The sequence below is a fragment of the Equus caballus genome, chromosome 20 (assembly GCF_041296265.1).
Source record: "Equus caballus isolate H_3958 breed thoroughbred chromosome 20, TB-T2T, whole genome shotgun sequence".
Lineage (NCBI taxonomy): Eukaryota > Metazoa > Chordata > Mammalia > Perissodactyla > Equidae > Equus > Equus caballus.
In genome coordinates, this window is record NC_091703.1 from 48807909 (window position 1) to 48952087 (window position 144179).

Consider the following 144179-nt stretch of genomic DNA (forward strand, 5'->3'; position numbering starts at 1 on the left):
CAAACTATCTCAAACCCTAATGGGTGGGTGATGGGAGATAGTGGGGTGGGATGGTGGTAACCTTTAATGAGTACTGATGTGGGAAAAATGACAGAAAATGTCTGACACGAGTAGGGCAGCCCAACTGGGTTCGTGTGTTGTGGGGGGGGGGTGTGTGTGTGTACACATGACTGTGTGTAAGAGATGGGGCTAAAAGTGAGATGGGACAAGACAGTGAAGATAAGACCCATCTCTCTCCACCTTTCATAATTTTGCCAAGGAATTTTGGCAAGGAATCCCAGAAGACATGAGACATGGCCTCATCTGGATCACAGCTTTGCTCAGGGCCTAGGCAAATTTAGGACAATTTGACCCATGTGTGACTCAACATCAGTCACACATGGAAATCATCAGTAACATTTAATGACTTCTGTCTGGTCAGGAGAATAGGAGACAAGAAAAGCGGGAAGATGAGAAAGGCGTAAGGAGAGAGTGGGAGGTGGGGGAGATATTCAGATTTTCGGCCCCAAGGCAAAAATGGTCACTAATATCCACTCTCTCTCTATCTATTCTCAAATTAGGAATCTCCAAATCCTAGCTGGTCAAATGACTACCCAGAGTAGAGTTTACATTCTCCCCTTTGTAGGTAGATGAGGCTGTGTGATCATTTCTGGCCAATGGAACAAAAGCAGAAATGTTGCATGACAGCTTCTAGAAAACTTTCTTTAAAAAGTCTTGGTACACTTACCCTTAGTCCATTCTTCTGTTCTAATGACTGATAAGGGGACATGATGGCCAGAGTGGAAACTGCCATGTGGGCTAGGCGGTGACCATGGGAAGAACAGACCAGAAAGATAGAAGGTACCTGGATCCCTGAGAACTACATGGAGCCAAACCTACCATGCCAGTCTAGGCTGCTTACCTACACACTTTCATGTGCTAGAGAAGTAAACTTGTATTTTAAATCACGATTATTTGGAATCTTCGCTGCTCACAGAAAACATCATCCTCACTGATCGGATGGTTTCTGCAGAGTGGGCACATGGCTTGAACTAAGCCAGTCACGATGTCTTACATTGCCATGGATACACATATGGAGGGGCAAGAAAAGAGTTGCTCTTCCTTTTAGATCTTAATCTATGGTCCATGGGCCTCACAGATTTCTTTCCTCGAAGCTTTGTCTTGGAATGAAATAAACGCACAGAGGGAGGCAGAGACACAAAAGGGAGAACAAGCACTCTGAGAAAACCATTTGTGCCCCTGAATCCAGCTGTGCCTGAAGGTGCACAGTCTTGTATCTTCCAGTTACATGAGCTAATAAATGTCCATTCTTGCTTAAATTGGTCTGAGTTGTGGTTCTGCTCCTTGTAATAGAGAGAGCTTTAACTGGCTTACTGCAATAAGACACAATTGGCTCATCTGTAAATAGGGGAAATAAGAGGATTAGTTTAAGGATTAAATAAAATCTTGTACTACATAAGATTACCAAAGCTAAATTGAGACGCAGACACTGGGAAGTTAACCGGGCTCACTCATTTGTTAAGTGACTTATGCTTCTCTTCGGGCTTCATAACGGGCATGATTTAAACTCAAACCTTGGTAAAATGATGATTTAGACAGTCCTGTATCTTCAGGGTTACTTTCAAAGGCTCCTAAGCATGAAATAAATGCAAAAATGTGGACGGTGTATGTATTTTGATTCTGAATAGAAATTGTGTCTAAATCTAGGTCCTTTGTGTGTGTGTGTGTGTGTGTGTGTGTAATAACATACACACAGAGTATGATACAAAATGATAATGGCTAACCTCATCCAGCAGTCATCGTGTATCAGACACTGTTCTGTGGGCTTTATAAGAAATAACTCTTCACAACCACCTGTGAAACCTGTACATTCTTATCCTCTGTTACCTTGTGGAAATTGAGTCACCAGAGAGTTCCTTTACCTGAGGTCGCAAAGCTAAGAAGAGGTGGACTGACTTTGGAAAACACAGGTCCACCCGCAGAACCCCCGCTCTTCATCACCTGTCCACTCTTGCTAACCCTGCTGTCCGGCAGAGTGAAGACAGCCCAGCACGTCAACCTGTGCAACAGGAAGCAGAGAACCCAGACGATTCAAGCAGGAAATCAGCTGCTGCTTCAGTCTGCTTAGCACAAGAGCAATCACGACAGAGCCAAGTTTATTACTATTATTTATTATTATTCTGTCTCAACTCTCCACTTGTGTTTAAACACAGCCTTAGAAACACACATCATTCCTGGAAATGAGATTTTCCTCCTATGTATCTAAATGACACCCAGCACCTGAGAGGGCTGGATACATGTCTGCCAAGAATAAAAATAACACTGACGGAGACTGGAACCTCCTGGAAGCTCACGTGGATGAAGACTAAAGATTAAAAGGGCGTGTACCATCGAGCTGCTCCACTTGGGGAGTCCACTGGGTGGCTAACCTGAGGTGTGCTTTCAATAAAGCACAGTGGGAGTCCCTTCACGCTCCCTCAGAGACTGAAAAAGGAAGTGGACCAGCTCCAAAGCTTGCCCAGAACACTGATCGTTACGTCTGGACCGTCCCTAAGTGAAATTACAAAGTGAGATTCAAGTTGGCGACTTCTCCACCCTTTCTGTCACCACTGTTGTCCCACTCCCACGGGTACTCAGAACTCTCCCCACTATGGGAGTCTACACGCTTCAGGGAGAAGCAATGGAGTGAGGCGGCGACGTGCACATGTTCCGGGTCAGACACGCTGCATTCAACACCTGGCTCTACCTTTCTTGAGCTATGTGACTTTGGGTAAGTTATTAACCTCTCTGTGCTTAGTTTACTCATCAGTAAAATAAAGAGGAAAAGAATATGTACTAAATCGGGGTTGCTGTAAGGCTTAAATGAAATTATATGCACAAAGAGCTTACATGTAAGCTCTCAATACATGTTACTTAATGTAGTTAAATAGCCACTTTCACTAGAGAGGAAATTTCATTTCCTCTGCTGTGTACCCTTCCAGAAAATTTTGCCTGTTAAGCCCCATGTCTCCTTCAGATTTTTTGTTTTCTGTTAGAGGAATGTCCAACAAAAGGGAGAAAGTGTATGAGCTATTCTGAGGGGGTGTGAGCAATATCCCAAGGCATATGGCATTCTCCCACAGTCGGAGGTCATCTGCCTCATCATGCAAGGCCAGGGCGGCTTGTCCCCCTGCTCCAAGGGCCAGCAGTCCTCTCGGAAGCTGATACTGTTTACTTCTCCTGGGTCTTCCGGGATCGTCTTTTGGCTGGCAGAACCAGCAGCCTCCTCTTCCATGTGTGTCCAGAGGCTGGGCCAGAAACCTACCAGCTGGCCTCCCCTGCTGGCTGATGTGTCAGGCAGCCCTGGGACAGCTGCCGATTCAATGTAGATTGAAAATGAAAATCTAACCAGCCACGCAGTAAATGTCTACGGAGGAATTAGAAAAGGAATAGGACCACCTCAGTTCATCCTTTTGAAGGTGCCCTGATGGAAAAAGTGCTCAGTTCCTGTGAAACACAGAAGGCACCCCTTTTGCTTCCTCAAACTGCCTTCCAGAACCCTGTCTGGAATGGGGGGACCAGGGGATTTCTGGGGCTGCTTTGAGCTTTGCCTTTGGTTCCATAAACAAGATTCAGCCAGTGAGGGAGAAAAGACACAGAAGGAGGGAGCTATCCTGGCTGGTATGTCTCAGAAATGTGTGCCTGCCTGCAAATCCACCCTCACACTGAAGCCATGCGACTGGAACGTTCGCTCTCCCCATCCCTTTCTGTCTTCCTTTTTCCTTGCAGCGATCTGAATACAAGAGTGTTAGGAGGTGGGGAGTGAAGGTGATTCTTTCATTCCTGGTTTCTACCGCCTAGTAGGCCATGATTCCACCTTCACTCTGTTCACCAGCCCCAAGTTAGTCCTCCTCTGTGCGCTGTCCATAAGGCTTGTCATCCACAGGCTTAACACTGTGCGCCCTTGAGGTTCTACGGCGGGGGACCCAGAAGAGGCACCTCCTCTAATGACCACCAGGTGGCGAGCAAGCCTCAGGAGAAGCCGTAAGGCCGTTGCGGAGGAGCCCCGGCGCTGGAACGCAGCTGTCACTCATTAGGCCAGCTGGCGACGCTGTCAGGACAGCTTTGACTAGGACGGCCGAGAGAGCTCCTCCGGGCATGGGAACCTCTCACAGTTCCAGAAAAGCAGTAGATGGTACGATTTTCCTCAGTTAATCAGAATAAAACCTTTCTTTCCACCACTGCTGGCGGGGGGACATGGGGCTGTTTGGCAGGATGGAGGACAGAGGAGGGTACCAATCACAATTGGTTTCAAAAGAGGCAGGGCCTCAAATCGTTCTTGGACTGTCTTGTTGAACGCCGGAGGCGGGCTGGAAAATAGCAATCTTCCCATGACTTGCCCAACCAGTTTCCGTTGCTTTTCATCCTGAGAAAAAGCCTTTTTTCTGGGCTCCTGGGCTTGTTCTGTTTAGTTTTTAACAGTCACCACTTAACTTCAGCACACTTGGCTCTGTATTAAAGCGTAAAACCCTGGAGTGCGAATGGGCTCACACATCTGCTGCCCAGGGCCCATTTGTGCAGAGGGACACTCGTGACCTTCCAACTCTTCATCACAAAGTTGAAAGGTAAAAGGGAAAGAATGGATGGCTATAAAGTTGCTTAAAAACTAGACAAGATGACAGTGACAGATACAGTACTGTATCTAAATCGTAGGAGACCCTGCGCACCCCACAAAGGAAAATGGGATTGGGAGATAAACAACAGGGCGGGGGTAGCGTGGGCTTCAGGAATTGTGCCCATCTTTCCTCCTTCTTCTGTCTGCTCCATATTCGCTGAGAGTAGAAAACTTACAACACTGGTTTCCTCTCTAGAATGTGCTAGAGGATAAACTTAGATATCCATCAATACAGGACATAAGGAAAGATGCGGGAGGGTAGCACCCTAATCTTTTGAGGAGGGTAAATGGAAGGGATTAGGTGCTCCCTAATTCCTAATTAACTAATTACTAATTAACTAACTAACCTAATTAACCGCTGCCCACTCCTTCAGGACTCCTGATGGGAACAGAGGTAAGGGCTGGCTACATACCCCAGGCCTGGCCCAGGGGGCCAATTCCACTCTCTTATTTTGGCCCACTGCTGGGCCTCTGCAGAGATGAGGGGTAATTTGAGAGAAGCCTCCAGAGAGGCAGGGTGGTGTCTGAATGATGCTGCTGCTGGCTGCCCCCGGGAGGAAGGGGCTCAGGGAAGTCTGCCGCGTGGACCCATTTGATGCTGGGAAGGCATTACTCAGAGTAGGCCTCCCCTGGGAACCCATTAATCACAATTGTGAAGCTTTCCCACTTTCCCAGACTTTCCTCCTCAGGGACCATCTGGTCTCCAGGCCTGAGCTGGAGGAGCCCTGAAGTGGTTGCAGCCAGAAATTGATCGGCAGGGGCTTCCCACCCTCCGAGGGGCTCTGAGGCACCGGGGGTTGTGAGACCCGCCTGGGCCTCTGATGGTCTTCCCTGTACCATTGGGCAACAGGGGTCCAATACGTGCCCGCTGGGCTGTGTGCTGGGGGCTTAGTCATGCCCAGTGACTCAGCATTCAAGGCAAGGGAGAGGGCCTGGACTCTCTGGGACTCACGGGGTCAGCGTGAAGGCACGTCCTGGGGCATCATTGTTAAAACTCAGCCCATCTGCACTTGTACTTTGGGGCCTTGTAAGGAAAATCATCTTGTCACATACAGGATTAGCTTGAAGGAAATCTTCAAAGTCAATAATTTTTTTTAGGACTACCTCACTCCCTCATGGCTACCTGACGAACGGACTGTGTCCGTGCTTCCTCATTCAGTGCCTTTCTCCTGACCCCCCAGACGCCCAGGGCTTAGAATGCCCCTGGAATTCATTAGGGTCACCGGGGCTTACTGCTGGCTCCCCATAGCCATGGTCAGTCCCCATTTGCCCCCGGTCAGTCCTTCTCTGCTTTTAAAAGAGATATGGAAATAATCCTTTATTTGTGTATACTTAATAGTTTACCAAACATGCTCATATAAAGCATGCTTTTAGCACCAGACAACAGCCTTGAGAGGTAATTAAGATAAACCCCATTTTTCAGATGAGCAAACTAAGGACCAGAGAGGTTTGGTGAAGGGCCCAGGTGAGCGAGGTAAGGTGTCCTTTTGTTCCAGGAACCCTGTTCTTTTGGCCACGCCACACCAATGAGGCAGAAGCCTCATCCTCCAAGAAAGAAGGCTGATGGGGATCCCCAGGCACTTCCTCCTTCTGGGAGAAGATGGGAAGCCATGATTTTCTGTGGCGAATGCCTTGTGCTTGTCAGCAATCTCCGAGGGGAGTTTGTAACAGTGTGGCTTTCAGGCCAGCCTGGAGGGGCAGGGGTTACAAGGAAAAGAGGTAACGGAGGCTTACGGATTTCCACCCCCACCCCCCTCCCCAGCCCATGTGCAGAGCCTCTGCATAGACCAGCCCGGATGACATAGTACAGGTCTTGTTTTAATTTTATTTTCCTACGCTGCTGTCAGCGTGCAGAAGGCAGCAGAAGAAAGGAGCAGAAAGCGTTTGTCTCTGGTTTTGCTCTAAAGCTGGGTTGTCCGATGCAGTAGCCTCAAGGTACGTGTGGCTACTGGGCACTTCAGATGTGGCTGTGGCAACTGAAGTGTGCTGCAAGTGTAAGGTACACACTGGGCTTTGAACACTCAGTACAAAAAAAAATGTAGAGTATCTCATTAATAAGTGTCCATTAATCACATCTTAAGATGATAATATTTGGGGCATATTGGGTTAACTAAAATGTATTATTGAAATTAATTTTCCCTACCTACTTTTCCAAATGTGGCTACCAAAAAATTTAAAATACACGTGACTCACATTACATTCCTATTGGACATCGCAGCTCCCTAGGCATTAGGAATAGTTTCAAGACAGCTGCATTTACTTTCACACAAAGTGTTCACAGAAGCCTGCTTTTCTTCCTGTTTATATGAAGCAAGTAAACTTCATAAAGCATGGGGAAAAATGTCTTCAAGATACAAAAATAAACATCTTCCTTCTAAATGATGTATACCTTATCTTACAAAGAAAAGAAAATCAACCCAAATGAGCAGAAAACTCTAGACAAGCTTCTGGGATCCAAGCAAGCATATGGTGGCAGAAGTCTAACCCTGTAAGAGATTCGTAAGAGATCCGTGGTCTACTGAGGTGTGGAAACTCCCCAGTCCCAGGCATGGAGCGCAGGCTGCAGGCAGCAGCGTTTCCTGGAGGGGATTGAAGGATGGGAAGCGCCCAGTGCGAGACTTTATTTGTAAGGACCGGGAGGTCAGATACAAGAGCCCGAGGCCTGACTGGCACCATGAGCTTAGGCCTCTGATCTGTTGGCCTAAACGTCAAGGGTGCGTCGGCTCCCGGGCTCACTCTACCTGGCACAGCAGACACACACGGCGCTGGGGATGGTTGCGGCTCCGGGCCTCTCTCATCCGGATAAATGGAGCTTTTCCAAACAGCACCCTTTCCCTGAACTTCCGCACAGCTGATGCCATCCCCTTGGGCAGGTGACTCCTCTCCCATTTGCACATTCAGTAGACAGAACAACGCTGTGACATTTGCAGCACACGAGCTTCCTTACTGACTCTGCCAGAGACACCCTTCTAAGCACGAGTACCGTTCTGGATAAAGCAATGTTTACAGGTCACACATCCTATCTAATTCCTCACACAGACTCTGCAGAGCAGTGCTGGGTCCGTAACTTTGTTTCTTTAAACAATCTGCTGAACTATCTTGTGTAATCCTCTCCCCTTGACTGTGGGCAGGCCCTGTGAACATGATGACTTGTCACTCCCGTGAGTAGATTCCATTATACGGCAAAGGTGAGGGGATTTTGCTGATGTCATTAAGGTCCTTAATTGCCTGACTTTAAGTTAATCACCAGGGAGATTATCCTGGGTGAGCCTGACCTAATCAGGTGGGTCCTTTAAGAGATGGTCTAGTGGTCAGAGACTGAAGAAGTTAAAGAGATTCAAAGCAGCCCGGACACTCTCCTGTCAGCTTTAAGGGAGCAAACTGCCATGTTGTGGAGAGGGCCACAGGGCAGAGGCTGGCAGGATGAGGGCTCAGTTCTATAACTACAGAGAATGGAGTTCTGCCAAACAACCAAAGCTGGGAGGAGGACCCCAGCCTTCAGAGGGGACCACAGCCCTGGCCAACTCGAGTCCAACCTGGTGAGAGCCTCAGCAGAGAACCCCGTTAAGCCATGCCCAGACTTCTGACCTACAGAAATTGTGCGATAACCAACGGGTGGGTGTTGTTTTCGGCTTCTCAGTTTGTGGCAATATGTTACACAGCAATAGAAAATGAATACAGGAAAAACAGCACCATGTGGCAGAAACATCTATCGCTAACAGAACTCCTGGGGCTCTGCTTTCAGCTGTGCATGAAAATGCCAACCAAGCCACACACAGACATTAGGACAGACATTTGTTTATTTGTTTCCCAGAGAGTTAGGTCCAAAAGCTTTACTTCAAAGACCCCTATTTAAACCCTCTGTAAGCTCCTGGGCTCCACACGCTGAGAGGGAGTGTAGACGGTGTGAGGAAGGACAGCAGCTCGGTCAGCCCCCTGAGCTCAGCTGCAGTGAGCTTCTGGCACTGGCCCCACCCCCGCCATGCCAGGAAAATGGAAGGGATGGTTCACTGTCTGGAGAATGGAGTTAAATTCTGGTTGACATGAGGAAGCCCGAAAGAGCAACAGTAGCATATTGCAAAAGAGCAGACAATTTAAATAAAGAAAGCTTCGGAGATCTTGTGAGATATTTTATTGTGACAAGCATGAAAGGAAACATAGCTGCACGCTGGCGTACTATTAAGACACGATTTAAAATCCCAAGTCATAATGTTAGGAACCTATAGCACCTAATTTCAAGGCTAGCATCTTTGAAATGATGAGACACTGTTTTCACGGACTTTAAAAAGAAAAACATGAGAAAGATACATCCCCTGGAAGCCCCTTCGTTTATTTTGGATACTCAGGGAATTAGGATTCTGTTGGCCCGGGTCACTGACTTTCTCTTTGGAATGCAGAAGCCCCATTTGACATCACTGCTACAGGCCACAAATAAAATGTGTTTCACCTACATGGCACTTCTAGGACCACATTCATTCCTTTTTGTCTTCTGAAATGGTTGTGACTTTCTATTCCACTCACCTCACAATAACTCCCTCCCTCACTTCTGCCCATGCTGGGTGCTACCATCTTTCTCATCTCCGTGTAACGTCTTTTCAACCTTCCAACACGGACCTCTGAAGTTCTCTACATAAGCCACAGGAGGCTATGACTTCCCACAGTGTTTCTTAATTTCTGACCTTAGCAATCTACATCCTGAAGACGCCATAGACCTTTATTTACCTCTTTCTCCATATAAACAAGAAGAAATGGGGAGGAGGATGGCAGACACATGATTCATTCAAGAGATGATGTGTGACACTGGACTTCGAACATTCCCAGAGAATATTTCTGTAGTTTATATTAATCGTTCATTTCTGAACCTCAAGAGCAACCTCACAACCTCTGAAGCATGAGCGCAGATCCCTCTGCAAGAAACTGACTTAATAGAAGGTGCCTTAATGCAGGAAAGTTCTGGCCCATGGAACCAACTGGACACACTGAGAGGGGTTAGGACCGTGGGGAAGCACTGGACGTTTCACGAGCAAAGTAGACCACACATCTCACTTTGGGCCGACATCAGAGCCAATGTTCCTCCTTCCTCCTTATTCCCCCAGAAATCTGTTACTAAAAGCCTTGTAACCATTGCTGATCGAGACCTAGTGACCTCAGGGTCAAGCGGGGCTCCGCTTGCGTATACTTTACAGATTCATGGACTGCTGCCTTTTACAATTCTGCATTCTACTGCTCATTTTAGGATATTCTTGGTAAAGAACAGTGGTTGAACTATCTAGCTTGCAGTCGGGTAGAAAACCAGCAAGTATTTCTCTAATTTTTTGTTTCCATAGCTTTTCTGGAATTTGGATCCAGTGCTGTGGCTTGAAAGTGGGAGGTATATGCATGCCTGTGTGTGTGTGTGAGTGTGTGAGTGTATGTGTGTGTGTGTGTGTGTGTGCACTGGGGTCAGCGAACGTGCTTCAGTTAGTGCATGTGGGCAGAGGGCCAGACCCACATCCTATGGAAGGGCGCCCAAGGATCCTGCCATTATGGTGGTTCCATCCACATCAGACACTGTGATTCCCAAGGGATCCCTACAGAAGTGGGTGGAAGTTCAGCGTTTCTTGTCCCACCGTATTTTTAAACTCCTGCCAAGCGCTGTGCTTTCCTTGGCTGATCATGTCAAGATGGCCATGCTGACACTGGCTATCACCCCCCCTCAGTTCTCGCTGGTACAACCCCAGGGACCAAATCAGTCAAAGCCATTCTTTCTCTAATATCTCCTTCTAATTCAACTCATCCTCCAACCTAACCTCTGCCTCTGTCTTCTCAGTAGTGCACTCTGCCCAAAGTTGATCATGCCCTGGAGGATTTCAGAGCCTAACAGTCATTTCCTTTGGGGACTTTAACAAGTATTCAGTTGGGAGAGCAATGTGACAATTTTCAGACGAACGTAGGAGTAGATGTCTACGTCATCTGTGAAGACGTAGAAATAAGAGTCCATTTACGTTAAACGTTATTAGAACTTCTGTCTGTCCCACCTCCCCATTCCCATGAAGAAAAGAGAGGAAGAGATTTTAATGAGTTAAAATGTTAAAAGAAAACTCTTTCGAGCCTCAGTAAATAAATGGTTTCTGAATCTCAGCCTCTTTTCTCTTGCCTTCCCGATGGCGGGACCCATTTATGTTCTCAGTCCTTATGGAGACCACACAGCGGGCATTTCCCTAGCAGTCCCGCATTTTCGTTCTGTCTTATTGTCCCCTTGGGATCAGACTTTTGTGTGGTTGCCGTGGCGACAACATATGGTTAACTTCAATATGGATGCAATTTTAATAAATATTTGTGTTTTTCTGAAATGCACACACACACACAAAACACACACACACAGAAGTCACAAATAGTCAAATTCTTGGGAAAAGCTCCACTTTCTGTTCATCAAGGTAAAGAGTCATTAGGAGCATGGACTAACCAGCTGTAAAACTACTTCCCATAAGATTTCTAAATGGTTGCAACAAACACAAATCAGACTGTACAAAATTCTTAATGGATATTAGTTGGTCTGGGAGTTTAGAAAATGAAGGAGCTAATACACAGAGAGCTACACACCAAGGCCACTACATCCACAGTAACAACAACAATAACAATATACAATGCTATAAGACTATTAGAATCTATTCTCTACTGCACAGAGAAGTACCTGGTTAAAGCTGTTAAATATAATACATGGCAGTTGGAGTCTGTTTTCAGTGCAATATATCACATTTGGCAATTAGTGGATATAAAAAAATATATTTTTTGCTTTCAAAATGTGGAATAATCCAAAACATAAGGCTTTTCTGATAAACTATAAAAATGTAATCCATACATCTGCTGGATCTGACAAAACATGGTTATTCCACTTTCTCTGCATATTCAATCCACTTAGCTCAAAGCTTAACATACAAAGGCACAGATGTGTGTGTTTAGCATCAGGAGAATTGCGCCTCTTTCCACGAATTTCTTATAAATATTATTATCCACTCGAAAGCATTCTGATGAAAGCATCCTGTAATTTCCTCCTTGGTTCTCCCACTGCCCTTTTTTTCTCGCTCAGCTAAGAAAACACCAGGAAGATATTGAAATTTCCCTGTGGTTTACTTTCAGTTTCCATTTTTGAGCCATTTTTTAATTCTGTGTTGCAGTATCTGAGTAATTGTATTAGATAATTAATATGGAAATCTTAAAATGTGGTCCTTAATGTTGTTTTTCTCTGTTTTTTTCTTCCTGTTTCTCTTCTTCCTTCCTCTCCTCCTTCCTCGCTTCCTTCCTTCCTTCCCAGAATTCACTGAAGTATTTCCTAGGTACTAGCTTTTAACTTATTATTTTAATCAAAGCTTATCTTTGTGCCCAACATGTGAAAAGTGAAAATGTCTCTTCGAAATTCTGTTTTACAACATAGACAGAGAAGCTGGGCCTTGAGGAGCTTGATCTCACTTAAATACTATACACAGTTGGTATCACACAAGGGGTCAGGGGTGGGGCAGCACAATAAATGTAACAATTTACTTTCAATCTGTCTTTACAAAAGAAAGCCTCTTCCCTAATGGAAAAGTCTCTTCAGCGTCTGCTCCCAGAATCCTGTGGAGGAAACATTTTACCGATGGCTTGAAAGGATCTCTTTTTCAGAGCACATTCACGGTTCCTCAAGAGGTCACCTGGGTTGAATTTTCCCGTTCTTAGTTGAGCAACGAATAAGCACTGGACGTGTTTTCCACGGATGAGCTGGTTGTTTCTGGGGTGGACACATCGTATGTTCCTGAAAAACAGAGCTGCAGCTCAGCCTAAAAGATAAGCCTTCAGGTTGGGCTGTGAACTTCTCCTAAGGGCCCAGGGGGCGCTCTATCCAGGAGCCAGGAAGCTCAGCCATGCCTGGAAACAAACTCATGCCTACCCTCCTCCCAAGACCCAGCAGTGCCAAAGAACAGAGCTGTTGTTCTCACGCATGCGTGGCAGCCGACAAGACAAGCACTAACTACTTCCCGTCATACCAGCAGCCAGATTTCTACACAGGACAGGGAGATCTCAATGTGGGTGCCTCTCCACATGCCATCACATGCATGGGCCTGGGGACATCTGCCTGAGGGAACCTCTCTGGTCCACTTGGGTTGGGGTGCCTTGGGGAAGCTCTTGGGAGGGGCCTGGAGGCTGAGCTGGAAGGCGAGATGGGGAAGCAGGAAAGGGAAGAAAAGAGAAATTTACAGGGGAAAGAAAGGCAGGACCAGAAGAGAAGCAGGAGTCAGGGGATACCAAGAAAAGTGCCGACAGGGAGGGCAGCAGGGAGCAACCAGGCAGGCTCGTGTCAGTGGGTTGAGCACAAGGACTGTCGGGAGTGTGTGGGCGGGAAGGGACAGTGCCCACCCTACCATCAGACTGTTGAAGTGCCACCGCTAACAAGGTTTCCATCATTGCCTGGGGGGCCCTTTGGGGCTGCTGACAACATAAATCAAAGTCACAGTGATTATGGAACCCTCAAATAGGCCAATGTGGAGCTGCATTAATGACCCTGAGAGGCTATCGAGTGGTAATGACCAGGAATTTCAGGCCCTGGGACCCTGGGGACAGAGCTCCAACTCCAACTTCTATCTGACTGATTCAGAAACAGGGAACTCATTTTATTGGCCTTACATATTGCATAATTCCGATTCTGTAGAATTGTTTCATAGAGTCTTCACTATTTTCACTTTAATGCAAATGGTAAACACTTCCAGAGACAGTGCTGGCCAAAGGCGAGAGTTCTAATACACCCTGAAGGTTTGACCATTTCACAACAAGTCCAGTCAGTGACTTTCAAAATCAAAAGTGAAGGTCCTCCAGTTTCATGAGTAACACATCAAATTGAAGCCAAAAACATGAAGTCCTCTGGAATTTTAACAATTAATAAACATTCTCAAAACTGGCTTTTATATGAGAAGACTTAGTCTAGAATATTGACACATTTCTAGACTCTGCATTTGTGATATCTGCTCAGTCTCAAGAAGCTGGAAGGAATTCTCGCGCCTATTTTCCTGGGCGGGGGGTGGGGGGGGCAGTAGGGACATGGCACAGGGGTTTCAACTTGCCAGAGTAGCTGAGACCCATTGCCCAAAGACATTAACGTTATTTATTTTATACCCCCAAGGTGGACATTTTAACTGTGTATGTTCCTAATAGAATAGCTAACTTGGGTGATCCCTCATATATGTGTGCACAGTTTTATAAACGTCAAAGTGTAAAATAAGCACACTCCAAAAAAAAAAAAAGGAAAAAGAAACCCACAGCACGAGATCCTATAGTAGGATTTTCTAAATATAGTCTTTGCTGCACTGTAACCCAGAAACATGACCTACCTATTCTTATTTAACATGATAGAAAAGAATTTTATGTTTGACTATTGGCAGTTCCCATTTTCATGGTTGAGCCAGTTTTGACAGACAGCTCCTCCAAAGTCTTGTCTAGATACTCCAAATCTTATTGTTCATAAGATACGATTAGTTGTCCACTGAAGGCAGTTGCCCTCTGTACCAGCTTCCTGGTGGTTAGGGAAAATATTAGCAGTTTCCTATATGTAACCTCTGCCCCAAAGGAAGCCATTGCAGCTAAATGCACTGCAGCCACGAAGTGAGACTCCCCATCAGGGCAAATTTGTCCGGGTCAACCAGGATCCTAGGGAGCATCTAGGGCCACTACATACCTGTTTTACCAAACAAATTGTTAAATCTTCTGGATATTGGAGAACTCATAGAAAACACAGGTGTAGATGAACCTAGGGATGTTGACTAGAAAAGAGAAAAAAAAGACAATCACAAAGCCCGTATGTTAGACCAAGGCCTTTCCCTCTAGGAAGGTTAGTTTTCCGCCCTCTGGTGGTCACTGCCTGCATCTCCCATCCCATTTCCTAATGGTAGGAGCCTGGATGAACGTCAATTTCTACTTCAAGCAAATCAACCACCTTGAAACATTGGAATCTCATCGTCAGTCTTAGGAAAATAACTTTTGAATGCATGTTTACTGTGTGCTAGGGCTCTCGTATCTTCTGACATGTGGAAACAGCCAAATATAATCGACTGCAGTAGTTATTTTCCAAAATGAACTGCAGAAAATTCTATTTATCATTATTCCTCAAATTGTGCTATTGCCTGGAGTTTCCCCAGAAGATTGTTTTCTTCTCATTGAAATTTGATTTTAACCTCCAGTCGAGATTATCTGTGCTATTTGACCCATATTTAAAGATGTGGGACCGCTTTAACGATAGCTCCATGGCTGTGTTTAACAGGCAGAACGAAGTGAGAAGCAAAAACAGTGAAATAATCTATGCTAAAACTAGTTGTGGAGAGAGAGGGGGATTTGGAAAAGTATCCACAAAGGAAAGACTTACCTTTGAAAGCTGTGATGACCATCTCGACAGGGAAAACTTATTCAGCAAGGCTTCCTGTACCTGCATTGTTCAAAAGAAGCCACGGTCAATTCAACACACCACAAGCACTTTAGACTCTTCTAGAAGCATGAAACTGTCATTGTTCTTACCTTCTGATCCCAGAGGCACCCAAAGAGTAAAATGAATAATCCCTGAAAAGGATTGGGAAGAATCCATTTTAATCATATTTTTATCATCCGGCAAAACAGGAAGCATTATTAACCTGGCTTTGAATTTACACTACCTCTTCTCACATTGGAGTTTATGGAATGAGTCCAGTAGAGGATAATGTTAAAAGGAAGCAGTAGGTCCACAACAAGGGACCTTAAATGTTAAAATGTTATAAGGATATTTTCTATTTCCCTATTTCCCCCCGACTGTGAACTCAAGGTACTGCTGATTATGCTATTAAATACATCTCTTATGTCTACAGTAGCCCTCACATAGTTGTGATGAGGACTTGGGCATGGGGTGGAATAACCAGTCCCTTCTAGTCAAGACATATTATAAATGTCATTAGACACGAGTCTTATAGTTTGGAGCTATAGGACCAGTAGCACCAAGTTAGGATTTGCATGGTTTGGACATGAGCATCCAAGGAGCAATGTCTCAACTTCACTTCCAGGTCCCCTGCCTCCTCACGAGCTCCTGGGGGCCTATGCTTACCATCCCTCCTCCAGGTGAATCAGAATTAAGCATTCCCTTCCTTAATTAATTGTGTTCCAAAGACTTCTTGTCTTTACCTCTGCTAAAGCCCTTTCAACAATTTGGCTTGTATCATAATGAGTTATGTGCTACAGGAGAGGAAGAAAGGTGTCTTTTTCATTTTAGCATAAGGGGGCACAATGTCTACCTTGCATAGAACATACAGTCTTTCACTATTCAGCAAATATTTCCAGAGAACACACCATGTGGCATATAGCATTCATTTCATTGACTGGATGGTTACTAAGCACCTACTCTGTCTTTTTAGGTACCAAAGATATAGTGATAGATAGGACAGATGCTACCCCTGACCTCACAAAGACAGAGCTCATTGAACACTTGTGGAAATTAACTGGAAAGATTACTTGGTTTAATAGTGGCATTTTCATTTAGGAGAAAATAGATGGCATTAAGATAATGTTGGATAAATATCAAAATCTGGTGTAGGGAAGGGACTTTCCTCCTTATTGTATATTCAAGGCATTTAGAAGAGAGTCATGTGTGCAACTAAATTAAAATGCAGGCAATAAGAGGCGTGAGCTTCCATAGGAACAGAGGAATGTGTCCTTTCTATTTCACTGAGTTCTTGTAATTACCACTCTTTAGGCCTCGGGCTTCCTCTGGACTAAAATCCTTCCCCATTCCTACTCCTGTTTGTGTTTCTATCATTAATTAGATTAATTAGTCCCACCAGCCTAGATACTTCCTGAGAACGCTGCCCTGCAGAACTTACCTGGAAAGCGTTGAGGAGGGTAAATACAATATGGAACACAGCATTGCTCCCCGGGAACACAGTGGCGAGACCAAACCCCCAGGTGAGCCCCAAGAGTGGTGTGAGGACCCCAATGCTCTTGCTGATCTGAAAGAGGCTACTCTTCTCCTGCTTGCTTGGCTTGTCTCCAATAGAAGGTCTCAGGATCTTAGTGATGACCACTACCGTGATGGTCACGTTCACCACCACAATGATTAGTGCCGGGATGATAAAGGCCAGCAGGGCCTTGGTATCCTCCCAATTGAGCCAACAGGCGTTCTTCCTCGTGTAGACTTCCTGTGGCTGGGTGGCCCCCACCGTGATGACTGAGATGACAAGAGGGCAGCCATAGCCAAGAGAAAAGGCAATAGCCTTCTGAGTGGACCTGCTTGTGTCATGCAGGATGAAAACCAGGCGGTAGAAGAGCATGAGACCCAGAGTCAGCATCCAGAAAAAGACACTGAGGTAGAAGAAATGGATGAAGAAGGTGGTGGCCACACAGGCCGTCTCATTGAGTATGTAGTGATGGTCATCGATGGCGGCGGCCACAATGAACCAGATGTCGGCAACCAGAAGGGAAGCAGCAATGTTCACAATGCAGGTGTGACGCATATAGGAAGTCCGATTCTTGGTCACTGATTTCCACACCACGGCTTCCACAACCAGACAGGCTGCTAAGCTCAAGATGGAGAAGCACAACCCAATGTAGGAAATGATATCCAGTAGTATTTTCAGGAGAGAACCAGGGTCTGGGGAGTCAGGGGACATGAGGATGGAGAATGATGTTAGGTGGTCACAGCTGCAGGAGACGCTGTCCTCATTGACTTCTTTGACATAGCACCCACTGTTGTCCCACCCCCCGGTATGGTTGGCAAGGTTGAAGTTCCAGAAGACACACTGTGGTAGCCCGCCTAAAGGGTTGTTGTTCTTAAAAGTCATTGAAATACTGAACGGCATGGTTATATTGTGGGTGACAGTGGTCGTCATCACTAAGCTGTTTGTAAAATTCTCACCCTGAACCTCCTGGGCAATAATGGTTTTGAGAGTTGGGAAAGCCACGGTGACAATAGATGAATCCGTTTGCAGGTTTTCCAGCTGGAAATTGTCAATGGCCACATTGCCCCAGAGGTCAGAGTCTGCGAAAACAAAGCTCTGTTTGTAGGATTTTGGGTGGCCAGATCTTATTACCATGCCCTTCATCTGTACATTAGTTTGAGAGATGCACAAAGAGGTGCCATCTTCTGACTGTAGTGCTCGGGAAAATCTTTCCACTGAGTCCAGTAGCTGTGAGCTCTGATTGGTCTGTTGCTGTTGTAACACCTTCCAGGTACTCAAGATGGGCTTGTCCAGGATGACATTAACCGTAGAGAGAACGTGCTGTAATTGACATGGCATGTGATCAAACCAACCAAATTCTTTCAATCATAAAAGAGAAAAAATAAATAACATCTCCCTGGAAACTGGTTACTTGGGTACAGGTCAGAGGAAAAGAAGAGAAAAATGAGGTATCACAGGCTGTGAGGATCTGTGACCTGCCTTCTTATGGCAGGGAGTCAGCAGAGAAGGGGTCCACAAGACGGTGAGACTTTGATAAACATTTAGCAATAGAGACAGTGAGAACCGCCCCACCGCCCCCGGCACTGGCTAATGCCAATTCAGCAGGCTGGCAGAGATATTTATTAATTGTTTTATTTTATTTTAAATCTCAAGCCTGTAAAGGCTTTTTGGTGGGTGGTATTTCACCAGCATGAGTGAGGCAGTCTCAGAAGACCCTCTAAATGCTGAGCACCAAATTAGCAACACAAGGGTTGTTAAAGGCGTCTTTCTTTTATGCTAAACATTTTGCTTCTCTCTCCCATAAACTTGGGCTTGTCATTTCCCTTCTCTCAATATATTTTCTCTGTTCTTCTTCATCTTGTTCTGTTCTCTGAAACTATAAGCCCTATAGTTAGTTGAATGGTGGCTCCCCAAACAAGATGTCCTCAAGTCCAGACCCTGTGAATGTGAACTTATTTGGAGAAAAGGTCTTTGTAGATGTAGTTAAGTTAAGGATCTTGAGGAGAAATCATCCTGGATTACTTAGGTGGGCCCTAAATCCAATGAAAATTATCCTTATAAGAGACAGAAGAGAAGAAGATAACTGGAGAAGAGGAGAAGGCCACGTGAAGACAATGTCGGAGATTGATCTGAGGCAGCCACAAGCCAAAGAATGCCTGGAGCCAGCAGAAGCTGGAAGAGGTAAGAAAACATTCTCCCGTAGAGCCTCCAGCAGGAACGTGGCCCGCAGACTCTGATTTTAGACATCTAGCCTCCAGAACTGTGAAAGGATAAGTTTCTGTCATTGTAAGCCATCCACTCTGCGGCAACTTGTTACAGCAGCCCTAGGAAACTTACATAACCTCCCTGGACTCTTCCTATCCATGCTGCTTGGCAGTTGGCCTCTGGTTGGGTTTGGCCAATGGGAAGCAGTGGCAGGAGATGGGAGGGTGGGAGAAGAAAGACGATGAAATATATTTTTCCTACCATCCCCTGCACCCCCATCCCCACTCTCCTCAGCACATCTTTGGCAATAGCTGTGTCTGTCCTTCCAAGACTGCAGCTCCAGCTGAGCAACCCCTCCTCCAAGGCTTCAGCTCTCACTGGGCTGTGAGTGAACTATTTCTTTTCCTTTCCCCTTTAGTCCTTGGGATAGCAATGGCTCCTAAATGTTGCTGGTTTCTGGATGCCTCACCACCTTTTTTTTTAACCCTAGCTTTACTTCTGTAAATATCCCTTCATTAAAGTCTCTTCATCTGAATTCATGTGGGTGAATTCCTTTTCCTCCCAGAATCCTGATTGCTTCAAAGTACAGGTGTAATGCTAGACCATGGAGAATCTTACCTTGTACCTATTCTGAACACCTTTAATTCCTAGTTTTCCTAGAAAGCAGATAAGAATTCATGCTATTTTAAGGAAGAAACTAAAGCAGAGATTCATTAAAGAAACCTTCTAAGGTCCCCAGTTGAATACTGGAAACACTCCCTCATGTCCTAAAAGCCACAGCTAAAGAACATGTTATGTGACCCTGATGGGCACAGCATTGCTCTGGAAAAGACAGGGAAAAACCGCAGTGGAGAGGAGTTATGTTTCTTGACCGCAAGTCCTGAGGAGTGAAAAGACCTGACCCAAAACTCCTACAAGGCTTAAACAAACTCACCGTCATCATTTCGGAATTCACTTGGGTTGGAACTGTTGAAAGCAAATCAAGGATGTTAATAATGGCTCCCAGGCTCCCAGGAAATGAGCTGACTTCGTTTTCCACCTTGCCTGTGCTAATAGAAAGATCCTTTAGGTATGTAGCGAGCTTCTTGTCCTGTGTGGGGCTCTTGATCAAAGCCTATTAAAACAAAAGCCAAAACAGAAAGACAAACAGAACAACTCACCAATCAGTTCAATGATCAAATCCTACTGATCCATCCATGACAAAATCTCTCATATCTGTAGTTTCCTTTTTTCTCCATTCCCATAAGTATATCCCATAAGATAACTTACTTATCTCTTAAACTATCTGTGTGTACTCTTCAGAACAGAATATTACGTAAGAAGGGGAACAGTAAGACATGACTAGTTGAAAAAAAAGGGAAAGTAGATGAACTTTAGTAGTGTAACAAGTAGTAGAATTAGATTAAAGTTGAGTAGAGTTGTCACTTGGATAGTCTACGGAAGCATTTTGCTGCTCTTTGCTTTTTCTTATCTTTTATCTTGCTAATCATTAGGGTGACTGTCCATCCCAATTTTCCTGGGACAGTTCTGGTTTATATCTGCTGTCCCAATGTAATTATTAATAGTGGCCTCTTTTGTTTTTAAAAAGTGTCCTGGTTTGGATGATAAATTATATGGTCACCCTATCTACAATGATCACACTTGTATTTTCTAACTCCTACTTATAATTTCAAGAGTGAACTCAAATTCAATCTTCTCCATGAAGAACTTTGATGCGTTTCCCAAATCAGGGGAGTTTCTTCCTCTGTAGGCGTAAGTATTTGTTTTATTTGACATATATCACATTTGTGACATCTCTACTGGTATGATTTTGTGTTTTAATTTTGATATCTCTCCAATTAAATGATAAGCTCCTTAACAATGTGAACCATGTGTTATGTCCTTCTCATACTGCACAATGTCTAAGACAGCACAAGTCATTTGACTTGGTGCATAGTAGGTGTTCAATAAGATATGTTGACTGGATAAATCAAATGGAACATGATAGGCCTGCATGCCTCTTTTCCATTGAAAATGTATTTAGGTATCTAGAATTAAGATCAGGGCCCAAAGTTGAGTTAAAACTAGTGTGATTTCTATCTTTCTCAATTAGGATAATCTATATGCCCAATGCTTCATCCATCAAGGTCTAACTCAGATGCCAAGTTTTTCGAGCGGAGGTTCCTAATCATCCTAGCCAAATAGTATGTACATAACATCTATATTCTCTATCAAATCAGGGGTCAAGTTCTGATTTGGCCTCTTTACCCTGATAGCACTTATAATAATGCTTTGCACATAGTAGGTATTCTAATGAATTTTGCGTAAGACAAGAGAAGAGACAGAAGACAATTAGATAAAACACAAATCAATATCATCCCTTTTCAATTCTTCTTCCAAGGGTAAGAGGATTTGGAACTGGTTGTCTGAAGATGTCACCATTAGCTATAACACCACTGGTTGCCTCATCAGTATTTATTTATCATAACTCATGGAATTTTAGGAGGCTTTAACTCTCAACAACTCAGGTACGAGGTGACATTTACTCATTTGATGGGAAGAAAGGAATTTTCCCCTACACATGGCAGTAACCTCTATTGCAGGTAAGAGAGGCAGGCTAGTCCCTTCTTCTATAACTAGAGGTCACCTCTAAGGATTGAGGAAATCTCAGACCTGTAAAAGCATAAAGCCCTACAATTTTCTTTTTTTGAAAAACTGATGAACTTTATTTCTTATATTGCTCCTCTTCCTGAAAAGAGTAGAGCTGTTTGCTCTAATTATTCAAAGGTGATATCAAAATTATTCACAGGAGAGCGGTTAGAAAGAACAATCCTGCCTACACCTTGGAGCTAATGGAAACAAGGTACTGAGAAGTCAAGGCCAAAGTATACAGCTAGTCCTAGAGTGGGAAGATATTTTGTTGCCTCCACATTTATATTTAAGCAAATTTTTAAGCATTTCTAGATTACATCTTCTTTGGAAACAAACAAATAAAAGTACCTTTGAGAGCAACACAAATCAACCCAAGCGCCATTTTCCTAAGTGCTGAGATATATAAGCTAGACAGGTCTCCCCACCAAGAGCTCAGAGTCAGAGGTCTCAGGATCACCTTGGCCAGCTGGAGCAGACTGTTTATTGGGGCAGAGATGCAGTTGTTTCTCTTCACCTTCCACTGGGAGCCTACACATTCGTAAGTTATGATCCCGCCAGCAGGACCTCCAGGGCTGCTGGGAATGTCTGAGAACTGGCACAGCTTCTGGATGACTCTCCCAGGCTCCCCAACACCTATTACAGGATCCTGGCACATGATGGTCATCTCTGCATTGGAAACATGGAAATAAAAGAGACAATTGAAAAGAGGAGAAAAGTAGGGGAAATAGGGCCAGGCGTAGGCAGAATTTTGATGTTTGAGTTCATCTTTCTCTCTACTTTTGGTGACCTGGTCAGAGTTCTCCAATTTCTTTATTTTGCCCCTGATTTCCCAAAGCCCCTTAGTGCTTTCCACACAAATCTGACTTTAATCTGCACTTGCTTTTCCTAACAGAATTTGTTTCCTCTATGACTCATTCCCACCTCCAGTCCCTGGGAATCTTCTCTCTGCTGCCTATAAAATCTAAGCTGTGGAAAACAATAAGAGCTCAATGTATGCTTATGCAGATAAGAGAAGTTCTGCTCACCAGGCGTCGTAGGGACAAAATACCTTAATCCGAGGGCTTCTCAACTTTGGCGTAAGAGAATCACCTGGGGAGCTTGGAAAACACCAAGGCCCAGGCTCACTCCGGCCCAAGGAAATCAGGATGTCTTGGGCTGGGATTCAGGCATCAGTAGTTTTTTAAGCTTCCCCAGTGATTCCAGTGTGCAGCCAAGGTCGACAAGCACTGTCTTAATCCAAAGATATATTTAGTAGTGTGAATTCAAGGCACCCATGACCTAAAGATTCCAGGTAATATTTGCAAGTATTTGTTCCTTCTGGTTTCTATTAATGGTGACTCTATTTCATCTCTACTCAAGAGAAGCCTTGAATGGGAAAGTGGCATTTGTTGCAGAATCTCTAATCTCCAGAGGACTCTGATTCTCTTATGAGCAGATCCCTCTCTCACCAACTTTTGAATTAAGCTTTAATTGAGTTCTCAGCCATTGTATAAAATCTTCAAATCCATAAGTAAGGTTCTACTAAGAAAAGGAAGTGGAATCGGAGTTGGTATGAAGAAAGAGAAGAACAAAGATAAGTGAATAAAACATGTTGATGCCAGGGCTAAGATGGGGGCACAATAAAGAAATGACCTTGGCTGCCCTCTGGAAGACGTGTTCTTGGTAGAGTCAGCAGGCAGTGCTTCAGAGACATAGGGAACTCTAAGCTGCTTCCTACTTTGGTGTCCAGGCCTCAGTTACCAACACATGTGAGAATGACCAAAAATCACTCAGTAAACTCAAAGGAACTTGGTGATAGAGCCATGGATCCTTCAAAGATTGGGGGTCCTACTACAGAGAAGATTTCTGGGGGAGAGGATTGCTTATGGTAGAAGCCCAGGACCATCATTTACCCACTCGCCCCTCTGTGGTTGCTAAGGAGAGCTGTTACAGAAATGGCTCCACAAATCATGACCTTTTGCTTTGGAAATATGATGTGGGGGGATATTGGCTCAATGATGACAAAGGATGAAAAAGACAGTTGCCTAATCTTTAGATCGACTCTTTCCATGTAACCCTGTCTCAGTGAAACAGTGCTAGTGGGGACATCCTTCCTTTGGTGAAACCTCAGAGGGGTCTCAGCCTCACACAGACACTGTGCACTCTTGTCTGCCTGGGGTGGTGTACAGCCCTCCAGACTCAGCGGAAATAAGTCTTCATCGGCAAGGCTCTCTGCATCACTTCCTCCCCACCTATCACCAGCAGAGTTAAACCAGGTAGCCTCTGCTGGCTGCCCACAGCGTCTCTAGTTTAGCCCTTACCATATTATATGTGATAACATTTTTTATCATATCTATCTCTCCCTAGGCTTGAGGCCAGGAAACATGGCTTATTTCTTTTCCAGTCCCCATGCTTAGCCCAAGACCTGCCATATAAATGTGCTCGACATATATCTATTGAATGGGTGAACGAGGGAGTGAATGAATACATGACTCGTGACTATAACACTTTAAAGTAATTTAAAATGCTCTCACCAGGAACCAGATTAAGCTTCATAGACGTGCTCCGGACTGAGTTATTAACAGCATTGGTAAAATGACAAAACACATCAACATGTTTTGGACACTGGAAAACTGAGTTTGCCGTGAAATCATATTTGTAGCACACTTGTTTTCCGTTCACTTCTTTTGCTAAGATAGAATTATTGAAAGAATTAAGTTACAGCATGAATATCCAAAGCATACAGTTTGTTGAAAGGATCGATATGAATAAACTTGTCCACACTCTTCCCAGGAACGTGCCACATTCACTTCACATGTGGGTTTACTTATTTACTTTCTGCCTCCAGCTCTTAGAAGTAAGTAAACCCACATTCCCATAGATGCTAGCCAAAACTTTACCTCCACCATCCATCACTCCAAATCTGTGCCCACACATTTTTTTTGACAACGAAAATGCCTTCTCAGCATCCTTCTAATCCCCCTATCTATCTAAATCCCATCATGCCCTGTGCATTCATTCTATCCTGCCTTCCCCACATTCATTCAGCATCACCTCCAATAGGGTCTGTCTCCTCCACTGGACATTAAGTGTCCAGTCTTACTTATCTCTGCACCTCCCAGTGCCTAGCCTAGCATTTTGCACATAGGACTGAATGCATGCATCTTGAACAAAAAATGTTGAGATGTTTGAATATTTCAACACCCACATTGATTCCATGTCCCCCTACCATGCAGCCTTCTCTAAACTGTCCAGTCTTTATTGGGTCCCTGCTTTTCTGAACTCATACCATTCTTTCAATCTGTATTACTCATTTTGGATATTTAATGTTGTATGCATTATCTGTTATGACATGAGCCTTTCTAGATATTAATATATGTGCGCCACTTCTTTTGTCTCCTTTCTATTGCCTGCTGTGTGTTTTGCCTCGAGCAGGCCCCCAATAGTTCTTGAAAGAATAGATGAGTTTGTAAATCTCTCATGAAGATGTCTGTGTCTTGAGATTTGGGGTTATGAGCTCATATTTGGTTGCCCTTAATCTGTAGGAATCCTGAGGGATCTGGATTGAGGGGACGTTCTACCAGAGAGGATTTGAAATTTTTTTTGCCAGGTGCCATCAGGTGCTACCAATGGACAACTTTAAGTTAATTACTCCTCAACTTGGAGTTCCGGGACCACTCAGGCAGTGTAATTTCAAACCTGAAACCCAAGTGAAGTCAGGACAGTTTTAATTCTCAGGGGAAATTTTTGCCCAGCCAGAGATGAGGCCAAACTCTTAACTCAGGCAGATAAATTTTGTTTCTCTAGCTTATTCTTTTACTGAGCATGTCACCCTTTGAGGGTCCTGACATTGTGCTGGTAGGGTGGGGATGTCTCCCCCTTTTCTTTCGTGTCCTTCAGAGCCTTAAATCACAAGGTTTTGGGTTTCTGATATTGACAAATGCCCTCAGGAAAGCCCCAACACTAGCCAAAGCATTATCTCTATTTTTATTTTCCTCTGCATTTTTGGCCCTTGGTTATTGCTCTTACTTTCTTGTATGCTTAACAGTGCATTTAAAAGGATTTTTGTAGACCATGTAGGATTTTTAGAGCATGCTGATTTATACGATGGAGTGACGGACTACCAGAATATCCAGTTTACTCTATTGAGGAAGCAGAAAGTCTGTGAAGGGACCTTAACACTGCCTTCAACAGCTCCAACTAATCAGAATGGGCTCTGCCCTCACAGACTCTCAAGATTTTGCCACAAACCAACAAGCTATGAACCACATAGCAAAACAGAAGGTAATGAAGTCTCATGGGATTCTGCTCTGTTACATTCTATCTCTGATACAGTCCCTGTGTGTGTTTCTTGACCTTGACTTTAAGAGCAACTTTTTTCACTCTGTATGCATGAAAGAATATGTCCTAACAATTCAGCAGTTGGCTTCTTACCAGCAGGAAAGAACCAGGAATCCATTTGGAAAGTTACTTTGTAGTCTTCATCATCCTCTATGCAGCACTTCAAGTGACGGGAACCTCTGAGTGGAACGACAGCTTCCAAAGGATCAACCATGATGTTCGACTCCAGCGGCAGAGGGTGAACAGTGACATCTTTGGTGGCAACTCTGTATGAATTCTTATATCTAAATATGCAGTAATAGGTTCCTGAGTGGAAGGAAGCAAAAATGAGATGGAGGTTCAGTAAGACCCTTCAGTTTTCTAAACACTACTTCTCTTTGCTCCAACGCTGAAGGAGCCAGAGCAGGAGCTGGCCAGAGGGAAACCAGAACAAGAAGAGAGAAGAAACTCCCTTCCATTCCTGTTGGGAGGGAGGGAAATTTAAATTCAATATAAAATAAAAGCATAGTTGATTTAGATGAGAATAGTTTTTTTTAGTTCGAGTATCGGACTATTAATAGTTTAATGTGACTGGAAAAGCTATGGCTCCTCCTAAGTCATTGCCTAGTGACAGGAAAGAGCAATTGACAGGGTAGGCATGAGTTCAGCATGGGAGAAAAATACTCCCGCTTCCTGATTGTACACTAGCAAGTCCAAACAAGAACTGGTTATTTCTACAGTGTTGCCCAGGCCTCAAATGAAAAAAAAAAAGAAGACCTGGAACTCACAGGATCTGGACCGATTAACCTGATAGTTAAGGAAAGGCTTCAGGTGGAATGAGTAAGTGTTGGCCACTGGAGCCAGGATTGGTCTCCCCCTGACTCTGCCATTTACCAGATGTATAATCTCAGGTAATATACTCAACCTCGCTGGCCCTCAGTTTCCTCATCTGTAAAATGAGGAAAATAATAGACTATCTTCTAGGTTTATTGGTTTTTTTTTTTTTTGACAGGGTAGGATTCGCCCGGAGCTAACAGCTGTTGCCAATCTTTCCTCTTTTTTTTTCCTCCCCAAAGCCCCAGTGCATGGTTGTGTATCCTAGTTGTAAGTTGTTCTAGTTCTCCTATGTGAGCCATGCCACAACATGGCAACTGACAGATGGGTGGTGTGGTTCTGAGACCAAGAAATGAACCCAGGCCGCCGAAGTGGAACGTGCTGAAGTTTAACCACTAGGCTAACAGGACTGGCTTTAGGTTTATTGTTTTAAGTGAATTAACACACTTAAACACTTAGCACAGTGCCTATCACAGAGTGAGGGCTCAACTGATGTCAGCTACCATAGCTGCAGTTCTATCAAATTCTCTTTTTTCCCCAAAGATTTGTATTTCTTCCGAATATGAACAAGGTGCAGAGATAAAGAGGAAATAAAAATGTTTCTTTCTTTGGAATCAGGCATATGAAAGCTTCACCTAGATTTTTTACAGCCCAGTTGGGTGAAACACTCCTAAGAGTCTGATAAAAGGACTTTTAAAAACAATCCTCTTTCTTAACTTCATGGCAGGAGCCCAGGCTCTAGAATCAGAGAGACTAGTTCCAATCCTGACTCTACAACTGCAGTCGTGAAAACTTAGGCACATTTACTATTCTCTCTGAGCCTCAGTTTCCACATCTGAAAAATGAGAATAACAACATCTTCCCCAAAGGGCTGTTGCATTAAATGTGATGGCATATTTAATGTAAAGTGGTTGGCGCAGGCATGCCCCAGGACAGGTCCCCCAGGGATGGTAACTAGTACAGTGTCTTTCCAGGGGTCCAGGCAGCAGAGCAGGGAGGGTGTCTGGCTTGCTTTTCACTCACCGTTCCACTCCCTGGTCGCGGTCTTCACCGTCAGTACTGACTCTGTTCCATTGGGACACCTCCTTGTGGTATAAAACCTTTTGTGTATTTTAATGCCAGCAGAAGTGTTCCAGTATACCTCATCATAGCTATTCACATCACTGGTGCACTTTATAGATAAGCTTTGTCCCTCAGAAACAGAAATTGGGTCCGGGGTTATTATTAGGTTGGCTGAAAGAATGCAAAAAAAACAACAGACAAAAGAAAACCAACAAGAAGCACAATGTTTAGTCTTTCCGGTGACATTGACATAGGAGCGAAAATTAAGACAGACAGAAAACAGGGACCGTCCTGACTCTACTTGTGTCAACGCGGGATTGGTACCTTGCGGCTCCGGGGCTTTACTTGTTTCTAGGCTGTTCCCGGTGGTGCTCTGAATTGTACTCATTTCCTTCACATGCCTTAGGAACTCGTGCACTTCCCCTTTGTGGCTGGAATTAGCTCCTGATGATCAGCAGGGCAAAAGGTTGCAATCTTAGGGGTGTTGACTTAACCCAAGCTCCCCTCCAACCTCTTCGGTGACACCTCAAGGGAGACTAAAATGGCTAGGTTCCTGTAACAGCTTCATTCTCTACTCTTTTAAAATACCTTTTAAAAAATAGTACCACACTATATTTTAATTTAATCCTTTCATCTCTTTTCCGTATAAATGTGAGTCCCTCCAGAGCGGGACACTCTCCTCTGCGTCTTTGCATTCCCAGCACGTAGCACTGCATCTAGTACACAGTCAGCGCTTACTAAGCAGAAGAGTGATTTTTGGAACTATATTTTTAGTAGAGGGATCATAGAGTTTATTGCCCAAATAATTACACCAGGACTGTCTCGGGCAAACGAGGATGTATAGGATCCTAACTACAAGTCTCTCTCCATCTACTCCTCATTCTGAGAATGTCCTCATCGGTTCATGAGGAATTATTCATCAAAAATGTTAACAAGACCCTTACAAATATAAAAGCTTATATGAACATGCCACTACTTTTGCCTCTGAATCTTTCCGCTGCTCGTTGAGCATGTCCTTTACATAGTTGACATTTCAAAATGCCATTCATTTCTGTCTTCTATAGGGGAACAACTTCATGCCTTGAGCCCACTGATGCTAGCCTGCTTCTCCAACCAGTGTAAAATCTTATTCTTAGTCATAGTCAAAAGAAGTCAGGGCTTTCCACAGTACTCTTTAGAAGTTAAGATCAAATGTGGAGAACTCTAAAGTCATGCAAGCATGTATTAACGTGTCCCTCACACTGCCATCACTGTGTAGGGATCTTGAGATGCCTTTTTCAGGTTTAGCAGAAAAAGTGGAAAGGCTCACGGAATCATGAATTTGGTTCTCTTGCTTCTCAGTTGAGGTCAAACTACCAGACCAGTGGTTTTCAGCGAAGGCTAAATAGGTCCCAAAAGACAGCCAACAGCTCACATAATCAATACAACTCTCAGGTTAGAGCTTGCAGTGGACAACTGCTCTCACTGTAGAAAACCGCAAATTGCTCAAAAGACCCATGAACGCTTCTACAGCAATAATATTTTCAGATAAACCTAATCTTGCTCTTTGTAAAAATTCTAAGTCATGATAACAGAAAATCAGTCCTTTCTCCAAATTGTTTGGGGGTGGGGGGGGTGGGGCGGGGTGGTGTCTGATGATTTATCTAAATAGTTCATTTTTGTAAGATGGGTGGAAAAACAAGTTTGCCCCATTTTTGCAGATAGGGGTGATGTTATAAATGATTTATGATATGAGGAGAAGAAATGATACTTTCAAGAGGCCTACTAAAGCTGAATTAATTGAAATATTAAAAAATACTTGTTACAACCGTAAAATAACCACAAAGTATCAGATTATTAAAGCTTTCTGCAGCATTCTCTCTGGAATAGGTGAAATGGGAGAGGTGGAATGACAGAGGGAGGTGAATGGTGGTAGGGAATGAACCAGGCTATTGGAATTCAAGGCAGGGAGAACGGGATTAAGGGAGGAGAAAGGGGGAAATTAGGGGCATTATCCTCCTTATAAATTTAATGGTTAAATAGGACCAATCTGGGTGTGAAACCTACATCCCAGTCTACTTTGTGCATTAGCAGTACAAGGCAGGCCCTTCCTTCCCTGGTCCCAACCTCTAGCCTTCCTGATTCTAAAGACTTCATCTGCATTTAAATGGCAGAGAGGGAGCTCCTCTTCTGTCTCCCACTGTGGGATCTACCCCGACCACACTCCCGCTACCTAACGGGGAAGGCTCTGCTTTATTGCTCATGGATGTTCCCAGGTGATCGGCAGCCCATGACTTGAGGTGCAAGGCTACAAATTCTGGCGAGCGAGTCCTTACCCACAGAGGTGAATGTCACTTGTATGTTCTTACTGCCTCTGGCTCCATGGGCACTGGTGAACTCACAGGTGTAGACGACTTGTGTTCCAGCCGACCCACTTAGACACTGAACTTCGTTGGCGTGGAGGGTGTATTTGCTGCACCTGGGGTCTGTGTCTGTTTCAGAGTTTCCTGCAATGACATAAGCAATTCTTTTGCCGTCAGTTGGCTGACTCTTGGATTTAGTAGCAAAGAGGCCAAACCAGAGAAAAAGAATTATTATTTAAATTTGATTTCTTCTCTTTGAATGGAGAGGCAGGGCTGCATAATGGTTAGGTCTGCAGACTCAGGAGCCAGGTGGCAGCAGATCCCAAACTCTAACACTTAGCTGGTGGAACGTTATTGAGAAAGTCACTAGACTGCTCTGCGCCTCTGTTTCTCCAGATGTAAAATAGGGATAAATAATAACAGCTCTGCCCAGGACTGTGGTTAGGTAAAATGAATTAATATATATAAATAAACACTTAGAACAGTGCCTGGCTGGGGCCCGCCCCCAACAAAGAGCATTAGTGGTGGTCGTTCGAGTGTGAGAAATAAAAAAGAGAAGCAAAGTGTTTGGATATGATTTCAACTGGAAGGAAAAAAGGTGTCGGACTATTTAAACTGTTCTTATTATTGAAAGGAGGAAGAAACAAGACTGGCACACCTGATAGGCATCTCATTTGAGAAACGTTTTCATAGCTTATTCCCTATCAGTCTATATGTTTTAGTGGAAGCTTCAATTCATGATTTTTCAGATTATCAGCAGTTTCCCCTTCAAAATAGTTCCTTTTTCATATCTTCCTTTCCATTCCCAAGATGCCCTCCAAGCCCTCTTTACTCCTTGCCTATGGCTCTCTTACACCCTCCTGGTGAGTTTTTTCTACTCCCGTCCCTTCACTCTCTCTCTTCCAACCTTGCCTACCGCCACGTACCCTTAAGACATTCTTCAAATACTATCAATCTTCCAAAAACTAAAGAAAAAGAATAAAGCTTCTGATTAGCTCCAACAGAAATGCATCTTTTCCAGCCTTGGCTGGATGATCAATGACATCTGAAATATTTTTATTGATATATAACCAGCTTTTCCCCTCAGTTCCCAAAATGGTTGTTCAGAACACCAAACTGACTTCCAGCTTCACCCACCTTGACTAAACTACCTCCTAACTCATGGGCACAAGTGTCCTTAATCTTCTCTAAGGCTCACCCCTCCACTTATCTTTGGAAAACCCACTTCCTCCATTTCCTCCAGGACTTTATTCTCTCCTTTATATTTCCTTTCCCCGGTGTCTTTAATCTTTCCTCACTTCAACCACCAGATACACTCAAGTCTTTCCTTATTAAAACAATCCTTCCCAAATCTAAAAGCTCCTCTAGCCACCACCACACTTCTACCTCTCTTCATACCACAATGCTTCTGCATTCGCCACCTTTAGTCTTTCATTCCCACTTTTCATCAAACCATTGCCATTTGCCTCTTCTCCCTATGCTCCACGTCAGGTGTCCTTCTAAGGCCAACTGTGACTCCTTCTCTTCCACATCCAGTGGCTTCTTCTCACACTACCTGGACTACAGCATCCCATTCTGCCCAGCTTCTCCACGACTCGGCTCACTCGACTCCATGGGTCCCTCCTGCTGCTTCTCTCTCTTCATCTCTCCTCTAGTCTTCTTCCCAGGCTCCTCTCTCCTCTCTTCCCTTCTTACATGTTGGTGTTCCCCAGGATATTGGCCTCCCCCAAGCATCCTGATATGGGCTCTTTCCTTATCTTTTTTCTCTACTCTTTCACTGGGCAATCTCATCTACACCCACAGCTCCTATTATATCCTATGTTTGGATGACTCCTCACTCTATCTTCAAGAGAAACCTCTTGTTGGAAACTCTAGAAGCAAATTCCCAAGTGCCAATTTGATGTCTCAGGTACCTCCAACTCAACAGGTCCAATTGAGAACTCATCTTTCTTCTCCTCGGACAAAACCTGCACATCTTCTAATGTTTCTTCTCTTCGTCATTGGCAGTTCACAAAACTAAGAATCTTTAAGTCATCTGAAATTACTTGCATTTCCTCACACTCCACTTCCACTCAGTTGTAAAATCTTTCAGATTATGCCTTTGAAACATCTTACAACTGTCTTATCCACTCCAACCCGTGGTTATTCGCCTGGGTCCCCTTACCTGTTGTCTGCCCATTGCATACTCTTGTAACAGGGTCTGTATTTTCAGTTAACTCCCCTTCAGGCTAGACTGCCTTAAAATTTATTTTTATTTTCTGAAATTTATTTTTCTAAAGTTCAGCCCAGATCATCTCTCTACTCTCTTTTTACCTTTAAAATCTTACCATTGCCCACAAAATAAAATAGTATCTGCTTAGCGTGGTATCTGTGTTTGTTCACAGTATGATTTCAATCTGACTCTGTTCTCTCTGTTTCATTCTATGTTCCTCTCTTACAAACCAGGTCACGTCCTGGGTCTTCAACTTGCCTACAGCTTCATGCCTTTATGCCTGGGTTCACATCTAGAATATTCTCCTTCCTTCTCCCTCCCGCTGACTCTTTCTCATCCTTCAAGGCCAAGCTTTCTCATCAAACTAATGCACGAGACAATGAGCCATGCCAGATGGAGTATATGAAGAGATGTACAAAAATAATTATAATGCACAGTAGATAGATTTCACACAAGAAATAAGTCCATTATGGAGATTAACGTAGGTGTGTTTTAATTGGGAGACTAAGGAAGATTTCAGAGAAGAAGGAAGATCGGCTCTAGGCCTGGAAAGACATGGATAGAATGGTGGCTGTGCTGTTCTGGTGTGTAGCTGTACGCGTGTGTGTATGTGTGTGTGTGTGAATTGGTACTCCTTGGAGAACCTGGCCTTCCATTAAGCTGCTTCAGGAGCTGGGGCTGGGCTGGGGAGTGGAAGCATGATAAGCTATGGGGGCTCTAAGCCCCCCAAACTTTTTATAACTCAAGTGCCTCCACTCTGGTCTGCTTTACCCATCAGACGTGGGGTTCTCAAGAAGGGGCTATTTGGCTTCCCTGGGGAACATTTAGCAATGTTCAGAGTCAGTTTTGTTACAACTTGGGGTGCTACTGGCATCTAGTGAGTAGAGGCCAAGGATGCTGATAAACATCCTACAATGAACAGGACAGCGCCCCATAACAAACAATTCTCTGGCCCCAATGTCATTAGTGCCAAGGTTGAGAAACCCTGCATTAGACAACCACGTAAGATTTTGGTTGAAGAAAGGATTCTACAGTTAAATTAGAAAACCATTGGAGTAAACAAAAGCACAGAAGCAGTAGCCTGCTAGTCCTGGTTGGGGAAAGCTAAGGAGTCCTGTTAGGCTGAAACATGTAGGAAAAGAATGGAGAGGCCAGCCCCATGGCTGAGTGTAAGTTCACACTGCTCTAATTCAGTGGCCTGGGGGTTCACTGGTTCACATCCAGGGTGTGGACCTAGCACCACTCATCAAGCCATGCTGTGGCAGCATCCCACATAGAAGAACTAATATGACTTACAACTAGGATATACAACTATGTACTGGAGCTTTGAGGAGGGGGAGAAAAAAAAGAAGATTGGCAACAGATGTTAGCTCAGGGCTAATCTTCCCCACCAAAATACATACTTTAAAAAAAAAAAAAAGAAGGGCGTTAAGGCTCCAAGGAGATGGTAAACTCAGAAAACAAAAGCAGGACCTCTGAATTGGGAGCATTCACATGGTACTTCATAAACACCCCTGGGGCTGTGCAACTTGGGGTCCTGCACGGAAGGTACTAAATGCAGTGAATTAAGTTGGTGCTCTGCTTTCTGGAGAAGAGATGGGATGCAATTCCAAGTTTGCTGCTCAAGTTAGATAAGATCCAATGAAGACTTCCCACCATACTGAGGACAAGTGAGGGGACGGTTTTTAAAGCTACCATCATTATCAGAAAATAGTTATTGTGGCAGATTCAACGTAGTCAACTCTGTTTTAAATGTTTACATTAATTATCTTGGTTTTTGTCCCTCTGAAAGTCTTGTAAAGTAGGTACCATTATCACTGTTTAGTAGATGAAGGTCTGGGAGCCAGTGCAGCGACCCAGTGTGCTCTGCCTCAGAAAGAGGGCTACGTGGCAGAGCTGGGATTACAGCTTTTCAGGACCAGATACTGTCTTACTGGAAAACACGGGTTGTAAGGTTAATTTTTCCAGGGCAGAAGACTTGGCTTAAGTTCTTTGCTTTTCTTTTTCTTTTATTAAATCCAATTTTGTGGGCATTCTTACAAGTAGAGACATTACTATTTATGATGGGATTTGTCTATGGCCCCATTAAGAACACATAGAGAGACATGGAGGAGGAAAAAGAGGGGTGGGTGACAAGGTGGAGCCCTTTGCCATGGTCAGGGAGACCCCGAGTAGCTCACAGAAAGCCTCAGTTTCCTTGTGTCTAAAATGGGGGATTGGACTAAATCCATGGTTCTTACTCCCCCCTGCCCGATAAAGTCTCTGGTGAAATTTAAGAAAATATGTCACAGTCTGGAGCACAAACCCGGAGATTCTGACTTAGTTGCTCTGGGTAGAGCCCTGACAGCTGGTCTTTTTACAAAACAACTGGGATGACCCTCACGTGCAGCCAGGATGGAGGATGCTGTCTCTAAGGATGCTACTTCACACTTCTAGTTGCTTCTTTGCTTAGATCTGATCTCAGTCTCTGAGGCAGGCCCGCTTCTAGTGGCACTTTATAAAGTGACTTGAAAGCCACAAGACTGTGTCTACTCAATAAAGAAAAAAAGCCAGCCTCACTTTTTTTTTTTATCTCTTACACACACCCTGTTTGACTGCAGAAATAGCATTTCAGACAGCACACAAGCGCACACTATAACACATGGTTAAAAATGTAAGTGGGGTAATTGGGAAGAAAAGATACAAGAAGGGAGATGGTGGAGTTTGAGGCTGTTCCTCCTTCACCAGTCACTCAGCATGCTGTTCCACGTTGTCATACGCCTTGACAGTCAGTCAAGAGGGGGCTGACACCCTCTTGTAAAGGTTCACTTGTTTTGCGAATACTCTGCTTGATGACAGGCCAAGGGACTATGGCAGCAGGGCAAAGAAGGAGTTCATGAACTCATTTGGGAACTGTTCTAACAAAGAGGGAATTAAGGTGCCATTTTTTTTTACCATCACACTAGGTAAGAGAAGCTATGGTGCAACTACAAACTCTGTTGCCCGAAATTCCCCCAAGTGTTCGATACCTTCCATACAGGCAAAGCTTGGACTAGATGTGGGCAAACTAGAAGCTGCACTAATAATAATAACTCTTAGTACGTCTACTGTTACTACTATTAGGATACAGTAACAATACTACACTAATATATATACTCTCTATATATTCTATATTCTCTCTATATTGCAATGTATTCTAATATACATTCTACATATATATAGAATATATTCTATATATATTAGTATAATGTAATCTATAGTATATTACTATGCCAATAATATATATACTAATACTATATACTATTAACACTATTACTTCTGCCACCATTACCATTTACCAACTAATGAGTCAATGCCTGATGATTTGAAAAACCCCAGAAAGCCCTCCCTATTTGAAAAACACCACCATCTTAAGACTGGAAAGTCTATCCTTGCTGATTACTTCCTTTCTGGCTTATTCCTTGCCAGAAGTGTTTTGAAAATGAAACGCAACCATTTCAGAGAAGAGGTAATACCTTCCATTCCAAATGCTTTGGGGTGAATTATTTAGCTACTGCTTTCTACTGACCTGGAAAAACGGGCTCTAAAAGAACTTGCAGAATCTGGAGAAAGATTGCTGCAGAGGGACCAGCAAGGGAAAGGGCAGATTGCCGAGAGCAGAGGCTAAATTCATCAGAAAACCGACTGTGCAGGTCCCCAGGCGGCCAGCCCTGCCGCAGGAAATCCATTGTTCTGTGGTGGGTCGGTCCAGCCCGCACGGGGCAGTAGGAATGTCTGCAGAAGTGGTGACCCAGAGAGGTCCCTGAGCATCTGCACCGCAGACTTCCTGGTTCCTTTGCCAGAGGGCAAGGTTGTTCCCCTCTCGGACTTGAATGCTTATAAGTCAGGACCACGGGAACTTTGCAAGGTCTTTCCCCCATCTGGCAGTTCCTTCAGGATGCCTACACTTCCTCTTCCTTAAAAATCAGGGAAGTGACTAAATGTACCATGTGTTAACATTTTCAACAGTTAGCTGATGCCTTTCCCATCCTTCGGAGCTCTTTAGAAAGGAATGCAAACACTGCAGCTGAAATGAGCTTTGCAAATGGGTGTGCTCAGGAAAAGCTGCGTGTACGTTAATCATTATTTTTTCGTAGTTTAATACAGTCTGATGGCAAAGACTTCATAAAGTAAAGCCTTACCACACTAATATATTTCATGGGCGGAGTCACATTTTACTCTAATGATTTTTTACTTTAAAGATAAGCACATAATCCTGTCATTTCTTAAGGGAAGGCTGGGGTCTTGCTGTGTATGGTTTCTAGGCAGAAGACCGCCTTCTGCTTCAGCGCAGACTCTGTCAGATGAGCTGCTCCAGCACTGGCTCACCAGGCATGAGCAATATCATTTGGCCAAGACCAATGCTGGTCTTGTGAAATAAGACCTCAGGTGAGTCTCAATGCTTTCTTTTCTTTTCCTATTGTGACAACCTTGGATAAGTCATTTAATACACAATTTCCATATTTGCAAATTAGAGGTAAAAATGCCAGGTTCAAACTTGCAGTCAAGTTTAAACCTGACTAAAAGTGGTAACATTTTGTTGTTGCTGCTGTTGTTGAGGAAGATTGATCCTGAGCCAACATCTGTTGCCGATCCTCCTCTTTTTGCTTGAGGAAGATTGTCGCCGAGCTAATATCTGTGCCAAGCTTCCTCCATTTTGTATGTGGAACACCACCAAAGCATGGCTTGATGAGTGATGTGTAGGTCCATGCTTGGGATCTGAACCTGCGAACCCCGGGCCACTGAAGCGGAGTGCATGAACTTAACCACTATGCCACTGGGCTGGGCCCAATCATATATCTTTAAAAACTGGTTAATCACAAACTGTTATACAAAACCAAGTCAGTATGCTATTTTAGTTTATTATTATAATTATCATTCATCAGTATAAACTGGATGGTGGGGAACTTCAAGTCAGGTCCCAGATCTAAAACAGATGCAAATAGGATCAGAAATTGACATGACACCATTGAGAGACAAACAGGTCTGCACAGAGACATGAAAAAGCAGAGGCACAGAATGGCATAATATAAAAGAAAGTGTGGATACAAAAGCAGAGAAATGAGAAGGACAGAAACTAAGAGAAGAGACACAGAAATGAGAAGCTCCAGTCAGACCCCAAAACCAAGCCAATGACTTCATCCTTGGCTCTTTGCTGAAGATGGAAAGGAAGGTGGGGATGAGCTTTCCTGTGGGTGGGAGGTGCTATGGACCTAAGTCATCAGGTCCCTCCCTCTTGGGTCTTCACTGCCAGGATCTCATCTACAATCTGAGCATGACAGTTATATGTACATGTTTTTGGAATTTTGTTCTAGAATGGCTAAGTTGGAGCTGGCATCACACCTAGTACTTTTTCACAGTCTGAAGTGTGGGAAAAAACAGCCATCTGCCATTTCCCCTTCCACCCATCACATCTCCCATTTTCACTTGGCCAAGAGGCAAAAACCTATTTGCAAAACAGCATCTAACGTTCTTACCTGGAATGCTTATTTTCCCCTCTTGCTTCCATTCTATTTTACTCCAGTTAACATGAATGTCACTGCAGCAGTTCAAAGATACAGGACTGTTGCACATCACCTGCATTTCTTCATTTGCCGAAATTCGGATGGGTGTAACATTTATTTTTTTCCTGGCTTCGTATTCAAAAATATCTAATGTCAGTTTGCAAATATATTCACCTGCATAGAATACACAAAAGCATTTATTACTACTACATATATGTAGTTCCTTAGAAGAATGACAGCCTCCTCTCGTGTGCCACCACAGTACTTCATGAAACATCATTTTCAAAACCTGAGACTTGGTCTAAACAACTGTCAAGGAATGTTCAGGAAATACAGGTCAATGCAGATATTTCGGATTCCACCAGGTAAAGTGTAGAGAGACGCTATAAAGTAAGAGCAGAAATTTCAGTCTTTACTAGTAAGAAAAAAGTGTAGGAATAGAAGAGGTAGAAAGGGAAAATTGGAAAGCCTTGGAGAATTAGAAGACCATGGATAATTTTGGCATCCTGTTTAACACTGTGGCAACATCAGAATCAACAAAGAAGTGATAGGACCCACGTCTGCAGCCCAACTTCTCATTCAGAGAAAGAGAGGTGACCCTGTTGACATCTGGGTTACAATGGGATTATTAAATTCTAGAATGTCAGGTTTAAAACTCACATTTCTGGGTTGCTGTGGGAGAGGAGGGAAGAGTGGCAGGGGGAGCAATTACAACAGAGTAAAACAAAATTTGGGGGGGTGACAAATATGTTCACTATCTTGATTATAGTGATAGTGTCACATGTGTGTATATATGTCAAAACATTGAATTGTACACTTTAAATATGTACAGCTTATTATATATCAATTCCACCTCAACAAAGCTGTTTTAAATTTTTTAAAAATTAAAAGTCTACTTTCTGTCTCAGCTTCCAACTAAGCTTCAGTAAATGTAGAAAAGTGTATTTGTCTCCAAGGCTAAATTTGCTTGGTCCATACATCATGGGATCAATGTTCAGTTTTGCAAAGTTGCACCTGGTGAACTCCTTTTGGAGAGGAAAATGCTATATACATATTCCATGGTTTGCTTCTGTGTGAGCTCTTCATTCCTTTCCTTGCACCAGTTATTGGATGGAAACCCACCTGCGTCACCCTGAGTGATGTTGTAAATAGTGAAGCGTGACAGTGAGGTCATGTTGTTGAGCACGGAGGTGTAAATCCAGAATCTGCTGCTGTTCTGGACGTCGGAGCGCCTTTCGACATGGTACCAGGACACGTTGGAGGACGGAACTTCATTTTCACACACCAGAGATACCGTATCCCCTTCAAAGATGATTTCTGGTATGACAGAGAACTTAGTTTCATCTGGAAACCCAAAGAAAATGTATTAGGATTCCAAAGCAAATAAATGTAATTGACGCTACCGACCAGACCAGACGCCACCATCACAGGGGTTCTCTGGAAATCCCCACGTGGGCAGTGCATCCTCCTTGCTCCATCCCCGGGCAGCTGGAAGCTGAGGCCAGAGAGTTACAACCTGCCAGAGTCCAGGGACATGGCTTCCAGTTTGCCGTCTTTGCACACTTGAGAGTTCTCAATGGTAGTGTTGGGGATCTCAAAGCTATTTTCAATATTTCAAATAGTCTGGTAGGAAATTGCACATTTGCTTATGAAAAAGCCGCATCAGCTAACTTAAACTGCAAGTTTCCTTGCTACTGACTCAAACAGTATCAACTGCTTCTTCCTAATAACCGATACGTTGTGTTGACTAAAAGCTCTGTCCTATGTCTTTGATGAATTAGAAATAAGAAGACAATTTAATGTTTGATAATTAAAGTCTGGTTGGGAAATAAGGATTTTTTTTTAAGACCTAATACCCATGGGCCCTTAAAATTGGGAGCTATACAGACACACGGGTCCAGATTTGAATCCTGGTTTTGTGCCACACATAGCTGTGTGCCTCTAGGGAACTTGCTTAGCCTCTCTGAATCTCAGTTCCCTTGTTTGGAAAATAGGGGCAGTGAGAGCTACCTTGGGAAGTGACTGAGGGAATAGCAGCTGTTATTATTGTTTTCATGGTAAAATTATGGAGAACTGTGGTGTTAAGCCATTTCACGGGTAGAAATAAAAACACAGCATTTGCTATTTTGTGCATGTTTTTCTGGTTGTGCTTTGCTTGCACAGCTTTCCGTCTAAGCTGTTTCTTGTGCTACGTCCTTCATGAGTTCCATGTGTTGAGGAGCTGGGTAAGTAGCTCTACGAGGCCTCTCTTGTCTGGGGCTTCATGCTCAGGCCAGACCCTCTCCGTATGGTAAGCACGGGACCAAAACACCATAAGATGACTTTGGGGTGGTATGATGTTCTAGTCAAAATATCAAGGCATCTGAATATTTATTGTCATTGTTTTTAGGCTCCTGAGTAAAATAAGATTTAAAAAATCACATTCAACTATTAGGAAGCAAGGCCGTCTGTGAATATTTAATATAGTAAACTGCCTTTGAGGTCACAAACGTGTGTTACTTACTATGTGTCCTTAAACAAATTATTTACCCTAAGTCTCTGTGTCCTCACCTATAAAATGGAGATAATAATATCTACCTCACAAGATATATGAAGATGAAATGTGTACAAACACGAGCTTAACATAGAAAAAATGCAATAATAGTGTCGCTCTTTTCCTTGCTATCGTTTCTAATAACTACGATTAGAAAAACTACCAATATCATATAGTTACATGGAATTCATCGTAAATTTATTGGGGGTGATTGAAGAAAAAGGTGTACTGGTTAAAGGACCCTGCTGGTTAATCGAACATCACCAGAGGATTAATATATGACAAAATAAATGAAACTACTCTGAAGATTGCCAGGAGTCCTTCACGTTTCATAAAGACGGACTTAAAAATTAGTTCCTGCTACCAACTCACCCATTCAGCGTTTTTCTTTCTTATTCTCTTCCTCTCCCCTGGCCCCTAAATATAATTATAACTTTTTAAAAACACCTAGTCATTTGATTTTTTTGGATATTTATATTCTGGGTAAGTGCCACCAACGCCGTGGAGAGCCGGATGGCGTGAGCTCCCCGTGGAAGTGCACATGGCGGATGTCCACGGTTAGGGGTCTAACTAAGGCTGTGCACATCGCAGATCGCATGCTGGTCTTCGAGGGAGGATGGAGATGGACATAGATCCTCTGTAGAAGGGGGTGTCGAGCGCTATTCGCAATGACTTCCTTGCTCTTTGGAAGAACAACCCATAGACACCAAAGCTCCTTTGTGAACTGTACTGTCAGCACCGTCTTCCCGGACTGACAGTCACCCACCGATGAGTACAACTGCTGGATACTTAGGCATTTAAGTGGCAGACCATCCTCAGCACAACTGAAACTTCTGGGGAAGAGTACTCCTAATTCAAGCTTACCTATGCTAGAGTCTGCTGTTCTCCTCTGCCCTCAGAACCGGAAATAAAAAGCATTTTTCAGGGCCAAGCATCGGTTGGTTGGTGGGGTGGCGCTGGGGGTCGGGAAGCAGTGGGCTTGCTGAGACGGCTTCTGTGTGAGTCCACACTCTCAGGCACTTACTCCTCTTCCTTTAATGTTCTGGCTTTCGTGTATGTTGTTGCTGCCTTATTTATTCTAAATTTGTATTTTGCTATTTTATCTTATGTTGTAGCACTTTCTTACCATTGTGTCTACCTCTTTCAATATTTTATTTTTAAAGATGAGCTGATGTCTAAAAATACCAGCAGAGAATGTAAAGAAGAAGAGTATAAACCTGCTGTGAGGACGGCCTAACTCCTGTGAAGGGGCGCCCTGTGCCCCGGTGTGCCCGCAACAATCTGTTCAGTGCCTCCCGCACACTGGACCGTGTTGCTCCAAAAAGGATGTGCCTGCACTCTGGAACCACGCACTTGAGTTATCTGGGACATCTGCCAGTCAATTCTCGTCCGCCAAATCTCTGCCCAGCCCACTCCCCTTTCTATCCCCCAAGTAACAATAGGTCCACCCACCTAATAACGCAACAGAGCCCAGCTCTGTACCCCATTTGTAACATGGGGGTGACTATCTAAAATCCTAGGGTTCTTATCACTGTTATATGTGATCCAAAGCAGTGGTTCTCAAACTTCGCCCTGCATCAGAACCACCTGGAGGGCTTGCTGGAACACAGACTGGCCCAGCTGGTCTGAGGTGGCCCCAAGAATATGCATTTATAACAGGATCCCAGGTGGTGCTGATGGTGCTGGGCTGGGGGCCACACTTGGAGATGTACTGCTCTAAAGTAACAATGGTCCTCTACTTAATATCAATGAATTTCATGAATATCCCAACCACCACCATAATGTTAGTTTTACTTTTTGAATGTTTTGTACAAATCCACAAATCCTGATGGCTCTGTAGCCCCTTTGTAAAATCTCCCCCAAACGCAGTGACATTAGCCTAGTTGGGAGGCTCTGCACTGGCCGAAGAAGATGGCACACAAACCTCTACGCCAGGAAGTGGAGCGTCTCTCTCCACGGACATCGTAATGTAATTTCCTGGATTTAAGCATAACAATGGACATCATTTCTATATCTAAATAGGATCTATGTATAGGAAAAAATGTAGCGATGTTCTACTCACTACTTGTAACTGCTTGAAAGGAGTTGTAGTCCATTTTGTAGGTCTGATTGAGGTTCTGTAACACTTGCTCATTCGCTTTACGCATTAATTCAGGTGATGATGTTGTAGTCGTGACTTCGTATGTCACAACCACACTTCCGGGCCTGGAAGGAGACCACTCAGTTCAGTAAAGCAGTACCCGACCTGAAAGAGTCTAGACCCTTATGATTTATTTGCATAAGAAAATAAAATGGCAGGAACAGCCTGGGTGCTTTTATCTTGAAGGGTTCACTGAAATCAACCTGTTTACAAGCTACAGTTGAAGGCCACGGCCAGGCTTGCAAATGTCTGCAGACATTAACATAAAGGAACTAAATACCAGAAGGAAAGAGTGAATTGCATCCCATAAGCTGGTGATAAGGTGGTAGCCACACTGCAGACACGTTGTCATGCAGCCCTGCTGGCCTAGGGTTTCCAGATATGCCGAATGTCAAGCGAAGCCAAAATCTTGAATGTTTCTGTAAACATTCTTAATTTTTAAAATCGGCGGCTAACTGTTTGAAACACTGCGTGAACTCACTCAGGGCTGCCAGAGTGCCCAATGCCAAGCAGAGTGCAACTAGCAGCGTGCAACTCTGTGGTCGTGGCTGGCTGGTCAGCTTTTCTTAAATAAAAGCATCATTGCGTTGACATCATTTCATTTTTATATTCCTGAACTTCCTAGACCGCAAATTTATCCAAGATCTTTGTTTGCAAAACTCTTCCATGCATAGAATGAATGCAAGCCTTGTTCTCACGTCCTTCTAAGTAGGCACACCTGTAAGGGGTGAGCTACTGTTCTTGGTACTTCCTTCCTCTTTGAGCCCGCAATGGGCATTGTGTCTTCCCTCTACTAAACTGCTCCTGTTGAGCATGACAGGTGATGGCCCTCTAACGGACTTTTTCTCCCTCACTGACGTGTTGATCTCTGCCATTGGATAGAAATGACCTAATTACAGCATTCTTACCTGAACCCTGTCACAGTCACCATTTTGAAGCCTGGCAAAATCCTGTAACCTTTCCAGAACTGGAAAATAAAGCAAGACAAACGTCATGTATCAAGATCCAGTGGGAGATATGTCAAAAGACTTTAAAAAGAATACAAAGTGCATTTTCCTTATCACTCTGGGTAAAATTTTCTCCTGTATACTTTGTTAGTGCCAGCCTTGGCAGATCTCGGAAGAAGTAATTCCAATCTACCTACGTTAGTGTGGGTTCGCCACAAAGCAAACACCAGATTGAATGTGCAAAAAACTTACTCAGGGAAATGCCTAGGAAAGAAAATGTGGAGGTGGCGGGGAAGGCAGGGAGAGCCCTCAGACCTCAAGTGAAAGAGAGCAGGAAGGGAGGTTGGATGAAGTCGTCCTAGACTGAGCTTGGAAAGATTCGATACAGCCTTCAAAGGAGTCCCGCGTCTGCCAGACACAGACCTGCTGTGCTCATTCAAGGGCAGCGAGCAGCAAGTGCTGTCATGGACTTAGGAGGCAGCAGCTGCCATCCTTAGTCAATTACATTCCCGGCAGTTGGAGGCCTGCGCAGGCCATTCTCACAGCTGTCACACTGCCTGGTCCCTCACTTAATGCATGGCAGCATTGGTTGAGCCAATGTGGTTTTGATGATGTTTTTATTCCACTTCATTTCTCTGAGTACCAGTCCCACAGAAGATTCGAGATTACTCAAGTCACATTCACAGGGCAGGTACAATGTGCAAAGCCCAGATGGGTGGGATCCAAAGATGAATGTATAACTCTCTTTTGCCTCAAAAGTATATAGTTTAGTGTAGTGTAGTGTGTGTAAGGAGGGTTCTCATGCTGTGCAGAACTATCACATGTCAAATAGGCAAATCTGATATCCAAGAGCCTTTCTGCACCAGCACGTCATCCAGGCCCCCGTGGAAATGAGAGTATTTGTGTGGCACACTGGGATAAGCGGGAGGCTGCTCCTGGCCTGAGGTGGGGGCTCGGCTGCCCAAAAAGTTAAGGGAAGTCATCGTCTCAGCCCACCTGTAGTAATTTCTGCCACACCAGTTGGGAAGCTCTATTCCAGATGAGTTAACTCAACCATTTAGGTTTAGATGAATTAATCCAAAGTAAAGCACTTCCAACAGTGTCTGGCACACAGTTAACACTCAGGGAATATTCTCACTCAGGGAATGACACGCAGAGAATATTTTTACAGGAGTAAATTTAAATCTGCCTTAAGTGTGAATGCCTAGGGACCTCTAGTGTAGAGGGGTTTGGAATGCTCTGTGCCAGCCTTGGGCTAGTCTGCCCAAAAGGTTTTAGGGGTTCATCCATGTGGTGTCTGAAGACAAACAGAAATGCACCACCTGGTGCTTCTAGACCAGGTTCTTGGGCCTCTGCGTAGGTTTCATGAGTTGCTGCCACCAAATCTTATCTGAATCAATTCTACCCTGGGAAGAAGTTCCACCTACAGGTCAAGGTGATGTCAAACCATCTCCTGAATGCTGGTTGATTTGAGCCTTCTTAATTCTCCATTCCAGATGTATTGGAATAATTGCAACATTCACATTCATAAGTTCTGAGAAATTCAAGCAAGCCACCCACTGTAAATGCAATAGATTCAGTTCAGCCCAAAGAGTTGGTTGGTTAAGAGGTTCCTGGGACCAAAACCTACCGCCATTTCCAAGTCAGTCTTGTAGGACCTATAGAGGGCAGAGGAAGAGTTCCTGAGGTCTTCTTGGAAGCCCACATTGAGTCTGACCGACATTCTCAGGGTAACATCTGCTGAAAAAACCAGGGCAACATTTAAAAATCTCTGATTAGCATTTGAGTACACACAGGAAGAGAAACATTTTCTTGAGTTGACATCAAATAACTGTTCAACAAACATTGAATGAGCAGTTACTTACCTCCTCGGAGTTGGCAAAAAGGTCCCTTAGGAGGCAGTCCTTTAAGGCAACTGCAATGATTTCCTGCAGGCGAGCCGCCATGGTCTTGGCAGGTGAGATGGGGGAGGCAGCTTTCCTGAGGCCATCTATAGCCTGTCTCGCAGGAGCACCAGATTTCATTTCCAGCAGGTCTGCAAACTATCATCAACCAGAACAGTGAGGAGAGAGAAGGTAGTCACCACCTTTGCATTTATAAACTACAAATATTTATGCTTGTAGGAAATCCTAAGTTGACACCGTATTGCCCTTCTGGGAAGTTCACCAGTACTGCATGAGACGCCCATGATTCCCACATACATCACCACCTAGGTGACCATCTAAAAGAGCACGGCCATCTAAAAGGTGACAACTCTGACTATACCAGGGGATGCCTACAACAATAATGTGATAAACAGATTCCTGGACATAGAGGGTATGGTAGCCAGCCTCTAAGATGGCTCCTGACCATCCCTGGCTCTTGGTATTCACATACCTCTTTGTAGTTCCCTCTCGTATTGTACTAGGGTTGGTCTGTGTGACCAGAAGAATACAGCAGAAGTGATGGCACATCACTTCTGAGATTAGGTTATAAAAGACACTATGGCTTTCCTCTTGGTTGTTCTCTCCCTCTCATAGCTCACTCCGGGGGAAGCCAGCTGCTATCACATAAGGATATGTCATGGAGAGGCTCACAGGGTGAGTAACTGAAGTCTCCAGCCAATATCCAGTGAGGAACTGATAACAGCCAACAACCACATGAATGAGCTGGGAAGCAGATTTTCCAGCCCCAGTTGAACCTTCAGATGACGGCAGCTCTGGCTGACAGCTTGACTACAACTTGATGAGCAACTCTGAGCCAGAGCCACCCTGAGCTAAGCTCTGCCCAGATTTCAGGCCCTCAGAAACTGTGTGAAATAATAAATGTTGGCTGCTTTAAGATGCTAAGTTTTGGGGTAATTTGTTATGCAGCAGTAGATAACAAATTTAGAGTACAAATAAAATTGTGCCTTTTACAACAACCCACCAAATGGGAGAAATTATTTGCAAATCACATATCCAATAAGGGGTTAATCTCCATAATATATAAAAAACTCACACAAATGAACTACAAAAAAACAAACAATCCAATCAAAAAATGGGCAGAGGATATGAACAGACATTTTTCCAGAGAAGATATACAGGTGGCCAATAGGCACATGAAAAGATGCTCAACATCACTAACCATCAGGGAAATGCAAATCAAAACTACACTTAGATATCATCTTATGCCTGTTAGAATGGCTATAATCACCAAGACAAAAAACAACAAATGTTGGAGAGATTGCAGAGAAAAGGGAACCCTCATCCACTGCTGGTGGGAATGCAAACTGGTGCAGCCACTGTGGAAAACAGTATGGAGAGTTCTCAAAAAATTAAAAATAGAAATACCATATGGCCCAGCTATCCCACTACTGGGTATTTATCCAAAGAACTTGAAATCAGCAATACAAAGAAACTCATGCACCCCTTTGTTCATTGCAGCATTATTCACAATAGCCAAGACATGGAAGCAACCCAGGTGCCCACTGACTGATGATTGGATAAAGAAGATTTGGTATATATATACAACGGAATACTACTCATCCATAAAAAAAGACAAAATCGTCCCATTTACAACCATATGGATGGACCTTGAGGGCATTATGCTAGGTGAAATAAGCCAGACAGAGAAAGACAAATAGTGTATCATTTCACTCATATGTGGAATATAAACAAACTTACTGACAAAGAGAACAATTTAGTGGTTACCAAGGGGAAGGATGGTGGGGGGGGGGGCGCACACATTTGCTGTATGACAAATATTAATGTACAACTAAAATTTCACAATGTTATAAGCTATTATGACCATAATAAAAAAATTTTAGGGAAAGCCGATAGTAAAAATATATTTAGCAATATATAACAGCAACAAAAAAATTGTGCCTTTTACATTTCAAGTCAAATGCAAACAGCCCAAACAGGAACCGTTCCCACTGGGGACACTGGAAAATACTCTGAAAATGGAGTGCTTCGAGTTTATTTCTAAAACTGGACCAAAGTCCTATCACTGGGAGCTGCTTGTTCTGCACACGGGCACCCAGGCAAAGGCCCACAGAGCGACCATGCAAAGGAAGGCCATCAAATAACTGTGCCTGAAAGAGGAGGGAGAACCAAGTTCCAGTGAATCCTGGGACACTAATGCCGTCCTGTGCTCTAGCAGTAGGTGGAGGTTGAGCGCAAGTGTGAGGAACAGAGGAAATTAGGGATGCTCCTGAGGGTCGTGAACACCGGCTGGGGTAATTTGAAGGGAGCCAACAACACCCCCTTTGTCAAAATCTGTTTCCTACTACCCTGAAATCCCACTGCTAAGGCAATTTTTGTTTTTTGTTTTGTTTCAGTTTGTCTATTTGTTTTTGAGAGGATATGGGGGGAAGAACTTTTGACTCCCATGTAAAATACAGACGTACCTTAGGAGTAACGGCAAAAGCTATTACCTCCAGACCACCTACCACACTCCAGGCATTGTTTAGTGCTTTACACACATTGTCTGGCCTTAAAAATCCTTAGTTTTGTTCACTATTATTAAAAATATCTTTCTTGAAAGGATCCTAGGTAAGCTGCTAGAAGAGGCGGCAGGAGCAAACATGGGAAGAGGGGAGTGGTGAAAATTTGGGGGTGCTTAGACATTAGTAACAAGGTCAGTAAGTCTGACCTTCATTACCCACCCATCCCATCCACTCCTCTCTGAGGTTAACTCTCCCCAGCCGTCCTGCTGGTCCTGAGAGCCAAGAGTCTCGGTTTCTCTCAGTTAGCTATCAGCAAGCGTTCACCCTCTACGTGGGAATGACCAGTCTTGCTGCCGGAATAAATTAAACTTTCCAAGGGTATTTGCATCTTAGAAGAGAAACTGGTTAACCCAAGTTGTAAATTGGTCAACCCAACTTGTAAATTTGTGTTAGCAAGTTTCTAAAATGGGATAAATAGTGGAGCCCCTTGAAGTGATGCCATCTCTGGTAGAACAGAATAAACCAGAGTTTGCTAATACATCTATATTGAGTGTACATAACATAAACTCACAACTAAGGCTCAAGTATCCACAATCACAAGCTGTTTAGCAAAAACAAATGACGTATTTATTTGATATTTATTGGTCCATTTTGTTTGCTAGATTTGGTTTCTTACACCCAAATAGACATCAAAGGTTTCCATTAAAAAAAGGGCATTGTGGTAAAGTACACATAACATAAAATTTAAAAAAAAATTGGAAAGCACAACAAAATTGACTAAAAATCTATCAAATAATTAATTTTCCCCATAAGTAGGGGAAATAATTTTAGAGGCAGAAGATCTGTGCCAAGTGGGAACATAGAAGGGTGTTTCCGATGTACACTGGTTTTGTGAGACGTTCTATGGAAAAGAGTCCTGTGTGCAAATACGTGTGAGGAACACAATAAAACTTCCCACTGCTGGCGGACTCGCCGTGCCTACTGGCATCCTGTCAGAGAACCACTAACTTAAGGAAATTAATGTCAAGGTAGAATCTGGTGGGAAGTGGCATCCAAAGGGAGCTATAAGGCAGCTATTTCAGGCTCAAGTAGCATATATTGAGAATCAAAAATTAAGAGGCATAGACTGATACTGTGATAGACTGTTTGAAACATGAGAATTCAAAAATATTTTGAAAAACAGGAATTTTATTCTTACCTCCATTTTAGAATCATAAAACTCAATTCTGTTAGTGTTTTGCAATTTTTACAAAGTAGCAACCTCTTTTAGGACAAAGGACGGTCCCATCTCATAGTTTCTCAGGTGACGGTCCCTGAGAAATAGGAGTGCTAGCATGACCTTTACAGAGAGTCAGTGACCAGAAAGATCAATCCCCTAGCTTGGGAGTTTCTGGTTCATGCCTTGCTTCTGACCTGGGCATGTACTTGGTTCCTATTTCCTGACCTATGCTGTCAAAAAGAAGGGAACTTTCTCCTTATTAATATCCTCAACCAGTCCTTGCTATCTATATCCATTGATTGCCCAGGGGAAGAGGACCCAGTAGTTTGTCATGAAGGACCTGGCAATATGTTAGGACCACTTTGTGACAACCACACACAAACAACGAAGCAAACATTGGGCCACATTTCAATTAAAGAAACTGGCTGCAGAGTTTGCCAATAGGGGCTTCTTTCTGGAAGGCTGTGAAGTCATAAAACGGCACATCAGGCCTGTTGAGTCATTTCACTTGCCTACTAAGTATAATCTGCTCTGATGGTCAGGAGCTCAGCCAGCCTTTCTCCTGCTCTGCCCCATCTTCATTCTAAAGCTGTTTTACTTTCTTTTTTTAACTCACCTGTTGTCACCTCTATGCTCAAAATGTTGATGACTTGGTCAGTGCTGTTCACTTGGATTGGAAAACTGAGGCTGTTCAAGTGAGCTTTGATAGGCTCCAGGAAGGAGGCATTTTCAAAACTGATCTCAATATCAACAGTGTGCTCATCCACTGCAGGACTGCTCGAGGCAACTGGAATGGAAGCACAGGAAGGTTGTGAGATCTTCCCATGGGTGACGGAGAGAGAACAGGACGGACATTTCATCATTTAAGGGTAATGACAGGAACAGGTGGATGCTGGACACGCCAGCCTTTAAAAACTTCTAATGAACCTTTTTACAGAAAAAGAAGAGTTTATCCACTCACCTCCACCAAGACCCCGCTGATGGTGCTGCTTCTTTTTGACTTTACTATTTAAACGAGGAAGGCTATCTGTCTGTCTGGTCCCAGTGCAGTGGTCTCTGGTCATCTGAGTGAGTCACAGGCTAAGCTCAGGACTTGTCCTTCCTCTCCATTACCACACCCCCCTTAGTGTCCAAGGCCAAGGACTGGTGTGTGGAGAACAGACTGTAAGGGGCAAGCAGAGAAGCAGAGAGACCCAGCAGGGAGCCCTTGGCAACAGTCTAGACGATAAACGCTACAGTCCCAACTCACAGGAATGAATCAGTGCGTTGCCAACACCATTCTATTGACATGCAGGTATTTTGAGAGTGGCATTGTGCCTGGCCTGAAGACTTCTGGGAAAAATCATCCAGTTAATTCCCTTGGCTCCAAGCCTATGCCCTCAGCCTGGGCTCTGTGTATCTCCGTATCGTCAGTGTCCAGAACATGATAGGCACTCAACAAAAGCAAAATTGGCAAATTGGAAAGAAAATAAAATATATCTTCAGTCCTACATTGCTTTTCCAAATTCTCTTCAAGCTGGATGACCAGCAGGCATTCCAGATGCATCTACTCCTCCACACATCCCCACTGCAGGCAAGCCAGACAATATATATTGGAACGTTCATTCACAGTTTCCTGTATTACATTGTCTGGTCCACACGTGTGAGCTTCTCAAGGGCAGGAACTTTCTTTCACTTCTCATGGCCTTCCTCCATCTGGCACAGAGCTCACCACATAATAAATATGTGCCCAAGAACACTCGTTCAACCTGTGACTCTCTGACTTGAGTCACAGATTTACCTCTGTGTCACTGCGAGAATCTTTGGCTCATTGTTGGCTGAAATATATAACTGGACCAGAAGCCATGGGCAGGGTTAGTCACTAATGGAGAAGCTTCAAAGAATAGGAGAAATTTTACACAGATATGTTGAAAAGACAAGTTGTGGCTTATTTTAATTTGTCAGTAAAATAAGAAAAAGATTAGTGAATATCTGCAAAACTATCACTTTAAAATTTAAGTCAAACCCGAAAGTATGGTGTATATTTTACCATAAAACTGAAATTCTGTCTGTTTTCTAAAAGGGCAAAGAATTTTCCCATAATACTGCAAGGTTTGTTTTATTTTTCCCAAGGAATATTGACGTGAAGCACTAAAATAGAGTAAATTTCTTATGGGAAACTCCAATTGATAAATAAACTTGCAGAAGCCTATCGTACCTGTTCACTTAGCGTTGTAAACTATGTCTGTCTTAGAAGGATGGTTTAACTCATCAACCTTGTTGAGAATTATTTCGTTTGGGCATCGCTAAACTTGTAATTAACTCAAACTATTAAAAAAAGTCCTTGCAGATTTCCTTAAAATTAAGAATTTATTTTAAGATACATCTCTTCCTTATTAAAATGTATTTACAAGTAGAACAAAGTGACTAAAGCCCAGTGCGGAATCACAGTCTGTCCTGATGCCTTGGGGTTGCCTCAAATTTCCTGTTTTCTTTCCGACTCTCAGATGTTAAGTGATGAAAACAATCTTCCTGGAAGAAATGCTAATCTTCTTTTATGTGACCCTAACTCTAGACACAGCATGTTGCCTGCTGGGAGCATTGGCAAGGACGGTGGCTACATGATATTTACAAGCTTTTCCTTAGAGCACATTCTTTTTCCTGAAAAGTAATGCAGCAATCTTACACTCTCCAGAGGATTCGCTAGCTCCAGGATCCTTTTTGCCATAGTCGGTCTACTCTCCTCCCATGAATGTAAACAGGATTTCCTGGACGGTAGCTGCTTTTGAGATGAGTGAGGTCAATAACAATCCCATATCACCCACTTCATCATCTGCATTGTTGCATCCCAGGGTCTGGCCCTAGCCTAACGTCAATGCTGCTTGAGGGCTGTTTGTAACGTCCAGCCCTGAGCCCACCCTGGTGCTCTTTTCAGACATAATTGTAGAAGAAGGATGTGCCTAGCAAGCACTTGGCAATTCACAGATGTCGTCATTACTCACGAAAACCAAGGCAGTTCTTTCACTGAGATCTTACAAGGAGCTGAGCCAAAAGCTTAAAATACAGAGAGGAAAGTTCCGGTGGCTTTGGTGAGTTCCTGTTTAATGGATTTGTGCAACTGTTAATTAAAGCACCAGCCTCTAAGATCCTCTTTCTCTCACCCACTGTTTATATTCTTCAACAATTTCTAAAGGAGTTTCAGAATAACTGTCTGCCTGAACGCCAATTCTCCCTAGAGACCGATAAGGACAAGGAACATCTGACGGAGAAGGAAATGTCTTCTTCATGAAAATAGTGAATTCGTCAAAACAGGCTCAAAAACACCATAGTAACTTAGAAGGCTCCGGGTGGGCCCTTGGAAATCATCTAGTCCAGTGGTCCCCACGCTTGACTGATGATTATATACACCTAGGGAATTCTACACACACAGATATTTTTGTGCCTCAACTCAGGTGAGCCGAAGTGGCATCTTTATGGGTTAGGCCAGAAATCTGTATTTTTTTGATTCCCACTGGTGATTCTGGTGCTCAAGCAGGTCTGGGGTCTAATGTTCTAATCCAAATGAGGAAACAGAGAAGGTAAACCTGGAGAGCGAATATTAGTACCTAACTTGACCTTTTTTATTGGTTTTGCACTATTTCTTGTTTCAGACCCTCCTGCTGCTGCTCCTGGGACAAAGTCAGGCAGTTTCCAAGCATCCTTGCTCACCACCTTCTTCAGTGATACTGGATGGATCAAAGGTGATCATAATAAAAGTAGTAATAATAATAGCAGCTGCGGTTTATCCATTGCCTGGTGGGTCCTAGGGCCATGAGGACAGTATGCATACAACCATTTTGCAGATGACAACACTGAGGTTTAAATGATTGAAGCCACACATAGTAAATGTTAGATATTAGCAAATATTAGAGCTGGGATTTGAAACCCCATTTTTCTGACTTCAAAGACCATTTTCTTTCAACCATACCCTACTACAACTCAAATGGAAGAAGATAATGAAGGTGACCACTTTGTAAGCCTCAGAGTACTGTAAAAAGTATATGGTACTATTGTTAAATGTATCTTTAGTATTCGATGTGTAACTCTTAAAGCAAATTTTAAAATAAAATCAAATACAAAGGTGAAATTGTCAATAATAAATGGAACAATTATCTAAAACTGTGTTCACTTTGATCCAGCATAATAAATATCTCAAAAATTCACAGTGAGGAAAAATGCATTGCATTGTGACCCATTGCCATTGAAACTCATGGGTTTTGACATTAAGTCTTGCTAGGTTTATTTGTTTGTTCCTTGATTTATCTGTTTATAGGTAACTTAACTATTTATTGAATGCCTCCTTCCCAGGCACTCTGCTGAGTGCTGGGGACACAGGGTAAATAAAAGCAGTAAAGCTCTATCTTTGTGGATCTTCCATGCTCGTGCAGGAGGTGAACAGTAAGGTCAAACTTCAATGTCAGGTGGTTCTAAAGGGCGTAGAGAAAAATAAAGCAGGGCAAAGAAGCAGACTGGCAGGCAGAATGTGTGTGGAGGGGTATTTTTGTAGAATGATCATAAAAGACCTTGCTAATGCATTAAATGTTGGGCAAAGACGTGAAAGAAGTAAGGGCATGACCACGCAGATATCCGGGGAAGATCACTCCAGGAAGAGAAAACAGCATGAAAGCCCAGAGACAGCATCTTCCACGGCTTCCTTGCGAATAGCAAGAAAATGCCCCTCCCGATTGGGGTCATCCTTCTCATCTAGAGTATCATGGTCCTACGGGCAAGGAGAACATGGAACCACCGCTGGGCCTTCGGTCCCTGTAATGCCCCAGGGTGAGCGTCTGAGGTTGAAAGAGCTAGCCTAGATGTTCAGCTGTCAGCATGGCCTGCATATGGTTGGGATCAGAGGCCCACTCTGCTCACAGGCCTCAGACAGGTTTCGGGTAGAAATGCCAAACCCTGTCCACCTCGTCTCTCCCAAACTTGAGGCCTTGAGAGCTTGGGAAAGTGATGCTGCCTGTCCCACCCCAGGCTACAAGGGACCCCGGAGGAACAGAGGGCTGGTCCCCCACCTCTGTGTGAGGGTGGATTTAGAGGCCTTCCATGCTCCTCTGGTGTGTCTGGGCCATCTGATTCCAGACAGTTTAATGTGTTTTCTTTTCCTCAGGCTCCTTCACCCTGGTGTTTTTGTCTGAATTTTTGTGACTCACTGATGCCCTGAGTGGAAGGTAGCACATTCCAAGTGTCATCAGTGTCACAGATGGAGGCCTATCGGGAGGCACAGCAGACACAAACCAACAAGGATTTCCCCTCTCCTTTCCCATAAATCACTGCCCGCCACACAGCACTTATCTCGGAGAGACATTTCTGGAAAGTTGGCCACAAACTGTGACAAGCAGTTCTGGGTCTTAATCACAGCTGTTTAAGCAAACAATACTATTTTTGCCTGGCAACTCTAATGGGAATTATGGCTTCTCCAAAGTCACAGGCTGAGTAGAGGCATAAATTAATCTCACACCTACAAAAGCATGAAGCCTGCTGACCCCGAAGAAATGAGGTAAGTGTGGTATTCTCTTGACCGGAGGGAAAGATGCTTCTGTATCACCGAAAATTTGGCTCTCTTCTTTCTCCCTCTTAGTCCTGTAGCAGGTAAATATTAAAAGTTGCCTGTTCTTCTGCTTGTTTCTTGATATGCTCTAGTAGGCAGCAATTTGGCAGCCTCATCTCCATCCTATTGTGTCATTGTCAGCAGATAGTCAAAGGATCTCGTTCTCCCTTTAGGTTTAGAAAGGTTTGTTCACATGAGGGAAAACCGCCAGAGCCCCAGGCTATGGCTTACCTGGCACGTGTGTGTTACCTGGCACAGGTTTGGTTGGAAGAGAGGGTGGGCAGCACTGTGTCACAAAACACTGGACTGTGAAGTCTGGAGAAAAGAGTCAACTCTACTAGCTTGTCATATACCCAAATCATCAAAGTCTGCCCCATACGAAATTCTTCTCCTAGTAAGAGGAAGAGAGTGGTGCAGGCTCCTTACTCTACAAAGCTGCTTTCAGAATCACGGAATGGACTCTCACAGGCAAGAGCCAGAAACACATGTTGAAAACCCTAACTCTTGACCATGAGCATGGACTTTGGAGAAAGAGGGAGCTGGGGTGGTCTGCCTTCTCACCTGGGTGGGCCATGCCACCTCTGTGAGCCATACTTTGCTCATCTGTAAATTAGGGATGATATTTTTTCTGCAGAATTGTTAAAGAGTTTGGATACCGTATGAAGACCCCCCCTAGCAAATTGTCTGGCATATCGTAGCCATTCTGAAATAGCAGGTAGAAATAATAACATTGATTATAATAAACGTAACGATTATATTCTATGCAGAGGTCTGCTGGTAGGTCAAGAAAAACTAATACATTTCCAATCAGGTCTCACCTTTGAGATAGCTAAACAAACAAACAACACTAATCAGAAATTAAAAGAAAAAAGCATTTCCAATATTGAAGGTCGACTCTAAAACCAAACCCACACATCAGGTCGAGAGCTCCCAGCCTTCCATCTTACTCTGCCACCACCACCAGCTGCTCAGAGCACTAAAAGCCACATGTTATCACAAGAAAGATTAAAGCCATGAAAACCCTAAAATCTGTTCCTCGATCTGGAAAATGCACAACAATTTCTGGGCCCAGATCAAAAAGGGCCAGCACAGCAGGGCTGCCAGGTCTGCAGAAAGGTCAGGATTTCCACACAGGCAGCCAGCAATCCAATCCGGTAGGAGCCTCGCTCTCACTCAATAGGTGTGAAAAAGTCAGCACCTCCAGTGCAGGGTTAGGACATCTTGGATCTCCCTTTCTCAAAAAACTATCTCCTACCAGCCATTTCTTTTGAACCCAAAGAAGAACCAGTGGGGATTCTTCAGCTGAGGGTCCAAGACACATTCCCAATCAAGCTCAGAAACCTGGCGTGGAGGATTTCACCAATTGACAGCAAGGACACATTTGTGTTACTTCTAACCAGTAAGAAATTTCCACTTTCAGTCCCCTATGAAGATCACCCTTATGATTAAATTTTGAGCTTATTGGCAAATCTACAAGATTTTCATTTCAAGCCCGGTTTCTACTTGTGGTCTCCACATGCCTCAGTCACCCAGGTTTGCACGCTCCTGGAGTGTCACATGGACCATTCCTCCTCTTCACCCCCGGGTCAACTCTGTCTCCAAGCCCTTTTGATCCAGTTCTCAAAATGTCTTTCACAATATTCCCTTTGCTCCTTTCCCGTCTCACTCCCAGGGCCAGGGCCAATGATGGTCCACACTGCTGAGCATCCTCGTGGTCTCCTGGCACTGCCTTCGTCATCTAACTCATTCAGCCATAACCATCTGGCTGGTTTTCACTTTAGATGGCTTCCATCAGTCCCTTCTCTGTGCCAGCCCCTCAGCTGGTCTAGAATCCACTTCCCGGTATAATCAGGACGTAATTCTTGATGCTTTGACCCATTGTTATTTCCCTCTGCTCCCCAACAGCCACTCTGCTGGCACAGCCACACTTACTCTTGCCTCTGGCCTCTGGGTTTGTGCAGGCTGCTCTTCCCCAGCAGAGTTTTGAAATCGTTTTCCTAAAATGCTAACTCCTGTATCATGGCACCCATCCTCCTGCCTTCAGTAGTTACACAGGATCTTCTCTGTACCGGGAATATTTCAGGCTCTTTCAAATGCAATATTATTTGTATAAATAAGTCAATTGACTTTGTTTTTAATTTAAAAAATGTTAAAACAAAACAAACAAAAAACAAATAGACCCCTAGATAAACCTTTTAATGTTTTTAAAACTAATATGTACATAATATTATCTAATTCTCTCAACAAACCTGTAAAGTAATAACATATCTATATTTGCATGTGTATATATATGTGTGTGTGTGCTTGTGTGTGTGATATATATGAGATTAGAGAGAGAGAGAGAGAGAGAGATCTCAAGGGGCCAGTGAAGTCGTATAACTGACCAAAGTGACTTAGGGAGACATCCATAGTGCTCTGAGAATAGATACGAGTATAGATCCTACCTTTAAAGATGCTTCTGTCCCAAACCCTAAAGATTTGGTCTAGTGCCTCAAAAGGAAATTCCTTCTGGGAATTCTCCTTCTCTTGGAACCTTTGCTTGTCCCTTTCTGCCATTAAGGCTCCAGAAAGGGGGAGGTGTGTATGAGTGAAGGGGAATCCCACTCTGACAGTCAGAGCCTCATCCTACGTCCTTACTTAATTAACACACCGAGCAGAACCCAGACACCTCCGTGCGGCCTCTGCTGAATGTGATCCTCCCGTTGCTATCGTTCATGGATTTCCTGGAGAATAATGCTCTTGACTACAGCCGACATTCCGGGTGTCTCCAGCCTGGTGCCCAGGCCTTTCCATGACCACATCTTACTTCAGTGATTTTGTAAAAGTACCAAAGCCAATCCATCTTCTGCAGATGATGGGTTGAGTCATTAACACTTCCAAAATGACTCTTGAGGCCCAAGAGCACAGAGGACCATGGATAATAAACGGAAAACATGTTTTCACGGTGATTTATCATTGTCAGGATTGTTTTTAATGAAAGCATGCCTGGAAAAATTTTGGAATGTCAAATCCTTCTACAGAAGTGGTTCCCTCCCCAAGGGCTAACCTCTCACGATGTCACCATGGGTCATTAACAGCTGGGCTCAGAAGAGCAGGAAGATGTTCCTTTTACAGCTGTACGGTCACTGACTGCCCTGAGCAAGCTGGCAGCCTGAACCCTAGAAGCAGCTGGCAGAAATCTGAATCTAGAACTCCCCTGCAAATAATTTGATTTTAAAAAGAAAAGTCTTTCAAAATACCAAATGGGGACGTCTCCGAGCCTGATTTCTGTCACAGGTGCGGAAGGTTCAAGGGTTATAGGGATGGGGCAGAGGCAACGACACTTGCTTTAAAGCACAGATAGAGCAGACTGTGCTAGAGGCCACTTCAGGGAAGGAAGGCAGAAAGCGGGAGTGAGGCTGCCAGGGAGACATATAACAAGGCGGAAACAGAAAGGAATGGGAAGAAAGGGAAGAGAAAACGATCAGTGCTATGACCTTCCAATGAGCACTTCCAGAGCTGCATAAAATGCACAGGGCAACAGCTGGGTCTGGTTGCTGCCAGAGGGGCTCTCGCAGACACCTCTATCCTGACCACAGGGCAAGCCCACTCTCCTTGGAGCCTAGGGTCTCTTTCAGACCACACAACTGAATGGCCCAAGTCACAGGATCACTGGAAAATGACTCGATCGCAATGATCTAGGTTAAGAAGTTTTACCTTCTACACAGCTGGTATAGCCACCAGGCCAGCAGACTCTTGGCCATAGGAATGTATTCTCTGAACCCGCAAAGGGGCAGCCATGACAGAGATGGCACTCTCTTCATTTGTTCACCCATCTATTGAGAAACCAGGCTACAGAGATGAAGAGAGTTCAGGGGACCTCATGTCTACTGGGGATGGCAAACAGGAAGCGAAGTAATTGCAATGCACTGGGACAGAGGTGCTACGAGAAAGTAGGAAGGACAATGGGAACCCAGAAAAGCAGCCCCTCCCTGTCTTACAGGAAAGATGGAAAGCCTTACAGGGCAGGAACCTACGGAAACTGAGGCTTAAGTCAGAGTCACCAAGCAAGCAAAGGGGGATGGTGGGTGGGGCACAGACTATGCGAAAGAGAACAGAAGGAGAGCAAGTGGGAAGAGCATGTAAGATCCAATAAGACTTGAGCAGGTGGCTGGATTTTATCTCCAAGGCAACTGGGAGCCATGATGGACTTTACACAGGGAAATAACAGAATCAGATTGATGCTTTTGAAAGGTTGCTGTGAGGGAAGTTGGAGGGTCTGGTCCTGGGAGAATCCAGCCTGCAGACGCACACCGACATCTGCCCAGGGTCCCGCATGTGGGACAGGACACCGAGGCTCTGTGTGCGAGTGTTCTCAGCTCACACCTGCCCGCAGCCTTCCACAGAGCAGAGCCCTGTATTTCCCAGACCACTTCTTTGGAATTTAGTGGGAAAATTGGAATGGGAGACAGAGGAGAAGGACTCGAGTCTAATGGTTAAGTTGATCCACAAAATAAAGCGCTGAGTGAGAAGTGAGAGGATATTGAAAAAAAAAAGGCTGCTGGGTGGAGGGTGGAGAGAAAGGTCTTTTGGTGGTGGGGGAGGGCAGCTAATGGGACAGCCCCCGGGAAATCTTCAGGATGTGAGGAGGGGGAGGAGAGGGGAGCTGTAATGTGTTGCTAAGATCCCTTTGATGTCATCTGCTGGTGCAGAGAATGGAGTTCCTTTGTAACTACTTCTAGAAACTGATCCCTGATATGCTTGAAGACCGAATTACGTGGATCGCAGTGTTTTGCAAAGTTACAGCAATTGTCACTTTTGACTTACAGGAAGAGATTGCCAAGCAGAGCTTGCCTACCTGCTCGTTTATGCCGTGGTGGCTCCTCCCCTGCTGGTTCGTGTCCACGGAGAATCTGAAGGGACATTTTAGAAAACTGTCAGTTAGTCTTAGAGCCATCCTCTCGGCACGGCTGTCTGCTCTTGCGCCTCGAAGTCTAGAGCTGAGCTTAGGGCTGCAGATGCTGGGTCAGCACCTCGTGCCCCCTGGATGCCTGGCAAACAGCAAAGGGTCGGGAAGATGAAATGGTGCCGCCTCGGCGGTGTGAGCTGGGAATCCACTTTTCACGGACAGTCTCTGGATCAAGAGCGGAAGAAATGACCATATCCGAGGGTCTCAGAGTTCCTGCAGTATGTGACCTGTCAGGAAATATAACTTATGGTGTTCTCAACTTGTGTTCTCTGCCCAGGACTTGAGCCCTGAGTCATTCCAGTGACCTTTTAGACGAGTCTCACGACCTCTTCTCAGCACTCAGCCTGTCCCCTCCCTAGAATTTCTGTGGCATTAGGGCTGTTTCAATTGTGCGCGCTTAGAAATGATTTTCTCCTGCTCTGGTCCTTTTTCTCCCAGATGGTTCTATTGTTGCTTTCTGTCGCAGGGGTTCAGAAAGCCAGCTCCAGAGTCGGCCGGCCTGGGTACAAGGCTGTGCCACTTACTAGCTTTGTGACCTTGGGGAGTTACTCATCCTCTCTGAGCCTCAGTTTCCTTTTCTGTACAATGGAATAATGATAGTACTGATCTCGCAGAATTGCTATGAGAATTAAGGGAACTGCAAGGTGGCACACAGTAGCCCTTAATAAACTTTAGTTACATCGTATAGTGCAAGGGTTAAGGGCAAGGACGCTGCAGACTTTGAGTTCAAATCCCAGATCTGCTAGAAAACGGCTGTGTGACCTTGGACAAGTTATTTAATCTCTCTGTGCCTCAGTACTCCCCTATAATACAATATAGAGATCAAAATAGCCTACCTATGAAGTTGTGAGGACCAGATGATTAATAAATATAAAGCACTGAGAATAGCGTTGGTGGCAGGAACGGGGCATCACGCTGTCCTGGGGGCGCCGTTCACACGGACCCCTCTGTCGGCCTACTGCCACTTGCTTCTTCTCGATGCAGCTCATCTCCTGTCATCCTATGGCTTCTTTGTTTAAGAACTGACATTGGCTGGCTTTGCCGTCAGGCTCACTGCCAGCTCTGCCGTAGGTAAGCTCGACCTGACGCGGGTTCCTGGCTCATCCTGCCTCCAGGTGGCTTCCCCGTCACGTGCTTCTCATTCCAAATCCCACTGAGGCTCAGCAGAGGGGCTCCACCTTTCTCAAGTCTCCCCAGGTAACCCCTGTCCTCCGGGGCGTGTCCTTTACCATGAACTCCACACACCTGTGAACACCACCCAAGGCAGTGCTCATTCTGCCATCTTTGGGATCTACCATTATTTTCTAGTTATCTCACATCATAATGATAACAAAAATAATAATTCCTAAGATGTGCTCAACACCCCGTGCCAGGCACTGTTAAGCGCTGGACGTGTACTTACTTACTTAATTCTCATGATAATCTAAGATGTAGATATTGTTTATCCACATTTCACTGATGAGAAAACACAGGCACAGAGAGGTCAAATAACTTGCCTAAGGTCACACAGCCTTTAAACAGCAGAGCCAGGACTTGAACCCAGCCAGCCTGGCTCCAGAGTCTGCACTTGCCCACACAGGCATTGCATCCTCTTATCAAGAGACACCCCTGAAAACTGTGAGTTTGTCTCAGTGACCCAATCTTTCTTCCCTAGCACTTTTTCTCTTTCTTTCTTTATTACCTCCTCCTATCTCCTCCTTCTTTTCCATGACCAATACTAATGCCTGTAGGAACTGGAGAGAGATATGTACCTGATAGTTCATAAATGTTCCTAAAGAAATGCCTAGAGGAGTGACGGATGATGATTGGAATGTCAAAAGCCCAGTTGCAGCTTCTTTTGCAGTGAGGTTATTTTAGCTGAACCAAAATGTGCAGGAACCAAGAAGGAACGGTCGACGCACAGGTCTGGTTCCTGCCCGGCTTCCCCTGGAGCCTGCTTTGGCTCTGTGCCCAGGCAGAAGGAAGGCACATCCCCGCCTCCATCCTCCCTCGGGCCTGTGGATGGGGAGGGGGCCCATCAGGAAGCTTTCTCTGTCCACTCTTCATGTGCCGCCTCTCTGTTATCTAGTGAGGATTCACAGCATTTTGTAAGAACAGCCTACTTCTTATTTTGAGCTCTGTAATCACTGGGGGAAATGGAGGAAAACTACATGGAAAGCAATAAAGCCTCTGATGAGTTCCCTGGTGGTGGGAGTGGGGTGGGGGTGAAGACCCTTGGCCCTCCCAGATTTGAGAGGATGCAAAGAGCTGCACTGCCAACTCATGGGGCCTGGATTTCAATAAGGCAAATTCTGGCGTCACACTGGGGATTGAATCCCCTTGCCTCTGCTTCTTCCAAGTGGGAGAAGTCATTCACTCATGCTAAGCATAAGTTTCTTACATTATGAAAAACAACGTGCCGAGGCACACCGATGCTGGTACCATCTCTGGCAGTGGTGTATGCCCGAGCATCCAGCTGGCTGGGGGCTCCCCAGGAGCCAGGCTTGCCCTCCAGACTCCTCAGGTCACTCCAGTTTGGGGAACTGAGACTCCAGCACTTGACTTCTCTCTTATACTCTGAGTGCTGAGGAGAATTCATAGGGGAGCATAGATCCCGCCAGGGGCCCCCAGCGCTCAGCTGAGCATTTGCTTCAGAGAAGACAACAAAGCCTCCAGTGGGCCTCCCACTGCTGGTCCATATAGAGGGACCCAGATGCATGTCTGAGCGACAATGGCCAGCTCCCTTCAGAGGGGATTTCCTGATGGCCAAGCTTTAGGCGGAAGACACAAGGTCACCAGTTCCAGGAAATGCCCCACCTGTTGGACATGATGATTTTACAAATCATTATGGGTATGGGGTGTGGCCTGGACAGGGACAATCAGTCAGGAATGAGAGGTGGCACTTTACGTGTAGAGAAGAAAATCCCTAGGGAACAGGATGACAAACAAGTTGGTCCCCAAAGACCTCAGCTGTCACCAGCTCTCACCCGTCCTCACCAAGACCCTGCCACTTACTCCTCTTTGTTTTGACCTGGAATCCCCAATTTAACCGATTTGCCTCCATGTTTCACCATGGTCTCAGCAAGAGTCCTGTTGGAATACTTCCTCACATAGGCGTATTAGCACAGGTCTATTTGTACTAGAATAGTAAAAATAACAACTAAATCTTAAGTACTTGCTCTGGGCTAGTCACTGTGCCAAGGCACACATGTACGAGAACGTGACTAAGTTTCCAAAGCTTGTGAGGGTCAGAGCCGGGCTTCAGACTCAGGGCTGGTGCCAAAGTTGAGAGTCTACCGCCTTCTGCTCAAAGTGTGGTTGTTGGAACAGAGACAAGAGCAACTTGTCAGAAACGCAACATCCAGGGCCCCGCCCCAGACTTCCTGAGTTGAAATCTGCATTTTCAGAGGGTCTCTAGGTGGATTTATGTGCACACTGAAGTTTGAGAAGCTACGGCATCACACTTCAAAAGCCCATCACCCCGTATTTGTACAATTCTGTTCACAGCAGCCGTGTTTGCAATAGCCAAGAGGGGAAGGCAGCCCAAGTGTCCAGCGATGGGCGAATGGATAAAACAAATGTGGGATATACGTACAATGGATGATTATTCAGTCTTAAGAAAGGAAGGAAATTCTGACGCATACGACAAGATGGATAAGTTTTTAGGACATTATGCTAAGCGAAATAAGCCCGTCAAGAGAAGACGAATGCTGTATGATTCCACTTATATGAGATACTTCAAGTAGTCAAATTCATAGAGACAGAGAGTCGAGTGGTGGTCGCCAGGAGCTGGGGAGAAGGGGAACAAGGAATTGTTGCTTCATAGGGTTAGATTTTCAGTTTTGTAAGATGAAAAAGTTCTGCAGGTTGGTTGCACAACGATGTGAATATATTTAACACTCCTGAACTGTACCCTGAAAAATGGTTAAGATGGTAAATTTTATGGGTATTTACCACAAATTTTTTTAAAAAGCTCATCACCACGTGTTGCGTGTAAAATGGTAGAAGGTCCACGTGGAGCCGAGTGGCAGCTGGGGGAGGTAGACGCCGTTGAGGCAAGCTTGAAAGCACCTCTCCAACGGGGGCTTAGGCCTTTGGGAAGCTATTGTGTACAATAGATCTGGGAAGCTATTGTATCCTGAAGGTTGATCTAAGGAGGAAAAGGGGGCCTCCTTGCAGGGAGGTGGGGTGGGAGCTCCCAGGAAGATGAAGTTTAAATTCCATTGGCAGCCCTGGGAGGTCACTGGCTTGTCCGCTGACCGGTCTGTGCCACCAGGCAGATGTGGGGGCTTTGTTAGGGCCACAGCGATGAGGGCCGACCTGGCACACTCTGGGGGCACTGCTGCAGCCATGAACATGAGGACACCCTGGAACAGAGGGAAAGCCACCCCCCTTGCTGAGACCCCCTCACGCTCTGGTTTTCTCCCTCATGCTAGGGTGACCAGAGTTCTGCAAGGACCATGGCTCCGCAGGAACGGCATATGTCTCCCGCGTATATTTCTACAAGCAACCTGCTGCGTGTGACTGCACGGGTTGCACCCTGCACACTGGAGTCTGGAAGAAGAGACACACAGAATCTACCTCCCAACTCGGGAGAGAAATAAAGGAAAAGACAAAGAAAACCCGGGTCAAACAAGGAAAGACACACAAACAGAAAGGAAGAAGGAAGTGCATGAAGTCAGCAAACAAAATCCTGGATGTAAGATCCAGCATTATAAATACGACATTAAATGTGAATAAATTATACTCCCCTAATCAAAGTCACATGTACTCAGATGATTTAAAAGAAAAAATAAAAACCTCAAACACGTATCATTTATAAGAGAACCATGAAAGTAGACTGATATATTAAAGGCTAAACAAAAAATAAAGGACAAAAATGAGGCAAAGCACAAATACAAAATCAGGATTGACACTGGAATAGGAGACAAAGAGTTAAAATGAAAAAGTACCAAGCGGGGCAAAAAGAGACATTGTACAATGCTAAAATCTACCAACGAAGCTCTAACAATAGCGATAGACTACAAAAAGGAGCACTAAAATTTCTTTTAAAAAAGTCAGTAGAAAAAACTACCATTACAGTAGGAGAAATAATAACAGCAAACAGTGACATAGCATTTATGACATGCCTGGCACTGGTCTAAGGCCTGTTATAAACATTAACTAATTTAATTCTCGTAGCCGTCCTAGGACATCAGTACTATTATTGTCATTGTGTTACAGATGAGGAAACTGAGACAGAGAGAGAATTACATCTGTCTCCCAAGATTTCATAACCAGTATCACACCCTGTCTCTGGCGCATGGAGTAATCTAAGGGAGGAAGATCCCAATAGTTTTCATAAAGCTTAAGGAGGAGCATTGTATCCCTTAAGTTAAGCTCCACTCCCATTATCTTCCCAAAGGCAAAATGACCTGGATAATTTGTCAGGCAACAGCTCAGATGCTATCTATGGCCCCTACAGCTATATCAATCTGTGATGGTGACACACACACAGATTAATGTCTTTTGAAATGTGTTCTAGTCTGATGCTCAAGTTAAAATGAATCCTTTGGGAACATATGTCCTTCTCAGTCCTCAAAATCTGCCCTATAGTCGTTGCCGTCAGTTTCAGAGTGGAGCTTCAGGCCTAGAGGCGGCAATTTACTTAAGGACGGAATCCTGGGGGACGTTCCCTGGGTACCACCCACCACTGCTTTCAGAGTAAGGCAAGTTGTAGACCAATTGATCCTCAAATCCGTTTATGCTCACCACTCCCGCCCCTCATGTGCAACATTTTCTCAAAGGCCCTAAAAAAATTTTTTTAAAGCAATTTCCGTCTGTGATATTCCCAGGAAATCAGAAAAATGCGACAGGGAAAAATACAGCAGACATGGATTTACTCACCGAAGGATGAACAATAGACTCTAAATTCAAGTTCAGCGTAGCTTGGGAAGAATAAATCACAATAATCATGAAGCACAGAGTGGTTCTCCTTGGGGATTTCATTTCTTCAAGTTTGAGATCCTTTGCCTGAAATGGAAATATGGTGGTTTAGAGAGAGAGCAATTTATTTATCAAACACTGGAAGAACTAGCAAACCCTGAAGGTCACACTACAAAAAGACCTTTTTATAGAGGGGAGAAAGGATGGGGCATAAAGGTATGGAACTATAAAGAGGAGTCTGCTCCCGACCGCTGAGTGAGGAAATGATAATGTCAGGGGGGTGGAGTTGGGAGGATGGAGGATCGTTCCTGTAAACAGGACAAAGGTGGCAGATATTTGGGTACATTTCCTTATACATGGAGAATGAAAGAGAGAAGGAAAGAGAAAGGAGAAAGAAGAGAGAAGAGAAGCAAGGAAAAAGGGAAAGACCACTCAGAAATATTGCCAACATTGTGATCCAGTACACATCATACAGAAAGAAAAAGATCCAGAGAACAATACTCAGCTTTGCTACAGGCAACACACTCTGATATTTATAATTCTAGTCTATCTTAACTTACTCTATCTTTTCTTTTAATTCTGGTAGCAACCCATTAAATTGACTTTGATTATTTGCTATTTATGTCAATGAGCTTTGTTATTTTTTTGTTTGTATTAATGGGCTACCAGCCATTAGTACAGGAATTTACCTGGACTACATCATAAAAATATAAGTTGTATCTTATAGTCTTTGATCATATTATAGTGTACAATACAGAATATTATATCATAATATATATCCCATCTTATGTATTGATTATTGACAGCTATCTCTTTATAATGACGGTGATGAAAATGAATTATTTTGGTGACCAGAGTACTCATTGTTTCAGTTAAAAAGTAGGGCGCCAGATGGAATCACCCCGACCCTTGTAGGTCTGGGTACCAGGACAGACTACTTTGTGCAGACTCCTTTCCCTACTGACTTTTCCATGTCTGTGTATCCTTGTGAAAAGAGCACTAGGCCACGAGACAGAAGACATGGGCTAGGATGCAGGATTACTCCAACTGTGCTTTCTTGAATAAGTCACGTTTTCTCTGAGTTCATGTCTCCCCATCTGTGAAATGGAGATCATTATATCTCCTCTCATTCTCTCACAGAATTTCCTGAAGCTCAAATGTGATTAAAAGCCATGAAGAGCTCCAGGGACGAGGAATGCAATGGTTTTCTCCGATTGTTAGTGGAATCCAGAGGGCAACCACCAGGAAGTGCAGGCCTTGGCCCAGACATTGCAGGGAGCGCCAGGGGACCGTGGCCAGGATAACACAGATGATAGCCAAGATTTATATGCCAGGGAGAATTGTGTTTTAATCACCAGCTGCTGGCTGCCTCCTTTTCCTCTTCCCCAGTGGAAAAGAGAGAAGCATAAGGCCCTGGAAAACTGATCTAATTTGCAAATCTGGCAATCCAATACATTTTTAAAATTCTGGAACTCGATGGCTTTTGGAAAATACTTTGCAATTTAGGTTACGGGAACAGATATTTAAAACCAGATGCATCTGCTGTAGGGAAATCATAGCAACTTAGTGCTAAGTTCTCTGTTAGAATTCTCCTCTCTTGTTGGCTTTGTGGGCATCGGGCAGGCTGATTTAGCCTGGTGATAGCAACTGTTTCTGAGATGAATCAAGTATTTAGGAGGCAACATAATCTTCTCAGGTCCTGACTTAGTGCACTGGAACTAGTTGGTTCCAGATGGAGGCAATTAATAAGGGGATGAGACTTAGACATTGAACGCATGGTGAATGAGCCTCCCTTAGTATATGACACCCAGGGAGGGACTCAGGTATTAGCAGGACTAGGGCTGACTCCATATCTTTCCACTATTTCCCGTTGTTGACTTTTTCATCAAACTTAGCAAGAATTATAACATCCTCAAAAGGTTATATCTAGTCTTTTTGTGTAGGCCACCAGCCAATACTGTCCACTGTACCCATCTTCCCCCAGCTGCTCCTGAGACCGTTCTTGATTAAATTAATATTTTCTCTGTCGACCTATTTAGTGACAACAAAATCACAAATCAATAGAAGTAGAGATAGCAGGAGGACCCTACTCTGGGCAGGAGAGTATTCTCTGGATTCAGAGGATTGACAACAGCTATGTATAGTCATCAGTTTCACAGCAAAGGCGAGGGGCTCTCCACTTGAAAGGAGAATGGTACCACTTGGAGGGAGAGGTAATATTCAAAACATCTGACAACCAGGATGGCATGAGCGACCCCTTGGAACAGTGATGCCAGCTGAAGATCAGTTCAAATTTTGAGGTTGCCACTACATTTCAGGAGAGATCTGAAGAGAAACTTTTCTTACCTATATCAATAATCTGTCATTAACCCTCCAGCTCACAGCTGTTCTCATCTGTGAGGAAGCCAGTGGAGGCTCTTTAACTTGGCTAATGGGGGAAAAAAATCCAAATTCATCCAGTTAAAAGCATGGAGCAGCATCCACATTCGAGGCAATGTATCTTCCAGTAGGGACCCTTTAATTGTAAATCCCTCAGAAGTTCACATTTATTCTAAATTCCTGGAGTAAATGGCAGACAACAACTAAGAGACACAGAGACAGAGGCTTTTTGGGAATGAGGTCAGATCATTTTCTTTCTTTCTCACAATTATAAATCCTGGACGCTCTCTATGAAAATTCACAAACCTGTATGAGTTGGCTGTATCTTAGAAAAGGCTGGGAAATATGATCTCATGCCCAATACTAACCCCGTGGTGATGAGCAACTTCCTGGTCCCCTCTGACTCTGTTTTCCTGTCTGTGAAGTTGGAAGAGACAAGACAGCGAAATCAAGCACCCTGACGTCATATGCCAGGAATCAGTCATCAGGATTCTCAGCCGCACTGCATTTAGAGGACAAGGGTCTGGGTTCCTTGTAGCATCTATAACAACGTCCTCTTGCTGAGTGGTTATGCACCAGGAACTGTCCTGTGAAACTGGCCTGAAACAAACATATCAGGGAACTGTTCTGCCAGATCTTATAAATAACCAGTACTTAAGACCAACTGCTCCCCCAGAAACCCTTCATCAGTCTTGACCTGCCCAGACTTTCTTGGGGCTGAGAGGAGTAAACAGGCTTGTATGCCTGGCAAGTTTAGGAGCATGTTCACAAAATGACCACATCTGTGTGATCTGATGCCCCAGTGTCATCATCAGATTGTGATTCCAAGCCACTTCTAAATGGAGCAATAGTGGGATTCTTTCTGGAAATGATTTACTTCCTAAGCTCTACACACCTCTGCCTTCCCATGCTCTCTGGTGTCCTGGCCCCTCTCCTCTGGGGAGCCCAGCCTTGATGCTCTCCTTGAGTCCTCTCGGGGAGGAGGAAGGTAAGAGGTGAAAGAGAGCCCATGTGTGACCAGCCTCTGCCCAGGTGCCTCCAGTCCAGCGTTCCTCTCCCAGCTTTAGCCCATCACACAGCCCCTCCGCTTAGCATCACCAGGTACCACCAGCCTGGAAGGAAGTTCCCTGGAGTATTTGTGCCTCATCTGCTTCAGTGGTTCTTATCCTGGCTGAACATCAGAGCAATCACCTGGGGAGTTTCTTTTTTCATTTGTTTGCTTGTTATTTTAGTATCACTTCAGACTAACTGAATTAGAATTTCTGGGGGGTGGGAACTGACGGTCTGTATCCACTCCAGCTGTTTCTGATGTATAGGGAGACTTGAGGTCTGCAGATCCACATTTTCAGCACTCTGTTGCTCTTTGCACATTACCCTGCACATCTCTGGCACTTTCCATCACCAGCCTATAGCTCTCCCGCTACTAAAGGAACTACGTGGAAACCGAATCTTGAGGGGGATGCATTTAGGAGGCAATCAATCAACGGTAGATGAATGAATGGATAAATAGGAGTAGGGACTCAGAGGTGATCTTCTCAATCATTTTTGATGCATTTCAATAGCCCAGGTTGTTATTTGAGACTGTTCTGTATCTCATGTAGCATCAAATGTGTTGCATGCTTAGGGACCAACAAACACAGGCTGCTTGTTCTAGGCCCCAAGTTGTGCTCTGCATTCACATGTTAAAAAGAGTCACAGTCCTTGCCCTCAAGAAGCTCAATCTCATTGGGAAGGCATGAAGCATACAGTTAAAGAAACATAGACTGAAAGGAAAATGTAAGCTTAAAAGACACTGTTTACTAAATGCCTCCTGAGTACCGGGCACAGTGCTAAGTGCAATAAATATGTTAACTCACTTAATTTGCCTCTCACAATAACCCTGTAAGGCAGGTATTTCAATCCTAATTCATAGATGAGAATGTGAAGGCACAGAGAGGTTACAGAACTTACCCAGGCTGCCCAGCTAGCGAGTAACGGAGGGAGATCGGCACCCAAGTTGGCCTGTCACTGAAGTGAGCTGCAGTGTGCACCTGACAAGCATGACTGGAGCTGAGGATGAGGGGGAAGTCGGGTGAGCTTGGGAGTGACCAGCATCATTAGCCTGACCCTGAAGGATGGGCAATGCTTCGACGCATAATGGAGAAAGAGAAGAGAATTTCAGGCAAAGGAGAACAGCACAAGCAGAGGCAGTTGTCTCTGTTTCAAAGGGAACACAGCAGCCCAAAGGGTGATGTTTGGAAGTCCCCCGAGCCACGTATAGAGGTTTCCTTGAGCAGCTCGTCCAACCACTGGGATGTGGTCAGCCATGATGGGCAAGAGGACATTGTTCTCCTGAACAACCACCGTCACCAAAGAAGGCAGAGCTGTTTTGGCTCTGACTTGGAAAGAGAACGAATTCGCTGCCATTAGGGCTCTGGTGGGTACCCGCTCCCGGTAGCAGACTGTAGCGGAAAGAGCAGCGGCTCTGAAGCCAAACAGCCTTGTGTTCGATTCCCACTCCCCCGCTTAGTAGCTATGGGCCAGACACTTAACCCCACTGAGCCTCAGTTTCCTGCCGTGAATAACGTGGATCGCAGCACCCGCCTTGCAGCATTGTGAAGATTAGAGATCGTGCCTACGAAGCTCGAAATGCCCTGGTCAGAGGTGGAATTTGCTATGGGCTGAGTTACGTCCCTCCAGAATTCATTTTAAAGTCCTAACCCCCAGTATCTCAGAATGTGACCTGATTTGGAGAAAGTGTCTTTAAAGAGGTAATTAAGTTAAAATGAGGTCGTTAGGGTGGGCCCTAATCCAATATGGCCAGTGAACTTAGAAGAAAAGGAGACGAGGAGGCGGACACACACACAGGAAGGACAAGAACCTCCAGAATTGCGAGAAAATCAATTTGTGTTGTTTAAGCCACCCAGCCTGTGGGACTTTGTTCCATCGCTCCTAGCAAACTAACGTAGAATTCAATAAGAATGACACCTCCTTTTATCTTTTATCATTTAAAAAGGGTGAGTGTGGACCTCTGGTCTGCTGCTGAGTATTTATTGTTTGTTCTGGGTATGTTTTTATGAAAACTGAAAAATGAATTCTTGGTGCGTCTGAAAAGAGCATAAAAACGTAGACAATCAGAACTGGAAGGCAAGTTAGAATTCATCTCTAGTTCGAGCCCCCCCCCCTCACCGCCCCCTCCTCCCCCCCAGACACACTCCTTAGTCTTTCAGATGAGAAAACTAAGGACAAGGAAGGGCTGTGTGTCTCAAAGGCAGCTAGGGCCTGAGTCAGTCAGGACTCAAGAGATCAACCAAGGATTCTGGATAATAATATTGTCCTACAGCCAGGCAAGCCATTTATGATAGGATTATGGAGAATAATGGTCTTCAATAATGATGATGACAATGATATAGATCCCTGTCATTTATGGGTGCTCGCCACATTCCAGGCATGGTGCTAAGCTCTCTTCAAAGATTGTCATTGGACCCTCTCAACGATCCTATGGTACAACTAAATTATCCCCACTTCTCAGATATGGAAATGGAAGGTTAGGAGGATAAATAACTCGCCAGGGCCACACAGCTGATATATGGTGGTGGCAAAATGATAAACTAAGCAGTCTATTCCACTGGGGAAAAGGTACCATTTGGGCCACGAGATCTTCTTGGTGGGTTATCAATAAGAATAAATGGAAAACTTTCTCTATATGGGTATTAAACCAGGCAACCAGAAACATGAGTTCTAGCCTTGCTTTGCCACTAATCAGCTGTGTGACCTATGGCAAGTCACTTCACCTCTCAGTTTTCTTATCAGCAAAACTACACTCAGTGACGTAAAAATTGGGGTGTAGGAGTTGGCCTCTGAAGGTCCCAGTACTGTTCAAAGAGTCTAAAATTGCTCATCATTATTTCAAATCCAACATAACCTCACACAGGCTTCTGAGCCTAATCATAATCATCTGTTGCATTTATCCAGCCCACCTCTGATTAACTATACACTCCAGGCCTTCACTGGCCCTCACACATGCCATTGTGATGGCTTCCGTTCTCTTCCTCTCTGCCTCAACGTCTACTTGGAGGCAAGACCCATCTTCCAGAAGTGCTCTTCTCATGTGCCACTCTCTGCTCAGCTCCCCACTGCTTTCAGAGTAAAGGCAATCGCTTTACTGATAATCCAGGCCCTCCACGACCTGGATTTTATTTTTCAGAGCTGGTGTATTTAATAAGCATCTGTCATATTTTCACTACTGAAGCTGGTTGCTTTTTCGTAATTTAAAATAGTGCAAGAGATTTTCCAGTGTTCATGCAAAAGTAAAAATACAAAAACTAATCTTTGAGAATTAATCCCGGGGACAGGGAGAAGTAGTTATTATTATCAAATTATTTTTAAGTGTTTGGCAAAGATGAAATAATGCTGCCATTTACTTGGTTTGTTAATCTCCGTCTTGTCTTGCCCTTAAGCCCTATGAAAATCACTGTATATTCAAATTCTATCCACCCCTCAATGTCCAGGCAAAAGGCCACGTTCTGGCTGGAGGTTCCCTGATCTGTTCAGCTATAAATAGAGGCTACTTCCTCTGAACACCCCCTCTTAATCTAGACCCTTAGCCTTCCTACTTGTGTTATATTCATTACTGTAATTGTTACATGAAACAAACCTGCTGATTCCCCCACTCATGCGCTCATCCGTGCATTCACACACTGGACAAACATTTATTAAGTCCTGCTAGGTGCCACATGCTCTGCTAGGTGCAGGGGAAGTGGAAAAAAAACCAGAGAATGGTCCCTGTCTCCACGGAGCTTAGAGTCTAATGGAGTAGATGACGTTAATAAAGCATCAATTACTCAACTCGGTGTTTAACTATGATTGTGAAAGTTCTACGTGGGAGAATAATGACACTACAAATATTTGTCGTGCACTTACTCTGTGCCAGGCACTGGCTTGAACACTGACTATCTTAAACCCTTTGATCGTCACAACAATTCCAATGAAGGGGTGCTAGGACAATGTCTAATTAACAGTATGAGATCAAATTAACTGAGTCACAGAGTGGTTAAATACTTGCCCCAAATCACACAGCTGGTAACTGGCAGAGCCAGAATTTGAACCTAGGAAGTCTCACGGCAGAGCCGATCCATTTAACCACTGTGCTGAACTCTCTAATAGAGCCTGGTGAGAGGCTAGTCTTGGGAACTTGTAGAAGTTGTCCAGCACTGGGGATCTGTGGAAGGTGTCCCAGAGGAAGTATGCAATTGAGCTGAAATCTGAAGCATGAGTTAGAGTTAGCCGAAAACAAATGGGCAGGTGACAGGGAGGGGAGGAAGAAGGTTCCAGGCAGAAAGAAGAACATGTGCAAAGGCCCTGAGGTGGGAAAACACATGGCAAATTTGATTTGTCTCAAGCATGCCAGAGGGGCTGGAACACCAAAAGGGAGCAGGAGAAGGGTATGAAATGGGGCTGGTGAGGTGAGCAGGAGCCAGGACAGGCAGACCTTGTAATTGCAACCACAGGAGTAGGTAAGACTGATTAAGAAGACAGTAGAGAGAGTAGAGAAGAAGGCCTATGACCAAGGTTCACAGAATTCCAATAATCAATTGATGGGGCTCAGGGCAGGCCGCCCCAAGATGTGCCACTCTGGTATGCAGACTATTTCTAGCTGAAGACAATAAAGGCTCAGACTCAGCAGAACATTCGACATTTCCCTCCTAACTGCCTAAAAGAAATTTAAAATAAAGGCCTGTCCCCAGGATAGGCCATCACCATACATAACTTTGGGTTCTGGTAGACTGGGAGGATCCTTGCTAAGCCCACTCTTATCAAAGTTCTATTTACCAAACATTTGCTTTTCCATTTCCATATGGGTTGCCTTCCTCCCCTTTGAAGCCCCAAACCACTATCCCAAACATCCTCCTTGTCTGTAGCTGAAGATACTTAAACAGGCAGCCTTGGCCAGTTGGCTGAGTTGCTCAGTTTGCCTGAGCCTCTCCCATGTATACGTGTTATAAAGCTTTGTTTAATTTTCTCCTGTTATTCTGTTTCATGTGAATTTAATTCGTTGTCTGGCCAGAAGGACCCAGAGTGGGTAGAGGAAATATCTTCCTCCCCTACACAATCAAGGAAGATGATAGAGGCAAAATGTTTGGTAATGGGAGACCACAGAGGCAGGAGGGAAAAACGGCTAGTAGTGAGTCTAGAACAAGGGAAGGCCAAGTTTCAAGAAGCAGAGTATGGTCAACGATGTCCAGTGGTGCTAAGAGGTCCCTTAAGGAGTGGACTGAGATTGCCCACTGCATTTAGAAACATGCTGTGTTCTTAGTAAGTGGGATCTCACTGGGGTATGGGGGAAGAAGGCACATTGGGAAGAGTGTAGAGTGTGGGAGGTGAGGACCTAGAGAGGGTGAGCACATAAAACTCCAGAAATTTGGTTGCAAAGTGGAGCAGAGAGAGTGGAGAGTCTTCCCATGGATAACCTGCTTGGCTTTCACGTCATACACAGTATGTGCTGTGATATACATGGTTTTCTTTTTAAAAGGTACTAATTGTATTGTGTGGTAGGACAACATCAAGGAAATATCAAGAGGAAACCATACCTCCCACTAAACCTTGGCCAGTGGCTGGCTGACTAGACAAAAAAGAAGCCGAGGGCATATCTCCCTACGCCCTGCTCCCTGTGTTCTGGGGTACAGTCCATAAGCTCAGGAAGCTTTTGTGTGTGTGGGGGGGAAGACTGGCCCTGAGCTAACATCTGTGCCCATCTTCCTCTATTTTATATGTGGGACACCTGCCACAGCATGGCTTGATGAGCAGTGTGTAGGTCTGCACCTGGGATCCAAACTGGCAAACTCCGGGGTGCCGAAGCCGAGGGTGCGAACTTAACCACTACGCCACCAGGCCAGCCCCTCAGGCAGCTACTTTTAAAACGTGTACTTCTCATCAAAATAGAGACTAGGCGAGAGACTGGAAATAGATATCCCATATATCATTCTACTACTAGAGAATAATTGAAAGCAGAGTTGATGGCAGATGATGGATGGTAATACCAAATTTCAGGAGGAATTTCATAGCAAATTTCACCATGATTATTACTCTTTGTTCATCTCTAGAAGGCACAGGGTTACAATAAGGATAGGATGTCTTCAGTGAGCTCCCTCCTGAATTGTAGAAATACAGATTAAAAATCCTCCAGTATAACTTCAAGAGCCTGTCTTCAGAGATCTGTATTTTCAACGGCAGTGGACCACTTAATAAGAGTTATCTTTGCCGACCTTATTCAATTAGATGACTCATCCCTCACACATGCAGAACTATAAGCTAAATATTTATTTAACACAAACACGAAACACAATACCAATTAAAGAACTGCCTTGAAAAATGCTTCTCTATTTAATTTTCCTTTGCCTTGAAACAAGGTCCTGCAGCAGCATTGTGTCAGGGTGGCTCAGCGCTATCAGATTACAGAGGAACGTTTGTTTGTACACAATGGGGGCAAGTTTTCCAAAACTTGGAAACACATGTGTGCAGCGTTGATAACATTTTATGCTTCTTTCTTGTTGTAAATCACTGGAGGATTTGAACCTTTAAGCAAGAGATTGCCATCTTTAGGAAAACACTGCGTTCCTAACTCTGCTCTTATCTTTTCTATCTTGCTACTTTCTGTGACCATATGAAGGGATTTCCCTAAGCCCTGGCCAAACAATGCTGGGGGTGCATTCCCTTTGGGATGGAGGGTGGCCGTGTGGTTGGCTGCAGTGCTGATGGCACGTCAGAGCCCTTGGGTGGAGGTTTGGTCCTTAAGTTCTGTGGTTCTACCCTTTATCAGATGAATTTCAAAATGACACTGGAGTATTTTAATAACAATAATGGACCAATCAGAGCAGTCTCTGGTCACTGTGCAGGATCAGGGGCCTGAGGGCCTTCATTGCTAGACAGTGGGGAGTGTGTGGGAGGTTTCCAAGGCGAGGGGCTGGGAAGCTACGGCAGAGGTGGGTGGAGGGCACTCTGGGCCCTCCGGGGGCAGCTGTTTACCACTTGGTTTAAAATAGTCCAACATTTTAATAATCGGCAGCGCCATCCTCCCTGTTGTCTCCTCCTTTCATGCCCTCATCCACTCCATCTCCCTGAGACCAAGCATTGCTGTCTTCGGCCAGCGACTTCACTTCTCTTAAATTGTCTTTCCCCCCTAGTGATTACGTTAGACTTTAAGAAGAATGTGTGTGTACTATTCAAAATGAAAAAGATGTTATTTTTTTTTTTTTCCAAATATACAGTACCCTGAGAAGTCATGGCCATTCCAAGATTTCCTGAATCTGGACATTCTGCCCAAATGAAGTCCTCACCTCATTATGAAAAGTATGTTCTAAAGGAAAACCTGATGACATTCTTCACTAGTCCTCATCCTCCGTGGTTTCTGACGTCATTTAGGGCCTCCTCCTTTGTGGCACCCCCTTTTCCCTCTCCTGTTCTCTCATCCCTCCAGTTTTTGCTCATTTCCCTCCTCCTTCTACGATTCCATCCTCCTCTTCCTACAACCGTCTCACTGAGGTCCTGCGAAAACCACTCCTGGGTCCTTGGCTTATCTCTCTTGACACCCTTTCTCTTAAGGAGCTTGTCCACTTCTAGAGTTTTAATTATTGATTTATGTGACAATTCCCAAAACTGTATGTCCACCCTGAGCTCTTTGCTAAATATTAGGAGCATCTCTCCAACATCTATTTCCACGTGGGTCTAATTCAGCTCATCTAAAGCTGTACGTGTCTTCTTCTCTCCCACTGCCATCTCCTAACCCATCTCTTCCCAGTTTTGCCAACTGCTGGTTTTATTTCCCAGTTTCCCAGGCCCATCACCCCACAGGTATCCTCGGACACAAGAATCGAGGGCAGGAATCAACCAGTCACTAAATGACTCCACCGCTGCTATTTATTTTCCTTGGCCACCACATTGGTTTGGACATAGTCATCTCACATCTGACAATTGCAGCAAGTTCCTGAATGAGCTCCCTCTCTCCTTTCTTCCCTGCTCAACAATCCAGCACACCATCAGCTGATCAACTTGCCTACAATGCTATTTTTCATAGATCGCTACTGTACCACATTCAAATACTTTAAACAAGCAAACGCCCAGAGAATATTTGGGCTAATTCACCTGGCTGGCCTGATCACACAACCTCATGTAAACCCAGATCCGCCACCCTATTCTTCCATAACACTTGGATGCAGAACAGGCTGACCCACTCACAAGCCTTTATTGTACCTTCTTTTGCAAAACACGTCATAAACATTAACAATAAATATTGATTCGATGGATTGCTACCTCTCAGCTTCTTCACATATTATTCTTGGCAACTGAAATGCTCTCCTCCTCCTTTCTGAGATTTACCCCTCATCTCAGGTCTTGCTTATTCATTAGTAACAACGACAATTGCTGTTGTTCACCAAGCCCTCGCTATGTGCCAGGCATTAAGCTAAGCACTGTGCGTGCACTAGTTTCATTTAATCCTTATATCTTCTATTGTTAGAACTATCATCATCCCCATTTTGCAGATGAAGAAACTGAGGTTTGGGTAAATTAAGTAGCGCATCCCAGGTCACACAGTAAGTAGTTGAGTCTGCGGCCACAGTCTGAACTCAACCTTGATAGCACACTGTCTTTTTTCTTGTCTTCCCCAGAAATACATCTTTCTCCTGCAAACACTGCATTCCTGTGCTCAGCTGCTCCTCTGGCTCTGCCACGTGGCTCTTTTGGCAGCACTATTGTGGTTTTGTAGCGTAGGAGAGTAATTCGGCGAACGGACTCTGAAGTCACGCTGCCTGAACTGGATTCCCTGCTCCACTACATGCTGGCTTTGTGTGCCTCAGCAGCTCACCTGGAACTGTGTGTCCCCTTATCTATAAAATAGGGATGATGATAGCACCCGAGGTATGGGATTATTGGAATAACTGAGTTAACAATCTTTGTTAGCACTGAGCGGAGCACCCAGCACATTGTAAGCCCTCAATAAATATCTCCTGTTATTATGAAAACTCTCAGTGCCCATGCCTTGCCTCCCATTGGGAATATGAGCTATTAAAGGAAAGGACTTTCTGCCTTTGTAACTCTACAGCAAGTCTCTCCAGCACAGGTGCTTCCACGAAACTGTGATTTTAAAGACTTCACTCTTGTGACTGTCTTTTAGGAAACAGGGAGCAAGATTCCAATTATTTTAACAATCACATTCAGAATCATGCCATGTGAGCGGAAACACTGAGCTGGTAAATAACTCGCGAATTCAGTGTACGCAGTGCAGATATTTAACTCAGCAAGCCTTCCTTTTGCATGTATTCTGGGCCAAAACTTGTGGGCCCAGGGGAAACTGAGATAAGCTGAGGAAGGCCCTCCTAGTGCTCCCTATAAGGGAGACAAAGATTACACCAATGAGCAATGCAAACTTGAACTATGTTGAGAAATGTCGGCGGGAGAAAGGTTCTAGGGGCACGTTTTATTATGTAAAAGCAGCCCTGATTTATTGTCCATCCATATCTAGATCGATCCAGAAAGTGGTGGACCATGCAAAGGATAGCTAGTATTTCTTTTTCCCCTTTTTCTTGAGATTGGGACACAACATGTTAAAGTGACGTTGAGTAAAATGCATAACCTCCCATGGTCATTTGGCACTGGAAGAGCACATCCTGTTTACCTAGAACATTTAAACTGATTTCATAAAATCCACAAGTAACAGGGAGCCCAGAGCATCTGCAGTGAAGTCAACAGGGTTGTTCCGATTTAAATTCAAAAGGAAGTGCCATTGTCAACTCTTCTTCATTGTCACGTGCAGAGGTGAGAGGCGTCTGCCCCTGTCATAAACAGCAGCGGCCAGTATCCTGATACGTGATGCTCACAGCTGCTGGCACTTCTGGCCCCAAATTTTTGGCCACATGAACGGGTGTTGCTTCTGCTTTTCAAGTGAGCCACTTTATCTCTGACAGTCAGGACTCAGTGGTTCTCAACCCTCGTGGCATAAATGAATCACTTCAGAGATTAAAAAAATAATAGTAATAAATAGCAGGCCTGGGCCCCTTCCCCAGAAATTCTGATTCAATTGCTCCAGGAAAATCGCTGGGCACTGTTTTCTTTTTGGTCAGTTTCTGGGGTGCTACTAACAGGCAACAAGTATTACATTCTTCCAAAGTCTAGATCAGGCAATAGCTTGATTCCCAGAAAAACATCTTCCACGTTGCTACCAAACTGACAGAATCCAGTCAATCACCTTAATTCTCTATTCCACATGACTTTTATCCTCATATTACTGACCAAGAATGGGGCTGGAAAGCCAGAGATCTGGGTTTCTTCTCATTTCAGCATCCCAAAAGGACTCCTTGTGTGATGCTGAACAAACAACCTCCAAAGCTCTCATTTTTGTGTTCCATAAAATGGGACTAGGAGAGCTGCTTCCCCCGGGGCCTGGTGAAAGGAGAGGAAGACTGCCAGGGGGCCAGCTCGATGCAGGAGGGTGAAATGGCTCATCACGGTAGCCGGGGATCAGGAGAAGGGATCATGGCAAATTTAACAGCATGGTCAAGAAAGTGCTCCAGAATGCCCCAAATCAGCAGGACCAAGTGGCCCTCTGGTTTGGGGTGGAGAAAGCTTGGCAAAAGCAAGAAAATACCACATAGCAATTGAAAGTATTTTCTAATTATTCTTTGGTTTGACATCTATCCATCTATCTAGTTAATTTCCTTTTATTTTATTTTTTTTCCCCTTTCATTTCCAGAACAAAGCTGCCTTTGATGGCCTTCAAGAGAGAAGCCCAAACCTCTAGTTGGAAAATCTAGAGTTTAATCCATGAGAAGTTGTCATGGATATTATTAATTTTAAAGCCAAAACCGACACAAAGATAATAATGGTAAAAAATGAGTAAAACTCTTTCAGACTTTTCTAAGTGCTAAAAGAGCTGTTCACACTCTGCATGTATCATTTTATCTTTCCACTGAGTGGCAGGTATTGTTAAGGATCAATACGTGAATCTGACAGTGAGAATTTATTGTATTCCTGTGTGCCCTGGCTGGCCCTAAGAGCTGGGAAGACAGAAAATCAGTCATTTAACTGGTAAGATACGGGACAAACTCTTGACAGGATAATTCTGGGGAAAAAAAGAGTGTTGTGTAGGGGGGTGTGGGGCTTGAAAAACTGTTAGAGATAGTCTCTTACAGGATGAATAGATTCCTGCATTATTCATGCAATTCAAAAACGAAAGACGGAAAACATCAGCCCTTTATGAAAGGAAAAACTGAGCTGCCATGAAGTGGCGCAGCCTGGCTTCCTACAGAGGATAAGAAAACATCATTTAAGCAAGCCACACATCTTAGAGCTTTTCCTCCCTTCTAGAATGCCCAAAGCAAGCCTACCCAGCTCTGAATCCCTGCTCTCTTCCTGACATCCTGCCCAGCACTGTCTGCAAGCCCCTTTCCTCTCTCATGAGTGGGAGGCAGCGGCTTCCATTTCACATTTCGGGGATCGCCCCTTGCCCCAGGGCTGCCTGGGAGCTGAGAGAATATCCGCGCTCCTCCCGGTGTATGAGGATGCAGCCTCCCCTTCATCAGCACAGCTGCGACCCGGCTGCCTGGCCGTGGAAATGCTCACATAGTAATTCACCAATGCTCTGGTCTTTATGGTATTTTCTGGCTCAGGGATGGGAAAATTCATTAAAAAAACCAACCGAACAAACAAACAAAATAGCTCTCTTAGTTATAGAGAAAACCATAAAAAGATCCCAGCTCGGTGCCTGATAACCTCCCTAAATACAGTCTCAACTTGACTAATCGGCTGCACAATGCTCTTGACCAGACATGCTTAACGCTCACCACATACATGTCACAGCTATGTAAGAGAAAGTCAGGCAAAGAAGATCACAACCAGACAATGTCGTAAAGGAGTGTCAAAGTGACTGAGGTGCCCCGAAGTCTTGCTGCAAAGGGAGACAGACCACAGTGGGAGAAATGCCTGTTACCTGTCTAGCAGTGCAGTCCCCAGGCCAGCTCCGACTCTGATCAGATGCCTGGAAGCTTCCAGGTCTCCACTATGAGGCCATTTGCGCTCCTAGAAGGCCTCACAGCCAGTGAAGGGAGAGCCAAGTGGGACTCATTGTGAGGGTTCGGGCAGGACTGGCAGCTCCCCGCCACGCTCCGCCTCACTCCTGACCGAGGGCTTCCCTGCCGTGGTCCTCAGAGCCTCAGAGAGCCATCTCAATGAGCGTCGCTGCTGTCTGAAAAACAAGCAGTGATTTCCTGGTCCTCTTCCCCGGATGGCGTGTGCGACTTCCCTCACGCCCATGGGAAGTCCTTCAGAGCCTTCTTATCTGGAAGTGTCTCCACTGAGTGGCCGGACTTGTTTAGCTAATACCCCTAGTTCTTGCTTTCCTTTCTCTGAAGAAAAAATAAAAAACCGAAACCAGAGCAAACCCAAAATGGGTTAGAACTAATGAGAGTGGCATTGGGTGCCTGGTTTAAACCTTTGAAAGATGTCTACTAAATTAGATTGTGATTTCTGAGGAGAAGGGAAATTAAAATTATCCATGAGTTCCTTGTCTCTAGAAGTGTCAAGAAGTCAGAGAAATAAAAATCCCTGGAGTAGAAGACCTCAAGAAGTCGTTTGGTCCTAGCTCTGGGCTGCAGGGGGCGCTGTGCTTTAAATATGCCACATGAAGGGGGGGTCTAATTCTCCCAGATTTCCAGAGGAATTCTATGAATATTTGTGCAACAGACTATATATTCTGTGACACTTAAAAGTTATCATCTCAATAACACTAACATTTAAAGATGAGGAGATACACGGAAAAGGGCCATTTGGCAGGCTGCAAATTGTTGCATTTAAAGATGAATTATAATCAGAGTTTTTTAGCTGGAAGTGACCCTACCATCCTCATTTTACAACTGAGGAAACTGAGGCCCAAGGAGAAACAGTGACTTGCCAAGCTGAGAACACAGAGGGGAAATAATAGATTATTGTTCATTGTTCTTGGACCTCAGTGTGGAGAATGCTGTTCAGTTGCTTGCTCTAGAGCCCGGCCCGCGGAAAGTCTAATGAAGGAGGCCCGGCCTGGAGCCAGGACTCTGCATTGTGGCTAATTGGTGGGTGTGATGCAGGTAGTCCCAAGACTGTATTTCAAGAAACCCTCGGAATGTGACAGCAAGGTCTCCAGTGTCACACGGCAGGGATTCAGACTACAGCCCCACAGATTTCTATTTATGTGGCCTTGTGCACATTACAAGACCTCACTGAGACTCAGTTTCATGATGCGTGAAAGTAGATGACAACGCTGCTAAGCTCATAGGCCCCATGAAAGCCTGGCGTAGAAGAGCCTGAGAGCTGTTCGTCCCTCTCTGGGGACCTGGGCTCTAACCCTCCAAGCTCACGTGCTTTCGCTGTGCCACACGGGCTCCCTCTCCTTGCCCACCTTCGCCTCTGGCCAAGGCCATCGCCCTTACACATGTCAGCAACTCCCAGTAGCTCTCAGGCTTGAGGCAAAAGTTAAGTATTTTAGCAAAAAGAGGATGTACCTTCAAAATATTATTATTCTGCTTCTTGATACTGATACTCAGCTGTATTCTTCACCTGACTCCATGCTGTCATTGGGAGATGCTCGTCTTGTCCACCCGCAGCTGACCCTCCACTTCTTCTCCGCTGCCAGCCCGGGTCAGGCCATGTGCTCAGGGGGTGCACCAGGGTTGGTCTAAAACATGGTGCTCTCCTTCTCCTTGCTGGACACTGGGGTATGCTTGGACATGTGGCACATTACCTCTGGGTTTACGGTTAGTGGCACAATAAAGGGCCTTATTATTTAATCCTGTCTTAACCGGGCTTTCTGTTATTTGTCACTAAAAGCTACTATAGTAAAGTGGTGAATCACCATGAAAAACAAATCTTTTGATTCTATATGAAACACTACCCTTGGCCTCAAAAAAACCAGGAAGAATATTAAGACACATACGCACAGAGCCAAACAGCTTAAACCATATTCTAAAATATTCCAAATTAATTTCTTATGCTAGATATTTGTGGTATTGACTTTTTCTATAGGAAATGGACAAAGACACCCCAGATTCTTTCTTACACTAGAAGTCTATAATATTAAATATAAGTAGTAAAGAAGCACCTGCGTCTTGGAAGCCCAGAGGAGCCTGGAAGATAGGAGTGTGGACTCCAGATCTGCTCACTACCAGTTCCATGGAAACTTAACAGGTTATTTAATATTTCTGTGCCTCAGTTTCCTTGTCTGTAAAATCAGAGTAATAATGATGCCTACCTCAGGGCTGTCTTGAAGATTAAATGTGGTAAATACAAGTGAAAATGTTGAGACCAGTGCCTGGCACAGCGTGAGCATGTGGAGATGTTGGCTCTTGTTGCATGAATTTGCTATTGTCTTTGCCTGTGCTTTCTGCTAGCTTTGCCTCTGGCTCCACATGGATTGGCACCTTGAAGATGCCTCTGAAATATATCCTGTCTCTGTGGTAAGATTTGGTTCCTTTGGGGGAGACTTGAGTGGCTTAGTATAAATGTAGATGAATGATGCCAGAAGTGTTGGGGAGGGATGAAGAACATGTAGGAGGAAATTGGACGTGAACGTGGTGGCAAAGGACACTAAAAGAACTTCGCAGGTGGACAGCAACAATGTAGGGGAACTTGACTTGGTTACATCTCGTCTTAAGAAGTACCATGCCGTCACAGGGAGCCCCTGGGGAAATGCTCATTCTACAAGGCTCTGTCTTTTTTCTAGCTTGCATTGCATTGGGCAGCCAGGCGCAGTTGGCTCTCTGACATAGAATGGGGCTTTGTCAAGGTGGCTGTCCTTTTGCTTCTCTGGGGAGCAATTCCTCTCTCACCCATGGGCCTGTTTGTTGCTAGGAACACTCTGCGCTTATTGCACTCACTTTGCCGTGAAAACAAAGGCAAATAGAAAATGGAACCACCATATGGTCTTCGCTGCAGCCCAGACTTAACCGCTGATGGGAAGACTTTGCCCTGTTGCAGCTACAGCTGTAAGTGGCTGTGGCCGAGGCCCTTCTCCTGAATTCTAAGATGTTGGCGTTGGTGGCAAGTTGGACCCCAATTTTTTCAACCAGACTGCAGTGGTGCAGCCAGATGAACCAATTCCGCAGTCATGTTATCTATGTTTGTGTTAGCATGTGGTGTCTCTCAGGACTTCTGGGTATAACCTCATTGGAGACAGAGCTATTTTCTCTGACAGAAATGTCGGCGCCAAATAAATGGGCATTTGCCTGCACGCTCTATACTGTTTGACCCCTTGCCCATCCCCCTTCTTCTCCTAGCTAACTTTTAGTCTCCCTTTGAGTTGCAGAGGTTATTTCTTCCAAGAACCCTTCCAGCCCTCCCAGCCCGGGCCAGTGTTCCTTCTCCCTGATCCCATCCGACCAGGTACGCGTGTTTTTACCGCACGGCATTCCAACGATTATTTTGATGCATTGATTGTAAGCACCTTGAGGGCAGGAACTAGTCTACATCAAACACGCGTGTATAGTGTCCACCTACACTCGACCCTCTGGTGCTCCCATCCCAAGCAGGCGCAATGGAGCACACAGTCAAGGTGAAAGTCCTTCCAGGGGCCTGTAAGGCCTGCACCATCAGCACCCCTGCCCCTCCATCACTCTTCCCTGAATTCTTCTCCTACTTCTCCCCACGTTGCTCTAGCCACACTGGCCTCCTTGCAAGCCAGGCACAATTCCATCCCAAAGTCCTCACACTTGCTGTTCTCTCAGCCTGGAATGTTCTTTGCCCAGACATCCTCCAGACTCACTCCTTCACCTCATTCCCACCTTTGCCCAAACATCACTTTCTTAGTGAGGACTTTGCTGACCGCCATATTTCACATTCCAGCCCTCCCAATCCTCCTTCGCTGATTAATTTTTTCCATATCACCTGTCACCTCTAATGCACCATAATGTACTTGTTAATTTTGTTTATCGGCTGTCTCCACCTTCCATGCCCCCACACCAGAATATAAACTCTCTGAGGGTGGAGCTGCCTATTTGGGTCACTAAAGAAGAGTATTTGAAAGTGTAGTACACATCAAAGTTACAAATGCCACAGTATCAGGATATAGCCAGCAGAAGTGTATACAAAAGCGCAAGATGTTTCCACTTGTAAAACACTCCCACCTCCACGTCTTGGCAGAAGCAGCCCTGTATTTTTTTCAAGCTACAACCAACTTTTGGTGACCCTTTTGACTCAATGTGGCCCAGGGTCAGCTCGCTTTTGGTATTTCTATATCGAGGCCAAGGAAATTCCCCTCTGGCACTGACCTGTCCCCATGCGAGGAAGGAACCAACAAATAATCGGGCAGTTTTATAATATGCAAATAGTCTTATTCTTATCTTTTATGTGTATACCTTGGCATAGTCTCTGCTAATTGGAGTTGGTCATATTCGCGCTTGGCTGCCGCCTCTCAGGTTCTATTTGCACTCTCTGTTGTGGACCAATTCCACCAACAGACGGAGTTACCATGCTTTCTCTGTGCATATATCTTTCAGATATTTATATTATTTTGCTATGGAAGATCCCAAAGCTCCATCTTTTGAACCCATTGGATATAGTTGACAGCCCTGTTCTACGCACCATCTTAGGCCTCCAGTGATGGCCCTAGCTTCTGTCAGAAACCCAGAGCACCCTCCAAATGGAGCCCTGTTTAAGACTCTCCCAAGCACTACCTTCCCTGCCTTTTCCCAGAAGAGGAAGGGACGGCATATGGGGAAATGGAGGTAGATTTAGGATGTGGCTCTATAGAGGTGCCATCAACAGCCCTCTCTTGACCTTTGTTGACATTTTCTCGTGGAGGGTTGACCATCAATGGCCTGTGAGCCATCCCAGCCTTCAGATTCTACCTTCAGTTCTTACAGGTGACTTGCCATCCATGGAGTAGGAAGTACTTACTGATGCCCATGGCATGACATATGCTACCCACATGCTGCAGCCATAATGCACATGATATCAGAGTCATTGATTGACCAAATTTGTCATTACCTCCTCCTCCTTCAGTCTCCCCCCAAGCCCCAGCCAGTATCATGGATGGAAAAGAGCAGGGAATTTGAGGCCATGGGCATTCCTTCTTGGCTTGGTCTGGGAAGAAATCTAGTTAGAGGAAAGTTGCATTTCTTCTAAAGTGCACAAGTTCTTTTGTCCATGCACACTAGGTGGTCACTCCTGTTCTAACTTCTGCTCCTTGATTGTGCCTGCTGGGTGCAGGTTCTCTACAGCAGCAGATGTCACATGCCTCGGGTAACAGCCAGGGTGACCTGCAACATCTGGCAGACCCTAGTTCGAGCCTGCAAAACCTGGTCCGCCTAAGTGCATGTCCATGCAGATTCCACTGCTCTCTACTGTTTTCAGAAACTCAGCATTTCCTCTGACACCAAAAGAAAGGTTCTTCCACTTTTCCCCTGATTATAGAGGTAATTTCCTCAGAATTTATCAAGTCTATTAGCGAACAGCCATGATGCCAAAATCACTAGACAAATATAAGATGAAGAGTCATTCATGCCAAGAGAAAAATCAGAATCAAATAATTCTAGAGTATGGGGGCGGGGATCACTCGTTCCAGCTACCTCATGTCAGAGGGAAGTTGAGCAGCTTAACCAAGGTCACAGCACCCGTCAGTGTCAGAGCCAGAATCAGAATTTAGGTCTTCGGTCTCTCATGCAGGACTCTTAACATTACGCCGTGGTGCCCACCCACAACCCTCCAGATACTGTGAAGATAGCTTTTCCTTCTACCTCTAAATTGGGACCATCCCACAGCTACAGGTAGGGTGCTTAACCCTATACATAATGTTTAGAAGGAGCAATGATTTCTGAGTAGAGACAGAGGCAATATTACACTGGTGTGAAACTTGTAGCCTTTTCTTTATGATGCCTGGTTCACAATTTAGTTAGTGCCAGAAATGATGCTCTAAATAAATCAGTGCAATTTTTCCAGTGCCTATGTTCTTTCATGGAAGAAGATTAAATGATTCTTTCTAAGACATTAGAATACAGCTGAACCAAAAGTGGAGGCAATGGCACCATAGTGGTCTGAAAAATATGGTACCAGCTGACATCAGGAGTGTAGACTCTCACCTCTGTGGCAGGATTTGAGAAGCAACAGAAAAACCTGTGTCCACCTGCCCCAGATTCCTAAACTGACACTTTTAGAGACTAATTCCTTTAAGTGAAGGAACTCTTCTCTGACTCAAATACTATTGAAATGTTGACATATTGCCCATTTCTAATGAGTTGCGTATATGCATGAATTAGTTTAAGTCATCAAAGAGGCTTTAATATGGAAGAGTGTAGAGAACACAGGAGGGCAATGAGGTCTGAGGGAGGTGGGGTGCAATGGGGGGATGGTATTTTAGAAAGCATCTCTTACCTGTGCCTGAGGGCAAACGTACAGCTTATTCATTAGAATCATCCTGCTAATTGTTGCTGGAATTGCCACAATCACATCGCCTGACAATCCTATTATTTATGTTAGTTTTCTCACTCCTCAAAATCACCATGTTACACCTTTTCGTCTCTCCTCAACCTTAGCCCTGGCCTGCCCTCGTACTTCACTGAGAACGCAAAATCGATCAAGTGGGAATGCTCATCTTCCTACATACAAGCTTTCAACCCTCCTGCACCTGCACGCCGTCTTTGACCTTTCCTCTGGTTTGGGTTTGAGAGGATGACAAGTCCCTGCTCCTGGGAATGGCCTGCCTCTTCCTCCACTTGGCTCTGGGTCCCGTTTCCTCTGCCTTCCTCAGGACTGGACCAGTCTCATCAGCACACAAACATGCTCTAAATTTCCTCTTTAAAATCCTCCCTTTGACATACGTCTCTTTCCTCATTGACTGCAACATTTCTCTGCTCCCCTGCGCAGCAAATCTTGACCAAAGAGCAGAACACACAGATTTTGTCTCTACTTCCGCACCCCTCTTCTCTGGCCCCAAAGTCAGTGAAATCAGTCTTCCCCCCCTAGTACGGCCCAAAGCAGCTCTCATGGTGGTCTCCATGGCTTCCATGTCACCATGGTCAGCGGTCATTTGCTGTTCTCATCTTCTTTAGCCCTGCAGACTGTTTGACAGAGTTGGCCACTCCCTCCTTCTTGAAACCCCATATTCTTCTGGCTTCTGTGGCACCCACTCTTCTGATGTCCCTCCTTCTCCACCCATCCCTCCTCTCTGTTTCTTTGGTGGCCTTTCTTCCTCTACCTGATCTCTAAAATTGACATGCCCTGGGCTTGGCCCAGGGTCCCAGAGTCCTTTTTCACCTGTACTTTCTTCCAAGCTGACCTCATTTGGCTCCACACTTGAAAAAACATTCATGAATAAGGGAAAAACAAAGATATTTTTAGACATGCAAAGACTGAAAGAATTTGTATCTCTCTGGCCCTGGATGAAAGGACCATTAAAATAGGATTAAAGAAAAGAGTTTGTGCCATGGGTCCTTTTGGGTCTCTGGTGAAGCCTGTGGACTCCCTCTCAGAACAATGCTTTTAAATGCATAAAACAAAATACATAAGATTACAAAAGAAAATAATTATATTGAAATACAGTTATCAAAATGTTAAAACAATGTGAGAGGAAGATTAGCATGGATGCTAACTCAGGGTAAACCTTCCTCAGCCAAAAAAAAAAAAAAAAATATATATATATATCAAAACAATGTAATTTAGTGATATATTTATTTCTTTATTAGTCTATTCAACTAAAAGATTTAATGAGGCAGGTTTAATAACTATCACAAGTTTTAGGTGGTGATCAGAGTAAACTGGATTCTGAGGATCTGTAAGATAGCAGTGTGATATAAGAATATCTGTGATTTCTATTGATGACAAAGCCACAGGTACTGCTAATCCTGCTGTGGTTTATCACCCATGTTCCTCATTAAAGGAAATCTTAAATTTCAATTAAAGGTTAGTGAAAATAAAAGTATATTTTTTCTCACTCAAGTTCATGGACCCCCTGAATTTTATTCATGCAGCATCTATGAACCTAGGTTAATATATTTAAGACAGTAGGAAATTGAATCCTCAAGAACCAAAAGTTTAAAAACTGTTTTTTTAACTATTAGTTTTTTAAATTATTAGTGAAAAATTACTAATTTGGATTTGAGATTATAAAAGAAAATATAAAATACTAGGTAACTGAAAAGGAACATAAAATAGGTGTTCAATTAATACTTTTAATTTAATTTAATTTTTTTTAAAGATGGGCACCTGAACTAACATCTGTTGGCAATCTTGTTTTTTCTGTTTCTCCCCAAAGCCCCCCAGTACATAGTTGTATATTCTAGCTGTGAGTGCCCCTGGTTGTGCTATGTGGGACGCCACCTCAGCACGGCCTGATGAGCAGTGCTAGGTCCGTGCCCAGGATCCGAACCAGTGAAACCCTGGGCCGCTGAAGCAGAGTGTGAGAACTTAACCACTCGCCAGGGGCCGGCCCCTAATACTTTTTTAATGAATAAGTGAATTCAGGGGAGTTTTGTTTGACCTCCCGTCTCTTTTTCAGCTGGCTACGATATACACCATCAGGGGAATCCACTAGTTCCAAAATCACACTTGCAGCACGGTTTCAGTTCTAACACACTGTGCACATTGCTGCCTCCTGTATGCCCTGCTGCTTGTCGACAGGCTCACAGGAGTCCCCCTACGTGTATGGGGAGGTATGCCACCATCTCAGCCAAAGAGTAAAAGTAATTTCTGAGATAGAGCTGGAAATCCCCAGCACGGAACAGATGCTCAATGAATTGTCCAAGACCTACAATATGAAGGTAACACTAATAGGTCAAAGTCACCTTCTGGTAAACCCGAGAAGGCCATCTCTGTGGTAAAAAATCGCCACCCCTGAAGCGTACGCCACCTCCCTCCAGTGTCACTGCTCTTTGGCTCCTGCTTCACGTCTGTTGTATCCCTCTGCTAACACTTCTCTCAATCCTTCAGAGCAATGATGTGTTCTTTTCAAAATGCCCTTTCGAGAAAACATAATAAGTCAGGCACAATGACAATGTTTGCTTGAGAGAGAAATAGGAAAAAGACTGGCTGACGCCTGTGTCTATGAAGAACAACAATGGTTCTGAAATTCAGCCCCAAAAAAGGGCCTAAAATAAGCTTGCTAAGGAGAAGCATAAAGTTGGAGGCAGCGGTGGGGAGAATGGAAAATGAAGTACAAATGAAAATTAATCAAAATTTCTGAAGTTCAGCTCCCTGGGGAGAAGGAAGAATGCGCCTCTCAAAAGCATGGAGATGCAGAATGCTGAAAACGACAGAGCTCGTGACCCAGCTTTGGGGAAAGTAAACAGTCGATAATTAGCAAGATCTTGTTAGATCACGAACACCACTTTTTATTTTACCTGTAGCGGATCACTTTTAAAGAAAACGGAAGGGCACGTAATTCCCAGATACTATACACATTACATGGTAAACCAGCTCCTGCTCAGAACACCTTGCTTATTTTAGTATTGGGGAAAAGCATGAGTTGTTCGATTGGGTTACTATAGATTCATTGAATTCTATGTGTCCCCAAATGGAAGCTGTGGGTGAGCCACTGCTTTGACACTATCTTCTCTCACCAGTCTGTTGTGTTTCATGCTGTTACAGCAAACTCCGAGAGTCTGTCTGACCCTCTAGTTGTCTTGGTGACCTAGTTGGTAAACCCAAAGGTTAGTTGCTCTGGGTTCTAGCTTTTACTTTTTGAGTTTTCCAGAAACGGATGGGGTAAGAGATTAAGCGCAGGTGTTTACAGTGGCTGCTACTGCCCTTTGAAGTGGCCCAGAGTTGTGCAGATGGTCACCTTGCTGCATGGAAGTTGCCCAGCACTCCATAGTTCTGATGGCCTATCCGAGGACAATGAGGGGGTCCAGCTTTCCATGTGTGAGACTAAGTACATTGCTTTCTATAATTAAAGTCTGCCTCTCAGGACCACTAAACTGTTTTTCTGTTTTGTTTTGTTTTGTTTTGTTTTTGAGGAAGATTAGCCCTGAGCTAACTGCTGCCAATCCTCCTCTTTTTTGCTGAGGAAGCCTGGCCCTGAGCTAACATCTGTGCTCATCTTCCTCTACTTTCTATGTGGGACGCCTGCCACAGCATGGCGTGCCAAGCGGTGCCATGTGCGCACCTGGGATCCGAACCAGCAAACGGGTGAACCCTGGGCCGCTGAGAAGCGGAACGTGCGAACTTAACTGCTGCACCACCAGGCTGGCCCACCACTAAACTGTTTTTAGACCTGATACATAGTACACAAAACAGAGCTGCAGATCAACATGATTATGCCAGGCCCGCGTCCCTTGAGTTTGCCTCGTCTGACCTAGAACACTGAGAAAGGGAAAAATCACATATATTTTTAGTCTTTTCCTGAATTCCTCAAATGTTGTTCCATTTCCTATTTTATTTAGGGCCAGTAAGACGTGGCCTTTGTGTTTGACGCGGCAGTATGTGCACACGCAGAGGATGTATTTCTGCCTGGGACTCTTTATTTGAACTTGTTGGGCTCTCATTAAATATGGGCACTCTTATGAATGACCTCTGGCCCTTGGATCACTTACTAGTCTAAATTAGAAATATTCCCATATTGTCCCTTATACATCATGTGCCTGCTCAGGGATTATTTATGTGTACTAACAGGGGCAATATTTAAGTAGACTTCTGTGTTTACAATCATAAAATTTTCCCATGAAGCATGTAATGACCTAAAGAGAGACAACTGGTGCCCTAAACACACTAATACACACACACACACGCTTGTGTACACCTATACTACATACTACATACATACACCCCTGCTTCTCTGCATTGCCAAATACAGCGAGGAAGGCAGCAGCCAGCACACACAATTCTGGACCACGGAGGCCTCTGGCATATTTGACATCTGGACCACATCTTTTATTAACTTCTCCCTCTTTTATATGAGAATATTATTTTCAGTGATAATCCTTATTTTCTTGGTTAAGTCTTTAGATTGAAAACAGTCAACTAAAAAAATTAAACATTTCACTTTTAAATATTATCAAAATTCGGTAAGTGTGAACTCTTACCAAACAGTATTTGCCAAACAGAAAGAGAACACCTTGCAGGTTGCTCTCTCCTTCACTGTTTGAAATTTTAAACACACATAAAAACTCTATGCGGTCCCATAGAATGACAGAGTTGAAGCAGCTCCTGTTCAGTTTGTTTATCTATACAACCACCACGCTAGGATTACTTATTTTTAATCTACTCTTTAAATGTGGGGACATGTCATACCCCAGGGGCGAGAGCCACTTCGAGCAAGCTCAGACAGTTCCAAACTGTGAGGAACTTATTTGGGGAAAAAAGCACAGGTCGCTGAGGCCCTGTGTGTCAGGAGTTGCTCTCTGAGAGTTGTGTGAATTAACTTCTATGCAGAATACAATATTTATTAAAAGATAAGTAATAAAAATATGGTAATTAGGACCTTATATTACTGAAACTTAGCAGCGATGGCAGCAATTATTTAGAGCTTAGACCAATAAAAGATTTGTTAGGAAGAGTGTTTTATCACTGACATTGTTTGGAATTGCCACCACGTGGTGATAATTTTATTGCTTAAAGACTTTTAGTTGGTTTTGTTATTGATTTTAAGTTCTGCACAGACAGTGTTCCGCCCTGTTGCCTGCATCCAGGAGGACCTCTGCCCACATCCACCTGCGGTGCTGCCGATTGCAGAGTCTCCTAAGCCTGTCCTGCGAGCACAGGAGACCTTCACATCAGAGGCTGGCCCATTCCCTCTTCATTAGCCTCATGCATTTTGACTCAGAGTGGTCCTTTTAGGGCTACAGACCCAAAAAGCACGGAGGAAGCACTCGCCACCAGCAAACAGAAGTGCAGGAAAGCCCTTGGAAAAGGACAAAGGATGGCCGCCTGAACCCCACGACCCATGAAGACATTTCCCAGCTTCTCCCAGCGAAGCTAGCCTCGCCTTTCCCCTTCCCCGAGTCCACCACCTGCTCCTCATGTCAGCTCCATGTGGAAACACCTCCCTGACACACAGAGGAAGGAAGAGCTGCGTGGTTCTTTTTCTTTGTACAGTTCTAAGCCCCCCAGGCCACCTGAAAAAAATAAACGGTGTGGTGGGTGGTGCTGACTGGGGTTGGAAGGGAAACCAGCTTTTGCTCCACTTGACCCTGAAGGAAGGAAGCAGGAAGCCCTGCGTGGGGATGGGGGAAGCTGCCCTCTGGACGGGCTGTCCTTTTACCTCCTGCTCTCCTCCCTAATCCAGAAGGCTGAGTGAATGGCTCCAGCGCGGAAAGCAGAGCCTCTGCACCCCTTTCCACACCTCTTTCAAGGTTAGAGACCTCATCTTGCACAAGAAACAATCCTTGTGTTGACACCATGCCAGGCAGCAGGTCAGGACCTGACTGAGCCTCACGGCTCTATGAGGGAGGAACCATGGTCATCTCCATCCTTCAGACACGAAACTCAGTCTCAGGGCCACTGACTTGGAGAGAATGGAACCCAGAACTGCCTCATGTCCAAGGCCTTCTGTCCTCCTGGGGTGGGGTTGGCTGGGAGTTGAACCTTCCAGCGATTCTAGCATCTGTAGATACTGGAGCATCAACCCTCAGAGCATTGCCATTGTGCTGCTGGATGTACAGCGTTGGGGTCCGCTTACTGTCAATTGAGTCCGGCTGCTCATAAGAGCAAGATTTAGAAACGTATAAAGTGAACATCTGGACAACTTACTCATATAATATGTATGTAATCAGATGCCAGGTGTCCGCGCGTTCTTTTCGTCCAGCTCTGCCTGCTGTACTTGCCCCTCAAAATATCCCTTTATGTGAAAGCATCGTGAGCAAGGATGAATTCAATTAAATATGATGATGGGAGGGACTATGTGTGCATTGGCATCACATACTCTACATAACTATTGAAATCTTCTTTTAATGTGTCTCTTCTTTCAACGCACGCATCATTCATTCCTTCACCAAATGTTTATTGAAAACTGATCAACCTATGCACCAGACCCTAATCTAGACCCTGGAGATAAGCAGTAACCAAAACAACTGTCCCCTGGGAGTTACATTCCGGTTGCGGGAGAGGGCTGGCCTCAGGTCCCTCTCCACCCTGTGTGCCCTGCTCTGTGCCCTGGGAGGCCGACCCCACAGCCTGCAGTGCCTTGTTGTCTGGGAGGGCAATGGGAAGAAAGGGAGAGTGGGAGACCCCAGCAGGAGGCTGCAGCTTGGAAGGAGAGGGCTGCCCGGTGTTTACTCCCCTCCCCTCCTTGCCAAGCTGCAGCTTTGACAGTGGCTGTGTTCTTCCACCCTCAGCCGCAGATTCTGGGGAACCCACCTCTCCCAAAGCCACAGATCTTGCCAGGCTCCTCTGACACCCCACCCCATCTTTCTTGCCCCTTTCTGCCCTAGGGGAGACTATCCAGGGCTCCCTGATGATACCAGCCCCCTGCTGATTTAACTGCCTACGTCTTTTCAGTTAACCTTTGAGAGTGTCATATTTTTTCTGCCAGGGCCTTGACTTATACAGTAATATAGACAATAAACAAAAAAATAAGTTGTGTATCATAGATGAGGAAAAATGCTATGTTGAAACATACAACAGAGTAAAGGCAAAAGGAATGTGTGTGTAAGTGTGGGTGTGTGCATGTAAATGTGGGTGTGTGCACGCACATGTGGATTGGTGGGGTGGCATCACACCCTTCTTTCTTCCATGTTACTGAACATCTCTTTTCCGACCCTTACCCCACCCCTCCCCAGCCTCACTAGCTCAGATCTCATGTTATTGGGTTTTCCACTGGGTTCTCAGTTTTTCCTCTTTGTATTAAGCAGAGCAGTTCAGGCCAATCGTGGCTCCTACCTTGGAATCTATATCTCAATTTTCCCAAGCAAAGTGCCCTCCATCAGTTACCAACCTAGTTCCAAAGAGATATTAGGAGTCCAACAACCAGAATGTTTTCTGTTACGTGTAGTTTGTGAGTACACATGATTTGCAGCTTAATTTTGTGTGTTTGGGAAGTATGTACACTCTTTAACCCTGAAAGCCTGCAGAACGAATTCCAATGCTTGCTCTAAAGATTCTTTGCTAGAAGAATGACAATGTTCCAAGTGCCTTCTAAAGCATCATCTTCTCTTTCCCTGACTTTCCACCAGCCATAGACCCCACCACCTGCCATCTCAAAAGCAGAAAATCAGAGCTGAGTATGATGGCTTCTTTCCTACTTTCCTTAAAGTGTCAATTAACAGTGTCGACTGGCAGGTAGCACTTGTCTATTTCTGTATTTTTTTGCTCTGTCAAACATCTAGGAGGCCAATGATAATGAGGAACTTTTGGGGTTGCTGTCAAAAAGGAAAGTGAGGTTCTGGTAGCTGAGGCTGACAGGGTTCAGGACACACTACCCCAAAATATGGCACCTTGGCATACTGGATATTTTAAGCTGAAGGAGTTTGAGAAAATGGCAGAAGCAGGAAGGTCTCTCTGATCTTCCCTGCCTTTCTCCCCTGAAGTGGATCATAATGACCTCATGTGAGAGATGCCCTCTCTATACCCAGAGGAAAAGAGGGTCCTTGTCTCCAAGATGGAGGGACACTGAGAAGAATCTAAACGAACAGGACTTGCTGAGTTTCCCCTGGTTTACTATTCCTACCTCATACTCTTTGTCGTATTACAGCCTTCCTTGACTCTCCTCTGTTCATCAAACTTAGCATAAAAATACTCAGGTTTAACTGTTTCTTCGGGCCTTCATTTCTGTATAAAGGCTTCTGTGTCACATGAAACTTACATTAAATAAATTTGCATGCTTTTCTCCTATTAGTCTGTCTTTGTCAATCTAATTTTCCAACCCAGCCGGAGACCCTGAGAGGGTAGAGGACAACTTTTTCCTCCCTCCACCTCCAAGTCATTGATGAAACCGTGTGGCCCACCTGCTCTTCTCAGGGAGCATCTCCCCATGAGGGAGCATCTTGGAAGGCGCAGGTCGGCACCTGGGACTCCATCCCAGTGATTCTCATGGGTAGGGTGCTTGCGAAGGCCTTGGGGGTTCCACTGACCAGGACTTCCAGGCCTTGCCTGTGACCTTCTCCCCAGAGTCTCAGGGTGGAGTCTGGAATCTTCATTACTAACAAGCTCTCTAGGTGAGTCTTGTGTAAACTAAACTCTGAAAACTACTATTCCAGAGACTTCCACCCGTGTTCTACCCTACAGTGCTTCAGGGAGCCCTCACCTCTCCCTAAAATTCACCTTATTTTCCCTCTCATTTTTCAGGGTATATCAAAGGAAAAGTCTCAGGGAGTCATTGCTCCCTCCTTTGATTAGGGATTCTTTTCCACGCGTAGGAGTCTTGAGTCCGAGCAGGGCTAAGCTGGGGTTAGAACCAAAGTGAGTGCAAAGGCGTGGAGGAGACTTCAGGAAATGGGAGCGCTCTGGCTGCCCAACGAGCTTGTGGAGGTGCAAAGTCACTAAATAAACAACAAACGGGTGCATCTGTGGGATGTAACTAAAATCCCTATGTGAAAATTAAACAAATGAGAGGAAAGAGCAAGTTAATAAAAGTTTATTGTTTCTTGGATTCAATGAAAGTAGTTTTCTGGTTATATCCTTTTCATACAATCACTGTTAATTCCAATTATTTTTAGCAACTTCCCTTCGAACTCATTGTTTCCAAGCTCAAAAGTGACTTTCAGTAAAGGCTGAATTTTATTGTGAGGATCTGGACTGGGGAGCTCCGCTAATTAATTTCACCGATGAACTAAAGCAAAAACTTGTGTAGTATTGAACAATCTGAAAACATAGACTTAGCCCATTTCTTCTGTTTGAAACAGCGATATTTAACGGAATCGAATCTACTTTGGATGAATGAGGATTTCCAGGTGCTTCCAGAGATTTGGAATGGCGTTTGCATTTCAATACTATAGATAAAGGAGTTTAAGCTACTGGACTGGTAATAAAACCCTCACAGGAGCTTGGCTTTTTATGATTTGTGGTTATTTCTACTCCTGGGAGCCTCACTTTGATTCACCACTCACTTGTGTTAAAGATTGTTAATTTGGATACCTTCCTTTTTTCACATGAATCTTTTTCTTCTAAATCTCTGGTGAGAAATTCAGTTTGTGACCATGACATAAAAAAGGTAGATTTGTTTATTTTTTCTTTTTTTTTTTTTTTTTGTGAGCAAAGGGAAATGTGAAGCACCCAGGACCCTTTCTTCCCCATCCATCCTTTCACTCCTCCCTTGTTCCAGGTGGCTTTGGGTTTCCCAGCCTCTTCCTGCTTATCTATAAAGGAGAAAAAAACAACCCTTTGGATATACGTTGGCCTTAGCCAGTTGGCCACACTCAAGGACACTGATCTCATATTTCCACATTCATAGCCCTTTCTGTAAAGGCTCAGATTCATACTGTTCTAAAATGTGAAGAAACTTGCTCAAAAGTCACACCCCTAAAGCCCTCCAAAGGGGCAACCTCATGACTCAAGTGTTTGCTCTGGGTGACAAGTGACTTCCTGCTTTGCAAACAAAAGTTTCAAAGGGCTGGTTTTCAAAATTCCAAACCCTACAAGTCGCCCTGTTTTGACCACTTACAGACCAAAATGAACCAGAATATCGGGAATATTTGGGGTCGATTTTCTTAAACTATAGAAATATTTAAAAGTTAAAGGAGCATTATAGCAAAGAAGATAAGAGATTTAATTATTCTTCCTCTCAGGGATTTTCAAGTTTTAGTGTGTCTTAAAATACCCTTAATAATTTCGGCTAATTTCCTAGCTTCCCTTTTAGAGATTCCGCTCCACATAGGGCTGCAGACAAGCAGTATGAGCACCACCTGGGAACTTGTTAGAAATGCACATTCTTGAGCCCCGCCACACCTCCAGAACCTAAGACTCTGGGGCTGGGCCCAGTAATCAGTGTTAAACAAGCTCTCCAAAGGTGATTCTGAAGTACACGAAAGTTTAATAACCACTGAGATATCACATGATTATCTATTATTATTATTATGGTTCTCATTGAAAAAATGCTGATGCCTGGTGCCTAGGCCTAGGCCAGTTGAATCAGAAGCTCTGCACACCTTTGGAGAAACACTGGCAGATAAATGAGCTGTTGGATTAGTCCATGGGTTCTCTCTCCTTTTTCCAAAAAGACGCACAATTGCCTTCAGCTAAAACCCTTAACCAGTAGGGTTTCTGCATACACACCCAGCCTCGCCTCTCTCTACCACTTTCTTCTCATCTTACTCTCCACTCTCTCAACCCCCTTAGTTCTCTGCAAGCACCATGTCCTCCAGCCTTTGCCCGGAACTGCCTCCTTCCTCCATTTGCACTCATCTAACTCCCATTGTCCTTCAAGGCCCAAGTAAAGGTCATTCCCTACAAGAAGCTGCCTTTGATCTCTCTAGTTGTGTGTTCACCTCCGCACCTCAATTCCCTCTGTCAAAACACTTACCAAACTGCATTATAACGGTCTATTTGTGGGTTTTTCTGCTGTCCTATGAGCCCCCCATTCCACACCCTCACCCCCAAGGCAGGACCTTGTCTGTCTACTCTTCTGTTCTCTGTACTCAGCACAGTGTAGGACACAGAGTAGGCAGGCACTCAATCAACACTTGTTACGGATGAATCCTTGAAGTGGCACATCATTAGAGGTGCCAAGGGGTTAAGACCATGGGCCATGGCACCACACTGCTGGGTTTACGTCCTCGTTCTGCCATTAACTAGCTATGCATGTTTGGGTGAGTTACTTAATTCTGTCCTTCAATTCCCTCATCTGTAGAATGGAGAGGAGGTACAATTATCTCACACAGTTGTAGGGTGCAGTAAATGAGGTAATCCACAGCAAGTGCTCAGAGCAGAGCCTGGTGAGTGTTAAGGCCTCAATGCTCAACGCTAGTGACAAAAAGGAGCAGAGGGTCCGAAGATGCTTCTGTAGTTAGAAGCCTCACCGTGGGGCACTTTTTATCCTTTGTCTCTCTCTCTCTCCCTCCGAACTTGCTTATTTCTTTTCTAGGCTGCCTATATTTCTTTTTCCTTTCTCTTTCTCTTTCTTTGATACAGCACTCTACAAGTCTATGACACAATCCTACGTTTATAACCATTGGAAGTCTGTGTGTGTGTGTGTGTGCGTGTGTGTGTGTGTTAGAAGTTTGTAGGGTACATCAGGAAATAGGAAATAGGTATTAGCCAATTCCTTAACTGGAGGTCTAATTTTTGAAGGATCATTCATTATAATAAATAAAGCCCACATGTTCTTGAAAATTGTCATTTATGAAATTATTGACTTAAGGTGGATCTCAAGCAAAAAGAGAGAAAAAAACCCTGGATTTAGTAATTGACAACAGATATGAAATTTAAAGAGACAAGCAATAGGCAGAATTGCCTGATAAAGTAAATAAAGAAAACTTACAGACAACATGTGGGAAAGTATGCTTTTTTGCACAAAGTCCTTTGAGTTTTATGAAGAGTAGCCCAGATTTGGTCTCTAGTCACAAGTGTAGTTACATTAGCAGTTTGATTACATATTTATATTTTAAAAATCCTAATCTTCTTTTCACCAATGGATTACCACATATTCATCCACTGGACAAATGTTTTTGAGCCCCTACTTTGTGTAAAACACCATCTTAGGTGCTGTAAAAAACAAATCATCCACAGGTTTCCCAAACTCACGAAGTTTATTCATTGTTGTTGGTGGAGATGATACTTTTGTTGTTGTTATTAATTGCTGTCTCTTGCTGAGAACCGACTCCTTCACAGGGTCTGTGCTAAGTGCTTTTTAAAAAAACGATTTATACACGATGTCATTTAATTTTCACAACAATCAATGAACTCATTATCTGTTCCCATGTGAGAGAAGGAGGCTTAGAAAGGTTTAGAATTTGCCAAGCCTCATTTAAAGATTGTGTGGATTGGAGGTCAAGCAAATTGCTGAACCATAAACTCAGCTCTTGCCACTATACTATATTGTGCTGCAAGATAAACTGCCAAGACATAAACAAAAAGTAAACACACGAAGGTGTGAGGTGTGAGGGATGGCACAAGGCTGTATCGCATTCTCTTCCAAACGTGAGGGCCAGAGAAAGACTGCAAATTAGGCAGGAAGAATGTTGCTGCACAGATGAACCCAGATGGCAAAGTCATTAACCTATCCCCAGAGGAATGCAGGGAGGGGCCCCTTAAGCCATCAGTGTAAACACTTTTCTAAACACAAGCTGGCAGATGTTTTCTAAATATTGTTGCTTATGCATAATTCAACGTGTATCAGACCTTGGAAGAAGCATGTAAGGTGCTGATGGAAGAATGTGGGCTCTGCAGCACCGCCCCCTTCCTCGCCCCCATGACCCCTTCCCATACACAAGGGTACCATTTGTTGGGTCCAGGCAAAGCCTGGCCATGTGCATTTTGACCAACACTCCAGCTAATCAGTCTACTGGTGATCTCTGGACCCCCTTGGACAAACCACACTTTGTATCTCCTGTATTTCATGTCATTTACAGTTCTCTTATACTAATATTTTATATACATTGTTACTAAAACCCAAAATAGAGATTTTAAAAGGATGAGATTTTTCAAAATAATAATGTTTCACGTGTTTTCTCCACATAGACCAGCAGGGGATGCCACATACAATCCACCATCCAGAGTTGAGTGAGCCTCTGGCCCTGTCCTCTGAGACCCATCCCTACCCTACACGCTCCTGGGAGTCAGGAGGTTGGGTGGTTTCTGCACTGACTCAGGGTTCAGGCTCATCCTCCTGTAGTCCCCATGGTTCTCTTTCAGACAACTTGGCAGATCAATCTCTGTGGCTGCAGAAGATCTGAAAGTTCAGCCACAGAAAGTTTGTGCAATGCCAGCTCCACAGTGAAGTGGCAACCTTGACACAATATTAGCTCTATTCCACCACAGCAACCCCCATTCAGGGGCACAAATATACAGCGTCATTCATGACAGATTCAGAATTCTCCCTGAGGGGAAATTTAAATTCAGCATCAAGTCCAAGTTGTCATTTGTTTCTGCTTTTAAACAGGGATTGAAAACTCAAACAGGAAGTGCTAAGAATTGTGATTTTGAACTTGAGAAAAGGTGAAATATTGTTAGCAGCCTAAATGTGAATCGTTTAACTTAAAAAATTATATTAGGGGCTGGCCTGGTCATATAGCGGTAAAGTTTGCATGCTCTGTTTCAGCAGCTCAGTGTTCATGGCTTCTGATCCTGGGAGTGACCTGAACACTGCTCATCAAGCCATGCTGTGGAGGCGTCCCACATATGAAATAGAGGAAGATGTTTACCAAAATAGCAAAGACGTTATTTAGGCTCAAGGATAAGTTCACCAAAATGTCTGTCAAAGGACACTTTTATATTCCCAACTCTTTATTAAACATTTATTGAAAACCTAATGTGCCAGGAACTATGCTAGGGGCTGGGACTAAAAAGGTGAATAACATGGCATCCTCACATCCTAGGAAAGAAGCACATGGAAGAGTTACTGAGAATACAAAAGGTGCTGTGATGGAGCCGTGGAAAGGTGCTGTGAGGATGCTTAGAAGAGAGGTCAGCTCTGCACACGGGTGGGAGAAGGAAGGAATCCGGTGGCATTTAAAATGGGCTTTGGAGGAGCAAGAGTTTACTTGACAGAGAAGGGAGAAAAGAGGACTCTAGACAGAGGGATAAACAACAGCAGGGAGGTGATGTAGCTGGAGGAGAGAAGGTGATCCAGGTCATGGCTTCGAGAAGTTGAGGGAACAACAGAGGGAAAAGAGCATGCCAAGAAAACTGAGAAGTTGCAGCCAGAGAAGTAGGAGGAAAGCCAGGAGACTGCGGTGTCCAGGAGGCAGGGACAGGACCAGAGGAGGCAGTAGTCAACAATGTCAAATGCTGTCAGCAATGAAGTGACATGGGTTTGGGGACATAGAGGCCACAGAGAATGCTGCCAAGAGCATTTACTAAGCCACACCGGGGAGGGCAGACCAGGAAGCAGGACAGAGCGCTTTGCTGGATGAACAGTTGGGGATGTCATGAACATCCGTAATTCTTTCAAGCATTTCATGGTGAGGAGAAAAGGAAGACGGAAGCTGTGGGGCTGGGGAAGAGCTGATGCTCGTATTGTTTAGAGATGAGAAGGACCTCAGCAGAACTAAGTGATAATGGGAAAGAGCCAATCGGAGAGGAGTGCAGTGAGGCCATCGGGAGGGCGGGAGGAGAGCTGAGCTCTGGATGCAGGGAAGGGCTGCCTCTTCCCCTGAGACAGGCAAGGACGAGGAAGAGCTGGGTGTGGAAGCAGACACTCTCGTGGAGGTGGTGGTGAGAGGCCTAGGGAGTTATTTCCTCGGAGAAGGCAAAGCTGTCTCCTGAGAGTGAGGTGTGTGCGCATGTGTGTACATCTGTATGTGCATGTGTGGACGTGTGCATACATGTATGTGCATGTGTGTATACAGTGTGTGCATGTGTATATGTGTGTTGGCATGTGTGTGCATGTGTGTGTATATGGGCGTGTGTGCCTGTGTGTACATGTGTGTGTGCATGTGGATGTGTGCGTGTGTGTATACATGTATGTGCATGTGTGTGCCAGACCTTGCTAGTTTCTGGAGACTTGAGGACAGTGGAGAGACCATGAAAGCGTCGAGGGGGATATTAAGAGTCTCAGGTTGTGAGAGGGTTCCTGTCCCCCCTCTGATCTTTCCTGGGTTTCATCTTTACAGTTATCCGGCTCCTTTGCACTCTCAGTTACAATGCAAGAGTGTGTGTGCCTGTGTATATCTCTAAATATATCATAGGTCCTGGAAGATTCTTGGAGGCAGAACTTCTGCTTTCCTTTGGTGCCGAGTAGACTTCAGGTATGTAGCATATGCTCAATAAATAACGCTTGGTTGATTGAAAGATGTCTCAACTCATCATACTCTTGCTTTAGTCAATAACCGGACTCCAAAGGGGAACACAACTGTAATTCTAGAAGAGTCCTGCCCTGGGCACAGGGAACTGAAATTTTGGGTCAACGTTTTTAGTAGGAACACATATGATAATAAAGAAAGAAGAAATTTCACGTGGTCTGAACAATGATAGGGGACATGATATGATAGTGAATGAAAAACTTCTAACATGAAATGTTTTCTGCTTTATTGCCTGTTTCTTCTTCCCCAACACACACACATGCACACAAGCACACACGCACGCAAACCTGCAGGTGCACACACACGCAAGCCAAGTCTGAAATCTTTCTGCTCCTTAGAAGGCTGGAAGTGTGATTTTTCTGCGATATGGGGACACAGGAGCCGTGACCAGTAGAAAGGGTTAAGTAAGGATCTCTAGTAATGCTTCTACTTGTTCTTTGAGGAGTAACAAAGAGAGGAAGCGCAGCCTTTGTGGAAGGAAATTCCCAGGCTCTACTTCGGACATTCGCAACCTGCCCTGTGAACCCCTGAGGGGTGTCTGATAATAAACACTTGCAAACAAAACAATCCATAAAGGCGTTTTTACTAACATTCTCCCATTTTCACCAAAGGGCTAGGACACCTTTTCCTGTGTCTGCAGACCTGGGTGGGGGCTGGACCTGCACCTGCCGGCAGAGCCCCACCATCCTGTGCCTGCTCAGGGCCGGTGGGTGTACATGCAGGTCTCCTGCGCCTGCAGTCGGTGACTGTGCGGGGGCCGCATCCTCATATGGGGCCGCTGGAATGCACAGGCCGGGTGTGGACTGCTGTATGCAGACCTGAGACCCTCCTCCTCACCTTCCCTAGTGACGCCCAGACACTACCAGAGCATTGTACCCTTGAGTAACAATGCAGTGCCCGTCCCCAGGAGCGGGCAGAGCTGAGCAAAGGCCTGGGAAATTCTGCTCGTCAAACACGCCAATCAAGTAGCAAATTAGGCTTCTTTCTCTGTAACGGCAACAAAACCCAAAACAAAACAAAAAGCAAACCCAAAAACAATAACAAAAACCCCTGGATACTTGAAGGTAAATATTTTTACAGTAATTTCTTCTAAGGAGTTCAAAGCATATTTAGGACCAAAATGCAAAACCTTAAGCAAGAGCCTCGTTTGGGTCAGTTTCCTTGTAATATTGTACCTTATCACGTCCAGACTAATAGGATGTGAGGTCTGTTGCATCCATTTCCTAGATGAATAAATCAAGGATCAGAACCTGGCCCAGGGTAATAGCAAAAATCTGGATGATTCAGGTGTCTGACACTTGTTCTCACATGTATTTGTGTGTGTGCGAGTGTGTGTATGTGTGTGACTGTGTGTGTGTGTGTTGGGACTGTGTACATGCATTTATGCTTTTTTTATTATAGTATACTTAAAACCCCTTTATTAACTGTAATCTAGCCCAAGATCTTTGAACGACATCCCCGTCTCTGTGCTAGACCAGAATCCGCTCCACCGCACAGATGAGGGTCAGATCCTCAACCACAAATAGAAAGCTGAGCCTTTATTTCTGAAATGCCATCACTGGTCTCTGGGATATTTTTAGATGAAATAATCATACATGACTGCTCATTTGCATCTGCCCAGAGCTGGCAGGTGAACTCCATCTTGACCCCAGCACTCAGGACCGTGTAGACTGAGGGAATGACAGGCTCCAGATTTCACTCTAGGCGGGGTTACCATGAGCCTTCCACTCGGCCTCCTTCTGCCCTTTGTACTGTAACAATGGGCGGAAACACGGGCTTGTTAGAGGAAATTCCCAGGGCCGTAGTTTGGACATTAGGCAGTTGCTTTGCTATGCTGGGCTGGCCCATGTGCATCTAAAAATAAACATGCTAGTCTGCACGGGTTTCTAAGATTTTTCCCTGAACAGTTGATTATATTTCAAAGGGACTTTTTTATTTTTAATTTTTGTTTTTAAGAAAGCAAGCCTAGTTAAATCTGGAGAACAAAACATATTATGGTTTTGCTTTGATTTGACAAAACGTAGCACTTGCTGAGACCCGTTTCTATTGAAAAGACTACAGCTTTGCTTGCCCCGGGATTTCAGAAAAAGATTGAAGAAGGCAAAGGCAAGCTAAGATGCTGCTCAATCAACTGCAGAAAGATGTGACGGTCCAAAACGGCAAGACCACCCAGTTCTTCCAAGTCCTCGCGGGATGAAGGATCAGCAAAGAACCTTGGGCAGCCTGGAGCAGTGGATGATGCATGTGGGACCCACCCAAGCTGAATTCTCCCTTCTCTAGAAATCTCCAGGTCCTCAGATGGCCAAGAGCTATTATTAACATGCCTCATTTAGCAGAAAAGGAAAGGTGGGTGGAAAACAATGACTGATGAAACTGACTCAGAGCAGGCAGACAGCTCCAGCCAGCTCTCTTCTCTCCCCAAAAGTAAAAAATCCCACTCATCATTCCCATGATTTAGAGGATGGTAGAACCGTTTCTTTTGCACTATTTAAAATTAGATTTCTGAATGGCTAAGAATATGTATCCATACAGTCGTGTTTCCATTTTACGGACAGAGCAGAAATCAGGGACAAAGCTCTGAGTCTTGCTGTTAGTTGCCTGACCCTAATTTGGCTGAAGATGTACCAAAATGTGGCAATTTTCCATCAAATAGGAATGTGTTGTCGGTGCAAGAAGTGACCTACGATATAGTTAAAGAGTCACCTAAGAAGAGCACTTTGGAGTGAATTTTCCCACCTCATTGTTCTCATTTCTGTTTTGCTTTTTCCTGGAAGTCCAACCTAACTCTATTGTTGTTTCAAAGACCCTATTTTAAAATGAGCCCAGGAAATAGGTAGGGCTAGCTAGTAAAGAGGCAGCTACGATCACTCTCCGAGTGGATGACTTTTTTCGCAGACCATCATTTGGTGGCTCAGGCTGGGACCCTGAGATCACCAGACTTTTGGAGCTTTGAGCGGGAAGGACCTTGAGGTCATCGCCCGGACTCCACCCAGCACGGGCATCCCTTTGGGAACACTCAGGTCATGGTCTTCCAGGGTGCTGGCACGCTGCCCGGGACAGGGTGTTCACTACGCCACAAGGCAGCTCACCCAGCTTTAGACAATTCTGATGGTGGGTAAATCCTTCCACACATTGAGCTAAAACCTGTTACCCTGTAATTGCCACTTGTTGGTCCTCTGGTGACCTCTTTTCCCTCATAGAGCAGCCTTTAAATATTTGAAAGCAGCCTTCACGTGCTGCAAGAATGACTTCTTACTTCAAATATCCCCTGGTTCTTTCAACTATTCTGCAAATGACAATTTTCTCATTTTCACCATCTTGGCTAGCCTCCTTTTTAAAGATCTGATGTATTTCTTGAGACAACATATTAGGTATTTTAGCTAATTAATCTTCTCTGTAACCTTGTGTGCTAAATAGTATCTGCATTTTCAGAAACAAAACTAAAACTTGGCAAGATATAAGATAAGACCACTTCTGAAAGGAAATGGGAGATGGAGGATTCAAAACCAGGTCCATCTCTTTCTAGCCCACCACATGCATCTGATTAAAAAAGAAATGTGGAGCCAGGTAGAGCCAAGACTGATGTCAGATACATTCTGAGATCTGTGGCAGGCTCTTAGAAACATCCCAAGAAAGTCAACATCCCTTTTGTTGCTACAACTTGTGCTTACTAATAGAGACTAATGTTAACTTGAGAGGTTAGGAAATGACCAGCAGAAACACTTGGGCTGCTCAAAGGTCCCTGTAGACAAGGTGGACGTGCAGGAAGCATGGAGGCAAAGAGATGCACGAGCAACAGGCAGCAAGAGGAATTCGGGAGGTCCAGGAGGCATCTCATTTGGAAACTTCAGATGATGAGGGAGCAAGATAAGAGGTTCAGAAAGGGAAAGAGTGGTTGCTTGAGAGAGCCTAAACAGTTCGTTTCAGACTGAGTCTGGTGGTTATGTCTGAAGAACAAATAGAAAGTATTTATTTTCTTCCAACTGTCCGCACACGCCATGCAAAGCCTGGGGACAAGGTACTGTGGCCTGCCTCAACATATATCCCATGTGAAATCCGGGTAAGTCACAAATCTTTAGGTGGGAAAAGAGAAAACCCATATGTAGTCAGAAAGGGAGTCCTTGTAACCGTGCCATGGTGAGGGTCAGTGTAATGGCTGGCTCTATGTCTACAGGCTTCTAGATTTTTCCTGCACCACTTGGTAGAGCTCCTTCTTTCCCATCTCCTGTCTGCCTTCCAAAAGCAGAGATTGCCTGAGGATGACACTGCCTCCCTCCTTAGCTGCCTTACTTCAAACCAGCTCCACACCCAACAACTAATGCCGAGTAGATTCCTCTAAGCTGCAGGGCACGGCTCCCTGGGAGCCATTGTCAGACTGTGCTCGATGGAAGGTAGCAAAGGACAACATTAATGTCTATGGCTGAGCACATGGGCATAGAAATAAAATGACTCCTTTAAGATCTCTTTGCAGGTTGACTCAGAGAACTACGAGCACTTCCCTTCAGATAAGCATGCAGCATGAGACAAGGGGAGGGCAGAGGCTCCCTGGATATCGTCTTCTTGTGAAGATACGCATTCATATCGTGCACTCATGAAGGCAGGGGCTTCTCTTCCTTGTAGCTCTCTGTCTTGTTCACCACTTGAGAAAATCAAGGTTCAGAGAATGGATGTGGATTTGCCCAAGTTTGCATGGCAAGTGAGTTGCAGGTACAAGACTAAATCCAGACCCCGAAGCACAGCCCAGCTTGCTTTCTACTCAATCACACTGCCTTCAAGCTTCTGATGTATTTACTTGGATGTGCCAACATTTATTAGAGATTAGACTTTTCAGTTTTCCTTACTGCTTTTTGGGGAGAAACAGGCTGGAGGATAATAAAGAGTGGGTCCCCTATATGGGAGGTGCATGGGGACAATACTCACCTCTGTGTCATTTGCGTTTCTACTCCTAGCGTGTAGCACAGTGCCCGGTATGTGGAAGGTGCTCAGTATGTATTTGCTGAAAAGTGAGTAAGTCTCTGACTCGAAGTGGTAGAGAAGGAGGGGCATACACTGGGAGAGGCTATCCACAAAGACTTAAAGAAATAGATTCTAAAAGCTATGTCACAGAGTAGATATTCAAAATATTTGGTGAAAAAATGAACCCAACAAAGTCTCATAAGGAGAGTGTGAGAAATGTTATAGGGATTGGCAATCTACTTGGATATCTCCAAACTATAGAACTCAATCTGGTAATTAATTTGGGTTCTTCAGACAATATACCTATTCATTCATAAATTCAACAAATATTGATTGAGCACAAGCTACATGCCCAGCATTGTTTCAAGCACTATGGATTCAGAAATCAAACACCAATAACTCCTCAAGGATGAAAATAACCATAGAAACCATCATTTAATGTACTAAGGGCTATGACAGAAGAATTTCACCAAGTGCCATAAAATCACAGACTTGAAGGGTACTTAGTCTGAGGTGGACTGGATGAGTGGGGCAGAGGGGGAGCAAATCAGGCTGCAAAGGTAGTTGGAAGGAGGAGATGAATGGAGGTATCCCGGACAGGGAGAACAGCACATAGAGACACCGGTAAGCATTAAAGCTCCCACATATTAGGGAAGTAGAGGGTATTCGGTACAGCTGGAAAGTCAGGTGGTGAGAGGTGAGGCTGGACAGGATGATAAGGAGCAGACTTGAAGGTCTTGTCTACCCTCATTAAGTCGGGGCTTCTCAAACTTTAATGTGTATGAATCACCCAAAGACCCGGTTAAATGGAGGTTCAGTAAGTCTGGGGAGAGGTTGGAGAATTTGCTTCTCTAACAAGCTGTCAACACACCTGATGCAGCTGATTCCAGGACTATCCTTTAGGCAGCAAGGCTGTAAGCAATGAGGCGCAATGGCAATATTTCACTGAGGAGAGCAACATTATTAGAATTGCATTTTCCCAAGAGCCCTATAGCAGATTGTGAAGGATGAAATGAAAGGAGACTGTGCTGAGGTAAAAGAACATACGTGGCAAGAAGTTTTGAGAATCTAAACTAAATAAGCAAGGGAAGAATAGCCAATGTTCAACAAATAGGTGTAAGTTGGCTGATATTCTATGAAGTCACAAGAAAACATTTCTCCTAGAAGAAAGGCTGGTTGTGAGGACAAAAACAAAACAATAAAAACATAAGAGGCAAGAAAAAAAATTCAGAGACATTTGTAGTATTATTTGAACAAGACTTGATCCCTCTCCAGGTCTCAGTCAACACATCATCTTGAGCCCCAATAGCGACCAAAACCAGCAACTTGCTAGGGAATGACCATCATCCCAACAGACAATTATCACAACGGAGTAAATTAAATCAGTCTGCTCAGTCATCACTTGACATACATTGTCACTACTTGCAATCTAATTTCAGGAAACTTCAGGGAGAGCAATTGTTTCATAGAAAATTCTGGAAAATAACATGGACGTCGACCAGATCCTGGACAAAGTGCTTGTTCATTTATTTACAACTCATCGGTACCTTATATTAGAAACGTTTATTTCTATTCCTGTTAGAAAATCCTCTGTCAACTCTAGTACATCTTTAACTGAAAGGAAAAACTCAGAAAGGAGTAAAAATAAATAAATAAATCGTGGTAGGGGTCTACAGCGTTGAAAAGAAATAGCAGGGGGTAAATTTTCCTTTCTGCAGAAGCCCAAAAATGCAACTTCTAATAAGATTTTCCCTCCAAAGACAATAAGAATCAGCTCATATTGTATGTCCCATGCTGGTTGGCATTCTTTATCCAAAGATGTACAAATTCAAAAAGCCCAAATGTCATCTCCCCTCTCATTCTTTTTCCTCACAGTCCTATAAATCGGTAAATCTCAACACGACATGAGTTGAAAACATGCAACCAACTAGAAAAGCCACATGGACGCACACATCTTCTTCAGAGCAGCTGGATTCACATTTAACAAGACAAAACAAAATAACGCAAGGACCTACCTTTCTCTTCTGTGGTGTGCAGGCTCCTGAAGTTTAACCCTGTGCTGGAGATCTTCCCAAGAACCTCTTATGTGAGACGTAGCTCAGTGACCTCCCATTCAATCACACAGCTACAGGAGGGTGGGGTTTCGTGAGACCAGACTTCAGATCCTCGGGGCTCACACCGACCTTAGGGAGCAGAGGTGAAGTGCCTTCTGTTCTCTGCTGCAGGAAAAAGCTGGGAGACACAGGGTGGCTGGAGGTGGGGGCGGAGGCTGGAGGAAGGGAAGTAATATGGGAACTGTAATAAGTAAGAGATCCTCTCCACATGATTTCCTGTATTTGGTGCCTGTTGCCTCTCTCCAGGCTCCCTAGAGGAAATAAGAAATTTAAACTTGTCCTTTGGCCACTGGAAAGAAGAGAATAAACATGCTAAGAACCTTGAAAAGGAGCATGAGCAGGGCAGCAGACTGGGAGGTGATGGGCCAGCGAGCTTTGCCTTCCATCGAGTGCTTTCTTCCTCAAGTTTCTCCAAGTGTTTAACTCTGCAAAAGTCAAGATTGCCCTCATCCTCTTCCACTGAGCTGAAGCATTCTCTGGCCACAGTCCAGATGTCTTGCTACAGAGCCGCTGGTGAGAGGCAGGTCAAAACAGGCCTGAGAAGAGTCTGTTCGCCAGCTTAGGGCAAGACCCTCTTGGCTCTGTCTTTGAAAACACTGAAGATGCTCTGTGTCTAATCTCGGAATAACTCCTAAAGTCCTCAGACCATTTGCCCTAGGGTTTAAAGAACTATCTGAAGGCTACCATTCATAGATTGCTGGAAGCAGGACCCTCTATATAATTTGTGGGGCTCAGTGGAAAATGAAAATGTAAGTCCACTCATTCAAAGATTTAGGATCTCAAGAAGGTGACAGCAAAACATTAAACCAAGTGAAGGGGCCCTTCTGAGTACGGGACTCTATGCAGTTGTGCGGGTGGTACATCCGTGAAGCCAGTCCCGGCTAGAGGAAGAAGGTTGGAAGGATAGGTGTGTTGGTTTTAATCAACTGAGTTCTCAAGAGGCCTGGACTATGGCCATTTTGTTCTGTGGGGTGACGGTCAACCCTTGAACAGTAGGGCACTCAGAAGCTGGTGCAAGGGAGAGAAATGCTGGATTGTGGGTGTGAGCAGGCACGGACCACAAACACATACTGAGGTAAAATCACCCCAGTGGTCTCCTGGCTGATTTCGGCTCACCTCCAATCCATTCCCTTCCTGTAGCAGAGCAATCTCTCACAAATGCAATCTTCATCCTATGATTCCCATGCTTATGTGAATGTACAAATTCAAAAGAACCAAACATCATCTCCCCTCTCACTATTTTTCCTCACAGTCCTATAAATCAGTAAATCTCAACATGACACAGATTGAAAATATGCAGCCAACTAGAAAAGCCACAGGGACACACACATCTTCTTCAAAACGCCCCTTTTGGTGTTCCTCCTTAGCAAACCGTGCTTATCTCTCTCGTGATACTCAAAACTCAAAGCGGTGAAGATCAGCCCACTTGTCCCCCGCCCCCTGCCGAAGACTCTGTAAAGTCACGGAGTGCGTCTATTTCAGCGTTACATTCCTAGCCCTAGGACCCAGGAGGGGGTGATCTGTGTAAGTTTAGTGTTAGCGGCAGAAGCATTATTAATTACAGTTATTCTCCTTTTTGGAAAAAGGGAAACAAATGACCCAGAGGAAAACATAAGCTTGCTGTTGTGGTTTTAGAGTTTAAACTCTGGCAGACAGAGTGGAGCAATTTCACAGGCGATATTGCCATGCTGTTGTTTAATATTTATCTAAACGCCACGATTTGTTGTGTGTTGTATGTTCTTGTTCTCGTAGGGACTATATTATGAGTAGGAAATGACCTCCGTTCAGAAAATGAAGCTTTAGACAAGCCAACAGGAAGGAGGAGTGAAATTTGTAAGAGTGAAGGAAAACGGTGGTGGAGGTGAGAAGAGAGAGGGGAGGAAGCAGGGCGTGCCAAATGGGAGAGTGGGGAGGAAAGGGGAGGGAGGAGAGTGGGAGGGGAATAGGAAGGGGAGGTAAAGACAGCAGGGAGAGGTGGGAAGAAGCACAAAGACCCAGCAACCCTTAGAAAACAGCAGGGTGAGGGATGGGAGGAGAATGACTACCCAGAGCCACATTTCCTCTAGAAGTAGTTTCTTCTAGAAACTGCTAGAAGTTTCTTCTAGCAAAGTCTAGAAGCCTGACTCCCTCAGGTCTTTGCTACGCTCCCTGATAAATCAAATCTGTGTTTTCTAAAAATCAAAGGGTAGAAGGGGATCAAGGGCCATGCCACAGTGCTGCTGTGACAACACAGAAATTAGCTTCTGCATTTTGCTTGGATTGACAACATTTTTAACATGACGTAATCATTTTTCATTTAACGGGTTTGAACACTTGCATCACAGTGTTACTAGTCGACTTTTTAGAGTGTGTATCCTGGCCACTTCTCTTGGTTCCTCTGAACCAAAAGGTCACTTCGTGTATGGATGAGGCTATATTTGGCTGGGAAGCCCCAGCTGAGGCTGTCTGATTGGAGTAGAAGCGACAGTAACAGAGACTCATAATCTAACGTCTATAAAGATAATCTAAATGTGCATGAGTCTGAATATCTAGTTTTTGCAATTAATTGTAACTTAATACATGCATATATCTGCAATAGGACAAAGATATTTATTAAACCGATAGTTTGAATTTTTTTCATGGAGTTTCAATTTTGTTCCTCATTAATGGATATTACTTCCATTGAAAATGGAATAGTCAAGAAATGTAGTGAAAGACTTTAAAGTGGGAGAAGGTGACTGCGTGTCCTGTCAACAGGATGTGGAGCTGACTAGCAGATCCTTTGTGAGGAGCTGAATCTCCAGGGGTCTACACCTTTGATTATCTTTGACTATTTTATAAATCTGAAAGATGTGGAAACTGACAGTAATGCAAATGATTCTTGTCCATAGAATACGAATTAATTTTCTCCAGTGGAGATGCCACTGATTTCCACCTTGTAGAAATGATTATCCAGACATTGCATTTTAGTGCTCTATAGGATATTAGCCAGTTTTGCATCTATTAGTAAATTCAGTCCAGCATTCCTGATTGTCCATATAAATACATCTGCTCTTGAGATTTTTCTGTGAACAGCTTCATCATCTAACCATCCACTCACTAATTAGTGAGTTAAATAAAATTTTGGTCACATGTTTATTTTATAGTCGTATGAGAGTGATGATTTTGCCTTTTTGAAAATGATCTTTTAACAGAAGTCAGGTGATCATCTGTGGATATGGTAAATTGTACTGGGAATTTGCAGTGGCAGAACTCTCTTTTCTTCAATATTTTGCTTAGTTTTATATGTTCCCTGAGTGTGTAAAATAAAAACAGGGAATAAATGAAGCGTGTTGGTTATCAAAGTAAACGATGAAACTGCCTCAGCTGCACAATTAGGAGGGTACAGAGTTTCCCAAGTTGGGGCAGAAGTATAGACAGAGCCCCAAGGGGGACTGTGCAGGGCTGGACATGGCTCTCCCAGCTGGGGTAAAGTGCGAGGGCCGGACTCACTCAAACAGGTCCCTTGGAGGTGAGAAGACCTTGATAAGCGAAGGGCACGTATTTCAGGCGTTCATAGGTCTTTACAGCAGTATTTTCAGGCATTCTAGCTGCATAGACAACCATCCAGAAATATCTTACTATCCATCAGCTGTAGCGAACCCTTCAACAAAGGGGATGGGTGGCACTTTGCTAGGAAGAGATCAGAAAATATCAATATCTTTGTGTGGTTAGATTTCTCTCTAATTTTGAAATTTGTTATATTTTTAATTGATGTGACTTGCAATATTTCTTTTTAATATCAAAGACATAGAAGGATTTATGTTTAAGGAACGGTCTGGTCAGTCAGTGCACTCTGCTTTCTAAAGCTCTTAGTGCCAGATAAGCAGGTAAACATAAAGCCTTTTTTGTTTCTTGTTTTACTTTTGAAATGAATTCGTTATTAATTCCATTATTTGGAGGGGAAAAAATAACATGCCTAACGGCTCCATGTGGAAGTTTGGATGTTTTCCTGAGAAGAATAATTCCTGACTTGGGAGGAATAGCGACTCATCACAGAGCAAATGCGATCTGTCAGAGGCTCAAAGATCACTCACCACCAACACGTGGCTCTTTCTGCAGGAGCTGTAAGGGAGGCGCAGTCCCACCAGCGTTGGCTCCACCTACGTTAGAGGTGAGGCTTGTCTTGTTCCATTAGCTGTTTTCTCTTTGCCAACTACTAACGTCACATTTGTCACTGAAGACAGAGCCCTAAAAGGGAACTAAGGAGTTCTATGATTTTCATTATTTCATCGAGAGATAAAAGGGAAATGTGTCTTCCATAACACAAGCCTGTCAAAGAGGGAGCACATGAGAAATATTAGTAGAACTGTTCCTGGGAACGAGAAAAATGTTCACAGTAAGTAAGACCACTATCATATGCCTCCCTGGAAAATAAAGATGTTAGGAAAAATAGAAGAAAGGAAGGAAGGAAGGAAAGCAAGCAAAAGAAAGCAAGAAAGACTCCAAGTGTTTTGGAGAACTAGGAATCCTCATACACTGCTGAGTGTTTTGAGGGGAGTTAGGAATTCTCACACTGCCGAGTGAGTGTTACTGGGTAAATTACTTTGGAGAACAACTTGGTAGTAATCAGGATAGTTCAAAATTCTGGTCAATGTATTTATTCTAGAGAAATTTTTGCCTATATATGCAAGGAGAAAATATAAGCGTGTTTGATTGTATCATTCTTTATCATTAATAGTTAGAATTCAAAGAAACATATATATGCATCAGTAGGGAAATTGATAAAAAAATTTTTGTATTGTTACAGGAATAGTGAACTAGATCTATATGTATCAACAAAGATGGATAATTGTTTTAAAAGTGAAAAAAAAGCCAGAACGAAAAACAGCCAGTTGCAGAAAAATATATACACGATGATATATAACGAAAAAAATACATAATGTAGTCCAGAAGAAGGAAGGTACGGAATAGGACTAAGTAGGGAATAAAAGAGAGTTTCCATTTTATTCTAAGCCTTTGGTCTAAAAGAAGAACCAAAAATGGCAAAATATCAATACTTTAACCTGTATGGCAGGTTATGCAGATACTTGTTTTTCTTTATAGTTTGTCTTTTGAAAAGGAAAAAAGAAAAGTCACTAAAATATTATTTTAAAAAATAGAGACATTTTGAGTCATAGATTAAACACATTCTTTTCACATCTTCCACCTGCCGGTTGTGGTAGGAAAAAGGTTATTAGGAAAAAACTCTTGGCCAGATCATAATTATCTTCAATCCTTGATGAAGTGCAGGACCATCCTTGGCTCCGTCTCAGGCTTGCTCACTTCTTCCTTGTGAAATGAAACCTTGTGTCCTCAGATGCAGTATTTTCCGGTGTCCTGCATGTTTACTGACAGCTCAGCTGTCATCCTCTACTCCGAGTGCTTTTTGATATAGTTCACAAGAGAACCTGTAAAACTTCAATGAGTATATCTAAAAATTTCTCAAAGACGACTAGCTTTAAAAAGGTATACATCTTAGGAAGTTTGAAAAAGAAACTATTGAAAAGAAATTTCAGTTTTATTTGGATGATATAAAGGAGAACTTGTTTTTAAAAAGTAAACTTAGGCTTTCTGTATCTAAGTTTAAGCACTGTTTTGTTTGGTTGGTTGGTTTAGTTGATGGAGTTTTAGCAATAAACCAGCATGGGTTGAGAATACAATGCATGAGTTGAAAATGCACTGAAGAAATTTTTTTTTTTTTTTTTTTTTTTTTAGTTATAGAGATAGCAGAGGAAGCTTTGGCTAAATCTCTCTAAGCCCTGACTTTCCTATTAGGTAAGGGATCGTCTTTGTCTCAGACTCACTCCCAGCCATGCCACTCAACATCTCGGATGGAAAAGTGAATAAACAAACAGAGACCATGTCTCTTCAAAGATGTCACTGAGGGGAATCACCTCACCATCCAGGACACATTACTGTGATGCAGTGACAGCCCCTACGGTGCAGGTCTTCCTGGATCTCCACACCAGATTGTTTCCCCTGAGGCATTTCTGTGCACCACCATCATACACAAGGAAGGCCTGGCTTAAAGGCCTCTTCCCTTCTCAGGAGCCTCTGCCTCAAGATCCCCTTCTGCCTTCCTGGTTGTCCCATCCTGGTCATCACACCTTGCCCCCAGGCACAAATCCTCCCCCATCCCTGTTACCCCTCCAGGCCTCTCACACTTACCCATCACCCCTCGCTCTTCTGCTGTTCTTTGAAGACTGGCCCCTGGCTCATGCTTTTATTCTTCACTCTGCAATAATTCTCTGTGATTTCTGCATCTTCACTGTCAAGACTTTCGTCTCTCACTTCCTTGAGCTCTTCAATGCCAGTGAGTTTCATCCCACATTAGCAAATCACCATGTGTTGCCAAAATGTCACCATCTGCAACTACTCTAATGTTGAAACGGGCAATTCTAAATTTGAATTTTTTGGAGTGGGAGCACACCCTTTGACCTCTTCTTTCCCACTTCCATGGGATGTCTGCCTTTATTGAGAGCCCCAGTTCTTCCTAGCCTCCTTTCCTAGCCTCCAGCTACTTCAAGCTACTCTAACCTTCCTATCAAACCCAGATGCTATAGATAGATACCTAAATATTCTCTTTGCCAACTTTCCGTCTTATCTTTCTTTCTTGACTTTCCACTGTGCCACTAGCAACTTCTGGTCCTAGGGGATCTACCAATCCATTTTCCCTGCTCTTTCTGTGGCTGATGGGCAAGGCCCCAAAAGGTTACTGAAGACGTATATCCACTGTGAACCACAGCTGGATCCTCGTAGCTGCTTGACAAGGAGTTCCTGCACTTGCACTCTTAAGATCTGACTCTCTCTCACCTCCTTTGTAACTATCCTCGCCTAGCTTATTTAATCTCTCCCTTTCTATTTACTCCTTAATCCTTTTGCCTGAAAACATGGTCATATCTCTTCCTGCAAAAACACTTCCACAACAATCCTTACCTTAACTCTGTCTACTCTTGATTTATCATCTTATCTTTTCCCTTCCATTTTCATCCAAACTTATCAAAAAAGCACTTGATAATCCCCCAGGCTCTTCCCTGTCTCTCTGAAGCTCTGGTAATCCATCTCTCTTTCTCAATCACATTCTTTAAAGTCACCCACAGCTTTACACTAGCAAAGGCTTTTCTCAGTCTCCTCTCTGTCATCTTGAAACTTTTAGCATGTCAATCAATTCTTTTTTGAAGCTCCTCTCTCATCTTCCTTGCATCTGCACCGGAAGTCTCTATCCTAGGACTTCCCATTTCCTCCCTCCTGATCTGGCTTTCCTTCACTCTTCTTTAAATGAGGGCATTTCTCAAAGTGTCTCACACCCCAGGTCCTGTTTTTGGCACCACCACTCTTCCAGTTCGTCAGGTTCGAACCTGGGGTGGGATAATTAGCTTTGCTTCTACCTTCATTCTCCCAACTCCTCATTCTTTCCCCAAACCCAAGTCAGTTTCCAGAACCTGCTAATTATTACTTTGACATATCTTTCCCATGTGTCTCTTTCTTTGCGTATCAACTGCCATCACTGCATGCTTGCATTTCTCTCTTCCAGCCTGAACTACTGAAAAATTATCCTCAGTCTTTCTCCCTGGGATGTGTCCTTCCAGCCATTGACACTCTGCTGTCAGGTTATTTCCTTAAAGCACTGCTATGATTTTGATACTCCCTTCTCAAAAATCCTTCCATGATGCCTGTGTTGCATACACACACTGCCTATGCAGAGGCTTTACTCTTCAGATTGTCATTTCTACTCTTGTCAGCTTCTGCTCTTCTATACTTAGCTTTGGCTCCAGACCCAAATGAATCTCCTTCTCTTCTTCCAATGAGCCTTGTCTTTTCTTTTCTGCAAAGAGCTGGGCTTCCGTCTGGAGTCATCCCTCAAAGTCTCAAACAGGTCTGCATGCTCAGCGTGAAGTCCAGCTCCTCCACAAACCTCTCTCTGATAAATTATGCTGGAAATAATCTCTCCCATCACTTAAATCCTAGAACATATATTGTCTATTTCGCTTTAGTAGCTCTTGCCTGTCCTGTATATTATCTATTCATGATTTTGTAACTCAGCTATTCAAATAATAGTAAAAAAAATAATAGGACCAAAAACTCGTTGAGTGTTTACTATATGCCAAGCCCTTGGCATATTAACTTATTTAATTCTCCCAACAAACAATCCTATGGGATGATTTCAGCCTTTTCTATGTGAGAGCAAAAGGAATGACTAGAGTTTCCATCCCATGTATTGTAGGATATCCAGCAAAGCCCAGCCCTCCCACCCTCCATTCCTCTGGGATCCTCAAAGAAGGAGGAGTGGGAAAGAGTTGAGCTCTTCTGAGCCATCCTCACTGGAGGCTGCGGTGGAACCAGCACCAAATGGTTTGCTGCCAAGCCGTTGCTCTTGGTTCCTGCCTTTGAACCCCACATCCTTCATTTCCCCAAAGCCCCATTAGCATAAGGCTACTGGGCAGAACAGATGTTTTTTTAAAGGTCTGAGAAAAGGAAGAGAGTAATTCATCAAAGCCCAGAAAACAGTTTACATTGACCACTGGACTCATTATCCTACAGTCCCCCTGCCACCACTCCACAGGGAATTTTTGTGGCCAGTTTTCTCCTGAAGCCTCCATTATACATCCTGTGCTTGGCTCTTCTTTCTTTCCAGAGCCTCCTGACATCCGGCTCCTCCTCTGTCCTGGGTCCCATCCTCTCACTGCTGTGTAAATTCCTAATTCTCCTCACTCCACGATGCAGTGCAATTCATCTCTCGTCTTGTTTTGCACGCTCTCCTCCAAATGCCCAGGGGGATTCAGCTGTCACCTCCAAATGATGCTAGTGAGGTACCTACTAAAATAAGCATCCATCTTTATGCTACTCCCTTAGAAAGCTACAGTACTGCTATCAATTTAAATAGCCATATTTTATTTTTCTTCCTCACCTGTGTATATCGTATCTTCCTGGTATATGCATGTCTTATTTATACTGTATTTAAAACATCTTGACTGCATCCTAACAAGCTTTGTAGCCCTCTTTGTGTCACATACTTGTTGAATAAGTAAATTGATAAGAGAGGGAATGACAGAAGGCATGAGGGCTGAGGGTTTGGGGGATAGATAAAGAGAAGGGAGGACTGATTTTTATCAATGATTGGAAAAACTTAAAAGACCTCTTTTTGACAGTTGCAGATGACCCAAAGCTGGGAGACAGAAAAGTGCACAGAAGTGAAATTTGAAAAGAGCTTGGAAGTTCTGTACTATTTCCAGAATGCACCACCTCTTTACTTGGGCCTCGATTACGAAATGTATGCTGTAAATACTGAACATCCTAGGAAATGACGTCAGGTATTCTCCCCAGCCCCATTTTCTCTGTAATGAGAAGTGTAGGAAAAATAAGCCGCCGTCAAGGTCTCCCTGGACTGACCCATCACACCAGGGCGTGGGCAGCACTCCATTGAAACCACTTCCTCTGGGTTATCATTGTTGGAATGGCCCTACTGCTCATGTTTCAGTTCACTCTCGGGGGATTCCCTCTGCCTCAATAAGGTGTCTTTTCTTCTAGCAGAAACAGTAATTTTCCCAGCTATTAATTCTTCAAATCAATTAGAATTTATAAAAACTTGTTGTTGGGGCCGCCCAGTGGCACAGCGGTTAAGTTCCCACGTTCCACTTGGGCGGCCTGGAGTTCACCAGTTGGGATCCCGGGTGCAGACATGGCACCACTTGTCAAGCCACACTGTGGTAGGCGTCTCATATATAAAGTAGAGGAAGATGGGCACGGATGTTAGCTCAGGGCCAGTCTTCCTCAGCAAAAAGAGGATTGTCAGCAGATGTTAGCTCAGGGCTAATCTTCCTCAAAAAAAAAAAAAAACAAAAGCAAAAAGCATGTTATGTATTCCTCAGTGAGAATCATGAAGAATCTTCTTCCTTTTGGTTTGTTCCTAATTGTCCCCGGCTCCCTTAGGGAGAAAATCCGCAAACCCCACAGAGATTTGACAGTACTATTCCAGTCTGTGTGTCAGGTTTTGTTCCCAACCCTAGAGACCCAAGGAGTTCAGAGTCTAAGCACTTAAATAATTTCATAACTATTTAAGTTTAGAAACACTTTAACCTCAGACTGCTGACCTTGCTGAGAGTTTGAATACTGCTTTAATGAAATTTGGAAAGAATTACGATCTACTGTTATCTCAGTTGTCCTCCTCATATTCCCATGTCTGATGGAAATAGGATAGAAATGAGGACAGGGCAGTTAGAAGTCATGAAAAAGTTCTACTCCAAAACATAGTCACTTATCCCGGAGTGCAGAATATATTTTTAACAGAAAAATAATTTCTAAAATAACAACAAGAATCGCTATCATTTATTGAATACTTGTTATGTACCAGATACAATGCTAGGCTGAATATTTCGCTCAATTCTGAGAGCAGCTTTGAAAGGTGGGTGTGACGACTTCTGTCTTTATAGGAAACTAAAGCTCAGAGAGGTGCTGTAACTTACCCCTGGTCACTTAGCTGTGCTTTAAAAACATGGAGTTACTTTTTAGCTCTCATAGTAAATGCTGAGTAAATGAAGGAAGGAAAGAATGACTGAATACACAAACCAGTGACTCCCTGAAATAATCTACTCTGCCTGTGTAATTGTCCATAGGCAAACAAAAATGAGCACAAAAAATAATTAAATCTTAGTAATAAAATTATGCAGAAAATCAATAATTTGGGGTAAGAGGAATTTTTACTTTGAAGTCTGATGTTTCAGAGAAACTGGTCTAAAGAGAATGGGAGATGGACATTTCGGGGAGATAATTCTAGTTGCTTTGAATTTTACTCAAAAATTTTATGGATACTGATCTTTGTTGATCTCTCATTTTAAGGGTATAAAAATTTCAATAAAGGACCAGCCCAGTGGTGCAGAGGTTAAGTTTGCATGTTTCACTTCGGCAGCCTGGGGCTCACCGGTTCAGATCCCAGGTGTGAACCTATGCAGCACTTCTCAAGCCATGCTGTGGCAGGCATCCCACATATAAAGTAGAGGAAGATGGGTATGGATGTTAGCTCAGGGCCAGTCTTCCTCAGCAAAAAAAAAGAGGTTTGGTGGCAGATGTTAGTTCAGGGCTAATCTTTCTCAAAAAAATTTTTCAATAACATTAAAGTTGGTAAACATCATTGCTATGGCTCAAAAACCCAATAAACTTAGAAAAATAAATTCATTGGTAGCTGAAATAATAATTCTATTATTTAAAAAGTCTCACAGTGGTATTTGGCAGAAAAATTATTATTTTGACTGAAACCCAAGCAAAACTTCCTTTATCAAAAATTGGATTGATGATGTTGTAGGCGTACATGGAATTTGAGGAAACATTAATTTATTAATGTTACTGAATATCGTTTTCTGACCTAGACTCTTCTGCAATCCCTTCCGCACACCACTCTCGGGGATCCCACGAAGAATCGAGACTTGCCAGCTGGAGGCGCAGTGCTGGCTGGGGCAGGAGCAGACCCAGGCCTGATAAAGGACAGGAATCCTGAGGGCGTGGATACGAAGAGCAGGCCCGAGTTCCATCAAGCATTCAGAAACTGCTGAGGAGGATGGAGACAGGCGAGTGTTCAAAGGTCTGGCAAAGGCCCAGTGCCAGGAGTCACCTGAACTAAGGAGCATGTGGGCAAGACAATGAGAAGAACAGGCACCCAGCACCAGTCACAGAGTCCTGCCCTCCGGGGGCAAGCCGGCCCTTTGAGCTTTAGCAGCCTTTGCTTGCCTCACCCAATTCCATAGGCAAGTGGCCTGGGGGTGCTCGGAGGGAGGCTGCTGACACCGAGAAAGGACAAGGACCAATTCTTCTAGGGTAGTTGGAAAAGAATTGGTGGAGAAGGCGGCAAAATAGGATGGGAAGCTGAATGGTTATGGGTGAAAAGGAAGAGCCTGAGAAGTCCCTAATTCACAAGCGAGGGGTGAAAGATAGGCTAGGAGGTAATCTGCCGCCCACCGCCTCTCCCCTCTGAGGAGCGCTTGTCCTGGACCATTGGCACCTGGGCTCGTGGGAGTGCTGGGTAAAGCTAGAGAGGGGTGGAGCTCAGAGAAGGGCTTGAGAGATGTTGATTTTCTTTCTTTCTTTTTTGTGAGGAAGATTGTCCCTGGGCTAATATCTGTGCTGATCTTCCTCTGTTTTGTATGTGGGACACCGTCACAGCATGGCTTGCCAAGTGGTGCTAGGTCCACGCCCAGGATCTGAACTGGCGAACCCCAGGCTGCCGAGGTGGAGTGCATGAACTTAACCACTATGCTGCCAGGCTGGCCCCTGAGATATGCTGGTTTTCAGTGGAATGGCCAAAATCCTACTAGTGGGCAGAAAAGAACAAATACAGCAAAGAGGAGATAAAGAAAGAGAAAAGGTGGATGTCTCAGGTCAGATGGGGAGAAGACATTTAGGGGAGCAGCGCTGTGCCTGCGGGCCTGTCCCTCCATTTGTAGAGCTGAGCAAGAGGACACGTGGAGAGTCACATAGTCTGTTTCTCTGCATCTAAAAATTATCAGTTAAGCTAGCAGTATCAGTCAAGGTTCCACCAGCGCAAGAGAACCAGATGGAGACCTATATTAAGAGACCTATTGCAAAAACTGGTTTACGCAGTTGTGGGAGCTGGCTAGGCAATCCCAGATCTGTAGGGCAGGCTTTGGAGGGATGGCTGACCTCTCGGGCACAGCCTGAAGCTGCACGCCACAGGCTGAATTTCTGCTTCCTCGGGAACCTCAGCTCTGCTCTGAAGGCCTTTCAAGGATAGAATCAGCCCACCCAGATTACCTAGGGTAATCGCCTTTACTCAAAATCATCTGATAAGAGATGCAGATCCTAGCTACCAGATGCCTACAGGACAAGACCCAGGTTAGTAATTGTTTGAATAACTGTGGACAATAGCCTAGCCAAGCTAACACATAAAACTGACCATCACACTGACAAACTGTTAAAGAAAATATGTAACAACTGCCTGCCTTGACAAATACACCATTATGATGACAATATAAAAAAGTATTAAGCAATGGTTTCTAAAAAAGTGATAAATCAGCAAAATATCAAAGATGGCTTAAAGTAATTACTGCTCATTTCTGGGTGTTCTCTTGACCAATTAGTGAAGTTTGGATGGTTAATAAAATAAAGATATATGTAATTTGTAAATTAGATACTTATTTCATAAAATTTATGTTTGTGCCTTAATTTCAACAAAATTACTAATTTCATTGTTAGGATCAAGATTTTGTTCTGCTGATGTAATGTCCATTTAGATAATCTTTCTCGAGTCATCATAGTTTCTAGGTAGTTTTTTGTTTTTTGTTTTTTTGGTGAGGAAGATTGGCCCTGAGCTAACATCTGTACCAATCTTGCTCTTTTTTTTTTTTGTATGTGGGGTGCTGCCACAGCGTGACTTGATGAACAGCGTGTAGGTCTGTGCCTGGCATCTGAACCCACAAACCCCAGGTTGCCAAAGTGGAGCACACGAACTTAACCACTACACCACTAGGCTGGCCTCAGTTTCTAGGTAGTTTTATAAATTGATTTAAATTTGGAGAAATTCTGCTCTGCAGGAGAAGTAGCAGATAGGATTGTTGATAAATGTCTTAAAGAAATATTTAGGTTGGAAATAACCATGAATTTTATATACCTTGTTTAAATGTTATAATAGAATCACATATGATAAATTAGCATTAACATAGGAAATACTATAAGATATTTTAATTTTATCATACAAATTGCTATCATATATTGTGATTTTTAACTACCTCTTCAAGCAAAATTTAGATCTATATGATATTTTAAAATTTCTTTTTCTTTCAAGTTTTTCAAAGCTTGGAAATTATAAAGAAAACTGGAAATAGCACTATGTTGCTGCCTTTGTTCAAATTGCTCTTCAATAGAGAAATCAATATGATTTGATTGATCTATAATGACCAGAAAATCATCCTTACAAAAATTTCTTTCTTTTCTTTTCTTTCTTTGTTTGTTTTTTTTTTTTTTTGGTAAGGAAGATTGGCCCTGAGCTAATATCTGTTGCCAATCTTCCTCTTTTCACTTAAGGAAGGTGTGCCCTGAGCTAACACCTGTGCCAGTCTTCCCCTATTTTTTGTATGTGGGATGTCACCACAGAACAGCTTGACGAGCGGTGCTTGGTCTGCACCTGTGATCTGAAACCACAAACCCTGGGCCACCGAAGCAGAGTGCATGAGGGTAACCACTACACCATTTCCTCCAGAAATTTCTTTGGGAACTATTTGTACAGGAACCTTCTTTACATTCATGCACACATCTTTGTTTCCTTGTTCTAATTAACTTATATTTTATTGGAATGTCACTTTGCTGTACAGGTCACATGCAGTTCTTTTGATTTACAAAAACTCTTTTTCTTTAAAACTAAAAAACCAAACATTTATAACTCTTTTATAAGTGAAACGGCCAAACTCAAGATTTTGCCAAACCGTTCGTATCAAATAAAGTCCATTCCAAATAACAAATTAACATATGCAGCTCGTGTTCAAAATTAATTTAATTTCCTGCTAAAGACCACGGTGTACTGTCTATTTGAAGCTCTTATGTGTTTCACTAACTCTGCTGTATATCTGCTAGTTTGTCCGGATTACATCTTCCTGCTTTGACCGCATTCAGTCAGCATCACCAGAACGTGTCTAAGGGTGGTTGCTGGCCAAATTTGATACTGGTTTCCTCAATTTTCCATCTTTTGGTGGATACAGACAATAACATATATACTCTTTAAATCATTCCACAGAATGCCATTCTTATCCATGATTTGACACCTTGTCTCCTGGTAACAAATTCAAACTGTGTTGAGTATTCTGGCTTATGTGTTTTTTCTTTCCCTGAGCACAATTCTCAACAAACTTTTAAATCAGTGCCTAAAAGTGAAAGTTGGTTTTTTTCAGCTTTTCATAATAGTCAAAACTCATACTTTTTACAAAAGATATAAAAACCAATGAAACATTTGTAAATTTTGACTTCATTTCTTCATCTGGTAGTTTTTAGTAATTTTTGTGGTAAACGTAGGTCTAAAGAAGACTTTCATCACCAGTGTAAACTAGTTGACCTGAGATATGCATCCTTAAAGATTTTATGTATTAAATATTCTTATTTTATTACTCATGACTAACAATCTCTTTTAAAATTTTCCGTTTTAGATAGCGATCATGTTTCATTACTTTTTATCTGTGTTTTTTATCTGTTTGGCCATTAGCGTCAAATTTCGAAGTCATTTCTGCTTAACCTAGAAATTTTCCATTGTTTTCTGTAAATATGTTCTGTTATTGCCACAAAAAAACCTCATTATGCTTGGATAAATACTGGACACGATATTATTCGTTTAAAAGTATCACCCAATGCCCAACGATCTATTTCAGTGATTAAATGCTACCAATTGTTTCCTGTTTATTCAGCCTTTTATTTTAGTTCTAATAATTGCTATTTACATTTTTTTTCTTTTTGGTGCATCATTTACGTTCTTTTTATTGAGAGCCTAAGACTTTCCAGTCACACATATCTTCCTTGGCTGAAGCTGATCTTGAAAATGGATTGTAAAACGTGGACCAGTAGTGTCAAAATACTCTGTCTTTGAAGTCAGAATATACAAACTGATTAGCTAGTTAGAAGGCACAGGTTTTATTTATTTTGTTAAAATACCCAGAAACTTTCATGCAAAAATGCCTGCAAATAGAAATTTTAAAGGACGTCTCTAATTGAGTACGTTAGGATCCAGTCCAATATTTATATGTGTAAATAAATATGTTTGAAAGACAAAAGCCATTTTATCATACCACTCAAACTGTCAAGAAGGACTAAGGCAAAAGTTATAAGCTTTTGCTCGGTGGTAGTTCTATTTATTTGCCAAGACTAAATGTCCTCCTTTAAAATTATTTTGCCTGCAATGCTGGGATTTCAGCCTATTCTAAGTGCATTAATAAAGCCATCTCCTCCTAGTTCAGCCGTTGTGCTAATAGCATGGCCGTTCCTCCAGTCCCTTGGGCTGGATGCTTGGTGCAATCTCGGACTCATTCTTCTCCTTCACCTCATGATGGATGTCAGTTGCCAAGTCCTGACAGTCTTACCTCAGTACTGCCTCTCCTCTCTGCCGTCCACTCTTTGGTCTCTAACACTTCCATGGTTTGGGCCATCATTACTTCATGCCTAGACTCTTCAATAGCCTTCCAAATTGGGTGCCCTTCTCTCAGGCTTAAGTCAACCACCCACTGGTACCACATTCATTCTCCAAAATCTCAGCCTGGTTTTCATTTGTGGATATCCTATGCATCCTTCAAAGTCAAACTCAGTTGCTTCCTCTTCCATGAAACTTTAGCTGGTCCTCCCAACCAGAGGATACCTCTCTCCCTCTTTGAATCTCCGAGTCTCCTCTGGGAAGAACATTCTTCTTGCTTTGTTGTTGTCTGATTCCTCCTCTTATTCCCCTTATTAAACTGTGAGATTCTTGTGGTCAAAGTCATGGTCTCTCTCTTTTTTATCTGCCCTGTATCACTAATGTGATGCCATATACACAGACGGGATCACCAAAAATTTGCTGAGTTGCATTAAGCAGAGACTTATGGAAGCCTCCTCTTTTAAATGAGCCTACTTTAATATATATTCAGGGTGAATTTTTCATTAAATTTTTTTCTTTCTCTCGAATATCCAGAAATTTAGGGCTCTAGTAGAACTTTTCTGTAAGGAATTAAAGGCAATCTATCTTCACAGTTCCCCATTGTATGAGTAATGATTCAAATTCCAGATCTGTGGACAAACTCTTCTTAGCCCAATGGATTAGGGTGCTTGTAAGGATTAGGAAGCATCAGGTAACGGAAATAACTTGGCGTTGTCTTGAGCATTACAAAAAGGGGAAAGAAACTGAAATAAACTATTACTGAGTTACCCTAACAGGGGTCCTCAGTCCTCCAAATCTGAGGACATCGACAAGATAACAGTTATACCTTCTAATTCTATCTCATTTAACAGCTCCCAAAGTATTTCTATCTATCTATCTATCTGTCTGTCTATCTATCTATGATGCTCAGAGCATAAGTTAACCAAGTTAGATCTTATTAAGCTAATTTTCAGAGGGCAAAATAGATTAGAAAATGGGAAAGTGAGGATTCCCTCCACCCATCCACTGAACTAGCATTTTTTGATTATCTGCACTAGTGTACTATTCCTTAAATTTAAGGAATACACTAAAAATTCCATAGAATACACTAAAAACTTTCCAAAGATTTATTCTGTTAACAAAAAAATAGAATCCTGGGCTGGAAAGACCCTTAGATAATATCTAGCCTTCAAGTAATAAATGGGTTACATCTTAAGCATTCCTAGTCTACGCAATTACTCAGTTGGTAGAAGCTGCCTATAGCGTTTAATTGAGAAGCATTGTAATACAGACTCAGGGCTAAGCGGGAAAGAGACCAGTGATGGATTCGTTGTATCTGCCAAGGATATGGGAGGAGAAGGGACAGCACGTGTGCAGCATATTTGATGAGTCTAATATAGTTCAACTCCCTTGTTTTATAGGTGGGGAAACTACACTTCAGAAAGTTGGAATGACTGGGTTTAAGACACATTGCTCACTGAGAACAGAAACTGGACTAGAATCCAGAATTTCGGATGTACAGAGACATAGCATGACTACCTCAGTTCCGCGTCTATATTCGTGTACACAGTTATGTCTGATGTCGCCGACAATTAGAATCTCCAGTTTGGGGAGACAATGACTCCTAAAGAACACATACAGGGGTAATAATCTAACTGCTGATTCAGGAAAGGTCTCTCAGTTTTCATGGGAGTGAAAACACCTGTGGAGAAAGGAATGCCTACTGCTTTCCAGGGGTAGGAGACTGTGGAATACATTTGTTTTCAAAACTTCTGTTTGAAAAATCTCAACCGGAACCACAACATGAAACAAGAGAAGATCTCCCTCAGCATGTTTGTTCCTGTTTGTTTAAATGAGCATATTCTAAGATGTTTTGGCTACCTGGTCTGCTTGTTTCCATGCTGAGGGACATTCTGTCCTCTGGGAGGAGAAAGGAAAGAACAAACCTTGAGCCTGGGAAAAGTGGAAGTAATCTCTTTCCCTAAAGCTCATCTTGCAAAGCCATAAATATGACATGTTGTTAATGGAGGATAATTAATTCATTCCTCATAAATATCATTCTTATTTCACCAATGTGGGTATTTTCTCCAATGTTCTCATTTGCCCCAAAGTACAGACACCTGATAAGATGTGGATCCCCTGACGCAACTAAGTCCTTGCCTCAAGAAAGCAAACATTTTGAGATTTACTAGGGCAATTCACATTGAAGGCAAATGATACATTTATCTCAACACTTGCTCCCATCCCTCTGAAACATTAAGACAAATATTTACCCAAGCCATCAGGAAATATGGCTGTGACCAACACAAAATTGATTTTTCACATACATATCAGTCTCAGAAAGGTGAGTTCTAAGAGAGTAGATTCACAGGCACACTGGGGACTTTGGAAAAATCTGGAAAGGAAAGCTATTTTTTCTTATACAACATTCTCGGTTTGAGGGAAGGGGGCTTTCAAACAGCATAGTGTGTAATTTTAAATATAAAGTGAAAAATCTTAAATGTCTAGAGTCAATTATTATCTTGTGTGCTTTACACATGACTTCATCACCCGAAGTTCCGACTAATACAAAATATTTGCAGAAACAACAGTATAACACACCTGTGAAGGGCAATGGAGCCAAGTAAGGATGTTGTAACCTTGAGCTGTTTGTTCTTCGACCCTTGACCACTTTGGAAACTACTGGAATCCCCAGAGCTTGCTATGAGAACCCAGGGCTTAAACTGTGCCAGGCTTTGCACATTCCTCTCCAGGGTCCGTCTCTGAACTGGTAGTTGCAATGGGGGTAAAGAAGAGGAGGAGGATATGAGAAACATTTAGGAGGCAAAAAGGATTTGCTGGTAGACTGATTGGGAGAGAGCTTGGTGAAGAAGAGGAAGGAGTTGAAGACAATGCCCAAGGTGGCTAGGGGGACTGATGAGATCAATGATGGGGACATTTCCTGAGACAGGGAATATAAGAGGAGGATCCTGTTTGGTGTTTAAGACAAGGAAAGAATCATGGATGCCTGTAGTCACTACCAAAGTCTTCCTCCATAGGATGTGATGGTGGAAGACATTAGCACTGAATCTGGAAGTGAGGAGAGATCTCAACCCTCCCAATCAGTGTGTGAAAGGCTCCCTACACCTCACACTCCACCTGCTCCATTTCTTGTGCCCTCAGCCTGGCCAGATGGATATTCACAACACATTTAACTATTAAAGCTAAGCTGATTCAATTATACACCATCAGAGGAGGAATAAAGAGAGAGAGAATTTGGACAGTTGAAGGGATTCTGCCTGCCACCCCATGAACATAGGTCCCTTAGTAAGTTAGAGATGGGCAGCACCACCCCTCGATCTGAGTACGGGGAGCATTCTCCAACCTCACGCTAGATGGGTGTGCCCCTGGCCCCCTCCCACCACAAGGAGTCTCACACAAAGGGGTGTGAACATCTGGGTTGGCACGTCTAAACTCTAACCACACACTCTGCAAATAACCCCTCCTTGGTCACTCTTTGGGGTTAGGGGTGTGCACACTAGCAGTAGAGGCCATTCCAAGCAAAAAGCCCACACAGGCCCAGAAAACCAGATTGAGATCTTTGGCAGGGGGTTCCGGAGTCCTGGGGTGCTGCAGTGAAGTCTAGCAGGTATGGGTCATGGGCTGTGGATGGGCTTGTGCCTTTGTCCCTACGAGGAGAGATGTGGCTGGAGGGTGACCTCTCTCTGCACTGCCACATTCTGGCACAAAACTTCAAGGACTTCTGAAAAATTTCCAATTTGATCCTACCCTCCCAGGCCGTTATGCAAGTGTATTGGTCAAGGAAGAAGGATGAAATACGTTTTATTTAACAGCTTGTTTGCTTGGTTTATAACTTCAAAATATAAGGATATGCTCTGTGGGCCTCTATTTATATTCTTGTCCCAGTTTCAATAAATATCAAGGATAGGGTCTGCAGAAGGAAGATTGGCATTGGTTATTTCCTCTGTGCAATCCGTGCCCATGTTCCTCTCACACTGAGTATGTTTTTAGGATTAAGAGACACATACTACTCATGTCACATAGCCCCTACATGCAAATCAGCTACCTCATGTGATACCAACTAGGACACAGCCATTGTTTCTAACCCTGAGAAATCACTGGTCATGTCAGGCTCACTGAGTGACAGTATGTCGTGTCTGTCTCCTGTCTGGCCTGTCAAGATGAGTATTCACATAGTTGTCTATGTCTTATAAAGGTATTTTTCAAGGTTAATTTTGCCTATATTTTATTTTCACTCTATTCAGATGTACATACTGATCGAAATGACTACCAGGCATTCTGGTGAAGATAATCCTTATGCTAGACATTGAAGTGCAAAGAGAAAAATGTAAGTGAGATGATTTGGGTATGATTTCAACCAGAAGAAAATAAAACACGGGATAATTTAGACGTTTTATTCTTTTGCCAGCCCAAAGACAAATGGGATGCTAACACACTCGTTTGAGGATGATTAAGACATCCCACATCAACCCTCTCACTTGCCTACTTTAAAATTGATGAATTAGAGCAGACAGGCAAGTGCTTTGAGGATAGGATAAATAACTCCATTTATAAAGAGTGGGAAAGAAATACAATAAAAGGTCCAGTTTTAAAATCCCATTATAACGACTGGATCCTCTGCTGTTTGATAAAAAGTCACAAGAGAACCTTCACACTCAGCCTTACGCCCAGTGATACAGCCCCTGTGCCTTGAGTTCATCAACAGAAGGACAAGACACTTTCTGATGGAACTAGTTCATTCCGATGCCTTGAAGCGAGTCTCCTGGGAACAAGCTGTTGGAGAGATAGATAGTGTTACCGAATCTATCAGGGCTAATTTTCAAGGACGGGGACAAGCAAAATTGTTTTAAGAAGGATGACAGTGCCAATAATTGAGTCCTTCTGAAGGAAGTTTGAAAAGATAGGTCAGTAAACACTCAAAGAGAACTAAGTCTTCATTTTAGGACGAGTTTCACATGGTAGAAAACAAAAGGTCTGTCTTTTCTGTCTGAAGGATGGATTCAGATGCTTTACTTTAGAAGAAATGTCAGCTATTATTTGGGAGTTGTTGATTATGTGATTCAATAGATGTAGAGAATCCAAAGTTAGCAGGAAATGAGACCATGAAAAAATCATTTAAAAAGAGAGGAATGTGTATCATGATGGTGAGAAACCTCCAGGGGTGGAATAAAGTAGACTCATAACAGAGTGGGGTTGTGGGAAATATATGGACAAAGCATGGGGGGAAAGCTTGAAGATTTTCAAACTTAGCCTTGATAATTATTTATTAGGACTACTAAATGTATTTCTTTAAAAACTGTTTTCTGGGGCCAGCCCCGTGGCCGAGTGGTTAAGTTCGCGCACTCTGCTTCGGCGGCCCAGGGTTTTGCTGGTTCGGATCCTGGGTGCAGGCATCGCACTGATCATCAGGCCACACTGACGTGGGATCCCACATGCCACAACTAGAAGGACCCACAACTAAAATATACAACTATGTATTGGGGGAATTTGGGGAGAAAAAGCAGGAAAAAAAAGAGAAAGATTGGCAACAATTGTTAGCTCAGGTGCCAATCTTTAAAAAAAAAAAAGAAAACTGTTTTCTCTTTCAAAGTAAGATCTGAATATAGGGCCCCGCCCCACGGCCCAGTGGTTAAGTTCGCGTGCTCCGCTTTGGCAGCCCAGGGTTTTGCCAGTTCGAATCCTGGGTGCAGACATGGCACCGTTCATCAGGCCAACAATTATGTACTGAGGGGATTGGGGGAGAAAACGCAAAAAAAGAAAAGAAGATTGGCAACAATTGTTAGCTCAGGTGCCAGTCTTTAGAAATAAATAAATAAATAAATAAATAAATAAATAAACAAAATCTGAATATAATATCAAAATAAAGTCAATTTTTCAAGAACAAATATTGTCTCCTGCATCTTCAACTTTGGAAGAGGTAAGAGACATGTAAGGCACAGGTCCTGATTTCAGAAAGGTTTTCTACCTGGGAAGAATGCAAAACCAAGAATGTGAACTGAATTGTCCAGACAGAAGCAAAGAGGGCTGCCTAGCAGGTGAGCCTGCCTCTGTCATTTACTGCACATGTGACATTGAGCAAGTTTCTCAACATCTCCATGCCTCAGTTTCCTCATTTATAAAATCAGGACAAGCATTGTGCATCTCCCTTACAGAGTTGTTGTGAGAGTTAAATGAGTTAATATTAAAAAAAAAAAAAAAAAAGAGTTGGGGCCAGCCCCTGTGGCCTAGTGGTTAAGTTTGGCACACTCCACTTTGGCAATGTAGGTTCGTTCGGCTCCCCAGCACAGACCTACACCACGCATCTGTTAGTGGCCATGCTGTGGTGGCAGCCCACATATAAAAAGAGGAAGATTGGCAGCAGATGTTAGCTCAGGGTGAATCTTCCTCAGCAAAAAAAAAGCGTTAATATACGTAAAAATACTTAGATTAGTTTCTAGCACATAGTAGGTGCTCGACACTTTTGACTATTGTTACTATTATATTGATTATTTACTTGTTAAATAGACAGGTTTCCTGCGGTGTGGAATAACATATTTTTGGATATAAATTAAAGAATCATGCTCCATGAATTCTTTTAATATTAATTACTATAATTGTGATGGTTATAACATATTGTGTACCAGGCAGGTCATGTATACTACGTTTTCTTATTTAATTCTCATAGCCACTTTTCAAGATGGGCACGAATATGTACATTTTAATTGAGGCTTGGAGAAGTTAAATACTTGCTGAAGGTCAGTGATCCAGTCAGTAAGTTTTGGAGCTGGTGTTTGAACCATGCAGTCACTCTTACGCAAATTGGGAACCGCAAGGCTCTATCACTTTTTTATACAATGCAATTATATTCCGCACACAGCCCTCATAGAGCTATCACTCCTCAAATCCTTTGAAATACAGTCAAAAAGCGGGAGAGAGCTGAGCATGAAAACAAGAGGAGACACAGCCTTCCATGGAGACTGATCTCTTGGTTAAAGGACTCGCCTGCTTGAGAAGAGAATGTACTTCTCCCTGGTTACTTAGGAGCACAAAGTGGGAGCGCTTTAAACTTGACCTGGGTTCCAAAATGTGCTTGCAGCTGTCTCCTTCTGGATCTCAGGTTTGCAACTTTCCGGAAGGGCACAGTCGGCTGACGACATTTTTATTCTGTGTCCCATCAAGTGAGGAAGTATTTAGTAAGTCACTCAACTGGAAAACTCACTTGAATGAGCTTATTTCCCCTGTAATGCTAACAGTGCAAAAAGAGGTATATCTATCCAAATGAAACAGTGTGATAAAATACTTTTTCTCCTAGTAAGTTTTGCTCAAAACATTTCTTTTGTTGAAACTAGCGGTTCTCACACTTGCAAGTCTCAGGAATGCTTTACATGAAAAATCAGAGCTTTTGTTTGTGTTTATGTTATGATATCGTACTGTCAATATTTATCAATATTAACCATATTAGGACTTAAATCTGAAATTTTAAAAAATATATTTAGTAAGTCATTTTAAATGACAATAGTAAACCTATTACGTATTAACAAAAATAATATTTTTTGTGAAAAATAATCATGCTTTCCAATACAAAAATAGATTGAGTGATGGGAGTGGCATTGTCTTACATTTTTGGAGGCCTCTTTAAGGGCTTCGGTAGAAGATAGCTGGGTCCTCATGTTTGCTTCTGTATTCCATTTGTGCTGATATCACGTCACACAGCCTTTGGAAACCCTCATTGTAACATATGAGAAAACAAGAGTAAAAAAAGGCAGGTTATATTTTAACATTATTTTGAAAATAGTTTTGACCTCATGGACTTAGGGACTCTAATCACTGGACCATGCTTTGAGATCCTCTGGGTTAAAGTCTGACAGTCTTTATACATTTGTCGCCAGGGTCCTTCTCTGAACTAGTTCAGGTGTCTCCTGTGCAGGCTGGATTCTCAGATGGCAACTACGATCTGCACTTTCTGGTGTTACCCCTGGGATTAGGTTATTTTACAGGGTGGGGAGCGGGGGAGAGTTTGCAGATGTAATTGAACTCACTAACCAGTTGACCTTCAGATAGGAAGATTTTCTAGTGCACCTAACCTAATGACATGAGTTCTTTAAAAGCAGAGAGTTGGGCCAGCCCCAGTGGCCTAGTGGTTGAGTTTGGCGCACTCTGCTTTGGTGGCCCTGGTTCACTTCCTGGGCGCAGAACCACACCACACATCTGTCAGTGGCCATGAGGTGGTGGCAGCTCGCATACGAAAAGAAGAAGATTGGCAATAAATGTTATCTCAGGGCGAAACTTCCTCAGCAAAAAAACCCAAAAAACAAACAACAACAAGAACAAAAAAAACACAGAGAGTTTTCTTCCACTAGGAACAGAAGAGGAAGTCAGAAATATTTGAAGTGTGAAATGAGGGGGTGGGGGGCAGTGGCCCTAGAGCAAGGAACCGAGACAGCCTCTAGTTACTGAGAGCAGTCCTCAGTCAATAGCCAACAAGAAAATGGGGACTTTTCCTGAAAAGAGGACAAAGTTCCGGAAGAGAATGTATGCAGTGGACACTATGATTTCAGCCTGAGCGGAGAACCCAGCCACACCTAGCCAGACTTCTGACCTAAGGAACTGTAAGTTGATAAATTGGTATTGGTTTCAGCTCCTAAATTTGTGGCACCGTGTTATGCAGCAACAGAACACTGAAATAAATCTCTAATAACTTACTCTCTATGTATCTTGCTTTTAGAAAGGTAAGATATCAACTATTATACAAAGAGACAATGCATATACATTTCTCCTAACAAATACATTCCTCTAGAAAAATCTATATTTGGGGGCCTAAAATGAAACATGTTTTTCAAGTATGAGACTATTTTAGCATTGCTTAGAATTTTTGTTATTGTTTCTGTTTGCTTTTTTGTTTTGTTTTAGTACAGGTTCCAAGTTCAAAGAGCAAAAAATTTAGTGGAGTGCCATATGATGAAAAATCATAATTAAAGTTTTTGTGGAATCACAGAAATATAAAGTACTAACTTACTTCATTTAAAAAACAAAATGAGAAGCATAATACTTTCTTTTAATAAATTCAAGTTTAGTTTTGAGTATAGTTTTCTTCACTATAGTAAAGGCAAGAGTGAATCCTGAAAGCGGAAAGATAGAGAAGAGGAAAAGAAGACTAAGAGACCTAAGGAGGAAGGAGAAGGCAGCCCTGGAAAAGCACAGAGTGAAAGTCATTCAGATATTGAGAGACGGGACAGGATAGAGACCGAAGAAGAAAATCTTGGGTAGATTTTGAAGTATCAATGTAAGTAAGGAGAACTGCTTTGGAAAGATCCTATTCAGATATTACATCAACTGGGAAATGCCGATTAGCAACTTAGCCACTGTTGACAGCTTTTCAGTTGCTCTTATCAGTCAGCCTCTGGAGGATCACCTCTCAATAGGAGCCGGGACCCAGTGCAAAATGAAAGTGCATGTGTGGGCTCCTTGTTCAAAGAGTTTCAAGACAGTGATAGCAGAGCAGTAAACCAAGCATGAGCCCTTCTGAATGCAGAACCCGTGCAACTCACAGGTTACACACTTGTAAAGCTGGCCCTCCTGGGAGCAATCGGACAGGAGTATTGTTTCCTGGGCTACACTGGCAGTGAACAGGGCTCTATTATTCTTTTTTTTTTCTTTTTTCTTTTTTTTTTTGAGGAAGATTAGCCCTGAGCTAACTACTGCCAGTCCTCCTCTTTTTGCCGAGGAAGCCTGGTCCTGAGCTAACATCGTGCCAATCTTCCTCTACTTTATACGTGGGACGCCTACCACAGCATGGCGTGCCGAGTGGTGCCATGTCCGCACCCGGGATCCGAACTGGCGAGCCCGGGCCGCTGAGAAGTGGAATGTGCGAACTTAACCACTGTGCCACTGGACCGGCCCCCAGGGCTCTATTATTCTTGAGCATGAACCAAATTGTTGGAAAGCCACACATCTTTTTCTCATCCCTTTCTAGGCTCGCTGAGCACATTTTCTCAAATAAAGTAATTTCTATCAATCTTTCCAAATTATCTAGAAAAGCATCTTTGGGAATCTCATATATTTGAACACTATAGTTCAGAAGGTGACTATTTCTTCCCTGATACTAGGCCTACAATTTGGGTGATAGCTTCCTTATTATTTGACATAACGTTTATCAAATACCCTTTATGTTCAAGAGCCTGTCCTGGGCTCTCGGCATGGCAAAACTCTCATGGCACGTATCATGCTATGTGATTGAGCCCCAGTAAAAACTCTGGACGCCCACGAATTGGGTGGCATTCTCTGTTGGCAATACTCTGTGCATATTGTCACACATTATTGCCAGGAGACCTCATGCTGTCCATGATTCTGCTGGGAGAGGACAAATGGCAGCTCTGCATTAGGAATTTTCTGGGACTCTTCACTAAGCACATCTTCTCTTGGCTGATTTTAACCTGTATTCTTTCACTGTAATAAACCACAACCATAAGTACAACAGTTTTCAGTGAGTTCTGTGAATCCTTCTACTGAATCATCGGACCTGAGGGTGGCCTGGAGAGCCCCAAACTCTGCAGCTGGCATCAAAATGGAAGGGGTTTTGTGGACTGTACTCTCTAACTTCACAGGAGCAATACTGTTTTCCTTTATTCTAAGTAGCCAATGATTTTTAAATGAAACATGAATTTAAAATAGCATTTTTTAAAATAAAGAAAAATTTACATTAAGTATACATCACTTGCAATATGCATTGGAAAGGTCAAATGTGTTAAAGTGTGGCTCTTAGAATTAAGAAAATAAGGCAAATTGTTTAAATTTTTTGTAATGTAAATAATAGGGTAATGTATACTATGTACTTCTATGTGTATCTTTGATCATTTCCTTTCATTAGCTTCATAAAAGTAGGATTAATGGGTTAAAAGGCCTGAACATCAAGCTTGAAGGATGGGAAGCATTGGGACGTATAGCATGAGATAGGGGAAGGGAGGGTACAGTCTTCCAGGTGGGCCAAAGAGAAGAGGCAAATGCATGGAGGAAGGGAGGCATAAGATTCTTTTGGAGTCAGTGAAAGAATGATCTGGGCTGAACAGAATGAGAGCTTGGACAGGTGAGTATTTGAGGAAAACGATTAAGAAGGTAAATCTCATTACAGCAGTGAAATAAATCATCCAAGATGCTTAGAGGCCTGAGAGGGAATCCTTAGAGGCAGGAGATATTTACTGGGGCTCAATCACATAGACATGGCCTGTGTGACAGTGTGGCATATCCTACTTAGGCCAAGAGAGAGGCCAAGAGAATACCTCCAGTAGCCAAAGGCCAAACTTCTCTTTGGGTAAGATTAGTTCTTTACAACAGAGCCCCCCAAATGAGGGATTGGTTCAATTAAATATAGTACAACAACATAATGAAAGAGCATGCTGCTCATTAAAATTATGTTTTGAAACTTACTGTGACATGGGGAAATTTGTAAAGCATAGTTTTGTATACATCTTTTAAACTGTGTGTGTGCATGTGATGTCCTTCAGCTAACCATTGATATATTTACATTCTTGTGTTTTAGTAATTTTTCCAATTGTCCACATTTAGCTTCCATGAAATGTATTTTTTAATTCCCCATTCAGATTCTGCATTTTCTTACAGAATAACAGAGGCTTCTCCTTCCTTCCTATTACTCTTTTCCCCACATCAGGTCTTGTGGCAATGTTTAAAGTCGAAGAATGGAAATTCACCTTGGAGTCAGTTGTAGAGAGAAGAGAGTTTCTCAGTAAGAATTCTCTCTGTTTCTCTGCCTATTAAATTTATTCTTTCACTCCTTCTTTCACTGAACAAACCTTAGAGAATTTGTGCTAGGACTGAGGCTATAAAGATGAGTGAGCCACATAGTCTTACACTCAAAGAGCTGAGATTCTGGAGACAGAAAGAAACATGTAGAAGATAAGCTCCCATATATGACAGAGGTGTCCTCTCACCCCGTGAAAACCCACAGTGCTCCAGCATCTTCCAGTCGACAAACTTAGAAAATCATCGAGAGTTTACTGTAGCTGGAGCCATAGAGGTAGGGCATTTACAGTAGAACTCTCTTTCCACCATGAGTCCTACACCTTCCAGGCCACACGCAGATCCCGGGATGTGATATTAGGATGGGGACTCAGGCATATGCCACCCTATGGACTCAGAATCCAAATTCTTTCTTTTCATCTATTTACTTTGGAGTTTGACCCCTTTCAACTCGCATATTCAAAAGGCACATTACATTGCTATTCAAGACATTAGAGCAGCAAGACAGACATCAAAGAGGTACCTCAAGAGGTTCCAAGGTTTCTACACTTAATCTTTAGTGACTTCGCAGTCATTTACCTGGCACCATTTCTGGCCTTGCCATTTGTTGTAGAGCAAAACAAACAAAACAAAATAACGACAAAATAAACTAAAATATAAAACATGAGTTTATTTTCCATCAAAATAAATGATTGATTAAATGAAAGAATAAATTATAATTATTCTTTAATATATACAGGTATACAGACAAAGTAGAAAATACTATAACACCAGAAAAAAAGAGCACAAATACAGAAACAAAATCAGCACAGCCTACTGAGGGGAATTAGATGTCATGCCCCATCCCTTCACACCCTGAATCTACCTTAACTCCCAATATTACTCGGTCTTAAGACCATAAAAATTGTCTTCGGTTCCACGTCTACTGACAGTTGCTGTGAGTAACATCTAAGTCAGCTGTTTTGGTGCAGCGTTAGGAATTTTCTCCAGCACTCCATAAGTCAGCATTGTTATCACTAAGTTCAAAAACCAGCTCCACCCTTCTGCTCCAGTCAAAGCCCAGGGTCGTGGGAGAAATCCCTCCACCTCGAAGCCAGGCAGCGCACACACAAGCACACGCACGCACAGGTCCACAGACCAAACAACCACCGAGAAGGAAATGCGTTTCATTTTGGCTTGTTCACAAGGGCTTGGCAAACAATGCAGAGAATTGAGATGGGAAAATACCAAAAAGCTACTTGAAGTACTCCTTTGTGTGTTAAAAAGAAAAACAGCCATTTGTGACAACATGGATGGACCCCGAGGTTATTATCCTAAGTGAAATAAATCAGAGGGAGAAAGTCAAATACTGCATGATCTCACTCATAAGTAGAAGATAAAAACAACGACAAACAAACACAGAGAAACAGAGATTGGGTTGGTGGTTACCAGAGGGGAAGCGGGGAGGGTAAAACGGGTGATTAGGCACACGTGTGTGGTGATGGATTATGAGTAGTCTTTGGGTGGTGAAACCAGAATACATAACGATGTACACCTAAAACTTATGTAATGTTATCAACCAAAGTTACCACAATAAAAAAAATAAAAAAGGAAAATAAAAAAATAAAAAGAATGGAAAAAATAAAGTAAATAAAATTTAATAAAGTAAAGAAAACAAAAAGCAAAACAGAGAGATGTGAGTGGCTCTATATTACAGTGTGTTGAAGTGGATACATAGAATCATATTAAATGAATGGGCCTTACTTTCCTCATCTCCTCCACCCATATTTTCTCTACCAAATCCAGAGCTACTTTTTTCTTACATCAGATTTACAAATGAATAATTGTTTTGACCAGAGTAATGCCCCTTTCTCAAGTTGTACGAAGAGGGAAAAGTCTGTGAACTACTGATTACTTAGTACTAGTTCACGGATTAATTGGTTAGTGTTGAGAAAATACAGGTCAATCGTCTGGTGGTTTCTTCTCTACATTTTCAACATCTGGATGATCAGTTGAAGCTTTTTTAGCTTTTATCCAATCACCTAGCTTTCCTGTAGACAATTCTAGCTTAATATGAGTTCTCTAAAACAGAGCAAAGCTGACCTTTCCTCTTATAAACCAAATGTAATATGTACCACACACACTCACGAATGCGAACACACGAGCAATTTCTGGCAACCAAAAGCAAGAATTACAACGTGGAGTTATTTTTAATTTCAAAATTGTTGAATCATTTATTGGCTCATTTAGGAAAATGTGAACCCCTCAAGGGCATATATTGTGTTTTCAACTTCCTTTCTATCCCCCACAGCACTACGTCATTTGGGACATAATAGGAACACAGAATACATTAAACGAATATATATAGGAATGACTCAAAGCGTAACTCAATTATTAAAAACTTTTTAATTAGCAAAGGTACATTTCGAATGTGTACAATTCATATTCGAGTCTAATACCAATAAGTTAGCTATCATCAAAAAGTAAAGCACAGTCCTCCCTGGCGAGGAGTGCCAATCTAGTAGGTGAAGCAAGATTAATGGAAATGAAAAACAGCAAGTGATAGAAAAACTATGTAATAACCCCCTGTAATGTCTTGGTGGTTACCTGAGGACTACAAGATTCGAGGTGATGGAGGCAAGCGCAGGCAGAAATGTCTCCATGAAGGATGTGGGATGCCTCTGGAACCTTGAAGAGCCAGGGAGATTTGCAAACATGGAAGAGAGAGTGTATGGGCCTTCTAGGTGAGTGAAACAACATGGTGAGTGATAAGTTTTTCTTTGGGACTTAGAGCATAAAAATAGATAAATATCAAGTTATTTATTGACTGGGCCTAAGTACTCCAAATCAATAAGAAAGAACACCTTGCGAGATACAGAGGTTAGGAGAGAGCAAGGAGAGATTGACCAGACAAGCTGAAACGTTGTAGACTTGTGACGGGTTTGTAACCACGTGGAAATGCATGATGGCCGAGAGACACACAGGTTCCACGTGAGCACTCGTTTGCCTCATTCTTTTTGTTCACCACTGTATCCCCAACATCTAGAACAGTGCCTGGCCCATAGAGGAGCCCAATAAATTTTTACCGAGTGGATGAACGAATCTCGGAAAGACTCAAATTGACCCAGGCTCATACATTTCCAAGCAGAACCATTTCAGGGAAGTGCAGAGCTGGTGCTATGTTTGTTTTCCTGAATAGGTTGGTCTCCCAGTGGTGTTTGCTAAAAATACAAGCCTATTTCCCTGTTAGTGTAAAGGTGAAAGAACTCAAGGAATGTTCTCTTCCCCTCAGAAGTGCGTGAGGGTAAATGGCCTTTTCTAAGCCAGTCTGTCCCCTTCCCAGGCCTAGAAGCATGAAGTTTAATTGCCCATTCCAAAGTCTGCATAACGATCAATGTTAATAAGGTCACAGAAGTGCTCAGCCCTTTACAAACAAGCCAGTTATTTATTCTGCCTGTCTCATTGGTGCCTTCTGAAGACTGAGCACGCGCGGTAGAGATTATTGTGCATAATGCTTTAAATCGAGTCAAATGCCTGGATTTAGCTTCAACTAAATACAAAGAAAGGATCTGTCTCAAGATTTGTAGAATACATTCAGGAGGAGGAAATGCTCCAACTAAGAAAATACAGAGTGAGTTGAGCTGTCATTTCATAAGATGGAAATGAAAACAAGAGCATGTTTTATACCTTACCCTGGAACTAAGGGTAACTGTGATAGTTCAGTTTTTTTCTGAAAAGGACGATTTCATCTCATGCTTTCCACCTCTTTCACCTTGACCTTTTACTTCCGACAAATACGAGAAATTAAAGAGATTCTCCCCTATACACATCTCTTTTCCTTTGTGTGGTCTCATAACCACGACCTTCAGGAAAAGAGGAAGGTCAATGTCACCCATACAGTAGTCCTCAGCGTCTGCACTGGTTTCCCTTCTAGCAATATAAAACCTTTTGTAATTTCTCCACAACGCACTCTCAGTAACAATAGGAATAGAAATGATTTCTTTTTCTTCTCCTCTTTCCTTTTTTTCTCTCCCTCATGCCCTCATGCTTTCCAACATCCATTTACAAATGTCCTAAGTCAAAGTTATAGTATTGCTTTTTTGATATATTTTTAAAGTCTATTTTATATTAACAAGGGAAAAAAAAGTAGAGATTTCTTTTGGTTTGTAACTGTTCAGTTGTTCTTTTAAGAGCCTTCTCTTTCCTAGGCTATTTTTTTTTCTCCTTATCAAGGGTCATTAAACTTTTCTGTAGGATAATGAACAAGAAAAAGAAATATACACAAGAGATCCCTCTCTCCTCCACAGCCCCGATTGTCTCTTCCCTCACCTTTAAACAGTTATTTTCTCAGCCATCTGGACACAATGCCCCAGTAAGAATGTTTTACTTGATTGAATCCCTGGCACACTGACCTTCTTACTCTTAAAAATTTGAGTTTATTCGGGCCGGCCTGGTGGCACAGCAGTTAAGTGTGCACATTCTGCTTCGGCAGCCCTGGGTTCGCCAGTTTGGATCCCGGTTGCGGACATGGCACTACTTGGCAAGCGATGCTGTGGTAGGCGTCCCATGTATAAAGTAGAGAAAGATGGGCATGGATGTTAGCTCAGGGCCAGTCTTCCTCAGCAAAAAGAGGAGGATTGGCAGCACATGTTAGCTCAGGGCCAGTCTTCCTCAGCAAAAAGAGGAGGATTGGCAGCACATGTTAGCTCAGGGCTAATCTTCCTCAAAAAAAAAAAAAAAAAAATAGGGGTTTATTTTCCTACTGAAAAAGAGGGAGGGAAAAGAAAATCTACTGAACACCTATAGTATTTAAGGACTAAACAAGCTGCCTTATTTACTTCTTCATTTAAGCCTCCCAATGATCCTGCAAGGCCGTTGTCATTTTTCCCATTTTACAAATAGAGGTAAGACAGCCTACCTACAGTGTCAGTTGCAGAACTGAGATTTGAACCCTTGTCTATGGTCCCTGATACAGATACAATCTGTCCTCTAAGTGCACTGCTTTGAAGCAATAACAAAGTAGTGCAGAATTTATGCTTCATTGTTAACACTAGCATTATTAATATTAATAATAACCACCATTTTGGGATGCTTACCAAATACCAGGCAATATGCCAAGAATTTTCAGACTCCTCTCACGTGCTCCCAACAGTAACTTCACAAGGAGTTAGTCCTCTTTGCTTACAGGTGAAGTGACCGCGGTTGGTAACGTAACCAAATTAAAACATTTAATCAGTGTTGGAGCCCGGCCTCAAGCCCTTTTCTTTCTTTGTATTCATATTACATTGCCCAGAATACTGCCACCTGGCATGAAACACTTCTCTGCTCACACTGTTACCAAGACGTTCTTGATTCCTAAGGCTCGCGCAAGTGTTAGCTGTGGAAAACGAAACTGGAACTCCTCACCCCCACCCCCACCCTCCCGCAGAAGGAGAGGCTTCAGAGCCCACCGACCCTCATCTCCAGCCCATGGTCCAGACAGCCCCTCTCTAAGTTCTCTAAGTGAGTGGTCCCCAAATTTAAGTGTGCCTCAGAGTCACCTGGAGGGCTCGTTAAAACGTGGGTCCCACTCCTTAGTTTCTGATTTCAGAGGTCTGGAGTGGGGTCCAAGAGTTGGCATTTCTGACACGTTCCAGGTCAGGCTGATGCTGCTGTTGAGAAATACACTTTGAGAATTGTTGTCTAGTCTAAGAGGAAGCAGAGTGTGAGCACTTCCTGTTATTGCAGAACTGTAATATGTAAACGATTGTCAACAGACCTTCTGGAGTGATTCCATGAATGCCACTTCTGATTTATTCCCTTTGAAATTGATGGGGAGGGGACTGTATGACATTTCCTGCCATCAGGTGAACAGACGCCAGGTGGGTCTGGCTCTCCCACCCAGCCAACTTCACGCTATCACCAAAGTCATATTATCGTCAGCGCCAGGCGAAGCTTTCATGCTGCAAAGAGTTGTCCTTGGCAGTGCCCGGCTGTGTGTTGTCATGGAATTCACAGCTGCCTTGCCTGTGCCCTGTTGGTGGACACGGCTGAGATCTAAGAACCAGGAAACCTTATGCACAAAAGCAATGTGTTCCTTGGCAGCACATCACGCTGGGCCGCTCCTCTGCTCTGGTTTCAAGCATCAGGTCAGAATACCAAAGAGGTGTTGCCTCCCATCTGGTTGGCATTAATGTTGCCTTTGGCGAGTCTTCATCCATCATTCCTACCCAGCAGGATGAGGCCTTGCCAAACCCCCTCGGGCTGGCACTCTTTGGTGATAACTTCTCTTCTCCCACAGTGTTACCTATGAAGACACACAGAACCAGAGGAAGACAGGACCGGGAGGGGTCTCTCAGTTTATCTGATGAAGGCAGCTCTGTGGTTCTCCTGATGGGAAACTGAAATACAGAGAAACCCCAAAGACTCTGTCCCAGAAAAGAAGCCCCCACAAAAGCTCCACAGGCCCCCATCAACTAGCATGTTTTGTTAGGATCAAGCCGGGTGAAATGTAGACCAATTCTGGGAGAATTCATGGTAACCAGTGAACTATAGGATTCTTGCCCCATCACTTGTTTTAGTTCCTTTCTCAAGTTCTAGCCTTTCCCCCCACCTTGCCCAGGTTATCAGGAGAATCTGGAGTAGAGAATTTGGGAAAACATCTCTTCATAGTACACTGTTAGGAATGATATCCTTTTAAAACAGAGCCTCAAGGTCCAATATTTTCCAAAAGGGATAAATCTCTCTTC

At 43.6% G+C, this 144179-nt stretch overlaps 1 protein-coding gene across 16 annotated transcripts; it reads right to left on the reverse strand.

Annotated features, from left to right (window-relative positions):
• Positions 1-8771: 8771 nt before the first annotated feature.
• Positions 8772-110086, reverse strand: ADGRF5 (adhesion G protein-coupled receptor F5). Of its 16 annotated transcripts, none has more exons than XM_070245650.1 (23): positions 109527-110086; positions 65315-65440; positions 59339-59393; positions 49546-49716; positions 45168-45344; positions 44933-45039; positions 43264-43322; positions 42278-42420; positions 38805-39026; positions 37656-37856; positions 29922-30092; positions 27931-28050; positions 27568-27777; positions 25825-26037; positions 23925-24080; positions 21869-22077; positions 19715-19894; positions 16501-17895; positions 15173-15214; positions 15024-15083; positions 14340-14424; positions 13033-13099; positions 8772-12425 (listed from the first exon to the last, which is right to left on the reverse strand). In XM_070245650.1, the coding sequence occupies exons 2-22, from the start codon at positions 65414-65416 to the stop codon at positions 13035-13037; spliced, it is 4143 nt and encodes a 1380-aa protein (XP_070101751.1). In that variant the 5' UTR covers positions 65417-65440; positions 109527-110086; the 3' UTR covers positions 8772-12425; positions 13033-13034. The 16 variants fall into 16 exon arrangements, with proteins under 16 accessions (XP_070101751.1, XP_014589960.1, XP_070101750.1 ...); XM_014734474.3 differs by having other exon boundaries at positions 44933-45042; positions 109527-110016; XM_070245649.1 differs by lacking the exon at positions 109527-110086 and adding an exon at positions 80694-80989 and having other exon boundaries at positions 44933-45042.
• Positions 110087-144179: the final 34093 nt, after the last annotated feature.

What these genes read in the sequence shown, in the direction of transcription:
- ADGRF5 (XM_005603977.4), bottom strand. Translation starts at nt 65,416, where the DNA reads ATGAAATCCCCAAGGAGAACCACTCTGTGCTTCATGATTATTGTGATT. An exon ending in AGACTGACTTGGAAATGGCG is followed by an intron (nt 43,323 to 44,932) that starts GTAGGTTTTGGT and finishes TTTATTTTCCAG; the next exon opens with TTCTGGAAAGGTTACAGGAT. An exon ending in CGCGACCAGGGAGTGGAACG is followed by an intron (nt 26,038 to 27,567) that starts GTGAGTGAAAAG and finishes CCTTCCACTCAG; the next exon opens with GAACCTATTACTGCATATTT.